The sequence below is a fragment of the Schistocerca gregaria genome, chromosome 3, assembly GCF_023897955.1.
Source record: "Schistocerca gregaria isolate iqSchGreg1 chromosome 3, iqSchGreg1.2, whole genome shotgun sequence".
In the NCBI taxonomy this organism is placed as follows: Eukaryota; Metazoa; Arthropoda; class Insecta; order Orthoptera; family Acrididae; genus Schistocerca; species Schistocerca gregaria.
The window spans coordinates 849,288,924-849,419,595 of NC_064922.1; the positions used below are offsets into that span (position 1 = coordinate 849,288,924).

Genomic DNA, 130,672 nt, shown 5'->3' on the forward strand with positions numbered 1-130,672 from the left:
GTGTAACACAGCAGATTGTTATGGGTTGTCACCTTTTATTTAAAGCATAGCTTTCCGTGGAGCAGGAAGGCGCACAGTTGTTGGTTCTCACACTGGCACAGCTGACACTGGCTACTGGGCTGAGTTAACTGAGTACTTGATTGAACCTGAAGTAGTACTATTAAATATTAATTGATCTTTTTCATATTTAGTATGCCAAATTCTATGGATAACACACATACTGTTAAAATTTCGAAGCAATAATTTGCATACTTTCGGAGATATAAAGTTTTACCTAAAACACATAATAACCATGCTGGCATTGTGAAACTGAATTAGGCACTGTAAGGTACTCATCTATGCTATCAATTGAATCTACAACTAAGACGATAGGTTCAAATAATCCAATTTTCTGAAATTTTCTTTAGTTTCATTGCCACAGATTTCTGACTGAATAAAAGGTAGTTTGGAAAATTACTATTTCATCATGCTTTGGTTGTGTTAATGTTTTGGAGAAACAGAGACTGAATAGACCACATATGTAAAGTGAGATTGTGATACTATATTAAAACAATGTAAAGGTAAGCATGAGAAAGTTATTGTGCAATGGGGGAATTTGTGACATACACTATCTGATCAAAAGTATTCAGACACCTGGCTAAAAATGACTTCGAAGTTCATGGTACCCTCCATCGGTAATGCTGAAATTCAATATGGTATTGACACATCCTTAGCCTTGATGACAGCTTCCACTCTCTCAGGCATATGTTCAGGCAGGTGCTGGAAGGTTTCTTGGGGAATGGCAGCCCATTCTTCATGAGTGCAGCACTGAGGAAAGGTATTGATGTCCGTTGATGAGGCCTGGCATGAAGGCAGCACTCCAAAATATCCCAAAGGTGTATTATAGGATTCAGGTCAGGACTGTGTGCAGTTCAGTCAATTATGGGGATGTTATTGTCATACAACCACTCTGCCACAGGTCATGAATTATGAACAGGTACTCAGTTGTGTTGAGTAATTCAATCACCATCCCCAAATTGCTCTTCAACAGTTGGAAGCAATAAGGTGCTGAAAATATCAATGTACACCTGTGCTGTGTTAGTGCCACTCAAAACAACAAGGGGTGCAAGCCCCCTCCATGAAAAACACAACCACACCATAACACCACCACCTCCGAATTTTACTGTTGGCACTGCACACACTGGTAGATGACCTTCACCGGGCATTGGCCATACCCACACCCTGCCATTGGATCGCCATACTGTGTACCGTGATTCGTCACTCTACACAATGTTTTTCCACTGTTCAATCGTCCATTGTTTACGCTCCTTACACCAAGCAAGGCATCGTTTGACATTTACCAGCGTGATGTGTGGCTTATGAGCAGCCACTCGACCATGAAATCAAAGTTTTCTCACCTCCTGCCTAACTGTCATGGTACTTACAATGGATCCTGATGCAGTTAGGAATTCCTGTGTGATGGACTGGATACATCCTGCTTATTACACATTACGGCCCTCTTTAACTGTCAGCTGTCTCTGTCAGTCAACAGACAAGGTTGACCTCTACGCTTTTGTGCTGTACATGTGCCTTCACATTTCCACTTCACTATTGCATCAGAAACAGTGGACCTAGGGATGTTTAGGAGTGTGAAAATCTCAGGTACAGATGTATGACACAAGTGACACTCAACCACCTGACCAAGTTCAAAGTCCAGGAGTTCCACGAAGCACCCCATTTCACTCTCTAACAATGTCTAATGACTCCTGAGGTTGCTGATATGGAGTACCTGCCAGTAGGTGGCACCACAGTGCACCTAATATGAAAAACGTATGTTTTTGGGGTGTCCGGATACTTTTAATCACATAGTAATAATAATAATAATAATAATAAAGATTTTATTGTGTTTAAGCCACTACAGCAATTGACAACGTCAAATGAAGATACAATTTATAATACAGTGTGATAAGGTATTGACTAATGAAATATTTTAGCTTATATTACAATAAATGTACAGTGGGTCATCTGTTGGATTACTGCATTTTAAAGGTGAAGAATTCATTGATATCATATATCATAGAATGGGTGGGCAATAAACCATTCATGCAGTCTTTCTTTGAATATATGTTCAGGAAGATCCTGCATGGCATGTGGCAGCTTATTAAATAGTTTGTGCCCTGTGACTTCATAGCTATTTATTGATTTTGATAATCTGTGGTAAGGTGTGTATATGTGTTTGATGCTTCTTGTGTTGTAACAATGTACATTTTCTCTCTGTTTCACATTTTGTAGGTTCTTCTTTGTAAAGATTAAGACATTGTATTTATAGAGGTTTATTACTGTCATAATTTTTTGTATAATTAATAAGTGTTTGCAGTGAGCCTTATGTGAAGAATTTGTAATTATCCTAATGGCTTTCTTCTGCAATAATAGGATGTCATGTATATGACTACAGTTACCCCACAAGATAATGCCATAGGATATTATACTTTGGAAAAATGCAAAATAAGATGATCTGATGTATGTTTCAGGTACACAATTTCTGAGCTGTCTTAATAAATAAATTACTCTAGATAGCTTACTACTAAAATAGTTTACATGTTGGCCCCAGGATAACTTTTCATCTAAATAAACTCCCAGGTATATAACAGAACTAGGGTCATCAGATAGTGGTTTGTCTCTTAGAGTGAAGATTATCTGCTGAGTTTTATTTTCATTTAGCAGGAAACCATTTGCTCTGAACCAATATGCTGCACAAGTGAGTATATTTTCAGCACAGGTTTTAAGATCATTAAGATTGTTACTGCTATGAAGAAAAGTCATATCATCTGCACACAATACAGTGGTGGATCTAATAAACGAGGGGAGGTCATTGATCATTATCAGAAACAGGAAGGGCCCCAGTGCAGATCCCTGAGGCACACCTACTTTAACATTTTCTACGTTTGACATTTTCTAACCAACATAAACTACCTGTTTATGGTTGTTGAGATAAGCTTTTAATAGTCTGAGACTGTTTCCTTTGATGCCGTAGAATTCTAGTTTCTCTAGTAGTGGCGTGTGCTCAACACAGTCGAAGGCCTTGCTTAGATCACAGAATGAGACCTGAGCAAAGCCTTTGTTCTCAAAAACTTTGAGGATGTAACTGACTACCTTGTTGATTGCATCAATGGTTGACAGATTCTTCCTAAACCCGTATTGTGTAGATTAATTATTCCTAGATTCTCAAAGTGAGATGATAATTGTTGGTACATGATGCATTCTATTACCTTGGAGAATGCGGGTACTATTGAAATAGGCCTGTAAGTAGATGGAGAGTCTGTATCTCCCTTTTTGTATACTGGGACACCTTAGACAGTTTTAACTCATCAGGAAAATATCCCTCAAGTAAGCACTTATTTATGCATTAAGGGTACAAAATGCAATCACACACTTTTTTTAGCACGTCGCATGATATGCCATATATATCTAAGCTATCAGATGATTTCAGTTGTTTTATGACCCCTTGTACATATCTAGGCGTTACTTCGGAGAAGGTTAGCATGCTTGTATTTAGTGACTGTCTACCCCAATTTTGGGAGAGTAACTCTGATGGACTATATACCTGAGTGTGCTCAATTTTGTAAAAGGGAGCCAGAAGAGGTGTTGATTGTAAAATTTATTAGTAATTTATTTTGTGGAAAGAAAATGCATTTTGTTTTCATTAAATTTTATTTAGTTTCATAATTATGTGATTTTCAGTCTAAATTACTTGTGGTAATCTGCTTGACTGACATTAGAAATATCATGAGTATAGAAGCGCTTGAGAAGATTTGATTGGTTGCTTAGCATACTAGCCAATAGGAATTCAGCATTTTCTCATGTGTTTGAGTAGGGCTTCGTGCTGCAGCTCTAAGAGTCGAGAAAGTCGCTTGGGAGCCGTCTTCTGGCAAACACCTATGTTACACGTGATGATCAAATCTGTATCAAAATGAAGAAATTCTTATGTTTGATAGGTTCTTGTGTTGTTAACAAAAAGTAACTACAGTGTTCAGTATTTTTTGAAAGTTTGAGCTTTGTGAGTGGTTTATTTAAGGAGATATTTGCATGTGAACGTTTCATGTCAAACACAAACTCCGCATGATGTCTTTCATGCAGATTACAAGAAATTATGGCAAGCACTTCTTTACGAGAAGCCTACTGAATGACTGAATGTGTTAACTCACAAGTAGTCATGGGTCAATGACTGTTTAGGATGTTCAAAATGTCATTTCCAACTAAATATCTTCTGGCTGATTTCAAGGTGTGAACTTGTAACAGAGATATATTGCATAATAGACACTGGGATTTTAAAATGGGCTTGACACCCATTTTCTGTGTTTTAAGGAAAATAAATCAACTTACAGGAAATTTTTGGACATTTTTCAAATGAGTCTTACAAGAATCCCAAATGCTCAATAGTTCAACAAAGTTTAAGCTCAGGTAGTGAAGCAGCCACTGAAATCAAACATGATATGTTCATCTGCATGTTATGCCACAGGGTGATCTGTTTTGCTCTCAGTTACGGTTTGGTGGTCAACAGCTGCTTGGTGATCATACTGATATAAAAAGCTGTGTAATGTTTGCATGTCATATTGCAGCCTTGACTTTTCATTTGTCAAATTACAGTCCCACTTTCAGTGCTTCACAAATTTTATAAAGACGTGGCTGAATAAGTGTTCTTAAGTTGAATTACTCTACATTTGTACTCTGCAGGCTGTCTTATACTATCATCTGCCATTATCACCGCATCCCCACTCAATTTTCCCTATTTCATTGGCTAATGCTGCATGAGAAAAATTAATGTCTTTTTTTTTTTAACTATGAGAATGTCTTCTGGATCTACATCTATAGCTACACTCTGAAAACGACTATGAAGCGCACGGCAGAGTGTACATCCCATTGCACCAATTATTAGGGTTTTTACCTGTTCCATTCACATATGGAGCACTGGAAGTATCTATACTACTAAATAGCTAACCCAGTTGTAGTGACTCATCTAACAGCTTCCAGATGTAACAAAAATTTTATTTTCTGTATTTCATATAACTATTGACTGAATTTAAAAATTTATTACACTGTCATATTCTACTCATTAAAAGGTATAGTCTTGTGTTAAAGGTTTAACACAGTGAGACAAGTATCACAACTAGATTCTGCATAAAAGTACTAGCATGCCTTCAGGCAGCATAACTCACTACATGCAGATACCCAGATTATATTCTTTCAGTATTTGAGAATGAGAGCATTGGGTGACTTGCAAGAAACTTTCAGCATAATTGAAGGCCTTAATGAAACATTTTCTTACTGACACCACCCACAAAATGATGAAAGAAAAAGAGTTTATTGCTTACTACATTTTCACTGTTCTAGCAGTAAAATGGTTGCAATGGGGATGACATTTTCATTATTACTTCTTTACTACTGACTATTTGCAACACATTTTTCAGAAAATATCCAAAAATACCACTGAATGTCCCTGCCAAATTATATCACTGTTATGACACAGAATTCAGGAGATATGCTCTCAGAAATATTTAAATGCATGAAAAACAAGCTCTTACTTAAAACGGAGGGTAAATTACCACAACTATACTTTTCCAGTGTTTGATAATGAGTGCACATAGTGACTTCTAACAAAATTTAACTACAATTTCAAACCTTTTTTCTCACATACATGCTTCTTGTCAAACATTTAATATTTTAACTCACTTTAATACTATCAGAAGTTTGAAACTGTTGTATACAGGGCAGACTAATTCTTTAAAGAATTGTGGGGTTTTCTGGTGATTGCTAAAATGTCTTTTTGCATTCTGTAATTAGTCTGGTCTTTGCAATCCCTGTCAGAGCAATATGTAGGGGGTTGTAATATATTCTTTGTTTCATAACTTAGTTGTAGAAACTTTCAATGTAGGTTTTGTGTTATATTAATAAAAATAGAGAAATATAAGAAATACATATTAATGGAAAGAAAAAAATTAAAGTATAGTACAGTTGCATTGTTTGAAATGTTCTGTGCTTGTACAAATTTTTAGACTATTGGACTACTACTCTTACGATTCAATTGTAGCTACAGCCAGTGGACTCTTAACTCAGTTTTATTTCACTTGAATAAAAAATACTTAACACTTATCAAATCTGTTTCTTATTTTGAAACATGTACAATACAAAACACTTGTAGCCCGCCATCCTCCAAATGGCACTTCTTAACAGAACTTCTACATACAAGAGAGTGAGAAACAAAATCATGTACAAAAAAAAATTGAATGAATGTTTTTCATTTGTCTGCACCTTACTGTGCATTCATAATTGACGTCTTTGCCAACACTTATGGTCAATTGGTGTTTCATTTTTTGTTTTTAATAAATATTAACTTTACAATATGTTTGGGGTCTTTCATCATGTACCTACACAGTTTTCGTGGGGCAGATTGGATCTATATTCAAGCATCTACTAATTCAGTTCTTTCAGCAACTTCATGACACTCTCAAGGTGTCGAACTAATCTGTGACCATTCTTGCTGCCCTTCTTCATAATCTGTTCAATATCCCCTGTTAGTTCTATTTGGTATGGATTCTACACACTTGAGGAGTACTCTAGAATGGATCATATGAGATTTCTGTACACAGTCTCCAGTTTTGTAGACTGATTCCATTTCTCCTGTATTCTACCAATGAACTACTGTCTACCATCTTTTTTATTGTGAGTTGTTTAACCTTGTAAATCACATGCTCACTCTCTGATGGTCGAGGGGCAGACTTCTTCCTCCTAAAAATCAAACAATTTCAACCTAATAAAATTTTGTTGTCCTGATGGTGGAAGGATCTGCTGCTAGGATGACTCCTAACGTTGTCCGGGGTACGCCTGATCTTTTGTGTTGGCATATTATCAGCAGAACAATCTTCGGAGAGACTCCTTCCGTGTAGATATGTTTGATTTTATAAATAATTATATTGTACTACCCTGGATACAAAAATAATAATAATCTAATAAAAAATAATTACTGACAACTGTACTGTGCTCTGTTTGTCATAAGAATAAACCTGATGTAAACATTATGCCATGGTATTATTCCGTGTTTGCTTGAATCTCATCAAATTTTGTTTCACATGGAGCGGAAGCCAAGTTGTGACCAGTGCAGTCAAGCACGATCATAAGGATATGTTTTATGCAGTGTTACATGCACATAGACTGTGCAATAATGTGCAGGACAACGGCTTTATTGGGCACATTCATCTTGGACAGTACTGGCCAATCAGCAGTCCACCTAGCCTGCAATTACAACAACATGAACACAAGGTAAATTTTCTGAGTGAGCTACGTGTGATGCAAAAGCATACTGCAAGAATTTCACTGTACTGTTGAATACTGAAACCACTGAACGTATTAATTACAGTCAGTCGTCTGGTAATCTCTAAGCTCCTTCCTTATCCAAATCTGAAAAATACATTTCAGTATTGGATCTGTCATCTGCTACATTGATAATGAGTCGATCAACAACTGAATCCACAAAGCCACCCAGGTGCCACATTTTCTCCTCTTCTTTTATGATGCGTCATTCTAGATCCCGCCAGTGTTCAGCAGGGACACGTGAAAAAACTGTGAGTGTTAGTTCCAGTACATCTGGCAGCTTAACAGTCTTGTTATTTCTTGGGCCAAATCCCTTAACTAGGCTCCAGATGGATTCTGTTGGGTTCATATTGTAATGGTACAGTGGCAAATGTAAAAATGCAGCATTTGTATGGTGGGCTCGAAGCTGTGAAAAGGATTGTTTTTTTCATATTTCTATCTACATCTGTGGTATAAAACAATGGACATAGGCCAAATAAAGAGTATTTAGTTTTTCATTTTTCCCTTAAAAATTAAATTGTTAAGTTTTCTCAATTTAAACAACCTTTACTAAAAGTCTTTCATCAAATATAAATAGGTGAGTATTTACATTTGAAGTGAAAACAGGAATTTCACGTGCAATATGTAATTAAAATAAGAAGATGTGCATTATTCATAAAAAATGATGCTGAATTTTAAAATTATGAGATGTAGGTGTTTCAAATTCAATGAGGAAAAAATTTTCTCTGGAAGGACTTGAAGCAGCAAGCCGTGTACTGCAATGTGTTTTTCAAGCTGCTGTGCTACCAGTCCTGCTATACACATATGTACATTTGTGACGCAACTGCATCTAATATTAATATCACTCAGAATACTTCAAAGCTGATTATCTATGTAAATTTATGACAAACGTTAAGAACAACATATTTCCTGGTACTTTTTAACAATGTCCCACATGTGTATTCCACTATAGCCATTTTTATACTTTATACTAAGAGTGAGACAATCAGTGTGCAATGCTACTGAAGCTGTGACCATACACAATTTTTTAAATAAAAACTACATAAATAAAGTGTGATTAAGGAAAATGTTGATGGCTGTTAATAAAATTGAATAATTTAACTTCATAACTTCATTTAATGTAACTTAGCAATAATATATCTAATACATAAGTAGTACCTACTTCCAAGAGCATAACACCACCAGTGTACGTGTACTACAGCTTCTGACGAATGATCATGTTTGGTTTGTTTACATCAGGTGTACTCATATGATGAATGAAGGCTAGTCAGAATTCTAATACCTACTAGATTGAGTGTCGGTGCTGTTACAAAAATCACATACCCAATTACTGACAATTAAGTTTTAATAGACTAGCTTATTCTTCCATTAATCTCTCACTAAACTGTTGATCAACATAAGTTATTATGATGAACTGTTCAAACAGTTTGAGCAACCATTATAGTGAAAAGCAACTCATTACATAAATTTAATAAATAAATTGGAAAACACCACAGTTATAAAATTACTGAACTATCCCCATCAATAAACTGATAATGTTTCGCAGTGCCAAATGCCGGTCATTAAGTCCCATAGATCATGAAATATGTCAAGCACCTTTATGTACTTCTTATAACTACTCCAGGAACTTTTCTTCTGTGATGGGAGACAATTATTTGCTCTCAAACCTTTCACGAAAATCAACTCAGGACTTGAAATCTTCAGAATGGGTGTTCCTCCATTCTGTTGAATCACCAGTCAAATAAGTGAGTGTAAAATCTATCTTTTCGGAGTCCTCCACTTTTTAGGCGAAGATCTGGAGGATAACCTTGAAAGATGTCGTGGATGCACCTTCTCTTCTGATATGAACTTTGGAACCTGTTTGGAAAAATTCATACTGCTTCCCATTTGAACAACCTCAAAAAATACTCGTGGGGTATACTAACATTATTATTAGTCTGATTAGTTCTAAATTCTATTTTTGCAGCTTTGAAGGCATTCCACAATTTCTGTATTTCCTTAGTGATATACAGTATCTTCCAAAGAATTGGCTTTAATTCTAGTGGATTCAACCATCTGCTGTACTTTTTGTTGTACAGACTCCTGTAATCACAGGTGCACTGCCATCAGCTGCACAGACAGTGCTGGTGTGCCGTGTTGAGTAGCTGTGGTGAGCAGCTGCTGCACTGGTGGTGAACCATTGATGTGTTGTGCTGCGAAGACTTATGCCGCCATAGTCGGTCAGTCATGTTGAACTGCCTTGTCTGCTTGCTGCTATTTCGTTATTACTCTTCCTCGACAAACTCACCGCAAACTCTTCCATGTCATAACTGATATGTATGTGCATGTCATTTAAATAATTTACAAATGCATGCAACCTTTATCTCAGTGTAGGATATCGCGATTATTTATCTTCTGAGTGGGAATTTTTTTTCTTCTTGTTATCTAGAATATCATTAACTTGTTTTCATTAGATATTTTTTTGGAGCACAACACAGCATGTATTCACTCATGAAAGTTCCAATGTTGATTCTTGAGTTATACCTACTAACAAGTATTTCTTCGAAATAATTCAAAAAAAATTCCCAAAATACTCCTTTCCTGCACAAAAGTTGTCTCATCCTTCAGTAATATTGTCAAATGTGGTGTTTCCATTTCTCTCGTGTGAGTGTGTGGTGACTTGACTGTAATACTATGAGCAGAGAACACTTTGTGCCGGATCTGTCAGTCTGATGTGGTCTAAGTTACTGTTTACTACTTTTCTTCCAATACATAAGGGACACACTCCATATGTGATATAGGTATGACAGTAAGGGGAATATGCACTAGAAGAGTGAGAACCCTGTAAAATAAGTCTAAGAACTATGATCTTAGTATATGAACAGTTGGAGACTTGAGAAGCAATGAGTTTACAGCGGATATCCGGGTGCATGACAGACTCACACTAGAGTATTCTTCTTTGGCACTTCAGCATCGAAGCATACTAGTGTTGAGTTTGTATCTTTTCTTGGGCACCATGACCGACCTCATTTGAACTTTTCTGTCAAGAGAGCTAATTTGGAGCTGGAACAGCTGCTTATGTCGGGTGCAGGTTCCTGTTGATTCTCTCAATAGGTGGGATTATACTAGGCATGGCCTTCACCTCAACAGGATTGGGAAGGGTAAACTGGCTGGGAAAATAGCAGGAAAGTTAAAGGGGGGAGGCACTTTCATGAGTGGTAAAATAACAGTGGTTATAGGGTTCAGAAAAGACCCTTTTTTAGGGTAGGGAGGACAGAAACAAACCAAATTTTAAGAGAGATTAGAACTGAGACAAACCTTCAGTTTGAGAAAGAAACCAAAAAACATGATTCTAGGTTATTACATCAGCATAAACAGCTATTGGTTAAGAATTTTCAACAGTCAGCAGATATTTTAACTCTATCCAATTTTAACTCAGTCAATGTAAAATGTCAACTATCTTTATTGCATCAAAATATTTGAGGACTGAGAAATAAAATTAATGAATTGACTGTCTGCATAGATGAATTATAGTCTTCAAACCCAGCTGACAATCTGCCTTTCTGAGCATCATGTGACCACTGGTATAGAACTTTTAAGTGTTACAGAGTTTAGGTTAGCATCTCACTTTTGTAGACCAGAAATGGAGAAAGGAGGAGTTGCCACATTCATCAGGAACTGTCATAAATTTAAGAACATAGACATTCATAAATTTTGTCTAGAACAGCATACGGAAGCATGTGCAACAGAAGTAGAATTTCACTAAAAATCCTTCATGTCTATCCATAATGTCTATCGAGCACCTGCAGGTAAATTTAATCTGTTCGTAAACCACCATGAAGCTGTACTGTCCCATTTAACAACCAAAAACAAAGAAATAGTGGTTGCTGGTGATTTCAATGTACATTTCCTTAAAGACTCTCCCAATAAGAACTTATTTGAGTTAGTAACACTATCATTCAACTTAATTCCCACTGTAAAGTTCCCCACTAGTGTAGCCAATTCCTCACAAACAGCCATTGATAATATCTTTATAGAAAAGTCCTATGAACAAAATTATATTACAAAGCCAATAGTCAATGGCCTCTCAGACCATGACATGCAGTTCCTTCTGTTAAATGTTAATACTAAACAGGATATAAAATCTGTTAAATCTGAGTTCAAGAGGGTAATCAATAAGCCAAAAATTGATTATTTTAGGACACTTCTCAGAGACATTCACTGGAGTGATGCTCATGGCATGAATGAAAAATATAACACTTTTGCTAATAAAGTGCTTACCTTACTTGAACACTGTTTTTCCCCAAAACTTACCAAGGTTAGAGCAAAGTCTACAAAGAAGCTATGGATTAACTCAAGGAATAGGGGTATCTTGTAAAACAAAAAGAAAACTGTATCTGTCAATCTGAAACAGTTCCGATGTTGATGCTATAGCATATTACAAGAAATACTGCAAAATACTAAAAACTGTAACACGGACATCAAAGTAAATATATTACAAGGAAAAGATAGTCATATCAGATAACAAAATAAAGACAGTATGGGATATAGTGAAGAAGGAGACTGGTAGAACCAGACATGAAGAGGAACAAACAGCATTAAGAGTAAATTATACATTGGTGACAGATATGTATATTGTTGCAGAACTATTTAACAAACATTTTATAACTGTTACTGAAAAGATGGGGTTGTCAGGTTCGGTAGATGCTGCTATGGAATACCTCAGACCAGACATTTCAAGTAACTTCTATAATATGAATTTTGTGGTGTCACCGCCAAACACCACACTTGCTAGGTGGTAGCCTTTAAATCGGCCGCGGTCCGGTAGTATACGTCGGACCCGCGTGTCGCCACTATCAGTGATTGCAGACAGAGCGCTGCCACACGGCAAGTCTAGAGAGACTTCCAAGCACTCGCCCAGTTGTACAGCCGACTTTGCTAGCGATGGTTAACTGACAAAATATGATCTCATTTGCCGAGACGATAGTTAGCACAGCCTTCATCTACGTTATTTGCTACGACCTAGCAAGGCGCCATTATCAGTACTATTTATATTGTGAAATATGTAACATCAAGAGCGACATTAATCATTAATGGATTAAAGTTAACTATTCCACCAGCTATGTTCGTTTTTCTCAATTCTAATTCCCTTATCATGTTCCAGACCTCACGCCAGCCTGCGTGAGCTAAAACGCGTGCATTTCGGCCTCCTTTAATAACACGGTGTTGGCTCTCGTGCCAACCACAACATTGGGGACGAGAGTAAAAGTGTTCTTATCTAAATTGCCCTGATTTACTTGTGTAATGGCTTCGCCACACACTCCAGATGTACTTTCCGAATTTTAATGCTTACAGAATCAGCAGACGCAGACCTTACTGGATGCCCTTGGACAGCTCGTCCAGGGTCAACGTGCGATGCAAAACGATGCGGCAGCAGCCGCTTCACCGCTAACCCAGTCATAACACACTGTTGCACCCACTTTTCGACCTTTTGATGCTGCACTGGAAAGCTGGACGGACTGGTCACGCCAATTTGGATTCCATCTCGCCGCCTACAGAATTCAAGGTAACGAGCGGCAGCCTTTTTTGTTGTCGTCGGTCGGCGTGACCACGTACCGTGTGATAGTCAAATTATTTCCCCGATGCGACTTAGCAACTCTGTCCCACAAAGAAATTTTGTCTGCATTAGATGCATATTTCAAAGAATCAGTCAATGTAGTTGCCAAACGGTATACCTTCATCCGTACAAAACGTATGGAAAGTCAGACTAATCGGGAGTGGGTTGAAACCTGGCAAGGCCTTACTAGGGATTGTGCTTTTGAGTGTCAATGTGGACTCCCTTATTCAGATACTATGGTACGTGATGCAATTGCACAGAACGTTTCTGATGTTTGTATAAGGGAACAGATTTTGAAACTAGGAAATCCCTCCCTTCACAAAGTGATGGACATATTGGATCGGCAGGACACAATTGACTTTGCTCAGGAATCATTTGAAACTTCGCCAACAGTGTATCAGGTTCACCGGCCCGCTGGGCGAGCTGCATGGAGCAGTAAACAGCCCTCGCGCCCGGCCGAGCCGCTGCTGCCAGGCTCTCAGCCAGGTGTGCCACGCCGGCAAGCAAATGCAGTGATCAAATCATGCCCGCGGTGTGCTACTAAACATTCGCGTGTGAATTGCTGACACACCAAGCTATTTGTTTTTATTGTAATACAAAAGGACATGTTCAGAGTGTTTGCCAGAAAAAGCTCAGATCGGAAGCTCAAAACCGTTCCAGGCCCTTTGCTTCGCGCCGGAATCGGAATCGAACCATGAATACTCAGGCTCGCAAAACTTCGCCCATGGAAATTCATGTCATTCATTCCACTCCGCCCAGTGCCACTCTCTCTAACAGTGACTGTGTTCTTCCCAAAAATAGTGTGCGTCGACATTGCCGGAACTCCTGTCAAGTCGCAAGTGATTATGTACCAGTGTCAGTTCACGTTGCACGAGGCAGTCGCTCTTGTCGTCAGCAGAACTATACACTTTTTGTAGACTTGGACATTAACAGCAAAGTGATAGCATTCCAGCTCGATACCGGGGCTGCAGTTTCACTGATAAATCAAGACAATTACAAACTGCTGTGCACACCTCCGTTGCATGCCGCAAATGTTAAGTAGTTATTCAGGTCAAAGTATCCCTGTGTTAGGACAGTGCAGCCTTCTTGCAACATACAAAGGACAAACAAAACTTGTGTCATTTTACGTCCTTCGTTCTTCTTCTGCAGTGAACTTGTTTGGTTTCAATTTATTTCAGTTGTTTAACTTGTCTATAGTAAATCAGGTCCTATCAATGCACCAGACTGTGCCTTCAAACAGTGTTTCTCGTATATGTGAAGAATTTGCAGACATTTTTGCACCGGGCCTCAGTTGTGCTAAGAACTATAAAGCACATTTGGAACTGAAAGTAAACGCGCAACTGTAATTTTTTAGAGCGCGCAATGTTCCCCACGCATTGCGTGATGAGGTCGCAAAAACGTTACACAATTTGGAATCACAAGGTGTAATTGAACGTGTGCAGGCTTCTCTCTGGGCATCACCCTTAGTAATTTTGCCAAAACCTTCCGGAAAGTTGAGACTTTGTGTGGATTACAAGGCAACAGTGAATCCACAACTAGTGATTGTCACTTTTCCTTTACCCCGCACGGAAGATCTTTTTGACAAACTGTGCTCGGGTAAATATTTTTCGAAGTTGGACCTAGCAGATGCGTACTTGCAAATACCGGTGGACGAAGAATCCCAGCATGTTTTGGTGATTAACAAGCATTCTGGTTTGTATCAATTCAAACGACTGCAGTTTGGGTGTGCATCCGCCCCTGCATTGTTTCAGCAATATCTACAAACTGTTTTTTGCATCGGTCCCTACTACAGCAAATTATCTGGACGATATTGTGATCTCCGGAAAGACGGAAGAAGAACATTTGGCCAATCTCAGAACATTATTTCAGGTCTTGCGACAAAATGGTCTTCGCTTGCGGAAGGACAAATGTGTGTTTTTTGCTCGGGACTTGCCATACTTGGGACATGTACTCAATGCCCAAGGCATACATCCCAGCCCAACACACCTCCGTGCCATACAAGACTTGCCTTCACTGCAGAATTTGAAGCAGCTACAGAGTGTGCTGGGAAAAATCAACTATTATCATAAATATATTCCGCATGCCTCTTCCATTTCAGCTCTGCTTCATCGCTTACGCCATAAAGGTGTTCCGTTCATCTGGATGACGGAATGTGAACGCGCCTTTTGCTAGTTGAAATTGGCGTTGCTTTCCAATACTTGCCTTTGCGTCCAAATTTCTCTCGTCTGCGCAAAGAAATTATTCACAGTTCGAGAAAGAAGCATTGGCTCTCGTATTTAGTGTTACAAAGTTTCATGATTTCTTGTCTGGTCGTCACTTTACCATAATCACAGACCACAAACCTTTGATATTGCTTTTTCATCCGACCAAGCCTGTACCTCCATGTACCGCGCAGAAATTCATTCGCTGGTCTATTTTCCTCTCGCAGTACCGCTATGATATCTTGTATCGGTCCACTGCTAAGCACAGAAACGCCGATGCGTTGTCCCGCTTGCCTGTTGCTGAGGATAGGGCATTCAATTCCTCCGAACTTGCTTGCATGTTCATTGATGCGGAAACCGATGACATGGTCGAATCGTTTCAGATTGATTTTCGTCATGTAGCTACAGCCACAGCTGCCGACCCTGTCCTTGCTCCCATTCTGCGTTTTGTTGCTACGCAATGGCCCTTGTCAAAGTCATGGATCGGGGACCCGTTGGTTCGCCGATTTTTTGCTCACAAGGAGAGACTTTTTGTATGACGTGGTGTTTTGCTGTTGCATTCTGATAATGATCAGTCCAGGGTCGTGGTACCATGTTCGTTACAGTCCTCTGTCTTACAGCTTCTTCACCAAGGACATTGGGGTATAGTGAGAACGAAACAACTTGCTCGTCAGCACTGTATTTGGTTCAGAATCGATGCCGCGATTACGAATATGTGCTCTTCTGGCATGGTGTGTGCCAAACAACAATCAGCACCACCACAGAAATTCTTTCCATGGCCAAAAGCCACTTCCCCTTGGGAACGCTTACACATCGATTTTGCTAGTCCATTCTGGAATGCTTGATGGTTGGTTGTGGTAGATTCATTCAGTAATTTTCCTTTTGTTGTCCGGATGTCTTTCACGACGTCATCTGCCACCATCCAAGCGTTATCTGCTATCTTTTGCATTGAAGGTCTTTCACAGACTATTGTTTCAGACAATGGCCCACAATTCATGTCCGCAGAATTTCAGTCATTCTGCAAGGCCAATGGTATTCAACATCTGACGTCCGCGCCGTTTTCACCACAGTCAAACAGTGCCGCTGAACGATTGGTCAGGACTTTCAAGTCACAGATGTTGAAGTTGAAAGAGTCGCATTCTTGGGAGGACGCGTTATTGCTCTTTTTGTCCTCGTATCGCTCTCAGCCCTGAGTTGGTCGCTCGCTGGCTGAGTTGCTCCACTGTCGTCATCGAACCTTGATGTCTTTGCTACATCCGCCGCATCAGGTTCTTGTGCAGCAACAGACACTTGCTTTTGTTCCAGGCGATGTTGTCTACTACCGCCACTATCGAGGTTCACGGCGTTGGCTCGAAGGGCGCATTCTTCGCTGCCTTGGCAGCGCTATGTATCTGTTTTGGGGGCCTCTGGTGAGGTGTGTTGGCATCTCAATCAGCTGTGCCTCTGTCGTCGCACGGGATCTGCCGCTCGCCGTCTGCTTTCAGCGATGGTGCAGTCCGGTCAGCGCTCCGGGGACCCATCTACTGGCTCGCCTCAGCCCCAGGTGTTACCGATGCTGCCTTCCAGTTTGCCCCATGGCAACGCGACACTGCTGCCTGTTCTCCCGCCGGTAACGTCTGCAGTGGACACGTCGCTGCAACTTCCATGTGCCTCCCTGAGTCACGCGCCACTGATCACTTCCCGTGACCAATTGTCCTCCAACATGGAACTCTTGCCTGCTCCGGACCGTATGTCGTCTTCACCCATCGAGTGCCCCGGCCCGATGGAGGTCAACCCTTCGGCCCCTACTGTCTCTCTACGGGCGCATACACAGCATGTTGGCGTGCACCCTGGAGCAGGTTTTCAGGCATTTCCTAGCTCCCCGCAGTCCAAATGGCAGGGTGCGGGTGGCACTGCCTCGCCTGTTGTTAGGCTCCCAACCTTGTCGCATACATCAACATGGGGCCTCCCCATGGCGGGCGGAAGCCTTGTGCCACAACTGTATGCCAATTTGCGGGGGAGGAATGTGGTGTCACCACCAGACACCACACTTGCTAGGTGGTAGCCTTTAAATCGGCCGGGGTCCAGTAATATACGTCGGACCCGCATGTCGCCTCTATTAGTGATTGCAGACTGAGCGCCGCCACACGACAGGTCTAGAGAGACTTCTTAGCACTCGCCCAGTTGTACAGCCGACTTTGCTAGCAATGGTTCACTGACAAAATACACTCTCATTTGCCGAGACGATAGTTAGCACAGCCTTCATCTACGTTATTTGCTACGACCCAGCAAGGCGCCATTATCAGTACTATTTATATTGTGAAATATGTAATGTCAAGAGCGACGTTCATCATTAATGGATTAAAGTTAAGTATTCCACGAGCTATGTCCGTTTTTCTCAATTCTAAATCCCTTGTCATGTTCCAGACCTCACGCCAGCCTGCGTGAGCTAAAACGCATGCATTTCGGCCTCCTTTAATAACACGGTGTTGGCTCTCCTGCCAACCACAACCAATTTGACCCTCACTACCCCAGCAGAAAAAATGTCCAACATAAAATCTTTAAAATCATAAACATCTAGTGGGTATGATGAAATATCAACAAAGTTAATCAAGAATGTGATTCTGAGCTAAGTAAGATATTAAGCTATCTGTGTAACCAGTCGTTTATCAGTGGAATATTTCCTGAATGGTTGAAATAAGCTGAGGTTAAGCCACTGTTTAACAAGGGAGATAAAGAAATAGCATCAAATTTCTGTCCAATTTCACTGTTGCCAGCATTCTCAAAAATTTTAGAAAAAGTAATGTACAATTGGCTTTATAACCATCTTATCTCAAATAACATACTGTCAAAGTCACAGTTTGTATTTCTAAAGGGTTCTGATATTTAGAAGGCTATCTACACTTGCAGTACAAATGTGCTTAATTCATTAGACAAAAAATTGCAGGCAACTGGTATATTTTGCGATCTGTCAAAGACATTTGACTGTGTAAATCACAATATCCTTTTAAATAAATCAGAATATTATAGTGGAACAGGAAATGCTGCAAAATGGTTCAAATCTTATATCTCTGGCAGGAAACAAAGTGTTGTTAATAAAGAGACATGTATCAAGCATCATCCAACTGGGAAATAATTACATGTGGGGTCCCACAAGGTTCCATTTTGGGGCCCATAATTTTTCTTGTGTATACCAATGACCTTTCATCAGTAACATTACCAGATGCCAAGATCATTTTGTTTGCCAATGATGCAAACATTGCTATAAACAGCAAATCAAGAGCAGTCTTAGAAAGATCGGCTAATAAAATATTTGTGAACATTAATCACTGGTTCCTAGCCAATTCTTTGTCACTAAACTTTGAAAAAACACACTACATGCAGTTCAGAACTTGTAAGGGGTGTCCCATGGGTGTATGCCTAATGTATGATGACAAGCAGATAGAAGTGGACAGTGTTAAATTCTTGGGATTACAGCTTGATAATAAATCAACTGGGAGGAGCACACCACAGAACTGCAGAAGCAACTTAACAAATCTCTATTTGCAATGTGAATTGTATCAGACATAGGGAATATAAAAATGAAAAAGCTGGCATACTATGCTTACTTTCATTCCATAATGTCATATGGGATTATTTTTTGGGGTAATTCATCAAGCCAAGCTAAAGTTTTCCAGGTACAAAAACATGCAGTAAGAGTTATATGTGGTGTGAACTCAAGAACATCCTGCAGAAGCCTGTTTAGGGAACTAGGGATACTAACTACTGCTTCCCAATATATTTATTCCTTAATTAAATTTGTAATTAAAAATATATCACTTTTTCAAAACAGCAGCTCAATTCATGGAATCAATACTAGAAATAAGAATAATCTTCACAAGGATTTAAAGTCACTTAGTCTTGTACAAAAAGGTGTGCATTATTCAGGAACACACATTTTTAATAACTTGCCATCAGCCACAAAAAGCTTAACAACCAATGAAATTCAGTTTAAGAGAAGCCTAAAGGATTTATTGGTGGCCAACTCCTCCTACTCCATTGATGAATTTTACAGTAAAACCAACTGATTTGTGTGTATATATAAGTACTATATAACTTCTGCACAATTTCAGTGCAGTAATGTGTTCATTGTAAAGAAGTATTGCAGTAGCTTTATTACACGTTTATTACCTTATAAATAAACAAATAAAAAAGTTTCTTTATTTTAAATTCAGTGCATTAGTATTTGTAAAATGACTCTTTCATACAGTGTTCATTAAAAAAATGTCGATCATTTCACTTGGGACCTGTGGAATGGTACACTAGCTTATTTGTTTTAGTTGTAAATATTTGTCATGTATTGTTGTTTTTCTGACATGTTCTACATCCTGGAGGACCTCCTCACTACGGATGAATTGGAATGAAAGTAAATCTAATCTAATCAAAGTGTAGAAGTGTGCACAGAAATAGATACATGAAAAATCTTTGCAATTCACACATTTATTTATATATAAAAGCTGATTCTGGGATTTTTCCTTGTGAGAGACCCTGTGTACAATATTTGTGTGTTGATTTGAAAGTGCTAGATTCACATATTTTACTGTTCACATCGCTTGTGTGTAATCTTTCATTGATTGTATCAATACTTGTTTGTATAGTGATGTGATGTGAAATTTCAAACATTTTTGAGAACAGCAGGCCTGTCCTTGTTCAAAACAATTGTTCTCTAATTTCATTGTACAATTACATGAGAGAGAGTGGGTTATTTTTACAAATTTTCAGACACTTACAAAACTATATTTTTGTAAGTTAACGATATAGTGATTTGGATACTTTACCTTATTTTGTAGCAAATTAGCATTTGTGGTTCACAACTTTGCCAAAGAATACATCAACCCTGAATTTCATTGTATATCAATGCAAATGAACATGACTTTTTGAGAATTTTTGGAAACTTCCATTGCTCTTTGCATAATCTACGAGCAATGTGTAGTAAATTGGTGTTTGTGATTTAGTTACTATAGCAGATATTCTAACTGACATGTTGTGTTACATCTAGTTTTCTCGTCAAGTGGAGTCGATTTTGCTAACAACTATAATTAAGCTCAAAAAGTTTTACAAAACTATTGAGTTTTACCATAAGTTTGTGTGTTCCTTGATAGAAATATTGTGTTGTGTATTTGCTTCAGTTCTTAAAGGGAATTAACAACTTTTTAGTTCAACTCATTAAAAGATAATCAGTGGGCTTAATGTAAAGTTAGTTGTTCAGTGTGCTGTAATACACTGTACCAGTTAAAACACAGCCCTACTGTGAATACTGTTCTTGAAGACGGGATGAGTTGATTGGTGTTCGTAAGCAGCTAAAAATTGTCCTGACTACTGTCAACCAAGTAGCAGCTGTTGTGAATCAGTTTGTAGGAAGAGTTTCCAAGAGTTGTGTACATGTGATAATGGTGTCAGAGGTACCTCAAGTACTAACCTCTCCTTTGGGTTGTCTCTCCTCTGCAGAAAGTAAACAATCTGTCATTACTCGTCCATTTGACTGCAAGTAGCATGTCAATTGTAGATATAGGCATCCTGTACATGGTGGGTGGGCACCAGGAAGGGCTCAAGATGATGTACTGATCCCCGTAATGGACAAGTCTGAGGTGCCGTCTTTCAGTGAAATTGATCCAGCGGGACTCACTTCACCAGTTTTGGGAAAACTGGTTTTGTCTGGTGTCAAGAGGAGGCAAACACAACAGGATAAGGGTCTATTTATTATTATTATTATTATTATTATTATTATTATTATTATTATTAATTATTATTATTAGTCGTAAAGCTCCCATGTGGAAGACGCTAAGTAAAGCTGGTTCACTTTCCGTTCTTATTGGTCTTCTGGTTCTTTTTATTTGCCCACCAGTTTTTCATAGTTTGCAAAAATTTTGTTCTTCTTTCTTCGCTCCATTTTGTTCCGGTTCTCGGTGCTTTTGTCTCTGGTTTAACCTCCCACTTTTCAACTTTTATTCTAAAATTGTTCCTTGCAGCTATTTCTTCTTTATTAATTTTTGCTAATTCCAAATCTTTTTTAACTTTTTGGATCCATTCTCCTCCATTAACAAGAGAATCTACGTATTTTACAATTCTTTTTGTTAATCTGTGTTCAGGAAGTCTCATTATGTGGCCATAGAATTTAAGGCGTCTTTTCCTCATGTCTATCTCTATGTTAGAATATTCTTCAATTTTTGATGTTTTCTGTAATCTATATCCATTCTCGGTCCATCTTGGTCCCAAAATTTTTCTAATTATTTTTCTTTCTTCTTTCTTTAGATTTTCTAGATCAGTTTTCCTGTTTAGTGCCAAGGTTTCGCTGGCATATAACATTGATGGTTTAATGACTGTATTGTAATGCCTAATTTTTGCATTTAAAGATAAACATTTTTTATTATAGAGGTTTTGCACTAATCCTAAACCTTTATGAGCTTTTGTATTCTTTCTTGTTGTGCAAATTTTTCCGAGATAATTTCTCCAAGATATTTGAAGTATGGTACTCTGTTGATTTCTCCGTATTTTGTTTGTAATTTGGAAATTTCTAAATTTGTTGTTGTAAACACTGTCTTTTCAAATGATATCTGTAGGCCGACTTTTTCTGCACATTCTTTTAGAATTTCTACCTGTTTTATAGCCATCTCACTAGAATCTGCCATTATTGTGAGATCGTCTGCAAAGGCTAAGTAGGGGATTCTTAGGTGATGTTTCTTGGTTCCTAATGAAATTGGTTTCCAGCACTTTTCTTCTTCAAGTTTCTTCTCCCATTCTTCCATGACTCTATCCAGAACTACATTGAACAACAAAGGCAACAACCCATCACCCTATCTAACCCCAGTTTTTATTTCAAATGGTCTTGAAAGTTTTCCCATAAATTTCACTTTGGATTTTGTATTTGTTAACGTCTGTTGAATGATTTTCTGTATTTTCTATTTATTAATCATCCACGGTTCAACCATATGGGGAATGATGGTATCCCTAAAAGAAATGGCAGCAATGAAAAGGAAGAACACCAGGTGCACTCAGTGTCAGACTTTGAAGGTTCGGTGACAAACTAGGCTTCGACTTTCTGGACTTGCACCATAGGGTTGAGAAGTGTAGGGCACTCCCAAATAGGTTAGATGTGTACTACATGTCAGAGGTGGTAGGCAGTTGACTGTGTGTGGGGGTGCACACAACTTCCTTGTTTTGTTTTTTTTGTTTTATTATTATTATTATTATTATTATTATTATTATTATTATTATTTTAATTAGGCGATTCTCCATACAATCCAGGTAATGATAGTTGTAGGAAACGTAGAAGCATCGGTGAAAGATCGAAAATGCCTCCCAGAGGTGGCAGTGTTAAAATCAATCCTAATGGTAAACCGTAGAAGTATTCACAACAAAGTGACAGACTTTGAAGTGCTCCTGAAAAGTGATGAAGTTCACATGATACTAGGTACATAAAGCTAGCTGAAAGCGGAAATTGATAGCAGCGAGATTTTTGCAGGAAATTTAAATGTATATTGAAAGGATAGCCAAATGGAAATGGAGGTGGTGTACTTGTCACAGTGGAGCTGCACACTAAATCGTGGGGGAAGACTCAGTGTCAGGGGTGGGCATAAAATGATAATTGGATCCTCCTATCTCCAACCAGGTTTATCTCCTGATGTAACCAAAAGCCTCGGATAAATGCTCATTTCACTTGTACATAAGATCCCAAATCATACAGTAATTATTGGTGGAGACTATAATTATACAGCGATTAATTGGGGAAATTACAGTTTTGTTAGTGGTGGACATGATAAGACATCGTGTGAAACATTACTAAATGCATTCGCTGAGAACTACCCAGAATGGATAGTTAAGAACCCCACTCATGATGGAAATATATTGAATCTAATGGCAACAAACAGACCTGACTTCTTTGAGGATGTCCACATCATAACTGGTACACACACACACACACACACACACACACACACACACACACACACACACACACACACACTCTCACTCTCTCTCTCTCTCACTCACTCTCCCACTCTCTCACACACACTCTCCCACTCTCTCACTCACTCTCCCACTCTCTCACACACACTCTCCCACTCTCTCACACACACTCTCTCTCTCTCACACACACTCTCTCACTCTCACACACACTCTCTCACTCTCACACACACTCTCTCACTCTCACACACACTCTCTCACTCTCACACACACTCTCTCTCCTTCTTTTAATTGTGCTTTGGTAATTTCATATATATGGAAAATCCAGGATGGAATGTAACAATACCAGAGAAGGAAAGATGCTATACACACACACACACACACACACACACACACACACACACACACACACATACACACACACCTGTAGTCTCAGAGCGCTGAAACCACACTGCGAGCAGCACCACCAGTGCATGATGGGAGTGGTGACTGGGTGGCGGTAAGGAGGAGGGTGGGGTGGGGAGGGGGAAGGATGGTATTGTGGGAGTGGTGGACAGTGAAGTGTTGCAGTTTGGACGGAGGGCAGGAGAGAAGGTGCGGACGGTGGAGGGGTACGTAGCAGAAAGGAGAGAAATAAAAAGAAATTAAAAGACTGGGTGTGGCAGTGAAATGATGCCTGTGTAGTGCTGGAGTGGGAACAGGGTGGGGGCTGGATGGGTGAGGACAATGACTAACGAAGGTTGAGACCAAGAGGGTTATGGGAACTTAGGATGTATTATGTATTGCAGGGAAAGTTCCGATCTGCGCAATTCAGAAAAGGGGAGAGAGAGAGAGAGGGAAGGAAGGAAGGAGTGAGGGAGGGGGGGGGGGGGGGGGAGAGAACTAGATAAGAAAATCGGTAGTCTCATATCCCAATGAGGAACTTGAAACTCTCAGCACAGGTCAGAAGTATGTAGGGGAATCGCAGCTCACATTTAAAGGAATAGTTGACCTCTCACTGGATAGATATGTACACAGTAGAACAGTTCACAGTGGGAGGGAACATTCATAGTATACAGTCACCGTAAAGCAACTTCTAAAGAAAGAGAGACTACTGCATAATACATGTAAAACAAAACATTGGACAAGAGATGCTTAATGAAAAACGTTGGGCTGTCAAGATAGCAATGCATGATGCCTCCAGTGACTACCATAGCAGAAAATTGTCAAATGATCTTTCACAAAACAAAAAGAAATTCTGGTTGTACGTAAAAGCTCTTAGTGGCACCAAAGTTTGTCCCCAGTCCCTAGCTAATGAGACGGAACTGAAACTAAGCAACACAAAACCTAAAATGCTTAATTGTGTTTTCAAAGGTTCCTTTTAAAAAGAAAACCCAGGAGAGTTGACCCAATTTAATTTTTGCACCACTGAAAAGATGAATGAAGTAAAATGATAAAGATGAATAAAATTAGTGTCTGTGGAATTGAGAAACAGCTGAAATCTTTAAAACTGAACAAATATGCATGGCCCAATGAAATTCCTGTCAGATTCTGAACTGAATTTGCAGCTGGGTTAGCCCCTCTCCTAACTACAATTTATCATAGATCATTCAAAAAATGAAAGCATGCCCTGCTCTTGGAAAAAAGCACAGGTCACACCCACCTACAAGAATGGCTGTAGAAGTTACCCACAAAACTACTGTCCAATAGCCATGACATCAATTTGTTGTAGAATCTTACAACATATTCTGTGCTCAAACATAATGAGGTGTCTTGAACAGAATGACTTTCTCAATGGCAGCCATCATGTATTCTGAAAACATCGATCATGTGAAACCCAACTCTCACTTTTCTCACATGACAAAACGAAAGTTTTGGATCAAAGCAGTTGGGTAGATGCAGTGTTTCTCAATTTCCAAGAAGCATTTGACTCAGTGTCACACCTACACTTATCACCGAAATTATGATCATACGGGGTATCAAGTGAAATTTGTGACTGGACTGAGGACACTGCATGTTATCATCAATAGTGTGTCATTGTCAGATGTAGAAGTAACTTCAGGTGTGCCCCAGGGAAGTGTGTCGGTGCCATTGCTGTTCATGTTGCAAATTAATGACCTTGCAGAAATATTAATAGTAACCTCAGACTTTTTGCAGATGATGCAGTTATCTATTAAAAAAATACTACCTGAAAGAAGCTGCATCAATATTCGGTCTGAACTTAATAAGATTTCTAGGTGGTGCCAAGATTGGGAACGTGCTTTAAATGTTCAGAAATGTAAAATTGTGCACTTTGCAAAAAGAAAAACACAGTATCCTGTGACTATAATGTCAGTGAGTCATTGTTGGAATTGGCCAACTGAAACAAATACCTGGGATCACACTTTGTAGGGATATAAAATGCAGAATACTGGGGAAGTGCCATCAGTCTCCAAAGGAGATTGCTTACGAATCACTCGCACAACCGGTTCTAGAATATTGCTCAATGTGTGCGACCTGTACCAAATGGGACTAACAGGAGATAATGAATGCGTACAGAGAAGAGCAGCGTGAATGGTCACAGGTTTGCTTGATCTGTGGGAGTGTGTCACTGAGATGTTGGAAAGCAGCAAACTGGAAGACTCTTGAAGATAGATGTAAATTATCCTGAAAATGTCAAGTAACATAGTTTCAAGAACCGGCTTTAAATGATGATTCTAGGAAATACTACAATCCCCTGCATATCTGTCACATAGGGATATTGAGGAAAAGATTAGAATAATTACTGCATGCCCCTTCCCCACCTCCTCCAGATTGCTGCTTGCATCTCACGCGACAGTTGCATTCCGACCTCAGCTGCCAGAGTTGGTGGTCATGTGGCATGAGGTGTGTTTGTCTGTGTGTATGAATGACGTGCATTTCTCCTTTTCTGACAAAGGCTGTGGCCAAAAGCTTTATGGATGTGTCTTAATTGTGCTTGTCTGAAATGTAATGTGCCTTATTTGCTGTAAGTAGCAAGCTGTTTTTTCCTACATTGTTTATAAGTTTTAATAGTCATAAGTAAAAGAAAATTATGTTCTATTTGGACTGGTGTGGTAGTGATTCATGGTGGAGATATTCTAGGGGCTTTGGACAGCTGCTTGTGATATCAGAGTAGGCAGGGGCTCATAGTCTGCAGAGATGTGCAGCATGCCATGGACATGCCATGGTGACATTCCGTGATTATGGGACTCTGTAGCGAAGGAGATCTATGTACAACAAATAACTGAATTTGACTCAGAATCATAATGGGAGTCTGTTCACGTCATACGTGGTTGGATGAATGTACTGTTGTCTGGAAGTTAAATTGGTTTGTAATTGGGATAGTAAACACTCTTTGTGAACCAACAGTGCCTGTTCTACCTAATAGTATTCATTTCATAGAACAAGTCTGCTCTGAAACAAGCAAGAAGAGCATTTCAAGGAGGACAGAATTTGTGCATAGAACTGCAGCTGTTCACAACATACAGTGTAATCCACTGGTGTGGAACCACCATTAGAAAACTGAAAATACGGATAAACAGGAATTTAAAGTCAAGTGGAATTAGGTGCAGAGATCCTGTATGGCTGTGTTACCAACATGGCAGTCATTTTGCAATCTGCTACTTTAACTCTTAATATTCATATGGAAAGCGAGTCATATGACATATCAAACACATAGAGGATTGCACATGGGAAATAATGGGGTCTTTCCCTTGAATATACCTTTATTTATTCTTTATTTGCACAGAGCATGGGAAATGCTGGACATAACATTTAAAAGCTGAAGATGTGCTCAGCATGTTGTGAGGCGGTTATTATCTGCTTCACCCATTCTTCCATGGCTTTAACTGACATATATACTGGAATACAAGCACAAGTTTCAAAAAATTACTTTCTAACGAGACCAAGAATAAGATCTCTTCAACATATCCTGGTCCAGGGAAAATGAATATCTGTGTATACCTGGACATTTAGTCCATAACAAAAATGTGACACTATTGAGCTGAAAGTTAAAAATGTCCCATCTTCAGACAGCAGCATGTTTCCATCTAACAACTGCAGATATTGTAATGACCTGCTGCTAGTATAGCCTGAACAAAGAAAAGCCCAACAGTAGGGTAACACCATATTCCACACCAAACTATCTATCACCTTTCATGCACATCTACATAAGGTGTATCAATCCTGTGAGGATTGTCATCTGACCAATATCTGTGTATCTGTGTATTTACCTAACCTAATTACATTTCATTTCAGACAATAAGAAGCGAAGCAGCTGCAGGACTTGTTTTGCAATACATGATGGAATTGACAGTCTTGCCTCCCAGCATGGTAAATGTCATAAGCTATTGCTAAATCAATAAAGATGGTAAACAAAAATAAAAAGCTTAATATGTGAACAATTTTCAGGCTGCAAATCAGGAAGCAGAGTTTGCAGATTTCAGTTCATTTGAATAAGTGAAGAATATGAAAGAGCCCTTGCAGGAAATGTCGCAGTTTAGAGGAGAGGTATGCAAGCAGATAAACTTTGCACATCTGCTGCAACATCACTAACTGGTGTACACTATAGTAACACTACCATGCCACTGGAGATGGTAATGTTGACAGAAAGCACACGTTTCATTAAACACTTCTCTCAGCAGTAAAGATTGATCATAGTCTGTCAGCATTATAGTTCCAGTTTTAATGTTTTACAAATTTCATTTTAACGTGGTGGGATAGTGCTTCAAGTTGAATTATTTTACACTTGTACTATGCTGTTTATCATACGGTATGGAGATGGGGGCATTGTTTACCATTACCATCCCACCCTATACCCTTTTCCAGTTCCACTGGCAATTGTTGCATGGGAAAAAACAGATGTCTTTTTAGCCCTTACATTAGTACAAGATTGAATTTCATTGCTTTTACAATTTGAGAAATTTGAGCCTGCTTATTGTAATCATGTCTTTCACTTTACACATATCCCTATTTTCATCCCACTTGCCTGTTGCAGTCTTTACTCTCTCATAATTTTTTTCCCCCAGAATGCCTTCTATACAGTTCCATACTGGTGCCTAGTAAACTATACACTATATGCACGTATATGGAATACCTGAGCAGCGATTTTCACTGCTGAGATCATGCCAGTGGTGTGCCTGCTCTTTGTGGCATGGCTCACCTTATGCCTGTCTCAGCTGTGCTGGTTATTCACACTAAATTCTCTTCACTGATATGTCTATGCACCTGTTTATCAATGTTAACAAAACATTACAATGAAATAAAAAGTTATATTTCATACGAGGGTGGTTTGAAAAGTTCTCGTAATCACCACTAGAGATCAGCACTCACGCAATGAGTTGTTCACGTGATATTCATTGGACTGTTGCCTGTAAACACGTGCCACATCAGTGCTCTTGGAAGAGAGCTGTGGCTCTGTTTTTGTTCCCATGTAGTGATTCGTGAAGATGGAAAAGAAAAATCTAGATTCAAGCAGTGATTAAGTACTTCATAAAGAAAGGTATGAAAGCAAAGGACATTCATGCTGATTTCCAGAATTCACTGGGGGACTCTGCTCCTTCACATTCAACTGTTGCCAAGTGGACAAATGAATTATATTTGGTTGGGAGAGCTTAGATGATGATATGCACTGTGGTCAGCCAAGATGAGTCAGTGCTCCAGAAATCATTGCTTAAGTGCACAAAATGGTTACAGAGGATTGCCGATTGAAAGTGCATGAAATTGCTCATGCTTGCCAGATGTCATCTGAAAGGGTAAATCACATTTTAAGTGAAGAATTAGAAATAAAAAAATTATTTGCAAGGTGAGTGCTGCACCTCTTGACACTTGATCAAAAACAAGTGCTGTCGCCATGGCAAAATTACGTGAACTAAGGTATGAATTGTTGCCACACCCACCTTACTTACCTGATATGACTGTCAGACTTCCATCTCTTCCCAAAACTGAAAAGTTTTCTTGGTGCATGAAGATTCATTTCAAACAAGGAATTTATAGCTGGAGTTGACAACTATTTTGCAGGCCTGCAGGGAACTCATTTTTGAGATGGAATCAAGGCATTGGAACAGCGTTGGACCAAGTACATTAATCTACAAGGAGACTACATTGAAAGATAAAAAAGTTTTACTTACATAATAACTTTTTTTTTATTCCATTCTAAGAAATTTTCAAACCACCCTCGTAAATTATTTCATGAATGATACATTTTGAAATATGGTACACAATGTATTCCCACATCATATTGATTACAACAATACCATGATTCCTTCTGCTTGTTTTTATTGCTGTAAATGACATCTTCCCATAAGGCGGCTTTCTTTTCAAGATGATTCAACAATGATTGAAAAGTGCCCTCCATATCAAGTTTTTATTCTTCCGATCTCTTGACTTCGTTCATTCTTTGTGATGACTCACTTGAATTTCTCAAATAATAGTTGGTACTGCACTGGATCTGAAATTATGTACCAGTTGCTAAAATATAGTATGTGTACTCATTCAAAATTAAGTTTTGAAAAGTGTGGTTACCACATTAAATTTTTAAAATAATTTTGTAACTAATTTTTCTAAATGAGTTTCTATAGTAACTATATCAGTCATCACAAGCAAATGAACTAAGCAGCCTTGTTTCACAATGACAGAGAACAAACATCTTTTATTCCAAACTGACTTCTTTTCAACAAAATATACTGCTTGAAATCAAAGCAGCCTCTGAACAGCAGAAGGTTCTCATCAGTACGTAAATTTTTGAAGTGGAGTGATAGGAAATTTTCTGACACTTATTTACCAACACACCTCATCTTCAACATTTTCACTCCTGAAAGGCAAGCACTGGAAACATGAACAATGATTTTCTTGGTCTTAAGATGCCAAAGGCCCAGGATCAAGCATAGCCACACATTTACCCTCTTTACCACAATTCATATGTAATGTTTCTGTTACTGTGTTTGACATTCCATGTATGCACATCTTTGAACAGCTTTGTAACATGACCCTGCACTGTAATACTGCCGAATAAGTATTTCCCCTGTCATGTAAGACCAATATTAATATTTATGAGTGTGACTACCAACTATATGAAGTACTGTAGGTCACATTGTTTATTCATGTTGTGAGAAAACACGGATACATTGAACTTTTCGAATATGGCATCTTAATTATTAGCATATATCATATCCATGACTATTCAGCTATATGTGCATTTCTGGACAAATTTGAAACCTTGCTGTGTAGGTTGCAGGTAGAAAAGTTATGTAAAAACGTCATAATTTGTGCTGACTTCAACATAAATTTAAGAGCTGATGACAGGTTTGCCCTTTCTCTGGAGGACATGTTATCTACAAATGGCTTAACGTTAAACTTTAGCGAGTACACTAGAATAACAGCATTTTCTGCAGCATGTATAGATAACATAATGAGCAGTATCAACTATGGTGCTACAGAAAAGTTCACCTAAGAATTAGGTGTATCAGAACATTCAGCCCTTTTTATCTTATTGCCAAATTTAGATAAAACTGTAATAGTGAAAGAAGTCAGAAACCTCAGCCATCAAAATGTGAATAAATTTGTCTCAAGACTAAATGAAACTTCCTGGTCGTTCAGTAATTGATACTCAGTAAACACAAACTAGAATGCTTTGGTATCAGAATTTGTTGGTGTTTTCAATGAATGTTTCCTGCTCATAACAGCATGTGACAAAAACTGTAAAAAAAGTCATAGATAACTGAAGGTATCAGGATCTCTAGTATTACAGAGAGGATACTGCACATGGAAGCAAAGAACAACCATGATTCAAAGTCTGTCAGCTATGTAAATAAATACAAAAGAATATTTGGTAGAGTAGTTAAACAGGCAAAACAAATGGCAAACAGTAAATACATATCAGATGCCACAAATAAATCAAAAGCTGTATGGCAGATTGTCAAGACAAATAGGTGCTGAAAAAACAAAAAGGTTTAATCATAAATTAGAAATAGATGGGGAAATGATTCCAAGCTCCAGACATATATGCAAAGAATTCAACAGGTAATTTATAAATTCTAACCTATGATCTCCCTCCTCCACACCCAAGTGCCTATGTGATGCGGCACAGTTCAGAATTCAAATTTAACCCATGTATCCTGCTATGAAGGGGCTAAAACTATAAAATCCCTAAAAAATCTCAAATCTGTGGGCTGGGATGAAATTCCAACAAAAATAATAAAGGCAGAATGTGATAATATTGCACCCAAAGTCTGTCACATAATAAATCAATTGCTTGATAAGGGCTGCTTTCTGGTCAGACTGAAGTATGCGGAAGTTCAACCTAGGGCAGACAAGAGGAGACAGGAAATTTTTGTCTACTATCAATTATTTTTAAAATATTTGAGCGAGTAGTGTGTAACCAACTATAAAAATATAACAAAAAAACATAACATTATTCTTCACACTAAGTATGGATTTGGGAAGGGTTAAAGCACGGTGCATGCTATTAATGAACTAATCAATAAAATAGGCAAATGCCTAAATAACAAGGAGAGCATATTTGGAATCTTCTGTGACCTCAGCAAGGGATTTGATATGGTAACCCATAAGCACCTGCTCGTCAAATTAGCTTCTTATGGCCTCCATGAAAAATCCTTAAGTTGGTTCATGTATTATCTCAAAAATAGGAAACAGAGGGTAATTATACAATGTAAGGGCAAGAAAGCTTTTTCTAGTCGAAGAAAATACAAGCAGGTGTAGCCCAGGGGTCTATACTAGCCCCATTACTATTTCTACATTATATAAATGATATGCCAGGTAAGGTAACTTCGGTACAATTCTGTATACAGATGACTCAACAGCAGTAGCCTGCTGTAAAAACACTGAAGAGTTTAAACAGAAAATGAAACAAACTCTCTGAGAAATAGAAAATTGGATAAATAATACTGCTATGAAGCTACACCTAACAAAAACACTAATTGTACACTTCAGGTCAGGGTCAAACAAACTGTTGAATATATATGACAGTTAAGTTATGAATGCATAGAACTGATCACAGCAAAATCTGTTAAATTTCTTGGAGTGGCCAAAACAAAAACTTGAGATGGACTGATCACATGGATTGCTCACTGAAGCAATTAAATAGCTTTGTTTAACCAGTGAGGGTTCTAAATAAAGTAACTGACTTAGCTGTTAGGAAAATTGGGTATCATGCATATTTTATATCAGTTGCAAGATATTGTAATACCACAACCCTTTTTGGGACTCTGTATCCTTTTCCAGTCTCATCCCCACTCTCCCAAGGAGGACATACATGCAATATCAGTAATTTACATCAGTTTAAACTGCTGCTTTGATTTTGTCTCCTCTGGTTATCTGGATTTGAATACAGTGAAGATTTTCTTTTGCAGCAAATTAGTAACTTGCACTAATTTAAACTACTGTTCAGGCATTGTTTACATTGGGCCTCACCAATATGCAGATTGAAGGAAACATATTGGATTAAAAGTTGATGTACCATAACAATTTGTACATTGTACAAACTTGAGGCACATGGTAGGATAAAAATTGCTATTGTAATTATGGAGTAATTAACAATTAAAGTTCCGATTTTTCTAGTCATCGAAAGACAGCTACTTTTATGTATTCAAGCCAATAACAAATCGTATCCCTAATAGAAATATGACACGACAATTTTTCAGTCAGAATTAAGCACTCATGTTTTAATTGGTGTTAGTTAATTGAATTGTAATTACATCTATACAGAAATGCAAAATTTTACTCATACAAAATTTGATTAATTGAATCTAAGCCTTTCATTCAATAAAACTAATACCTCTGTTCACCTGAAAATGATTGCGTGATTATCCTTTAAGCATGTAAAATGATATATGCGAATTGGTGAAATATATTGTTACAATGATAGAACATGTAATTTATAGTCTTAATAGAAACAGATTCAGTCCTGTCTTTGTATGAAATTATTCACTTTTAATTCATGTAAATTTCTATGTAATTTGGGAAGATTTACATAAAAATTTTAATTGTATAACTCTAAAAATGTAATATGTAACAATGTCAGCAATTGTTTAACATCACGTAAACTGGGGAGATTTGTACGCTGCCATAAGTCAGTCTTGGATCAGTTCAGGGCAGCCTTTGAGTTCGTCGCCAAACATCTAACATGCAAAATAAAACTCCTGTGAACACGAATTCCTGGAGCTTATTTCTACTATTGCATAAGTCCCGAGTGGCGATGCAGTAATATGAAGATGAACCTATGACAGCATTAAGAAGCAGCAACCCGGATTGCACAAGGAGTATATTATTTATTTGGTGGAGGATATCCACAATATGATGTGGTACTCTGTCTTGTGTTAAGCAATGATACACATCCCAAGCTTCCCCACACAGAATTATTTTCACCACAATATATTAGAGTATGACATACTTTTTGGGGAGTAGGAAAAGGAAGCCTCTTCAGTGTGTTGAAGCTACAGAAAAAAATTATCATGACAAAAACAAACAACAGACAATCATGCAAACCTTTATTTGCAAGCATTGACTTACTGACAATTCCTTCTATGTTTATATATGAAACACTTCTCTTTGAGATTAAAAAAAAAAAACACATTTTTTGAGGGAAATTCGTTTACACATGCTTATGAAACAAGGCACAAACAAGATTACATGTCACCTTGCCACTGACTTAACATTATTTGAAAATACTCCAGACTGTGTTGCTTTTAAGCTTAGCAGTAAAATGCATTCAAAGTTAAAGGACTGCAAGAACCCACAGGTTCAAATAGTGAAAAATATTGCTACAACATGGATGGTTTTATAAACGAGGAAAACACATATGAGATACTACATTTGTTTTGTTTTTATGTCATTTCTACATTACATTCTATGTATATGCTTATGTTCTCTTTTAATGGACATACACGTTCTTTTTGTGTGTCCATATATATATAAATAAAATAGAAAGAAACTTCCACATGGGAAACATATATTAAAAACAAAGATTCCAAGACTTACCAAGCGGGAAAGCGCCGGTAGACAGGCACAATAAAATAACACACAAAATTTCGAGCTTTCGCAACCAACGGTTGCTTCTTCAGGAAAAAGGGGAGGAGAGGGAAAGACGAAAGCTAGCAACACTCCATTCTGAAGAGTGATCCCACAGGATCAATGGTGCAATCATTGGAGTGCCCCTAGCAACAGGATAGCTTATTTTGTTGTAGAACTGAGCTAATTTTGGCTGAAGTCCAGCATTGTACAACTTTCCAATATTTGAGAACAGGAATTCCTCGAAATTGTGTGTGTGTGTGTGTGTGTGTGTGTGTGTGTGTGTGTGTGTTTGTTTGTTATTTTATTGTGCCTGTCTACCGGCGCTTTCCCGCTTAGTAAGTCTTGGAATCTTTCCATATATATAAAAACAAAGATGATGTGACTTACCCAACGAAAGCGCTGGCAGGTCGGTAGACACACAAACAAACACAAACACACACACAAAATTCAAGCTTTCGCAACCAACAGTTGCTTCGCCAGGAAAGAGGGAAGGAGAGGGAAAGACAAAAGGATGTGGGTTTTAAGGGAGAGGGTAAGGAGTCATTCCAATCCTGGGAGCAGAAAGACTTACCTTAGGGGGAAAAAAGGACAGGTATACACTCGCAGACACACACATCCATCCGCACATACACAGACACAACCAGACATTTGTAAAGGCAAAGAGTTTGGGTTAAAACTGAAAAGTGACGGGGACCTTTATCAAGCGTGACTTCATTTTAACTGTACGGTATATGTTACATTGCATTTAGGAACTTTCGGGTAATTGAACATGTATCAATAATTACAGATTTCTGTAGTTGTATATATAAGTTTGGATGTAGCTGTATTGCATTGATGTACTGGTGGAATTGTGTGGTATGACTCCTGTAGTTGATCGTATAATTGGTATAATGTCAACTTTATCCTGATGCCACATATCCTTGACTTCCTCAGCCAGTTGGATGTATTTTTCAATTTTTTCTCCTATTTTCTTTTGTATATTTGTTGTATTGGGTATGGATATTTCAATTAGTTGTGTTAATTTCTTCTTTTTATTGGCGAGTGTGATGTCAGGTTTGTTATGTGGTGGTGTTTTATCTGTTAGAATGGTTCTGTTCCAGTATAATTTGTATTCATCAATCTCCAGTACATTTTGTGGTGCATACTTGTATGTGCGAACGTGTTGTTTTATAAGTTTATGTTGTAAGGCAAGCTGTTGATGTATTATTTTTGCTACATTGTCATGTCTTCTGGGATATTCTGTATTTGCTAGTATTGTACATCCCCTTTTGATGTGATCTACTGTTTCTATTTGTTGTTTGCAAAGTCTGCATTTATCTGTTGTGGTATTGGGATCTTTAATAATATGCTTGCTGTAATATCTGGTGTTTATTGTTTGATCCTGTATTGCAATCGTGAATCCTTCCGTCTCACTGTATATATTGCCTTTTCTTAGCCATGTGTTGGATGTGTCTTGATCGATGTGTGGCTGTGTTAGATGGTACAGGTGTTTGCCATGTAGTGTTTTCTTTTTCCAATTTACTTTCTTTGTATCTGTTGATGTTATGTGATCTAAAGGGTTGTAGAAGTGGTTATGAAATTGCAGTGGTGTAGCCGATGTATTTATATGAGTGATTGCTTTGTGTATTTTGCTAGTTTCTACTCGTTCTAGAAAGAATTGCTTATTATTATTATTATTATTATTATTATTATTATTATTATTACTATTACTATTTTTAGAGCTCTCAATGAAGCATATGGGAAACAATCTTCTACAGTCTTCTGGCATTTGGAAAGGAGAAAAGTAATTTTAGTCTGAAGAAATTCTTGGGATGTAAAAAACATTCATATTAATATCTGTAGCTTCGTACAGCTTCATAGTTGTCTATTCAACTTGTGAGAGTGAATAATGAAAAGAGTAAAGGTAGGAGCTGTCAAATGGTGTTTCACAAGATGTTTTATCATAAGCTTTCTGCAATACACAGATAAAGAATCAGTCTTCCAGTTCCGCAAAAGAATTTCCCATGACATACAAAGTACTGTTTGCTTTAAGTATATCATTGTTTGTACCCTGTGGAACTACCATTAGCATTCAATAGTTGCTGTCACTTGAAAATGAAAACAGATGAGAACAGAGTTGTGTCTCCTGATGGTTCTAAGTGATACAGTAAATCATTTTCTCTCTCAGTAATGTAGTGGTTTCATCAGTATTTCACAAGTACTTGCATGTACTCATTTTTTGTTACTTTTGTAGGTTGACCTGTGAGAGGAAATAGCAATAAGCAACAGACACTTTCACAATGTTCACCACAAGCCTGCAGGCAGTTGTATTGATGTGCTCACTGCATCCATCAAATATTGAACATGCTCTCACTACCATAATTACAGAAATTATGGGGCAATGTGGATAAATATAGGACCTTATTGTGTTACTTACTTTTATTAGTTTTTATTTTCTGAGTACGTATAATATAGTTCCTTTCTTAATTCTTGTCAGGTTAATATGTACACATTAGCTAATGTTGTTCAATAATAAAAGTAATATTTGCCGAGCAAAACGTAAGTGCATGCTGTTGCATAATAAAGACAATTTATTTTATGCAAATAAAATCCATGACAAAAGTCCATATTTTCTATTCAAAATAAAATTTCAGTTGAAGTGGAAGTACCATAAAACCAAAAACAAAACAAAAAAAATCACTGCAGGAACATTATTCCCAATTTTAAGTCCAGTTTGATTCATTTTTTCGTTATATGTGTAAGTAAATGTTGTTTTAACTTTGGAATAGTTGGTGACTGAAAGCTGCACTTATTACATTTCAGTGGTGTGTCCATCAATTTTTTTGCAACTTCACTAGAAATGCGGTTAAATTTACCATGTTCTTCAACTTCTGCCAACACTTCTGAAACACCAAACAGATCATGAAACCAAAAGTGATAAATTATGCAGTCTCCACACAGAAAAATGAAGATACAAGAATTTATTGAAGAAAATAACTATGTATACGACGATGTATCTATTATTCATTCATTACGGAAATATACATTTGACAAAGAGCAGCTATCATAGTGGGGCATTGCAATTACACTCCACGGAGCGGCACTGACTGACTGACTGACTGACTGACTGACTAGCCTAAGAAAGGAAACTCCAGGTTGGGATATCAACAATGTTAGGGAAAGGATAGATTGTTACTCACCGTAAGCAGGATATGATGGGGAGTGGGGGAGGGGGTGTGGCACGCAGGGGGGAAGGGCACTGTCTAGTGGAGAGTACAGGGTATGACAAGCCTGCTAGGCATATGATTGGGAGGCTGTGAGGTAGGAAGGTGGTAGGTGGAATGGGGGGGGGGGGGGGGAGGAAAGGAGCACGGAAGGGGAAAGGCATTGGCAGAGAGCGGCACCCAATGAGGGTGAAGGGACATGAACAGAGGGATGATAGGGCAGAGGGAACAGAAACTGTTGGGTGGATGGTGTGGGGACAATAGGTTTCTGTAGGTTGAGATCAGGATGATTCTGAGAGTGGAGAATGTGTTACAAAGTTAACTCCATCTACACAGTTGAGAAATGCTTGTAGTGGAAGAGAAGATCCAGTTTAGCTGCATGTTGTGCCTCAGGACAGTCTATTGTGCTATTGGCCATAGCTTGGTGGAGGCTTTTCATCATTGTGGACAGCTGGTTGGTAGTCATACCAATATAAAAAGCTATGCAATGACTGCAGCAGAGCTGGTATATCACATTACTCCTTTTACTAGTGGCCCTCCTCTAATTGGGAAGGATAAGCCTGTAATAGGACTGGAACAGGAAATATTTGGTAGGTGTATTGGACAGGTCTTGCACCTGGGTCCTCCACATGGATATGGGATTGGATGTTGTGGAGTTTGGGTGAGCTATAGAACACTACTTTTGGCGGGTGGGAAGGATCTTTGGTACGATATCCCTTATTTCAGGGCATGATGATACGTAATAGAAGCCCTGACAAAGAATGTGCTTCAGCTGTTCTGGTCCGGGGTGATAATAAGTGACAAAGGGGGAAGTCTCTCTTAGCTGCTTCTTGGGGGTGGTGAGAGGATGGGGTATGTGAAGGTAAGTGGCATATGAGATCTGTTTGCAGACTAGGTCAGGGGGTTAGTGCCTTGGTGTGAGACTTCAGCACACTGACCAAGTGAGTTCTTGTCTCTGCGGATATGCCTTCCCTAGATGACCAGGCTCCACTGGAGGGGGGGAGGGGGGGAGGGGGGAGGGGGGAGGGGGGAGGGGGGGATTTGTTGGTGTGAAAATGAAAGTGTGCCTACAACATATGTTTCCAGTTGCTGGCCACGGGGAAGGCTTCTTGCAGGCAGAATATAGGAACACAAGAGATAAGAGATCTCAAACCATCATCTTTTTTTGGTCAGTATTTGATCCCCTCTGTGCCTGCACCTTTGTCAGGAACCTATCTCACCATACCCTCACCACCACCCTGTATCTATGTATGTGAGGAAGAATTACAAGGCGTAAGAAATGAAATAAAATGAACAGTCCGTTGAACACAGAATACAGATTGAGAGTAAATCAAAGAAAGATGAAGGTATTGAGGTGCAGTAAAAATGAGATTAGCGACAACTTTACATCAAAACCGAGAACAATGTAGCAGATGAAATGAAGGAATCCTGCTACCTCATGAACAAAATAATATATGATGGACAAAGCAAGGATTACAAAAGAAGGAACATAGTGCAGACAGAGAGACATTTCTTGTCAAAAGAAGTTACTCTGTATGAATCAAATTATCAAAATTACTGACAGTCGGGCATGGGGGATTGGCCAATGTTATCAGTTCCCATTTGTTTGTACACACAACATGGCTGCAGGAGCAACAACTGGCCATTTTTGTTATGGGTAGATTCACCTTCTATCCATTAATTTGCAGTATTGAATTTGCTTAGCTGGGTGGTAATAGTCTTATCACTTTTTTGCAAATTTTCTCAACTAGTTTAAGACATTTCAGTACAAAAATAAATGCACCACACAGAGAGAAATGAAACACAATTCTTTACTCGGCAAAAGTGTTGTCTTCAACTGACTGCAGAAATTGGCACTTCTTGAGGTAGCAGAGTGATATGACAACAGTGAAGAGGCAGAAGGCATGACCAAGCTCATTCGCTGATTTGGCTGTTGCTAAGGTAGACGCCCCATAAACAACTAGCTGTGAATCACTTTATTATTCCTATTGAGTGATAGTACCAAATGTGGGCCTCAATTTGAGAAATAAATTTCTGAGAAGGTACATCTGGAGACAAGCATTGTATGAAGTGAATCAATGAGTACAAGAAAACGGGAAACGAAGAGAATCAAAATGTTTCAGACATAATGTTACAGTAGGATGCTGAAATTTAAGTGTACTGAAAATATGACATGAGGTACCTCTCCACAGAATTAGTGAGGAAAAGAATACAGCTATGAGTAAAATACTAATTAGAAGAATGGACAAGGTGATGGTACAAGTGTTAATGACATTAGGAAATATTTCAATGGAGACAGAGGAGTAGAGAGAGATTAGAATATATACAAACAGTAGTTGAGGATACTGAGTTTAAGGGGTAATCTGAGGTGAGGAACAGAAGTCACAGTGGACACAAAATCAGTTTCAAGACTGATGAAACAAAAAAGAGGAGAAAGAAAGAAATCCTTCCAAAACAAATTCTTAACGGAACCACGAACAGAAAATCTGTAAAAATAACAAGTTTTTGTTGTTGTTGTTGTTGTGTTAGGTTACACCCTAGTCTTTCCCAAATCAGAATATGTATGGTTTTTGTATGTTTGGTGTATATTAATGGAAAAAAAGAGTATTTTCTAAATGACAGGCCCCCTTCTGCTTGCTATTAATTGAGCTAAGTTTGTCACAGCTGCAGCAGACTTCCTTTGGCTGCACTCAACTTATTCTTTGACCACTGCTTTGTAAGTTGGTCAGGATGGTGTTGAGCTGCTGTAGGTAACAGGGGAACATCAGTTCAGCATTCTGTTTTCAGTTTAGTGATTGTAATGATCTGAAATAGTTCTTCATTTTTAAGAATTGTGTTGAAGTTACATTTCATCTCTGCAGATTATAAATATGGGCATAATAAGGAAACTTAATAGTACGAATAAGTTTAAACGTAACAGAGGAACCCTGTCATTTTCTGTGTCCAAAGGGGTCTGAGCCATAATAGTAGCACCAAACGGCTAGTGTAACTGCTGATGAATACAGACATGGCCATCAATGTCAATAGCAGATGATGTAAAACCTGTCTACAGATACATAGCTACCAAACACCTGCTTGCTAAATGCACCCATGGGAGAGCTCAAAAGTTTCAATAACTGTGTGTTGGAGCACTTGCTTAAAACATTATTTTTGGGCCTCCAACCCCTACCAACTGGTGTCATGTTTCAATCACAGGTCAGCCAGCAGGTTGAAAGTTTTCAGTGATGTGGATGTAGAACCTACAGTGAACACAAGGAATGTGCTATTGTCAATTGACCAGTTCACTGCAGAAACCAGTCAGCAGTTATAAGAGCCAAAGGACACAAAAGTTGAAAAGAGAGTAAGACAGCGTTGTAGCATATCCCTGATGTTACTCAATCTGTGCATTTTCACAAGCAGTAAAGAAACCAATGACAAACTGGCAGAAGCAATTAAAGTTCAGGGAGAAGCTATTAAAAACATCAAGGTTTGCTGACAACATTGTCATTCTCTCAGAGATAGCAAAAGTTAGAAGAGCAGGTGAATGGAACTGACAGTCTTGAAAGGAGGCTATAAGATCAACATTTAAAAAATGCTAATGGAATGTAGTCGAGTTAAATCAGGTGATGCTGAGAGAATTAGATTATGAAACAAGACACTAAAAATAGTTTATTTTATTTTGGCAGCAAAATAACTGTCTGAAGTAAAGAGGATAAAATGTGGATTGGGGAAGGGGGATAAAAGAAGAGAAAAAAAGGATTTTTTTAAGCAGCAACATTTTATCCTTCACAATTAAGAATCTGATGGAATATCTGTTTCATCTACATCTCTCCGTATATCTTTACAAATTCTATTACAATCCCATCTACTCTATTTCATTTTCCTCCCCCCATGAACCATGGACCTTGCCGTTGGTGGGGAGGCCTGCGTGCCTCAGCGATACAGATAGCTGTACCGTAGATGCAACCACAACGGAGGGGTATCTGTTGAGAGGCCAGACAAACGTGTGGTTCCTGAAGAGGGGCAGCAGCCTTTTCAGTAGTTGCAGGGGCAACAGTCTGGATGATTGACTGATCAGGCCTTGTAACACTAACCAAAATGGTCTTGCTGTGCTGGTACCGTGAACGGCTGAAAGCAAGGGGAAACTCAGCTGTAATTTTTTCCCGAGGGCATGCAGCTTTACTGTATAGATAAATGATGATGGCATCCTCTTGGGTAAAATATTCTGGAGGTAAAATAGACCCCCATTCGGATCTCCAGGCGGGGACTGCTCAGGAATACATTGTTATCAGGAAAAAGAAAACTGGCGTTCTACGGATAGGAGCGTGGAATGTCAGGTCCCTTAATCGGGCAGGTAGGTTAGAAAATTTAAAAAGGGAAATTGATAGGTTAAAGTTAAATATAGTGGATGTTAGTGTAGGATGGTGGCAGATGGAACAAGACTTCTGCTCAGGTGAATACAGGGTTATAAATACAAAATCAAATAGTGGTAATGCAGGAGTGGGTTTAACAATGAATAGGAAAATAGGAATGCGGGTAAGCTACTACAAACAGCACAGTGAACACATTATTATGGCCAAGATAGATACGAAACTCAAACCTACCACAGTAGTACAACTAGCTCGGCAGATGATGAAATAGTCATGGGTGACTGGAATTCGTCAGTAGGAAAAAGGAGAGAATGCAACATAGTAGGTGAATATGGATTGGGGGAGAAAAATGAAAGAGGAAGCCGTCTGGTAGAATTTCGCGCAGAGCATAACTTAATCATAGCTAATACTTGGTTTAAGAATCATGAAAGAAGGTTGTATACATGGAACAAGCCTGGAGATACTGACAGGTTTAAGATAGATTATATAATGGTAAGACACAGATTCAGGAACCAGGTTTTAAATTGTAAGACATTTCCAGGGGCAGATGTGGACTCTGACCACAATCTATTGGTTATGAACTGTAAATCAAAACTGAAGAAACTGCAAAAAGGTGGGAAATTGAGGAGATGGGACATGGATAAACTGAAAGAACCAGAGGTTGCAGAGAGCTTCAGGGAGAGAATTAAGGAATGATTGACAAGAATGGGGGAAAGAAATACAGTAGAAGAAGAATGGGTAGCTTTGAGAGATGAAATAGTGAAGGTAGCAGAGGCTCAAGTAGGTAAAAAGACGAGGGCTGATAAAAATGGGGGAAAGAAATACAGTAGAAGAAGAATGGGTAGCTTTGAGAGATGAAATAGTGAAGGTAGCAGAGGCTCAAGTAGGTAAAAAGACGAGGGCTGATAAAAATCCTTGGGTAACAGAAGAGATATTAAATTTAACTGATGAAAGGAGAAAATATAAAAATGCACTAAATGAAGCAGGCAAAAAGGAATACAAACGTCTCAAAAATGTGATAGACAGGAAGTGCAAAATGGCTAAGCAGGGATGGCTAGAGGACAAATGTAAGGATGTAGAGGCACATATCACTACGAGTAAGATAGATACTGCCTACAAGAAAATTAAAGAGACATTTGGAGAAAAGAGGACGACTTGAATGAATATAAAAAGCACAGATGGAAACCCAGTACTAAGAAAAGAAGGGAAAGCAGAAAGGTAGGAGTAGTATATAAAGGGTCTATACAAGGGCGATGTTCTTGAGGACAGAATTGTAGAAATGGAAGAGAATATAGATGAAGATGAAATGGGAAATACAATACTGAGTGAAGAGTGTGACAGAGCACTGAAAGATCTAAGTCGAAACAAGGCCCTGAGAGTAGACAACATCCCATTAGAACTACTGACAGCCTTGGGAGAGCCAGTCCTGACAAAACTCTACCATCTGATGAGCAACATATATGAGACAGGCAAAATACCCTCAGACTTCAAGAAGAAAATAATAATCCCAATCCCAAAGAAAGCAGGTGTTGACAGATGTGGAAATTACCGAACTATCAGTTTAATAAGCAACGGCTGCAAAATACTAACACAAATTCTTTACAGACGAATGGAAAAACTGGTAGAAGCCAACCTCGAGGAAGATCAGTTTGGATTCCGCAGAAATATAGGAACACATGAGGCAACACTGACTCTATAACTTATCTTAGAAAATAGATTATGGAAAGGCAAACCTACGTTTCTAGCACTTGTAGACTTGGAGAAAGCTTTTGACAATGTTGAGGGGAATAATCTCTTCCAAAGTGGCAGGGGTAAAATACAGTGAGCGAAAGGCTATTTACAATTTGTGGAGAAACCAAATGGCAGTTATAACAGTCGAGGGGCATGAAAGGGAAGCAGTGGTTGGGAAGGGAGTGAGACAGGGTTGTAGACTATCCCTGATGTTATTTAATCTGTATATTGAGCAAGCAGTAAAGGAAACAAAAGAAAAATACGGAGTAGGTATTATAATCCAAGGAAAATAAATGAAAACTTTGAGGTTCGCCGATGACATTGTAATTCTGTCAGAGATAGCGAAGGACCTGGAAGAGCAGTTGAACGGAATGGACAATGTCTGGAAAGGAGGATGTAAGATGAACATCAACAAAAGCAAAATGAGGATAATGGAATGTAGTCGAATTAAATTGGGTGATGCTGCCGAAATTAGATTAGGAAATGAGACACTTAAAGTAGTAAAGGAGTTTTGCTATTTGGGGAACAAAATAACTGATGATGGTCAAAGTAGAGAGGACATAAAACGTAGACTGGCAATGGCAAGGAACGCGTTTATGAAGAATAGAAATTTGTTAGCATCGAGTTTAGATTTAAATGTCAGGAAGTTGTTCTGAAAGTATTTGTACGGAGTGTAGCCATGTATGGAAGTGAAACGTTGACGATAAATAGTTTAGACAAGAAGAGAATAGAAGCTTTTGAAATGTGGTGCTACAGAAGAATGCTGAAGATTAGATGGGTAGATCACGTAACTAAGTAGGAGGTATTGAATGGAATTGGAGAGAAGAGAATTCTGTGTCACAACTTGACTAGAAGAAGGGATCGGTTGGTAGGGCATATTCTGAGGCATCAAGGGATCACCAATTTAGTATTGTAGGGCAGCGTGGAGGGTAAAAATCGTAGAGGGAGAGCAAGGGATGAGTACACTAAACAGATTCAGAAGGATGTAGGTTGCAGCAGGTACTGGGAGATGAAGTTTGCACAGGATAGAGTAGCATGGAGAGCTGCATCAAACCAGTCTCTGGACTGAAGACCAGAACAACAACAATATTGTTTACACCAACTATGAAATGGCAGATCGGCTTAGCAGAGTATGGGAGGGGGGGGGGCATGTAGATGCTCTTCTTTCATCTTTAGAATTTCTTAAGGTCGCAACAGATGGTCCGCGAAGTACATACTTGCTGAGGGAACAAAGAAGTCAGTTGTAAAAGTGTTCCAGTGCTTCTTTGTTTTGAGAGAAGGTGAGTTGAAGTCATCGCTGATCACATGCAAATGTAGTCTTGCCATACTTGCAACTGCGTGGTAACCAATCCTGCAACATATTTAAAAAATATAACTTTCACATTTTTGATTTGTACTTACTTAGTTACAAAACTATAACACAAATAATCTACAGTTGTGCCCAGCATGTCTGTGGATTACTGCTATCAATCTGTCAGACTGTTATTGTTAGCCTTCATACAACACTATTTAACCTTACTTGTTCATTGTACGGAAGAAGAGTTACGAATTACTGTTTTCATGCACACATTCAATGTAAGAATGAGTGTCTGAGAATAGCTATCTGCCATGGATGTTTTGGAAAATGCAGCATTTATTGTTCAATTGGATAGATAAATAGTCTACTAAGTGGCGGCAGAACACACACATAAAAGATGGTTGTAACTGGCAACCTTTTGGAGCCAGTGGCTCCTTCTTCAGGCAGAAGGGTTGAAGGGAAAGGAAGGAGGGTGAAGGAAAAGGACTGGAGAGGTCTAGAAAAAGGGGTTGATTTCAGTAAAGTCAGCCAGAACCACGGGTCAGGGGAGACTTATCATATGGGATGAGAAGGAAGTCTTTCCTTCTCATTCAATTCAACAAGATTATGGGATTGCAGTTAGATGAAGTTGGCTTCTTGCCACCTTCTTTAAACAGAAAACTAGGCAACAACCTACAGATTAATTTTAGGAGTGGAGATTATTAGTGTGCTTTGCTATGTTTATACTAAAAATTGTCAGAACAATGCATGTGCACAGGTCTAAGTTAGACAACCACATCTCTCGTCATGTTATGCTGCATCTGAGATGCACTTAGGCAACAGTGTTATTGTGTGCACAACCACAAAGTTAAAACTCAGTAATTAAATTGATAAGAATATCTGGGAGAGACTGTCGATAGTTAACAGGGCACTATCTTCATTATCTTCAAGGCTAGTTTCTTTGGACCAGTTTTGAGAAGGATGTGTCATTACCCACTTCATGTAACTTCTTGTTCTGTCACACTGTATAATAAAGTTAAGTGGACATAAGCACAAATGTGTGTACTCTTCCTTTTATGGAGTGAAAATTTCCCTGCATAAATGATGAGCCCAAAACTACAGTGGTGTGGCAGTGGACAATTTTTCTTCACACATACCCCACATCATCCCATACCAGCATGTCGTCCATGCAAAACTTCCACTGTGACATTGACGACAGCATCCAGAACATCAAGAAGCAACTCAACATGATACAGCACGCTCCACAGTTCACAGCGTCATGGGTTCCTACGTCTCAAAGTGAAAGAGTGGAACTGTTGCATAATCTCCATCAACCTCAAAATATTCAAGAACTCAGGCGATTCCTGGGAATGATATGCTTTTTATCAACGCCAACTCCCAGAATGTCCATTCGGACAATGCTACACAATGCATTGGCTGGAGGTAACAAACATGCCAAACGCCCACTTCCACAGATGCACAAGACAGAGTCAGTCTTCACAAAGCTGCAAGACAGCCTGCATGATGCTCATGCATTAGGAGCCCACCCAGCTTGTGTAGTCAAAGCAAGCCAGTTCCAAACAGGTGCAGCACTCCGTCAGAAGGTAAACAGACATTGGCAACCACAAAGTTTTTTTCTCTCAGAAGGTACATGCCAGCCAAACTTGCTGCAGTGCATATGCAACAGAACTCCTCGAAATTTATGAGTGTCAAGCGTTTCCGCCCCTCCTTTGAGGGCAGACCTGTCACAATATTTACCAGCCACAAACCCATCGTGTCAAGTTTCCACAAAATCAGCAGTTCATGTTCTCCGCAACAGGCTCGCCAAATCGAGTACATACGATGATTTTCTACAGATGTGTGTGATAGCCATGGAACTGACACTATTGTGGCAGACAATTTTTCACACATCAATGGGCAAGCTTCGATGTTGGATTGTTCTGAACTTGCAAGTGCTCTAACTTTGGGAACACAACTACAATCTTTCTTGCAGACTCTTCCACCGGCCTGCATTCCCAACTTATGGACGTGCCCTGCGGCTTGTCTAAGTATGGTGCCACATTTATACTGCTAGACCATGCCAATACATTAATTCCTCCCCAATTCTGATGACAATTTGACAGCATTGACAACTTGGCACACCCACAAACTAACATCTCAACGAGGTTGGTGACAGTCCGTTTTGTGTAGCCGTCAGTCAAGAAAGATACATGGGACTGGGCCCGCTTCTGCCTTCAGTGCCAACACAGTGGAGTATGACACCACGTGCACACTCCAGTAGGACAATTCCCAATTTCTAGTGCATGTTTTGGGTATGTCCACATTGATCTGGCTGTGCCCCTCCCCCTTCTGAAGGCTACAGGTATTTGTTTATGGCAGTGGATTGTTGCACATGGTGGACAGAGGCCATTCTGATCAGAGATGTTCCCACAAAGACTACCACGTGAGAATTCATGGAAACTTTAGTGCCCCATTTTGGGTTTCCATTTCTCATTCCCACCAAACAGGGACGCCAATTTGAGTCCACAATGTTCTAGCAATTGTCAACATTTTGCAGTTTCTGACATAACTGAACAACCAGCTACAGCCCAGCCAGCAGCAGCTTGGTGGAAAGGTGGCACTGTATGTTAAAGGCCTACCTGATGTACCACAGAGACTCTTAGACTCATGCATTGCCACTGGTTTTTTTTTGTGTTTACGGATTGTTTAAAAACTGATGTGGGCTGTTCATTGACAGAGTTCATGTACGGGGAACAATTATGCATCCCAGTGGAATTTCTTGCACCCATGCCTCTTCCAAACAAGGCACAGCTAACCTGTCTCTTGCAGCAAATCAGAAAGCATGCAGAGACCTTCTGTGCAACTCTGCCATCACAGCATACCACACACACCCAGTTTTCGCACACACCGTGCTTCCCATAGATCTGGTACTACATCCTCTGCAGCCACTGTACATCGGCCTATACTGAGCATTACGATGAGAAAAATACAGTGACCGTCCTCAACCACAGAAAGAGGACCAAAGTCTCCACACTGTGGGTAAAAACTGCTTGGATGCTGCCAGCAAGGCTCACCACCACAAAGTCAACTTCATGCACACCTACAAACAAGGTCAACAATCACGCCAGAGCCAGATAGCTGTAACTGGCCCAACTTTCACACCCTGGGAAAAGTTATACAAGCAGAACCATCCAACGGCACCCGACCCCTTACATCCACACTCGTGTGGGCCAGGAAATGAAGTTTAAGTACCCTGGCCTATCTGGTACTCTGCACTTTAGGGGTGGGGATAGGGGTTTGCGTGGGAGTGACTATCGACAGTCAACAGGACACAATGTCCATTATCTTTGGGGCCAGTTTCTTTGGACTAGTTTGGAGAACTGTGTTTCGTTTCCCACTTGATGTAATTTGTTTTTCTGTTACACTATATAATAAAAAGTTACAAACTCCTTTGCTACATTCCATCCTGGGTTTTCTATTGTTTGATATAATAAAGTTAAGCGGACATCAGCACAAATACGCATACCCTTTTATGTACTTTCTCTACACATTAAATGGCGCTAGGCATATAATTTTGCTTTGTGAACAAATAACCAAATGACTGGGTGTCTCAACTTATGCAGCTGAAAGCCACCATCCCAATTAATAAAAACTTACATCAAACGTATTTCTGCAGATACTGTAATTTAATTCCAAAAGGATCTTTTCATGGCCAAGAGTTTCATTCTGGCCAACACTTCAACTTTTGTAAAGAATGTAGTGATGTGCAATACCAATTTCTAGTGATACTATTCATCTGAAAATGGCTGTCTGGTTGTTAAAATATCGATGCAAGAAGTCAGTATCACGTGGCTGTAATCCCAAAATCTCATGAGATGCTCAATGTGCTGGGAAAACTTCAAAACACACACTTATTACATTACTAAGTAACTGACTATAAATGCATCAAATCTCTCACAGGGAAGAAAAAATGTCAGTTGTGTTGCCCTTTGACAGAAGGGACAACAGAACTGCACACGGGCACTAAGTGATAAGGAGTTAGCTTAAAGCTCAGTCAGAGAGGTGATTGCATGTTGCCACAAAACACAGTCTGTAGTTACGAGCCAAGAAGAGAACACAATGTTGACCCAGCTACCCTATGTAATTCCAATGACTTGCTTAAAGTGTAAATTATTACTCTTGTCAAACATACAGTATTTTGCGTCCTCTGAGTCTTTCACAATGGCATACATGAATAAAACGTTTTCGGTTTTCAAGCCACGTCAAATTTAATAAAATACTAAAGCTTTCGATAACCATCTCCTCCATCGCCGTCAGGAGTTCACTGACTGCCAGGGCTGCTACGGTTTCTATCTTACATGGGCATGACAACAACAGCAGCAGCCAATCAGATAGACCCAACGTGGCGCATGCTGGTGACGTCAGGTGGCGCCAGGGAAGGAAGCGGCTGAGATTCGTTTAAACAACAACAATTTCAACAGAGACTAGCGGTACACACTCAGCAGGGCATGGGGGGTGGGCGTTGGACATCGAAAGAAAGCAAAGACAGATGCACGACGTGGGAGCGGCCGTTTCAAATGTGGCACCTCCCCCTGGTGCCACCTGACGTCAGCGGTGCGGCCACGGGCAATAGCGCCACGAGCTGCCTGGGTCGACTTACGCACGCACGTGCCACATTGGGTCTATCTGATTGGATGCCGCTGATATCATGCCTACATAAGTGAGAAACTGTAGCAGCCCTGGCAGTCAGTGAACTCCTGACGACAATGGCGGAGATGGTCATCGAAAGCTCGAGGATTTTACTCCATTTGATGCGGCTTGAAAACCGAGAACATTTTATTCATACAGTACTTCGTCAAAACTTTTGGGTAGGAGAGAATTTTTTAGTTTTTGTTGTTTTGGATTGAGGGGTGGAGGGGAGGGGGGGGGGGGGGGGCGAGGAAGCAGAAGTCATAGCAACAGAGTGACAGAAAAGGATGGGCTAATGAAAAAAGATGATCGTTTTATAATGCTCTGTCTACATTTAAGCATAAATTTTTAATGCACTTTGTTATTCTGATGTTCCATTTTGTATCACTGGGTAAGTGATTAAAATTTTTGTTTGCAGATTTGTGCATCTATATTTGTGCTGAAGACAACCTTAATATGGAGAAATGAATGTCATTTTTCCTTCTGGCATTGTAATTATGTACATCATTGTTCCTTTTAAACTGCTGTGGATTATTTAAAACAAATTTCATGAGGGAATAAATATACTGGAAGCAGTAATAGAAGTGATCGTGGATGAGCACCACACATGGGTCAGCATTACATAATATTCTTACAGCACATTTTTGAGCAATGAACACTTTCTCTCTTAAAATTTTACCCCACAACATTATTCCATATGACATTATTGAATGAAAACATGTGAAATGTCTTATCATACTGATTTCTCTAGCCCCTAGATTTGCAATGATGTTAAGTGAAAATATGGCTGAAATAAGGTTTTTGAGGAGTTTCATAATGTGCTTTCTCCAATTTCAATTCTCGTCAATGTGAACATCTGAGAATTTTGAAGTTTCTGCATTATGTATTATTCCTTCACCATGTATTACACTTATCATTGATGTAGTACCATCAGATATGCAAACTGAGTATTTGTGTCTTTTTAAAATTGAGAGTCAGCCCAGTCACAGAAAACCAGTCAATGATGCTTTTAAGAACAATATTTATAATTTCTTCTGTTGTATATATGCCTGGATTAATTACAATATTAGCGTCATCCACAAAAAGAACTGATGTTTGTTACATATTGCATGAAAGATTGTTTACATACACAATGTGATCAAGCGTATCCAGTCACCTGGCTGAAAATGACTTACAAGTTCGTGGCACCCTTCATCGGTAATGCTGGAATTCTACATGGTGTTGGCCCACCCTTATCCTAGATGACAGCTTCCACTCTTACAAGCATACGTTCAAGCAGGTGCTGAAAGATTTCTTGGGAATGGCAGCCCATTTTTCACGGAATGTTGCAACGAGGAGAGGTATCGAAGTCTTTCAGTAAGGTATGGCACCAAGTAGGCATTCCAAAACATCCCAACGGTGTTCTATAGCATTCAGGCCAGGACTCTGTGCAGGCCAGTCCATTACAGGGATGCTGTTGTGTAACCACTCTCCCACAGGCTGTGCATTATGAACACGTGCTCGATTGTGTTGAAAGATGCAGTCACCATCCCCGAATAGCTCTTCAACAGTGGCAAACAAGAAGATGCTTAAAACATCAATGTAGGACTGTGCTCTGATAGTGCCATGCAAAACAACACAGGGTGCAAGCTGCCTCCCCCCCCCCCCCCCCCCCTCCGAAATGAAAAACACAACCACACCATAACAGCACTGCCTCTGAATATCACTGTTGGCACTAAACACACTGGCAGATAACGTTCACTGGGCATTCGCCATACACACACCCTGCCATCGGATCACCACATGGTTTACCGTGATTTGTCATTCCATAAAACATTTTTCCACTGTTCTATTGTCCAATGTTTGTGCTCCTTACACCAAGTGAGGTATCGTTTGGCATTTACCGCAGTGATGTGTGGCTTATGAGCAGCCACTCGACCATGAAATCCAAGTTTTCTCACCTGCCACTTAACTGTCATAGTAGTTGCAGTGGATCCTGATGCAGTTTGGAATTCCTGTGTGATGGTCTGAATAGATGTCTACCTATTACACACTATGACCCTCTTCAACTGTCGGCAGTCTCTGTTGGCCAACATACGAGGTCGGTCTGTACGGTGTCATGCTGCATGTTTCCCTTCATGTTTCCACACTTCACTATCACATCGGAAACAGAGGACCTAGGGATGTTTGGGAGTGTGGAAATCTCGCGACAGACGTATGACACAAGTGACATCCAATCACCTGACCACATTCAAAATCCGTTAGTTCCGCGGCGTGCCCCATTTTGCTCTCTAACGAGGTCATTGACATGGAGTACCTAGCAGTAGATGGCATCACAATGCACCTGATATGAAAAACATGTGTGTTCAGGGGTGTCCAGATACTTTTGATCACAAAGTGTATATGAGGAAAAATAGCAGAAAAAATAGCAGACCTAGGGTTGAGCCTTGACCAACCCAAACATTAAATTTAAGTTTTATTCAACATGCATATAACATAATTTTAAGTCCAACTCATTTTCTATTACATTGTATTTCCTACATTCACCAAAAGGAGCAAAAATGTATACTAACTTGAACTGTCTTTCCTCATGGTTTCTTGTTATTTCCTGAGCAATTTTATCCATGTGTTTAAGAAGTGGAAGATTAGCTCTAGTGACATTCGTCAAGGAATGTATATCTTCCTTTGGAAGTACAAGATAGTGGAATTCAGCCTGGAATGAAAGGGTTTATTGTTTATTTTAGTAAGCATTCAGTACAAAGCAGCAAGCAATCAAAATTTCAAAACTCACATCTCTTATAAGATACATTAATGTCAGTTGTTAAATGGTTCTTCCATTGTGCTTTGTGGAACAACTTCATAACTGTAAATGTTCTACAGCATTTATTTATTTTGTTAACCAGTTTTCAGTTTACAAGGCCGCCATCATGCTACAACTGACATTGTCACATAGATGCTCCATTACTAGTGAACAGCATCCAAAAAGTTCAAATAAATTTTGGACTCGCACTCAGTGCCAGTCATCATCTAACACATCCCCTTATATTTCATCTTCAGGTGAGCCATCAATGACATGTCTTTGATGGCTGACCTAAATAAGACTGGCAGGTGTCCAGTTGAAATACCATGGGATGTACAAAATGACAACCGGTTGCAAGCCCGAAATTTGTTTGAACATTCGATTCCCTGAGAAAATTTTAAAATAAACAAAATCCAAAAAGATATTATGCATGGAGAGTGAGGTACAAACACAGAGTAAATGTCATCTTTTACAGTGTAGTAGTAACATAATCGGAAGTGTCAAAGCTAAACAGTAAGCAAATTTAAAGGCAACAATCCAAAAAACATTAAGATTAAACATTGCTCACGTGAATGAGTGGGTCATGGGAGGGGCACGAGGATGAAGTGGAAGAGGAAAGTGGACAACATGAGGTAAAACTACACTTACAAAAAGAAATGCCTTACATGAGAGCAGCTGCATATATAACACTTTAATTTAAATTAAAAACCTTGATAAAAATAAATAAAAGACAAGAGGGAAAGCAAAGCTTTTTCACCGAAAATCATTGCCGAAAACTTCTCATGTTATTAGCCAAGTCATGGCGTTGTGCTGTCACAGTGGTTCTGTATTGTCACTTGCATGAAAGTGTCAAGTTTACATCCAGTTCATTCTTTTATAGTCACTGGACAGCTGACTCCTCTGCCGCAGGTCCGAAAGGATGGCCAATCACTTGCCTCTGTAAGGTATGTCACGGCCAGTGGTGGGAAAGGCCTGAGCACAGGGAAGGGGGCTACTGGTGCCGAGAACTGGTGCTGCCTGCCCAACCCCCATGCAGTCTATGTCCCTTTCACATCACAGCATTCTTTATTTATTTTCCTAATGCCACACCACATTCAGAGCTCAGTTGCAAACTGCTGTCCCAGTCAACGATATAATCATCTAATCTTATTTCTACTGCCTCTTTTAGGACAGAATTCCAGAATGCATTGACACCTTTTCTGTTCAAAAATGAACATATCTCGTTCCCTGATAATGTGCTCTGCCAATGCTACTTCTCAGTTTGGCCAAGGCAAATGCTCTTCACAGGTTCTGAACAGTCTTGCGAGATACATCACTGCACCTGGCTGATGCACTCCGTGCCATACTCTGAACCAATGATGTAGATGTCAGGTGCCCGTAACAGTAGATGGTGTTTGGCTGACTGGAGCCTCAGCTTGATTTTAACTATTGTACAGAAAATTGTTTTTATGTCATACTTCTCTATTATCCTGGCAGTCTCAGCTATGGCTATGGATACTTGACATCCAACAGCAATGGTTATCAGTAAAGCATGAAGTACATCAGCCAGACACAACGATGAATCCTGCAGCACTTTTCAGAATGTGTGAAGAGCATTTGCATCAGCCAAAATAACAAGTCTGCAGTAGCACAGCACAGCATCAACAAAGGAGACAGGTTTGTTCTTGAACGGAACAAGATTCTCACCTGTCCCAACCAGTTCTGGGATTTGGTCAATGAAGCAATGGAAATAAGAGTACATCACAATCTTGTCAATGGGAACAGCAACGTCAAACTGAGCTCCACATGGGATGCAGTGTTAGCAAAAATACATCCAGAATAGCTTGATGCAAAAGTGGTGGAAGCAGCAAACGGTAAAGATACGTAGCACTAGTTCTCAATGCCAGGAGCCCCCTCTTCCCCCTGGGGAGGCATTCCATCATGGCAGCAACATCTCTTCCAGAGGCACACAACTGGCCTACCCATTGAGCTCTTGGTATAAGAGTCTGTGGTCCAACAGGAAGAAAAGAATGAATCGGACATGAACTTAACACTTTGCCTGAAGATGATGAGAGGAAAACTTGTCGAGACATTGCAGAAAATGACACGGTGACTCAGCTTATAGAGAAGATTTCATAAACAGCAGAATAATAATGAAGAATAGCATAAAAATTGTCGAGAACTGGTGCTGCATATCTATTCTGATACATCATCATCCTTCCTGCTGACAACAGAATAAAATGGTTGGGTTTTGGTTTTGTTAAGCTTTTGAGCACAAAAAACAACTGGGGTCATACGCGCTCGAATCAAAACTATAGAACACAAAGACAGAGAGGAGTTAAAAAGCAATTAAACGACAGTCCCAGTTGACGTAATAGAAGACAGCTACAAACAGGCACAGGGGAGGGGGGGAAAACACCATACAGAAACAGAGGTCCAAAACAAAAAATTAAATGGCTTCGCCATATTGCTTTGGAGGATAAAAAGTAAAACACGGTAGACAGTCCACATGTTATTTGCTAAAATGGCCAATAGCCCAGATGGCAAACACAAGTAGGAACAAAACATGTTAAAAAATGGGCAGTCTGTCAGGAAGAGGTGGACAGTTAAAACTTGGGTGCAATGTGGACAAAGTGGTGGGTACAATATAATAAAATAATGGAATAGATGATAATAAAATGTTGAAATGCGGGGCTTTTTAAAATGTATTGAATTAATGAGATTAATTTTTCGGCATGAATGACAAGCACAATAAGCTGAGCTATGCCTGGAAATAAGTTTGTATTAGTTCATATTATTTTGCAGGGAGAAGTAGTTTCTTTCTCCACTGTAGATTTGTGCTTACCATTCTTTATAATGCTACATTTGGTAGCTGTGTTCACCTCCGAAGTCTTGACCGTGTTCCCATTAAGCTTATCGGATCTTCATAATTTTCCAAAGTACACAGGTGGGCTTCAGTTCTTGTAATTATTGTACTATTTGAAATAACAACTCACACGACCTTTCTGTTAATAAAACAATACTGTATTTTTCTAAACGGTGCACATATGAAATATATACTTCTCACTTATTCATAGCGACCCCAAAATGGCGGTCTACAATTACTCACTAAAAATGGTGTGCTTCTCACTCGTTCATTAGCTGAACGCGAATCCTTCCTTCCTCCTAATGGTTGTTGTTGTTGTTGTTATTGTTGTTGTCTTCAGTCCTGAGACTAGTTTGATGCAGCTCTCCATGCTACTCCATCCTGTGCAAGCTGCTTCATCTCCCAGTACCTACTGCAACCTACATCCTTCTGAATCTGTTTAGTGTATTCATCTCTTGGTCTCCCTCTAAGATTTTTACCCTCCACGCTGCCCTCCAATACTAAATTGGTGATCCCTTGGTGCCTCAGAACATGTCCTACCAACTGATTCTTTCTTCTGGTCAAGTTGTGCCACAAACTTCTCTTCTCCCCAATCCTATTCAATACTTCCTCATTAGTTATGTGATCTACCCATCTAATCTTCAGCATTCTTCTGTAGCACCATATTTCGAAAGCTTCTATTCTCTTCTTGTCCAAACTATTTATCGTCCATGTTTCGCTTCCATACATGGCTACACTCCATACAAATACTTTCAGAAATGGCTTCCTGACACTTAAATCTATACTCGATGTCAACAAATTTCTCTTCTTTAGAAATGCTTTCCTTGCCATTGCCAGTCTACATTTTATATCCTCTCTACTTCGACCATCATCAGTTATTTTGCTCCTCAAATAGCAAAACTCCTTTACTACTTTAAGTGTCTCATTTCCTAATCTAATTCCCTCGGCATCACTCTAACTAATTCGACTACATTCCATTATTTTCGTTTTGCTTTTATTGATGTTCATCTTATATCCTCCTTTCAAGACACTGTCCATTCCTCTAATAATTTCCCGGTATGCAGCCGGATCCCGTCGACATTCTGCCACGATATTTCAGCCCAGAGACGTCCGGCCATCATCAGGTGAGTACACAACTACTGAAGAGCCCAGGTGCAGTTGCAGTATTTATGCCAAATCTCGCGCATGCGAAATGTACTGACATCCTACAGCGCATGCGTCACGTGTTGACATGCACGGCATAGCTGAGTTGTACGTGCTGCCCTCGGTGGTGAAAGTAAAAGATCATCTAGTCATTGAGTATCGAATGACGCAGTCTAATCCGCTGTGACTTTATAATTTTAATAACAGGATTCCCTTTTTTATGCAGTTGAAAGCCGTTGTCACGATTTATAAGATTATCGGCAAGACGTATTTCCACTGATTCCTTGATTACGGAATCCCAAAATCCGGAAACCGGAGCTAACATTTTTGTTCCATTGTATTCCATTGAGTGTCCCAATGAAATACAGTGCTTTGCTACTGCCGATTTTGACGGTTGCTGCAGACGGGTGTATCTTTCATGTTCTGTACATCGTTCATGGACAGTTCTTGTCATCTGGCCAATATATGCAGAGCCACATTCACAGGGAATTTTGTAGACGCCTTCTTTCTTCAGTTGTAAATCATCTTTAACGGATCCAACCAGAGCCTGGTTCTTTGCTGGTGGACGGAAGATAACCTTGATTTTATTCTTCTTCAGTAATCGGCCTATTTTCGACGACACATTCCCGTATGGAAGAAACGCAGTAGATTTAAAGTCGTCATCAGCGTCCTCAGTGCGCTGCTTCTTGTTATGACAGTTCCGCATGGCCTTTCTTATTTGGCGTGAAGTGTGGCCATTCTCTTTAAAAATCTTCTGCAAGTGTTCTAATTCTGCGTGGAAGTTTTCATCATCTGCTATTACATACGCTCGATGTATTAAGGTACTGATAGCACCGGCTGTTTGTGCTCTGTGGTGGCAGCTTGACACTTGGAGATACAGATCTGTGTGAGTCGGTTTCTTGTACACAGAATGTCCTAATGACCCATCATTTTTACGGCGTACTAGCATGTCTAGAAATGGTAAAGTGCCATCTTTTTCAATCTCCATCGTGAATTTGATGTTCTCATGTAAAGAGTTTAAATGATGAAGGAATTTCTCCAGTTCCTGTCTGCCATGAGGCCATACAACAAAAATATCATCTACGTACCACCAGAAGACCGTAGGCTTTAAGACAGCAGACTCAAGTGCTTTCTCCTCAAAGTCCTCCATGAAGAGATTAGCTACCACAGGGGACAAAGGGCTCCCCGTGGCGACACCGTCTGTTTGTTCAAAGGATTCGTCATTGAATAAAAAGTACGTTGAGGAGAGTATATGTTCAAACAAGGCCTTCATTTCTGCACTGAATAAGTTACCAATAAGATGTAATGATTCCATTAAAGGCACTTTGGTAAATAGTGAGACCACATCAAAGCTGACTAATAAATCCGAGTTGCTAAGCTTAACTTCCTTCAAGCGACTGACAAAATCCTCGGAATTACGTATAAGGTGCCAACACTTACCCACATACAGCTTTAGTATTGAGGCCAGATATTTTGCTGTAGAATAGGTGGCAGCACCAGTATTACTCACAATTAATCGTAGTGGAGCACCATCCTTGTGTACCTTGGGAAGATCATAGAGTATTGGTGGTACTGCATTGTGTGGTCTCAATCTCTTGATAACTTGTTCAGGTAGAGAACAGTCATTCAAAAGGGTAGCAGTTTTCCTTGATATTCAGCTTGTTGGGTCCTTTTCAATTCTGCGGTACGTAGAATCATTTAGCTGACAATATATCTTCTCATTGTAGGCTTCCCTTGTCAGAAGAACTGTGGCATTACCGTTATCCGCAGGCAGTACGACTGTAATCTGGCCTCTGGCGTCAGCAGGCTCGTTTCCTGGCACACCGACATGACGAGGAACCCACAGAAACATCACACTGGCTCCGCCAAGAGTGAGCAAGTGACAGTTTTCCTGGACCCACTGCACTAATCAATGGATGGTGTACAGCGCATATAGACTTTAAAGGGTGCTGAGTGAGTCTGAGCAGGGGACACAATTGAAAAGACTGTGTCGACGGATGTACTCCTTGGCCAGATACAGTGCAAAGAGCTCAGCTGTAAATACTGAGCAGTATGCCGGAAGCCACTATTGAAAGACACAGCTGCCAATGACGAAGGCACACCCAACCCCATGGTCAGTCCGAGAGTCATAAGTGTATACACAGGTACTATCGTGAAGTTCCATGTGAAAGTTGTGAAACTGAAGCAATAGACTGAGGCTGCAGCAATGTCCTTAGGAAATGAATGAAGGCCCACTTCACGAAGCCAAGGTGGTGAAGGGTTCACACCCACTAGGAAAGGTGTAGGTGTATAAAGTTAAGCCGCTGTAGCAAGTTCCGAAAGCGAACTCCAGGAGGTAACAGAAGAGGGACACGTCATTATAGGGTTAATGGTGACAGCAAAGAAGATGATGCTCAGTATGCAACCTGAGGCACACGGTTTTCCTGGATAAAGGTGTCCGACAAGGCACAACCCACATGCACCTTGAAAACGCTGTCTTTTAAAAATGCCTGAAGGAAACAGGGCAGTTGGCTACTGAAGCCCCATGTGTAAAGAGTATGGAGGATACCAGTTCTCCAGCAGGTGTCATAGATCGTCTCCAAATAGAAAAACACAGCCACATTCTGGGATTTCCACAGAAAACGGTTCATGGCACGAGTGGACAAAGTAACGAGATGGTCAACTGCAGAATGCCGTGTTTGAAAGCCTCACTGTGCATTCGTCAGTAAATAGGGAGACTCAAGCCACCATACCAACCGGGCAAGAATCATACGTTCCATCACCTTGCAAATGCAGCTGATAAAAGAGATGGGGCTGTAGGTAGAAGGCAGTTTTTTGTCCATACCAGGCTTAGGTATGTGTACGACAGTGGCTTCATGCCAAAGTCTGGAAAATGTGCCCTCTGCCCAAATGTGGTTGTACATGTTAAGCAGAAAGTGCTTGCCCACTAGACAAAGGTGCTGCAACATCTGAATGTGTATGGCATCTGGCCCTGGGACGGAGGATCAGGATAAACTGAGAGCATGATCTAGCTCCCTCATAGTAAGTGTGGCATTGTAGCACTTATGATTCAGAGAAGAGAAGGGTATTTCTGAGCCGCCTCTGCCCGTTTCCAATGGAAGAAGGCAGATTGATAATAGGAAGAGCTCAAAACCTCCGCAAAATTGCGACTCAAGGTGTTGGAGACACCAATAGGGTCCACAATGACATCATCTGCTACTGGCAGGCCAGAAATTTTGGAATGGGTCTTGGTCCCAGAGAGCCATTGGAGGTTGGCCCACATGACAGAGGAAGGGTTGGAACTGTTAAAAATGCGATGACACTTTGAACGCATCTGTTTGTAAAGAATGCAGTTTGCCACTGTAGGATGATAGTTAAAAAAGTGGAGAGCACATCTCCATGTGCGAATTGCATCATGGAATGCCTCAGTCCACCAAGGGACTGGGACATGATGTAGCAAAGAGGAAGTGCAAGGAATGGAACATTCTGCAGCAGTAAGGATAACGTTTGAGAGATATTCCACCTAGTCATCACAACTGGGGAAATCTTGTTCTTCGAAGGTCACTAGGGAGGAGCAAATCTGACAGTCAGCCTTAGTAACCTGCCATTTGGGTGTGTACGTGGATCAGGTAGGAGTCAGCAAATGGATAGGATATGGGAAATGGTTGCTCGAGTGTCAGAAAAAAGGGACCACTCAAGATGATGGGCAAGCTGGGCAGTGCAGAAGGATAGATCCAAATGGGAATAGGTGTGTGAGGAATTGGAAAGAGAAGTGTGTGCTAAATTGTTAAGGCAGAAGAGGTTAAGGGTCAGCCAAAAGGGCACCTCTGACAGGTCCTGGGAGAACCCCAAAGGAGATGATGTGCATTGAAGTCAGTGAGTAGCAAAAATGGGAGAGGTAGCTACCCAATAAGCTGAAGGACGTCTGCCCTGGTGACATCAAATGACAGAGGGACATGAATGGTACAGAGAGAAAAAGTCAGGAGGGGGAGGAAAAGGCGAACTGCAATAACTTGAAGATGGGTAGTCAGGGAGATGGGTTGACTATGAATCTCACCCCATATGAGCAACATGACGCCCCCATGAGATGGAATGCCGATCTCGGGGGGAGAGGTCAAAATGAATCGGTAAGAAATGCGAAAGCTCAAAGCAGTCTTGAGGGCACAATTTCGTTTCCTGAATGCAGAGTACAAGGGGACACTGCAATGCTAAAAGCAGCCATAAATCCTCTTTGTGGGACCGAAGGCGGTGAACGTTCCATTGGAGGAGAGTCATGATGAGGAAGAGATGTAGGGCTCGCTTGTGCAGTTGGCATATGGAGTCAAATGCTGAAAAATGGTTGGTGGTGCGCACCGGCGACCCGGAGGCTGGCCGAGCTAATGTATCACGTGGTGACACCGTCGAAGAAGATCTTAAAGTCGACGAATGAAAAGTCCGTTTGCCTTTGGTGGTTTTCTTTGAGCCTTTCCAGTTAGAGGAAGACTCTAGTGTTATTTGGCTGGAGGGACAGTGGAAGTCTTCGCGGGAGTACTCCTCCTGTCCTTTCCAGCCTACCGGTTGTGTAGCCAATGGCTTCACCCCTTGAGGCGAGAGTTTGGTGGCTGTTGCACAGCTGAATGGGGGGTGGTGATGCTACCTTAACACTGGGCGGTTTCACAACATCAGAGTTGAATTGGAGCTCACACGTCTGCATGGCCATGTCCTTCATGGAGAGAGGGATAAAAAGAACAGAACTATATTTGTCAGACGGGAGAACGCAGGGTTTGCAACTAGCCAGTAACTTGTGAGCAACTGGGTAAGGCACTTTCTACTTTACTCAGATCTCTCAGACAGCCTACTCATCATGATACATGGAACAATCCCGAGAGGAGGCAGCATGGCTGCCATTGCAGTTGATACAGTGGGGAAGAAGGAGGTGAACAATTGCCCTCGTGCACACCCCTACCACAGGTTACACATTTGGCTGGGTGTCGACAATACATTTTGGTGTGACTGAAACAATGACATTGGTAGCAGTGCATCGGGTTCGGAATGTATGGCCAGACTGTGATAATTTCATAGCCTGCTTTGATCTTGGACAGGAGCACCACTCTATCAAAGGCGAGAAGCAAAAGAGTGCGGATGGGCACTAAGGAGGAATCTATCTTTTTCATTACACAATGGATGGCAAACACACCCTGATTGGAGAGGTACAATTGGATTTCGGCCTCGGTTAGACTGTCGAGCAGCCTGGTGTAAATTACACCACAGGAAGAACTCGACACAAACAGGGTAGCTGGGAAGAATCGGGGCAGCAAGCAGTTGTTGTGCTTGAGAATCAGAAGTGGTCTCCATAAGAAAAGTGCCATTCCGTAAATGAGAGCAGGATTTCACAGGGCCAGCAATTGCATCAACCCCTTTCTGAACAATAAATGGATTTATGATTGCAAAGGACTGACCATCTTCAGTATGTGAGACCACGAGGAAACCCTGGTGCAGCGGGAATGATCATTGAATCATTAGCCTCATTATGTTTACATTTGGTACACATTGATTGGGAAGATGATTGACTCATTGCGAGAAAATCCTCCACGATTGCCAGCATCTCCGATGGCACGCACCTTCCAACTGGGGGACCCCTTCACAAGGGGGAGCAATTGGCAATTTGGAAAGGTTGCAGCTGAGGCTATCACCCCGCACTGGGCCTGGTCTGTACCAGATAGTATGTGCAAACCCTACCTGTCGACCCAGGGCTGGCAATTATGCGTCACCCAGTCACCTGTTACATGTCAGACATGTGGGCTGACCTTCAGGAGAGCACAGGGAAGAAGAAGGAAAAGAGGAACCTCAAATGCCAATGTGGAGGAACGAGAGGAGAAAAACAATGACAGGAAAAGGGAGGGAAAAACAAAAGTGAGACTGTTCTTACATCAGATACAGACAATACAGAACATTCCCAAGAACATACCAGACATGTTCCCCAAGTGAGGGGAAAAACAATATCAAGAGGATAGACATGCAGCACAGAGGGGAAAAAATGCAGCCATGGCTGGGGCCCCATGGTAGCCAAGCATGAATCCACCAAAGAGTGGTGGGGGGTGGGGGTCATGAACTGGTTATCAGGTAGCCGAGGCTCTACACCAGATTCCTAAGAAGAGAAATAAATCTATTCCCTACATTTATTTAGATAAAAGCTTTAATAATATTAACTGGGGTACACTCTCTTTTTTCGCTTTTCTTTCACTTACACCATAGTCCCGCAGCAATCGCAGGGTCGGCATGGTTACAACGGATTTGACAAGATTGGTTGGAGGGGTGGACGGATGCCCTTCCTGCCGCCACCCCGTATCCCCTGGGATGGAATCAGTGTACCCCAGCTGTCTGCATGTAGTGGAAATCGTGAAATAGTGCGAACGTGTTTTGAATGTCTGCGACATGTGTAACTGAGGCAGAATGTGGGGACCAGCCCAGTATTCATCTAGCAGGATGTGGAAAACTGACTAAAAACCACATCCAGGCTGGCCGGCACACCCGCCCTCGTCATTAATCCGCTGGGCGGATTCAATCTGGGGCTGGCGCGCCTACCCAAGTCCAGGAAGCAGCGCGTTAGCACTACTGGGGTGCACTCTCTAAAATTCAAAATACTTGGAGGGAAAGGTTATTTACAAATTGTACAGGAATCAAATTGCAGCTATAAGAGCTGAAGGACATGAAAGGGAGGCGATAGTAGAGAAGGATGAGAAACTGGGTTGTAGCATATACCCCATGTTAGTAAATTTGAACAATGAGCAACCTCTAAAGGAAACCAAAGAGAATTTTGGAAATGAAATAAAAGTTCAGGGAGAAGAAGTAAAAACTTAAGAGTGTGAAATCATACTAGCATTCTGTTAGAGATGGCAAAGGACCTGGAAAATAAGCTAAACTGAACATATAGTGTCTTCAGAACTGGGTATAAAATGAAAATCATTAAAAGTCAAACAATGGAAAATCCAGGAGGGAACAATAGCAATGTTATGGAAAAGTAAATTGCTAGTCACCATATGCTGAAGATTAGATGGGTAGATCACATAACTAATGAGGAGGTATTGAATAGAATTGGGGAGAAGAGGAGTTTGTGGCACAACTTGACAAGAAGAAGGGACCGGTTGGTAGGACATGTTCTGAGGCATCAAGGGATCACAAATTTAGCATTGGAGGGCAGCGCGGAGGGTAAAAATCATAGAGGAAGACCAAGAGATGAATACACTAAGCAGATTCAGAAGGATGTAGGTTGCAGTAAGTACTGGGAGATGAAGAAGCTTGCACATTGTCCTTAAATCATTAAAATTGTAATAAAGGTAATGGAGCATAGCTGAATTAAGACACAAAGGTAGTACACAAGTTTTGTTATTTGGGTATCAAAATAACTAATAACAGAAGGAACAAAGTGGATAAAGTAGGCCTGCAACATCTAGACAAGTGTTGCATATCAAATGAAATGCTAGCAAGATTTAACTGAATGTTTTTATCTGGATTGTAGCCTTTTTTCCTCAGCAGTCCCCTGATAGGTCTGATGCAGCCCACAACAACTTCCTCTCCTGTGGCAAACTGTTTAACCTCCGAGTACTACTTATACGTTACACCCTCAATTATTTATTAGATACTTTCCAATCTCTGTCATCCCCTACCATTTTACCCCCAACAGCTCCCTCTTATTCCCTGATGTCTTTACATGTTTCTTACCATCCTGTTCCTCATCTTTGTCAAAGTTTTCCATATCTTTCTTTCTTCTAGATTTATTTGGAAGTGAAATGTATAACCAGTACCAACAAGAAAAAAACAGCAGCCTTTGAAATTCGATGTTACAGAAAAATTCTGGAGATTAAAAGAGTAGTTTGAGTAATTAATGAAGTTGTACACAATGTGATTAGAAAGGAAAGAGTTTTATGGCACAAATAAGAGAGAGACTGACAGGATCCATTCTGAGGCATCAAGAGATTATTGTCAAATGTATGATCATATGGGGTATCAACTGAAATTTGTGACTGGATTGTGGACTTTTTGGTAGGGTCACTGCAGCATGTTATTTTGGTTGGAGAGCCATCGTCGGATGTAGAAGTAACTTAGGGTGTGCCACAGGCAAGTGCGTTATGATTCTTGCTGTTCATGTTGTATATTAATGACCTTGCAGACAATATTAATAGTAATCTCAGGTTTTTTGCAGACAATGAAGATGTATATAATGTAGTACAATCTGGAAGAAGCTGCATAAATATTTAATGAGATCTTGTCAAGATTTAGAGGTAATGCAAAGATTAGCAACTTGCTCTAAATGTTAAGAAACATAAAATTTTGCATAACACAAAATGAAAAAATGTAGTATTCTGTTACTATATATCAATGAGTCACCATTGGAATTGGCCAACTCGTACAGCTACTTGGGTATAACACTTTGCGGGGATATGAAATGGAATGATAAGATAGGTTCAGTCGTGGGTCAAGCAGGTGGGGGACTTTGGTTTATTGGTAGAATACTGGGCAAATGCAATCATTCTACAAAGGAGATTGCTTAAAAATCACTCAGGTGACCAGTTCTAGAATATTGCTAAAGTATGTGGGACCCATACCAGAAAGGACTAACAGAGGATATTGAACATATACGGATAAGGGCAGCAGGTTTGTTTTATCTGTGGCGTCGATCCACAGATCGATAGGCCAGAACTTCATATGTGTATTATGTCTTTGAGTTGATTTTTGTTTTGTATACTTCCGGGACCTCAGTTCCCGCCTAGTCTTCGACCTGTACATTTGTCGTGTAATAAAAGTAGTGATGATTAGAAAAGAGAATCATGGTCATTACCTTACCACCTTGATATTTCCTTCAAATCCAATAGTGTGTGTCACAGAGATACTGAAGGAACTGAACTGGAAGAGTCTTGAAGATAGATGCAAACTATCCCAAGAAAGTCTATTAACAAAGTTTCAAGAACTGACTTTAAATGGTGACTCTAGGAATATACTATAACCCCCAATGTATTGATCACATAGGGATCATCAGAATAAGATTAGAATAATTACTGCAGACCAGAGGCATTCAAACAGTCATTCTTCCCATGCTTCATACATGGGTGGATCAGGAAGAAATCCTAATAACTGGTACAATGGGACGTACCCTCTGTCATGGACCTCATGGTGGTTTGCAGAATATAGGTGCAGATAATTAATTTGTAAGTGGAAGGAAGTGTTGACAGTGAAAGATGTAGGGGAAAGACACCACAGAGTGGACACAGTACAATGGTTCGAATGACTGTTGGGTTGCAGTAGTTGTTTAGACACGATAAGTTTCGCACAGGATAAACTAGTGTGAACAGATGTGTTGAACGAATCTCTGAGATATGACCACAATGCTTACATCTATAAACTCTATTATCAGGGACCTGGAGACAACAGAAGGTTTCAGTTTGATTGCATAATGGTAACACAGAGATTTCAGACCCAGATTTTAAATTATATGACATTTACAGGGGCAGATGTTGATTCTGACCATAATTTGTTGGTTATGAACTGCAGATTAAAACTGAAGAAATTGCAAAATGGTGGGAAATTGAGGAGATGGGATCTGGATAAGTTGAAAGAACAAGAGGTTGTTGAGAGTTTCAGAGTGAACATTAAGCAATAATGGACTAGAACAGGGGAAACGAATACAGAAGAAGAATAATGGGTAGCTTTAAGAGCTGAAATAGTGAAGGCAACAGATCTTTGGCTTCCCCCTGACAACCATGCCTCCATCCTTGCTACCCTCCCTGTTTTCCTTTCCCTGTTGCTTCATAATCTGGTTTGTGAGTAACTAAATCCACTTTCCCTTCTTCCCTTTCTTTCCCCTCTCTCCTCCCTGATGAAGGAACATTTATTACGAAAACTAGGAACTTAAATTTTCGGTTGTTTTTTGTGTTTCTATCGGCTGTACTGAGTTGAGGTAAGTACTGGCCAGCCCCTCTATTTCTTTGTTAGTTCTTATTCATTCTTCGTTACTAGGTGGACATTCTGTCAGTAAAAGGGAGACTCAAACAAATGTTACATATAATTACAGACTATGTACAAAAGCTAATAGAGTGTTTTTTTAAACTCCATTAAGGAACAAGAGTGGTGCAATGTTTATAGTACCAATAACATAGATGACAAATATAATACTATTAATACATTTCTCATGCTCTTTGAAAGTTCCTGTCCATCAGAATGTTCTAAGCCAAGTATTAGCAGCAAAAGGCAGTGTGGGTGGCTGACAAGTGGGATAAAGACGTCATGTAGAACAAAGTGGGAATTATATCAAACTGATAGAAGTAGTCACAATCACAGTACAGTAGCCCATTACAGACAGTATTTTAAGATGCTTAAAAATGTTATTAGGAAAGCAAAGAGTGTGTGGTAGGCAAACAGAATAGCTAATTCAAAGGATAAAATTAAAGCCATATGTTCAGTTGAAAGGGAAGTGTCCGCTAAACAGCACAAGGCTGACAATCTAAAGTCATTTCGTAATAAAAATGTTTCTGTTACTGACAAGCCAGGTATATGTAAATATTTAACAATCATTTTCTGGGCATTGCTGGTGAATTAAATAAAAACTGTTCCTACAGGGAATCGTACAACGCTCTTGGAAAATGCCTTTCAGAGATTGATGTCTGAAATACTACTCTGTGATCCTGACATGAGGGAGACTGAGTTAATAATTAAATCACTGAAGACTAAGGACTCTCATGTTGGAGTGCCTATCAAAATACTGAAGTACTGTGCTGCAATTGTTAGCCCTGTACTTAGCCATATTTGTATTTTTTCCTTTAAGAATGATCAGTTTCCTGAATAATTAAATTACAAGTAAAGCTGCTTTATGAAAAGGGAGGAAGGGATAACGTAGACAATTTTAGACCTATTTCTGTGCCATCAGTTGTGTTGAATCATATTATTTGTGTGTTCTTTCCTTTTTATGCATGTAAACTCAATGGGTTATAGACCCTGACAAAGATAAATTAATGAGCTGTTTTGTGGCAAAGGTAATGTTTTGATGCTCCTGTATGAAACAAAAGAAGACATAAGCTCTTCATTTTATTAATTCCCCTGTCTTCAACTGTTTGTTTCAGAAAGTGGTAGGCTATATGCTTGGATCTGTCGTACCAGCATTGTTAAAAAATTTATATCTCTATCATACATTAAAAATGTTATAAAAATTATTACAAAGATAAAATTAATTTGCAAATTTGGGAAGGCCATCCTTGTCTCTTCATCATTTCACTCACTGCTGAGACCCTGCATCAGGAGAATAGAATTTAAAGCAGCTGTCAATCGAGGACTGTACAACTGGCAGTATAGCAATCTAGCAAAAAGTTTGTCAATATTTCATTGTCTTAGATACACAGAAAAGATTATATATTATCTTTCTTATCTGTTATTCCTGTTACTCATTTATTTCCACTCTGGTAGTCTGAATATATGGATTTTGCTAATAATTATGACAATGCTGATCATTCACACATCCAATCAACCACATAAACAAACAGCGATTGGCATTCACTCATTCGAGTTTATTCAGCTCTGCTCAAGACCAGTCCCCTTTTTTCTCTGGAAAAGTTTTCTATTTCTTGATGTGACAGGGATTCCCCTGGCCAAGACATCATGTACTCTGTGCACATATTCAAAAATCAACTTAGAAAGTGTTCAATAATGTTTACTGAATATTAGATGGGTAGATCACATAACTAATGAGGAGGTATTGAATAGAATTGGGGAGAAGAGAAATTTGTGGCACAACTTGACTAGAAGAAGGGATCGGTTAGTAGGACATATTCTGAGGCATCAAGGGATCACCAATTTAGTATTGGAGGGCAGCGTGGAGGGTAAAACTCGTAGAGGGAGACCAAGAGATGACTACACTAAGCAGATTCAGAAGTATGTAGGTTGCAGTAGGTACTGGGAGATGATGAAGCTTGCACAGGATAGAGTAACATGGAGAGCTGCATCAAACCAGTCTCTGGGCTGAAGACCACAACAACAACAACAACGTTTAAAAACCAACTGGGATGTTATGAAATCATACAAATATTAGATAGTACAATGTGTACTGAATGCTAGGGACTTTGTAAAACAAGGTTTTTTTTGTCAAGAATATGAATTTGGTGCCCCCTGAAGTTACTGCCTGGGGCAGATACTCCAGTTTACGCCTGCACCTCTGCCTCTCCCCCCCCCCCCCTCCCCCCCTTTCCCAGATCTGGGCTTGCACAATGCTAGCCTTGTCAATCTCTATTTAACACTAACCTGGCTAAAGGTCCATAGTTGAGAAATACTTTGCTCCTCCCAAACAGTTTAGGGTGCCATCAATGTGCAGCAGTGGGTAGACATCTATTTTCATGATTTTGTTCAGTCTTCAGTATTCTGTACAGAGCCTAATACACCTCTCTCACAAGGGGCATAGGAGAGCACCACAGACTGAGTTTCACTGATGTCACCTATAACACCTATATCAATTAGAAGTAGGTTATACTATGTAACTGTGTATCTGTGATTATGAAGTGTTTGTTCTTCGTTACTTAAAGTCATTGATTTGCGACAGGAAATTTAAAGTTTTTAATATATGTATAGAAAAAAACTAAATAATGTTTAAAATAATGAAATTTTATAATATATTTACATTTATAAAGAAAATATTGTGTACTGGAAGGTGGTTCATGCTTAGGACACTTGTATTGCATAACGTAAAAGATGTAGAGAAGTCTCTCCGCAATGGAAGTGGCTTGGAGCGATATAAAAGGTGCTTTTGGCAGTCGAATTGGGCGGTTCCTTGGTGAGAACGGTACGCAATCAGTGTCTAGCCGTTGCACGGTACACATCAAAGGTGCCAAACGAGGCAACTGGAAGCCGTTTTGAAGGAATATTGCCTCGGATGTGGAATTGGCTGTTGCATGGTAATCTCAGAAATAACGAATAGCTCTAACACATTAAAAATCCGTGGCCAAGAAGAAATTGTAAAGAGCATTCAAACATCAAGAGCCGTGAGTACAGTTAGCCACCATATCACTTGCTACCACTACTTCGCCACTGCTCCATCAGCTTCATACATACAGATATGTATCGGAGCATGGACCAGTTAATTTGTGTGAGAGTTTTCAATAATAATCTAAGTTCTATAAACCTGTGTTTAGAACCATAACTTTTATCCTATTCATAAGCCTATACAGGATCCCCTCCTAAGTGTTCAGAAAACCGAGTATCCTGTTTCTAATGAATTAGTGATTTACTTCTGTGTATTAAATGTGCTAGAATTCAGTGCCAGACTGTGTAAATGTTACTGTCTAGAATACCTGCTTCACAGATGCTGAAAAATGCACACAAGTTAAACTTATCTGAAGCATAATTTAGCCTTGATTGCTATCATGAATGATTTTTTTTTTTTAGGTAAATCGAGCTCGGTGTTGAGTAATTTGCTTTGAAGGATGAAAACAAACTATTCCAAGTGGGGTTAAGAATTAAACTTAGTTGAAATGAATCTTACTACTGAAATAATCATAGAGTTTGACTAGTGATACAGTATCAGTTTATGGGTCCCCCACCCTATTATTCTCATATTAGAAAGATAATTGGAATATTATCGCTACTAAAGTAATCTGATGCATTTATATAAATGGAAGTATAAACAGTGTAATTGTAGTATTATTTAATCTTATTTGTGGTACTAATATGTCAGTTAAATCAAAAACCTTTCCATGTCCAACTTTAGATCAGTGCTTCCTACAGTAACATCTCAGTACCGAGCCACATAATGATCGTGATTGCAGCTGTTATTACTATTATGAGTGGGGTACAATTTTACTTTCTATGATTATTGGTTTGTGCATTAATGGTAACTACTGCTACCCACAACTTAGATTGCACTGTATTCGTGTGTATCCAGTGTGCTATTCAAAGGGAGTCATAATAAAGGTCACTACAGCAACCAATATTCAATTTTCTTGAACATAATATTTCATATTAATGCTCCTAATATGAACTTTACTACTTTCATTATCCCAAAAGTAAAAGCCTGTTTAGTTTTTCTATCAATGACAATATATTCAAAATTACTGTCCGATACCTTCATCCATTAGACACATGCATGGTCAAAACGCTAAATCCTCCCAGAGGGTAACATTATCTCGTGTCACGGCACGCTAGTGTTATATGTGGCTTTTACCACGACACGACTTGATGTTAGGTTGTTATGGAAGAGTGACTTATAACGAAGCTAGTGGTATATACCTGGTATCATCTTCACCACTTCCTCCACAATTATCCATTGTTCAGCTAGCTACACTCTATACGAGCACTGGCTGATTGGCGGATGATGCCCAGTATTGATATGATGTTTTACTATGTTCCACTAGGTCTGTCTTATCTCCACTCTGGATTTTAAAGCATTTACAATTGGTGCAGAACAGCCAACACTCACAGATATTGTTTCTTTGTCACGTCAGATACCACTGGCAGTTCCATAGTAGATATTTTCCTCTGCATTATCCATAGTGGTAGCAGAGCAAGATTCTTTTGTCGATGGCACTGGGCTGCCCTTCCTAAACTGGTTCAGATGTTACTAGGCATATACCAACAGGGATGAGTTGCGGCTGCTCATGACAATTAGTGATCCACAATTCTCCTTGACCACCTACAATGCTTACGATTGTTGCTGGCATATAGATTCCTTTTGTGAGACTGAGTAGCTTTTTGCAATCTGTGTTCTGTCATTGACAGCTATTCTTGTAATACATGTTCCTGTTAGCTGAACTATTTGCCATTTGCAACCCTCAGCACAGCCACTTCTGCATAACGGAACATAGTCTTCTTTAGCTGATTACGGTAAGCATTTAACACTATAGAAAATGAAACTTTTCAGTCGACTAGTACTGGGACACATTGACTGTCAGCAATGACGTCAATTTGATTTCCTGAAAATGTGGTGACTGTCGTCCATGTAGGCTTTTCATCTGTGGCAGCCTCACCTCCATAAATGGTCACCTTACTCAAGTTTTCCTGAATTCAACGACTAGGCAAGCGGTTGGTACCTCTGTTTGACAATGAGGAATGGCTCTGACTGTGTTGAGGAGTAACCTTATCCAGGGTAAGGCAATGGGCATCACACAAGTTGACCACAATCATCTGCTGTTGACTGGCGTGAACAGATCTGTAGGGATGGTTCGTATCTGGCAGGTTACTAGTTGTCAAAAACTTGTCTTCTTTCTCTGCAGCTGCATGCAATGTATCCAGGGCACCCACAGTGGAAACATACTGGCGTGGTGTCCTCTTGTCAGCTGTTTTCTGGTGTAGTATAGTTGACAGACAATTTGGTTGTACCTGTGTTGGTTAGGTGCTGGGTTGTCCCTTGATGGCTGTGGCATGAGCCCAAGACCATTCTTCCTGGTGTGTTTAACTGTCAGTGAGAATTGTGGCTAAAGACTGATACACTTCTTCAACATTCTCTGTTATCTGCTGATTTATAGGGTCAACATTTGTGGTTGCTAATTCTTGCCTACTCAACCCCTCAGTTCTGGCTGCTATAAAATGCTGAATCTCTTCTCTCACAACATGGTTTATGAGGAAGACCAAGTCATAGTGGTTTTCTACAACTGCCACAGGTACCACAGTTGGGAATTGGTCATACCTCTTTAGTCCATATATTTTCTGCTCCATCTACTCAATGCGCTGGCACACTTGAAGAATTTTGTTGTTGTGACATCCTTTAGCAAATGGGTCTGGTACAAATCTTTTTTGACTCCTTTCATCAAACGTCAGATTTTGTCAGCTTACATCATATTTGGATTCACAACATGTCATTAGGCTAAAACATTCTGCACATAGGACTCTGGTATTTTCCATGATGTTGGACCCTGTTCAATAAATATTCCACTAAGTGAATTTGCTGTCGATTGTCGCCAAATATTTTCTTGAATTCGACCTGGAATCTATCCCTGCTATTGCAGTTTCTCTTCATTGTAAAAGTACACATTGCCACACATCAAGTTAGCCCACCTTTTGTGTATGGCAACTCTGTCGAATATTTTCAGCCTTTTGTCACGTTCTGACCAGCATCTCCACGAACACTGATGGATATCTGCTGTTTTGGAATCCATTAGTCTCCTGAATATGCATAATGTGAGAATGATTTACTGTCTGTATTACAGTTCCTGACCATGAAGCAACAGCTTTTACATTGCCTAAATGCAGCCACAATCATGATGATGATGATTTGAAGCACCAGTGTACAGTCAGAACAGAACTGGACTGAATTCCTGCACAGAGTGTACTGCTATTTATACCAACATAAAATATTCTAGAATATACAAACACAATAACTATACAGAACCTTCCAGAAATGATAGGAGCTAAATAACAAACAGTTCCTTGTGGTCAGGTCTGAACTGGCAATGCGTAGCACCCCAGCTAGAAACATTAACCACTACGCTACACTGCATGCAGCTAAGCTTGTGGCTATATAGTGTGGATATTGTTTGTTAGTATTTTAACTTTCTGAACATAGATTTTCAGTGTGTCTGCGGAGGATTTATGTTGTTATTTGGATTGAGTTCTTCTGTAATGAAAAGGTTTGCTTTAGGTGGCAAGTGATGGTAGCCCAAAACAATATTCCATAAGTTGCACGAGGCTAGAAACAGCCAAGTATGCCAACCTGGAACTTTCTGAGGTAAAAATGTTTGAGATATTTTTTAAAACAGAGCACGCTGAATTGAGTTTCTGTACAAGTTTTATCAGTGGGTCATTAAAATTTAAGTTTTCGTCAACAAGTATTCTCAGAAACTTTGTAGGTGTTGTATTTACTTTATATTGTCAAATATAATGTTATATAACATTTTTGCATTAAGCCACAGGTGGACATATATCTGTCAATAGCTGGGCCAGAAATTCCTGTTCATTATGTAGATAGAGCAAGAAGTAAAGGAAGTGCAACTGAAATTCAGGAAGAAGAAATAGAAGCTTGACATCTGCCGAAGACATTGTAATTCTGTCAGAGATAGCAGAGGACTTTTGTATCATTTAAACGGAATTGATAATGTCTTGAAATGAAGTTTTAGGATGAACATCAATAAAATCAAAACGAAGCTGACAGCGGGAAGCTGAATTAAGTCAGATTATGCTGGGAGATTAAGATTAGGAAACTAGACACTAACAATGGTAGGCATGTGTTGCTATCTGGGCAACAAAATGAGAGCTTATGATGGAAGCAAAAAGGATATAAATTACGAACTGGCAAATGGCCCGCGCATTAGGGGGTACCGCGCCCGTACGTTAAAAAAAAAAAATTGTCAAGTTCGATATGAATGGTATTTACCTACTGTCCAATGAAATGACGGTAGTTTCTAAATCTACAATCACTACGTTTACATGCGACAAATCTTCCAAAAGACAAAAACAGAATTTCTGAAACCGTTTTTTGCTGTCGTGTTTACAAGTGAAGGTCTGAAGTAGATTTGCTATACTCTGTTCTTCATAAGAATAAACCAGACTGAAACATTACGCCATGTTTTCTTCCGTGTTTGTTTGAATCTCATTAGATTTCGTTTCACATGAAGAGCAAGTCAAGCTGTGACCAGTACAGTCAAGTATGTTTTATGCTGTGTTACACGCACATAGACTGACAATGAGAGATAACGCGGAACAACAGCCTTACTGGCACGTTAAACTTTGACAGCATAGAGAGCCTGTCCGTATACAGGCTCTCTAGGACAGCACTGGCCAGCCAGCTGGTCCAACTAACCTGAAATGATGTGAGCAGTTACAGTTCAGACATAAAACGAGACGGGCAAAGAACCAATATAGTTTCGAATGTCAATTATTTTATTAATGAGAACAAAATAACATTAGGCAAAACTCGGGGCTTCCTTGCTTGGTCGGCAGACTCAGTGAGGTGCACAACCGAAGGACCCTTCCTACCAAACACGTTTCCTCTGCGCGTACTTCTTTCCCATACTGTGGGGAGCAGAACACAATCTGCAGGGGTTGTAAGAACAACACACAACAATTTGCTTCCCGCGGCGCTCACAGCACAGAAACTTCTTCAGAAACTCACAACAGCCGAATAAGCGTAGCGGCAGAGATGCGCACACCTCGCTAGCTCAGGCCGCTCTCCACCGTATTCTTTCGTTCATTTGTATCTAACATAGCCCCTTGGAAAACTTCAAAACCTATTATCTGTGCAAATTTATGGAAAACGTTAAGGACAACCTATTTCTCCGCATTTTATAACCGTGTTCCACATGTGTGTTTCACCACGGATGGGGAAGCAGCCTCAGCCATTTTCAGACTGCATATTAACAGCCTGACAACAGTGCAGAGGCTGTGACTACACACTTTTTTTTAAAAAAATTAAAAGTACATTAGCTAAAGCATGATTAAGAAAAACGCTGAAGGCTGTTAATACATTTGAATACCTTCGAATTTTATTTAACGTAACTTAGTAATAATATATCTAACACACAAGCAGGACCTACTTCCAAGAGCTTAACACCAGTGTACTTCTGCTACAGCTTCTGACAAGTCATCGTGTTTGTGTTTGTTTACGTCAGATTTATTCTTATGACGGAGTATAGCACTGTTGAATATGGCGCCTGGAAAACAGGTGGTACTCTCTATGATTTAGTCAGAACAATTGCAATTTCTCTTCAATTAATTGAGGTGTAAACCGCTTCAGTCTACTATTTGTACTTATCCTTCACTGTACAAAAAGCCACTCCGTCCACATTAGTCGAAAATATTTTAAAATAAGACAATATCTGAGAACCGAAGCACTTTTCAAAACCGGTTGCGTTTACATGGTAAATAAAATCGATTGCGGAACTGATGAACCAGAAATGGATTTCCAAAACCAATTTTGAAGTGTTTGCATGAACACCCAGAAGTGGCACTGAGAAATCGATTTACGAAATCCGGATTTGGGAGTCCCATGTAAATGAGTGATTGAGTAGCAACAAATTCATCCATTTCTAAAAGTGAGCACTGACCACACCATACATTGTGTGTCGCAAACTGACAACACCGCAAAACTGATAGGGGAATTCCCTAACATTTACGAAGCTTGTCGCAATAACTTGATCGATTGGAGTAGGGTAGTGATGGGCTAAACAGCGATTTTCTGATATCAGTGATTTCTGTGAATGCTACTTTTCAGTATCTGCTATTCGTAACTGTGATTTGTCGCAGTTAAGGAACGTAGGTCGCGTATCCCTCCGCCACTGCTATTTCTGCTACTTCCGCGATTTCTGTGACTTCTGCGACTTACCACCGTATGAAAAAGTTACATCTGCTCACACAGAAAATATCTCAACAAATCTGTCATTGGTAAGAAAGTTTTACGTTTGTTCTTCCGTTGGCTTTAATTATGTATTAAAGAAACAACTGTGAAAATATTAATAGTGTAATTAATATGTAAGTAGCCATACAGTAGCGTAATAGTTCGTGTTTAGAAAATGAATTCTAACATATTGTTATGTTCACAGGTACCCGAACTACATTTCAGTCACTCAGTAAATTGATAATTCAAAATATCTTTGTCAACAGATCTGGAGAAATTGCCACTGCGTCTTTAAACCGTTTTCGTCAGACGAGAGGTTAGTTTCTAAGTGTTTCGGTGGACTTAATTACTTCAGTGAGATCGTTGTTGCAAATATGAAATATACCCCATTGAGTGGCTTTCATTACAGCAAATATTAGCAATCTACTCTGTCAATTATATTGCATGTAATTAGTGACAGCAAAAATTGTTTAATAATCCTTGTGATTTTGCAGACACAGTTCTGACTCTTGATTACTGGTTGCTGTACGTATCTATCCACATTAAGGCTATTGAGAGAGACTCGTGAAGATTCAAGACAGCTCTTAGAGGATTTGCAGTTTAAAAGTGACATAATTGTGAAATAAATGTGCAGAGATGAGTGATTAAACTGTGTTTTATTGAAGTTGTTATGCGATTTTAAAGGAATAATAAATATTAAATACAGTGATTGAATAATGAAAATCTCATTTTTCACATGTTTAAGCCGCCCTATACCCGTAATTTTCCGCCACATATTTACTGGTAAATACAGATCTTACAGTTAAATCAGGAATAGATTAGGTGCAGTACTTGAAAGTAACACAGGAAAAGCTTACTCATGTAGGTGGTTGAAGTGTCGGCAAAAAATTCGTGTGTGTGAAGTTGCAATGTGGAACACCAGGGGGCAAAACTTTTATCCCGAGTCTTGAACTGTGCCGGAATAAAAGTGAGGCATTCATATGACTCAATAATGCTGTTTTCATTTCACTACACTTATACAGATGTCTGATTTCTGCTGTGTTAACATTGCAAAGTCCTGTAGACATGTGAAGTATTAACCAAAATTGTCATATTGGAAGCAGAATCACATTTGTTACGTTAATTGATATTTTCAGGAGAAAAAGGCAATGCAGCTTCTTATTAATATAATACATTCAGAGTCACAGCTGTGTTTGACCAATCATAACTGATGCTGAATGTGCATGTCGTCATATAATGTGAAGAGCTTATTTCAATAGTGGTACAAGTCCATTACCTCCACTTTTCTGTCTATAATGCTTCTGAAATTAATGATCCAAACAAACATTAATAAAGTTTCATTTCTAGCAGAAGCCATATACTTGAATATCTCAACTGTAGATTTTTCAGCGCTCATTTAACTTTAGGACTCCGTATCTCAAAATGAACAAAAATGGACTTGTACCACTAATGAAATAAGTCCTTCATACGCACACAGCACACCGATCTCGAGAGGCACAAGGCTCTTATAAAGAAGTACGTACGTCGTTCAACAGATGGCACTAGGAAAAGAATGTTAACTGCGCTTTTTAGTTGCTACTTGTGACTTAGTTGCGATTTGTCACGGAAATCGCAGTTTGATTCGGTAGCGTATAGCATAGTATGAGCTTTGCTCAACAGATGACACTGCAACCTGCGCTTTTTAGTTGCTACTTGCGACTCTTAGTTGCGACTTGTCACAGAAGTCGCAGAAAGCAGTATGGAATTCGGCCAACAGATGGCTCGCGGCGTTTATTGTGAAATGCTACTTGCGACTGCTAACTGTGACTGAAATCGCAATTAGATTTTGTAAAGTTGTTACTGTGATATCTGACTTCTCAATCACTGTGATTTCTAACAGATAAGCAATTTCCTGCCCACCACTAGAGTAGGGTGTCGATCACCAATAAGAAGGTAGTTAACGGATAACATATTTATTTCTGTAAGTCTACTGTTACAGTCGTTCATTCCTTCTATAATGTATTTACATTACTTACAGGTACTTTTGATACAAGCCAACTACAGTAAAGATTGCTATCTTGCTGAAACTTAACTGTTGTAGGACGAGTAGTTTCGCGGTTTGTGCTCTTCTTTTATCCCGATCACTCTACTAAGAGGATTCAGCGTCACTGTTTACCAACATTAGAAGGCATTAAGGTATGAAATATAATTTTATCTACTGAGTGCGAAATTTGGCGGCAGGAAAACGAGAAACACTGAATAATAAGGCATTCTTATTTGTTATATTTATACGCGTCACCAGTTGAAGGAAAACAAATAGCTTCTACATGTGCAACGTTTATAACAATGTAGATATCTGTTAGCCGTATTTGGTCGGATAGTACTCGTGAAATATTAATATTATTCATGTGCTTCGGAATGCAGTAGTCTAAGATTTATTTGCCACTGTGATACCAGGGTAAAGAGGGGGGGGGGGGGTGGAATTCCTGAAATCATCTATACAGCGGTGTAGAATTGGTTACGGCCTTACAGGTTGCACATCGAGCAGGCATCCATCGTACCCTGGTGAACCCTCTATTGGAAAATGGTGGCGAAAATAATTTCTCGTGAGACACTAAACCGTTAAAAAAATAACTCAATATCGCCGTAAGAACGCCTCATTTCAATCGTTGTATTAACTTTACTATTTTGTACAAATTTAATGAAGTGACTGTACAAAAAAATTTGATTGTTATAACGTTTATATGTTCTACTGAGGGGAAAAAAAACATTGCGCCCAAGTCCATATTTTCAGATATTTAAGGAAAAGCCAACGTGCTGACCCAGCTACGATAATATACGTAACAGATTTCACGACTGCGCAAGCGAAATACGAAGTATGAACCACCATTTCAGTGGCTCTCCTGCACTCGAAGCTGGGCAACATTTTAAAATTCAGTTCTTTATTTTCATAAATAGTAATGTGTTGTCTGCATTAGCGAAACACATGGAAGTGTACAATAAAGTGACAAGTGTCTTTGGAATATTTCTGAAATTTAATACTTGAACCGCAGAAAAGATCTTGAAAAGAACTCTGGTTATCGAGACGATTTGCAAGAAATACTGGGAGACGAACTGGTGCAATTTTCTCAGCTGTTCAAAGCATGGTGGCTGTCGCTACTGATAGCAGAAAATTATGAGCCGCTGGAACTGCGTTTTATAAACTATTTAAGGAAAATTCATTAGAGTTGTGTCTTTCCCAAATGTAGAAATAGTGTTACGCATTTACTTTTCTTTTGCAATGGGTACTTTCATTTTTAGTGAACACAGAATGTGGCCTAATTTGCTTAGAAACGCTGATTTCACTTGTTTTATCTCTAAATTTCCCCAAATTAAATCGAGAAAAGTTTCTTTGTAAAGCGCTGTTTTATTGTATATCCTAAACTTAGAGGCCTAAAGCAAACTGAGGCTTTTCCAAGGCATTTGCTACTTTGATGACTTTCCCTATACTCTTTGACATAGTTGGAGGAGTGGAAATTTGCCGATAATGGGTATGACAGTGTCCTCGCTCCCGTTTTTGGAAACAGGAATTGCTTTCATGAATACTTAAAGAGGTCCAACTTTAAGTTCCTCAAGTTGGTTATCATATTGTAAAGAGACAACAACTTTTAGTGAAAATATTTATTATGTAATCAGGAAATCATCAATGACGTTGAAATTACAAGATTTGTAACTGCAACAATATTCAGTTATAATAATCGTAGAGAAGACATATTGTACACTGTAGTTTTCATACTGGTAGCTTTGGATCCTGACAATCAGGTAGACGCAGTGTTTCTTGATTTCTGAAAAGCATTTGACTATGTTTACTGTCAAAAGTACAATCGCATGGGATATCTAGTGAAATTTATGACTGGATTGGGACTTGTTGGTAGGAAGAACATCGCATGTTATCTAGGATGGGGAGTCATCGTCGGATGTAGAACTCACTTCAGGGGTGCCCCAGGGAAGTGTGTTGAGACCCTTGCTGTTCACGTTATATATTAAGGACCTTGCAGACAATATTAATAGTAAAATCAGGCTTTTGGCAGATGATGCAGATATCTGTAATGAAGTATTATCTGAGATAAGGTGGATAAATATGCAGTCAAATCTTGATAAGATTTCAACGTGGTGCAGATATGGGTAAGTTGCCCTAAATGTTCAGAAATGTAGAATTTTGCACTCAAAACGAAAAAATGTAGTATGCTATCATTACAATAACAATGAGTCGCTGTTGCAATCGGCCAACTCATACAAATTATCTGAGCATAATACTTTGTGGGGCTATGAAATGGAATGATCACAAAGGCTCAGTCATGGGTAAACAGGTGGTAGAATACTGAGGAAGTACACTCAGTCAACGAAAGAGATTGCTTACAAATCACTCATGTGACCGATTCTAGAATATTGCTCACATGTGTGGGACCTGTACCAAATAGGGCTAACAAAGGACATTAAACGTATATGGAGAAGGGCAGCACAAATGGTCACATGTTTGTTTAACCTGTGGGAGAGTGTCACAGAGATACTGAAGGAACTGAACTGGAAGACTCTTGAACATATACGTAAACTATCCCAAGAAAGCCTATTAACAAAGTTTCAAGAACCAGCGTTAAAAGATGCCCAGGTGCTTGATTATCTTCAGCTTCATCGAGTGTAGGAGAGCCACTGAAATGGTGATTCATACTTTGTATTACGCTTGTGCTGTCATGAAATCTGTTATTCATATTATTCAGAGCTTGGTCAGCACGCTGGCTTTTTCTTAAATATCTGAGATGTACTGCAAGCCCCCTGTGTATCGCTCACATAGGGATCTTGAGGATAAGATTAGAATAATTACAACACACACAGAACATTCTATCAATCAGTTTTCTCACTTTCCATACACGAATGGAACAGGAAGAAGCCCGAATCACTGGTACAAAGGGACGTACCTTCTGCCATGCACCTCATGATGGTTTGCAGAGTACAGATGTAGACGTAGCAAGATATTGCAATTACGATTCATAGGACATGCAAATAAAAATACTAACTGCAGTTAAAAGGGTTTAGAAAAAGGATCACTTTGATGATTTGAGTAATGTCTTCACTCTCCTGGTGCAGTGATTCCTTGCAAGACACTATCAGATATCAGACTATATGGTCAACACTCAAACAACAAGACCATCAACATCATGGTAACAAACACTACAGTAGAACTGAAAAATCAGGTACTTTTTTAACATCTTGCCACAATACTGCACACTCAAACTGGCAGAAAGTATGCCAGCAACTGCAAGCAAGAAGAAATGGTTTCTGCTAATTGGATGTACTCGGGTACAGCAACCAAGCACCTGTGTGTCTGCAATAAAGGGAGGGCTGGACTAACAGATGCCAAAGAGATTTGGCTGACATCCTTCAGAAGACAATTTGTTGAGAGAAAGTGAAAAGTTAGCAAATGACTGATACAATTCACGAAAAGACAAAAAGGAAGATTGTGTTTTAAAGATCCGTCAACACTAAGGTCATTACCGACAGAGCACATAAAATTGGTTCAAGGATGAGGAAGAAAAAAAGCCAAGCACACACAAGGGAAGCAACCCAGAATCTGTCTGGAATGATTTAGGGAAATCAGGGAAAACCTAAATTTGACAATGGAACATCCAGGACGGAATGCAACAATATTATGAAAAGTATGGTTGCTACTATCCGTATAGCAGAGATGCTGAGTCGCGGATAGGCACAACAAAAAGACTGTCACGAAGTGAGCTTTCGGCCAACAAGTTCTTTGTCAACACACACACACACACACACGTGACTGCAGGATCTGACAGCTGAAGCCAGACATGTTGCCCAAAAGCTCATTTTGTGACACTTTTTGTTGTACCTATCTGCAATTCAGCATCTCTGCTCCATGGTGCATAGCAGCTATCCTTTTCATAAAACCTAAATCTGGATGGCCAGATGCAGATTTGAACCGCCATCCTCTCAAAATACAGTGCGCTAACCACTGTGCCATCCCGCTTGCTACATGCAAAACAAGAAAGAGGTGAAATCCATGGACATCTGTTTAGAATGAATGAAACCCAGTCAACAAATTGGGATGTTTATGTGCAAAACTTTAATAAGCCACAGCTGCAAAATACTAATTCTAATTCTTTACAGACAAATGAAAAAACTAGTAGAAGCCGACCTCGGGGAAGATCAGTTTGGATTCTGTAGAAATATTGGAACATGTGAGGCAATACTGACCTTACGACTTATCTTAAGATTAAGGAAAGGCAAACCTGCGTTTCTAGCATTTGTAGACTTAGAGAAAGCTTTTGACACTGTTGACTGGAATACTCTCTTTCAAATTCTAAAGGTAGCAGGGGTAAAATACAGGGAGCAAAAGGCTATTTACAATTTGTACAGAAACCAGATGGCAGTTATAAGAGTCGAGGGACATGAAAGGGAAGCAGTGGTTGGGAAGGGAATAAGACAGGGTTGCAGCCTCTCCCCGATGTTATTCAATCTGTATATTGAACAAGCAGTAAAGGAAACAAAAGAAAAATTCGGAGTAGGTATTAAAATCCATGGAGAAGAAATAAAAACTTTGAGGTTCACCGATGACATTGTAATTCTGTCAGAGACAGCAAAGGACTTGGAAGAGCAGTTGAACGGAATGGACAGTGTCTTGAAAGGAGGATATAAGATGAACATCAACAAAAGCAAAACGAGGATAATGGAATGTAGTCGAATTAAGTCGGGTGATGCAGACGGAATTAGATTAGGAAATGAGACTTAAAGTAGTAAAGGAGTTTCGCTATTTGGGGAGCAAAATAACTGATGATGGTCGAAGTAGAGAGGATATAAAATGTAGACTGGCAATGGCAAGGAAAGCATTTCTGAAGAAGAGAAATTTGTTAACATTGAGTATAGATTTAAGTGTCAGGAAGACATTTCTGAAAGTATTTGTATGGAGTGTAGCCACGTATGGAAGTGTAACATGGACGATAAATAGTTTGGACAAGAAGAGAATAGAAGCTTTCGAAATGTGGTGCTACAGAAGAATGCTGAAGATTAGATGGGTAGATCACATAACTAATGAGGAAGTATTGAATAGGATTGGGGAGAAGAGAAGTTTTTGGCACAACTTGACCAGAAGAAGGGATCGGTTGGTAGGACATGTTCTGAGGCATCAAGGGATCACCAATTTAGCATTGTAGGGCAGCGTGGAGGGTAAAAACCTTAGAGGGAGACCAAGAGATGAATACACTAAGCAGATTCAGAAGGATGTAGGTTGCAGTAGGTACTGGGAGATGAAGAAGCTTGCACAGGATAGAGTAGCATGGAGAGCTGCATCAAACCAGTCTCAGGACTGAAGGCAACAACATCAACAACAACAACAACAACAACAACAACAACATGTGCAAAACAGCTGATTCAGTGTTTCCGGTAAATATTCCAAACAGCTAATGAATTAGCCACTGGACAGTGGGCTGATTTCAGAAAAAACCTGAAGCCCACAAAGTTTTCGAGTTGTTCAACAACTAGACTCCCGTGATGAACAAAGTCAGGACAGCTGCTGGACAGAAGTACAAAATCAAGGAATCAGAGGAAGGGTACAACAGAAATGACTCACAGCCAATTGATAAGCACTGTAATGCCTCAAAATGTGTGGTGCTAAAGTGCTATTTATATGTTGATATTGAACATACATCAGGAAGTTGAACATGGGATTCTCAGTTCCATCAGTTACTCAGAATGTTGATACAAACAAGCCGTTATAGTAAATGTGAACCCAAAATACACTAAGCAAAACTTATTATCATAATAATTATGGGGTCCAAGTTTTCAAAGTTTTGAGCTGTTTGTTCTTTTCAATGTTTTGGGGTCACTCACAGGAAACACAATTACCATCTTAAAATTGGAATTATTACGTACAATTCAACTAAATGTTTTCCTCTTCTTATCAGCACACAAGATAAAATGAGTTACTGTGAAAAGAAGAAAATTGTTATGTAAGTGTAAAGTCTGGAAAATCAAACTCTGGGTGAGAAGACAGATCAAAATTTATCCCCCCCCCTCTCTCTCTCTCTCACTCACACACACACACACACACACACACACACACACACACACACACACACACACACACAGAGAGAGAGAGAGAGAGAGAGAGAGAGAGAGAGAGAGAGAGAGAGAGAGAGAGAGAGAGGTGGCTTTCAAATATAAAAGTAAACCTATGATTTTATGTGCATATTCAAATTCAGTTATGACCTATTCCTAAAAACAGTGACCAGGGCTGCATTGTTCATTTGCAGAAAAAGTTGGCAGGAAATTAGAAATGTGTGCTCCATTTGTATTCATTAAAGATCTTTTTCTGTTAATCACTTTACCAAGAAGAGCTTTTGAGGGTGTGGAATAAGACAGATAGGAAAAAAAAGAAAAAAAAAACAACAGCTACTGCAGGCTACTTCTGTAAAGTATACCGGAATGAATTTTCAGACTGTAGCACAGTGTGCACTGATTTGACACATCCTGGCAGATTAAAACTCTGTGCCAGACCAGGTTTACTAAGATAAGCATAAACTTCCAGGATGTGCATCATCCAACCCACCACGAAACGAGAAAATCTAAGTTTTAAAGATACTTCTAAAAACCAACATTCAAAAGGCTATACTTTCTGCGAAAATTCCTGCAGCAAGTGAAATAGTTACTACAAAGTAGTTAGACTGTGTCATTGTGTCACTTGAGTCAAGGTGTACAGGAAACTGTAATATACCTTTCAAAGCAGTTTTCATTTATCCTAAAATTGTGAAAAATACATGTGATGCTATTTTGGTCAAAACTACGAACTAACTGTCAGTGTTTTATGACAGAGTGTTGAAGAGGAAAGTAGAAGCTGGTATGCTTTAATGAGATAATAACAGCTCTGATTTAGAAGTGTTTTCTGCAAACACATTTCCCATCAATTAAATGGGCTCTGCTGAAGTATATAATTCCACCAAAAATGTGTGCTGTCGATAAATCAATTAGCACCTTCAGGCAATTGAAGACATGGCTCAGGAAAGTCTGAAGTATATGCCTGTTACATTTTTTTTTTATTTTCACAGAGACAAGTAAGACAAACGAATTTGTAAGTCATAGCGGCAGATAATCATATGAGCGCACATGGTTTGAGGCAAACTTGGAATTTTCTTCTGAATATAGTGCTCAGTTTCCCAGAGTTCCGAGCCTTTTTTTTCCTCATAGTTATTTCTTTAGTGGTCCATCCACTTATTGTTTTCAGCGATTCCAAGTATACAAATTTGTCAGCTGTTTCCATAATTTTGACATTAATCCTAACTATTTTCCTACTAACAAACAGATGATGGACAAAAAATGAGAACACCAAAAATACAATACATTGCTGTGCCTAATATGGTGTAGGAAACCTGTTGACATTCAAGACAGCTTCCAGTCATCTCCAAATGGATATGGGTCCCATGTGTTTTTCAATGGAATCCCATACCATTCTTCTTGAAAAATAATGGCTTGTTAAGATAACGAGAGCAGAGGTGGATAGCAATTGTGCACCCTTCTCTCCAAATTAGACAGAGCTGGTGACTGTGGTCCCATGGAAGATGCGCCAATCCCTCCTCGTGCTCACAAAACCAGTCCTGAATGATGTGAGCTGTGTGAACAGGGGCCCTGGCATTTTAGATCACATCACTGAGGAACAAACATTGTACCAGGGGATGATCGTAATCAGCCAAAATGGTCACATAATCCTTGGCAATAACGTGACCTTCCAGAAGAACCCTGAGGCCTATGGAATTCCACAATATGGGCATACTGATCATCACCAAATCCCTTCCACATTTCACTCTTAAGACAAACTCAGCCAGAAGTTGGAAACACTGTGAAACAAGACTCATCCAACCAAAAAACTTCCTTCTGGTGCTCCATAGTCCAGGTTTGATGGCTTTGACACGACATTTTCCTGTTACAGGCATTTGCATCACTGATGAGTGGTTTTGGAATTCCAGTGTGGCCTGCTTATGGAGTCCCATTGTTATTGTTTCGGTTCTGACAGATTTCACAAGAATGACATTCAGTTCTGCAGTGACTTTTGAAGCTCTTGCTGCCTTATGTTTCGTCACAATCGTTTTTAATGACAGTGTACAACACACACTTTCGTCTACACTATGACCGAGTGGATGATATTTTTCTGCTTTCCCTGTGTGCGACATAAATCTTTGATATTGTGCATTTTGAAACACCAAACACATTGTCTGCCTTGGTTACGGAAGCACCCACACCACATGAGCACCAACAATCTGCCTGTGTTCAAATTCGATCAGCTCTGACGTAATGCACTCAAGGCTACACAGAGCACTGGTACTGACCATGCAATGCATTGAGGACAATGCACTGATGCCGTTCATGATCAACCCATAGGCTTGACTAGCATCTGCATTCCTCTTCAAGCAACCATCTCTTGCAGTGTTTCCATTTTTTTGTCCAACACCTGTACTGATTATACATTATTTTGATCTTACTGTTATTAATCTTCAAATCTGCCACTATCCTACATTATTTTGATCTTACTGTTATTAATCTTCAAATCTGTCACTATCCATGCTCTTGTGTGTTTCTTCATCCTTTGCTGAAGTTGTTCATGATCCAAAGCAGATATCTGCAAATCAATAGTGGTTTAGGTAAGAGGTGTTTGGGATTATTCTGTCTTAATCGTAAATAATTATTGGTTTGAAGACCTCTGCCAAGGCCGCAAAAAATGGTTTTAGTGAAATGGAAGCTGTAGCATGATTTTGTATTTATTCTTTAACAAACTCATACAAGTAGATTATATTCTTTGGTTCTCAAGTGCTGACAATACAGACTCTATAGGCTAACACTTTCTCATTGTCTATAACCCCCCCCCCCCCCCCCCCACACACACACACACAAACTAGAAACTAACAATCTTTGCTGTTTCTATATAACATTGCCCACAACCAGCAGTAATATATTCACTACACACAGATCTAAAAGCCTGAGGTTTTTTTTTTCCCCCTAAACAACAAGTAAAGATGTTCGTGCAAATTTCGTCTTGTATACCGCTGGCAAAAGACTAATGAATCCAAAGTTCTTTACATCTTCTCTGCTTTCTTTCTTGTTGATTACAACAAATACAGCTATGTTCCAACGAAGTGTATCTCTGTTGTGCTCTTACAAAAGCATTATGAGAATAACAGTGCAAATTTCACTTTCATAATCTTTTAGCTCCGTGCTTTTAGAATTTCTACTGTTATCTGATTATTACGAAGGTTACTTCCTGTTTCCATGCACCTAATAGCTTCCACTACTTCTGTTAGCAGTTCCACAATGCACTTATTCTCACAGTCTATTTCTATCTACTATCTTAACAATGGAAGTCCACTATGGAACAATAACAATAGGGAAAGGACAGACCAGTACTCACCTGACAGACAAGGCACTGACGTAGACTGACACAATGGAAAGATTGCTAAACTTTTAGATTCCAGACCAAAAAAAGCCCCCTTCAGGAGGAGGAGGAGGAGGAGGAGGAGGAGGAGGAGGAGGAGGGTGGTGAGTAGCAATCTATCATTTTCGTATTGTTGTTCTAGTTACTACATGTAATTCATGGGTTCAGAATTTTTTTCTGCCCAAAAGTCTGGAATTTAGTCCACCCAGCTCAGAGAGACCTGATTCGAAGTTGCTAAATAAAGTAAGCTGTAACACTGATGCGTGAGCTACCGAAATGACATCTGTCAAACACTTAACATCTGGCTGAATCCTACAAGACTTATTTTTTATGAAATGCTATACCTTCAGTATGTATTTGTAGCATTGCTGTCCTATCTAATGTTAGTATCTCCAAAACCTGTGTTAATTCTGATACAACCAGAAAACAGTTCAAGGCAAAATTTCTTTGATACCAAAACCCCTATCTGCTTACTCTACTGGACAGAACTCAGATGATTTATTCTAACAAATAAAATGGTCACTAGCATTTTTTGATACTGTGTAGTTATACAGGGTGTTCCACAATTTATGTTACATACTTCTAGAGGTTGTGGAGGGGACTTAGTAGATAAAAGTTTTACATAGGAACCCATGTCCGGAAACGTCATCCAACAATGCTACAAAGCATCAGAGTTACAGGCACCAATGCCTGTTAATGTATGTATATACAGCATGGTTCCATGATGATGGTACAAACTTTCAAGAAAGATGGAGAAGATTAAATGCAACGATTTGAGGTAAAGGTCCCTGTACCAGAAACAAACAAGTTTAAAGTTATAGGCAAAAAGCATTCTGATACCTCTGACAGTGGAATACATGTATTAGTACTGTCGTTGCTAAGGGTTGGCAACTTTTAGAGGTGGCAGTGTAAACCAAAACAAGATAAAATTTCTAGTGAACTTGGACTCAGATATGCATACCTTTTAAGAGGTATGAGCACTTGTTCAATACAGGAGAAGTGCTTCTTACTAGCGAAGATGAACAAGAGCTCGTAGCCCCTCAGGTATACATTTTACAGCCCATGTTACTAGACTTTTTTCTTGTATTGATCCATACTACAAATTCTGAAAGTTTCCTACATTACAATTTAGCAAAAACAGTACTCCACTGTCAGAGGTATCAGAAATGTTTTCGCTTATAACTTTCAACTTGTTTGTTTCTGCTACAGGAACCCTTACCTCAAATGATACATTTATCTTCTTCATCACCCTTGAATGTTTGTAATGTCATCACAAAGTCACCCTGTATATTCATACATTAACAGGCACCAGTGCCTATAATTTTGACACTCTGTGTCATCATTGGATGGTGTGTTCGGACATGAGTTCCTATATAAAACTTGATGTTTTAAGTCCACGGTAAAACCTCTAGAAGTTTGTAACATGAATTGTGAAACACCCACCCTGTATTTTTTTTCACCAAAACAACACATCCATACAAAACTAACTTTATGGAATAGTGATTTTATAGAGCTAACAAGAAATTGTGGCGTACACATACAATGAATATGCGGATGTGTGTGCTGTTTGAACGATGTTTCACCTGAAAGTTCATGCCTCCCTACACAGAAAGTAGCACCACAGAGGCAAGTGATTATACATCATCTCTTTCTGAATGAGATATCAGGACACAATTTGTTACCTATCCTTTCAGCTTCAAATCCACCAGTGCCTCTCACCTGCTTTCCAAACTTCCCAGAAGCTCTCCAGTATATCTTGTGTGTGTAACACACTCATGGAAGGAAGAATATCTTGGAGATATGGCCTATTCAGAGTTGTTTCCAAATGACATTCGCCCTAATGCTGAGTGTGTGCTATTTTGGAACTACCTAACAGTATAAAACAGTGAAGGATAAGGAGGAAAATGAACTAAATATGAAGGATATTGAAAGGGTGCATAGGAAGGAGACGAAGTAATAGTGTAAAATACACTGAAATAACAAGAAAGGAATAAGGAAACAAGTTAGAGTATGAAGAGCTGGTACAGAAAGGAATACTTAGTGGAGAGAGAGGGGGGGGGGGGGAGAGAGAGAGAGAGAGAGAGAGAGAGAGAGAGAGAGAGAGAGAGAGAGAGACTGACTACAGAATTAGGTTGAACATAAGAATATAATTCTGCTCAACACGGCTAACAAGAGTCTAATTAGAAACTACATGAGGAGACAACAACAAACACTGAATTTTTTGGAGCAGGTAATATTGTTTTATACTTTAGCCCATTTACTAGGAAAGTTTGGCTTTCAGATCAAGGATTTAATCATTTCCAAAATTGTTAAGTCTGTAAGCTGTTCACATGCCACCCCGCTTAAAGTATATTGTGCATAGCAAAACAGTGCTATTCAAAACTGGCACCAAGGCAAATGTGGTGCTTCACAGGCCATAGATGATAGGGTTGAATTATGGTTCCAGAGATGTGTATGGACAAACAGACAAGCAACTGTTTAGCAGCTAGCCATCCAGATGAGCCGAGATGCTAACCCAACAATATCTCCTCAACAACTGATCAGCGAATGCTGCTGGGTATGGGCCTCCACTAGCAGGTGCCTGGTTCATGCAACAGTGCTGACAGCTTTTTATCGGCTATCAAGATGGGGACCTGCATGCCAGTACCACAATTGGATGTCCACCGAGTGTCATGATGTGGCCTTTTTAGGTGAATCAAGTTTTACTCTCCATTGGACAGGTGACCATTGGTCTGTACAGTATGAAACATTGGAAACAAATAAGGGCAGGAACATTATGGTCTGCGGAATGTTTTCGCGGCTTTCCCTGGGTGATATTCATTATGAAAGGCAGCAGATCAACACAAGTATGCCTTTATGGTATCGGCACATGGCTCCACATCTCCTCCATACCTTCCAGAACGTCATTGACCTCTTCTTGCATATCTTGCAGCAGTACACACTGCCAAAAGTGGTTATTCTTGCTTTTAACAGGTGGTCATATGTGACTGGACAGTGTAATTTGTATGCATGCATTACTGAATTCTAGTGGAGAAAAAATAATCACAGCAGTTTAGAATGCAAGAAAAGTTGAAGACTGGGCGAGAAAATTCAAATTCTTTGTTGTGACACCACCTGGCTCCAGCTAACGTCGTTTCAATGGAGCTGTTACTTTGTTGGAACAGTCACATGTATGAGCTACTGAGATGGAATGTGTTCAAAAATGTGTTACCCCGGTGGCAGTTAGTCAAGTTTAGCTTTTTCAAAAAAACTTTGAGAAATGTGGAATGGCATGAAAAAACAAGTTATGAAGACTGACAGTTATGTGAGGCTTTTAGTGCTCTCAAAATTAATGGGTTACTTAACTTCTTTAAAAAAAACTAATAAAAGGAGGGCACCTGAAAAATGATTACTGTGCAGTCTCTGAACTGTGCATCATGTTTCTGGGGACAACTGTGGGCTTCAAGTGACACTGTCTGGAGTTTTGCATCATGCAAACTCAATGGCCAAAGGAATATTCAGTGAAAATGTCCCTCTAGTCCAATCAACAAAGGAAAATTGAGGAGGAATATCGTCTCAAATTTTTGTACAGTGCTAAGAGGGGTTGTCGTGACCAACATACCACCAGTTGGGTGTGAGCATGGGGTCAGCGGAGTTTAAAAAATAACTTTTCTGTGGTTTTCTTGAGTAACTCTAAAAATGCAACCTCTGGCAAAAAATTTCACAATACAAAATTAAATTACATCACATTCCCTATAAAAAAGGACGCGTTCATTTTTTCTCTATGACTAACAGTTTCCATGTTGCAGGGGAAGGGACAATCACAGTTTATTAAAAATATTGTTTTAATTGCATAAAATTAACATTCATTTTAAATTAATTGGGTTAAGTACAAATATTAAATGTGTGTACTGCCTCTAAGTGCATCAGAGCCTTCTAAGGCATAAATTGTGTTTTGGGGAGGTATCATGGTGGTGACAAATAGGCTGGAATGTAAAAGGATGAGAGAAGGTAGATCACCAGATTGTAGTCTTGTATGTCCTTTTAACAAAATCTTCGAAACATGACAGTGCACAGATATGACAGGGGGCTGTCTATTTTCCACACTGTGCAGAATTGCTACACAGAATGCTGGTATTCTTTACCATCAATACTAATGCAAGAAATGGTTATGGACAGAATCTTTGTAAATCTCTCTACACATTTCCACACTGCTAGAGGGTACATTCATTCTTTGTCATCATGTACGACAGCTTCCTGCCCAGTTCTGTTATGTGAGTAGACAAAATAACTTCACTGAGCTCATGTTTTATATAATAGTCCAGTTATTTTCAGTTTGTTATACAAGTGCTTATTTGCCATTGTTACACGAGTTTTTCTGTAAAATATGTTCCTATAAACAGTGGCTGAGAAGTGTATAATTTTTGTGTGTGATGCTGTCAGCAACCTTTGCAGTATTGGTTGGAAATGGATTGAATGGGCAAATGCGGCACCCTGCTGCTGTCTACTGTCGACAACATATTGTAAAGCCGTGTAATAGTGTCATAGTCACTTGGCAATAAATTTATGAATGGTCACAAAGTAGCTGTGCTTCTCCCACTATTAATTGTGTTACTGGTAGACTGCATAAATATCTTCCATTCATGAATTGCTAACACCTCTGATGGAATAGGACTAATCATGTTCAAATCAATAACTATAATCTGCTGTAATGCATTTCAACTTATGTCGAAATACCTAAATTTCCAGAACACTTAGGTGACCTATTTCTATTGCAGAGAGAAATTTAAGCATCTGGGCCTCCTGAGATTTGAGGAGAGTTGAGGCTGGTATGATGCATTTGAAACCCCTCATACTGTGATATGTATTCCAGCCAGTAATAGGGGAGACAATGAAATCAAAATTGTCAAATACATATTGACAGCATGTTATGCTTGGGACACGCTCTTTAGTGTGGTATACAGTTGATAGCTCCAGTTGTTTTAACTTTTTTTACATTATAGCTCACTTAACAATGGCAAATAAGTGTTCATTTAATATACTAAAAATAACTCCAATGTATAAACATGCACTCAGTGAAGTTATTTTGTATATTCACACAAGAGAACTAGAGAGGAAGTGCTGGCAAAGTGTAGTTTGCAAAATGAAAAGCAAGCACTCATGGTGGGGGATGTTGCCTTTCCCAGAACACTGCAGCTACCATATGGGATGACGTGTGTTTCTTGCATTAGCAGTATCAGTACCTCTCTCCTGTATGCCACGTTTGTGGCATACAGATATGAGTTACTGAAGCAGTTTGTGGAAAATAGCCCCCTTGCCCCGCCCCCCCCCCCCCCCCCCCCAGCTTCCCCCTAGTGATATCTGTACACTGCATGGTGTTGTGGAGGGTCGGTTTAGCTTATGAAAGAACCTGTAGTTGTTTGTCGTGACATGGTGGGGTAGACAGAGTGGAGATTCACCTGCTTGCTCTTCATTTGCAGACCTGTCAAAGCTGATGAACACAGTTTGGCGACCTACCTTCACTCGCATTCTACCCTCCACCCTTTTGCATAATTTACCCCTCAACCCCTAATGCCTGAATAAATTTCTAACTTAAAGAAAAAAATCAAGACTCATAGTTCATTAGAGGTACCCAAAACACTCAGGAGAATGCAGCACTTGTCAGAGTGTTGGCAGCTTCGTGAAGAATCAGTACCTATTGACATTTGTATTCAAAAACAGTTAATCTTCCAATTATTAGCACAGCACTGGTATGACGTGAATTTGTGGCACTTGGCATTAAGGGGTTAATAAGGTTCTACTGCACTTTTACATAGTACACACATTTGATATTTGATCTTAATCCATTTCATTTAACAATAAACATTAATTTCAAGTCATTAAAACATTATTTTTAATAATCTGTGATTTTTCAATGCCACAACTCTAGTTATAGAGAAAAAAAAATTAATGTGACCTTTTTATATGAAATTAATCTAGTTTAATTTTATCCTGGGAAATATTTTCACTAGAAGCTGCAGTTTTCGAGTTATTCAAGAAAACCATAAAAAACTAGCCTTTGAAGACCCCCTACCCTGCACCACTGCACACCTCAACACACAGCCAGCAGGGATTTTTAGTATGTTATTCATGGCATTATTTTCTACCACTGTACAAAAATTTGTGATCTTTTCTGGTTTTCACTGACCTGCCTATTCTATTGTTCTCAGCTATACCTCTTCGTTAGTGAAGTGGATGGCCCGAAAAATGCTTGTTTTTATATAGTTACATTATATGCAAAATGGCAATTTCTGGGTTCCTCATCAATCACTGCACTTTACAATGATTTGTACTTTTTACAAGAACTAAAACTGAACAAAAAAGTAAATGCAATAGTTTCTTCACACGCTCTAAAGAAGTTTTGTCAGCACTTGTGGTATTTAAATGAAGAGATATTTTTGTGTGTTATCACTGTTTGATGACCTAATTAACAATGACACAAACACATATAGTACAATGTTCTTCCTGTTGAAGTTACAAAACTTTTTGGGCATAATATAATTTTATAAATTTCAATTTAGCGCTTTCACATACACTATTAAGAATGTTTCAAAATATTACCAAACAGATTATGCTGAGAATCTCTGTATTACTACATGTAAAGAAATTGATGAGTTCATCTCAGTCAAGAATTTGGACGTGTTGAAGTCAACCATAGACTTAGATTTCTTAAATAAAATTGCTATTTCTTGAGATTCAAACAATTGCTACCTTAGTGCCAAAGAGACTTTGAAAAATCTTAAGATGAGAAATGATACAACAGAGACAGGGGTGAAGGCAATGCAAAATTTCAGTGGATTATTAATGGCTGACAAAAGAACGAAGAGAATTCATTTTTTAATGTGAACACGGTTTCTGGAGACAATACTCGAATTGAAGAGAAAAAAAAAAAGACACAAAAAAGTTGTGCTACACTATTATTGATGTATGCTACATTCTGTGTGTTCTGTCACATATTTATATTTAAATTTTTCCCATGTAATTATGTTTACACATATCTGCAAAATACATATAGACCGATTTCAGTAGCATAGGCCAATAGAAGAATACACACACTTATTTCAGTATTGACATCTTACTTAGCTATTTAAGCCATGGGTTGATATTAATTAATTGCTATGAAATGTGGCATTTTATCAAAGTGTGGCAAAAATTTTAAAAAATATGGAGTTGTGTGCACAAATCACTTGACCTTTTCATGTAACTCCCATATAAGGACCACCCTATCTGTGCTGCGACCAACAAATTTTTGCATGTTTTCACACAGTTTAGGAAAATATTAGTGTCAGTTATCAGTCTGTTCTGTCAGCATTATACTATTATAAGGACATTTGATATTCCTTCATGACTGCTTGTAGAAGTATGCAATAAGAATAATGTTTGCACTTGATAACTGTACACCTTGCAGACGTCTGTTCAAGGACCTACAGATTCTTACATTTAGGTATCAATAAATCATATATTTCTTATTTGTATTCTTCGTTAATAAGAGGGGCGAATTTAGGATAACTGTACAATTCACACCCACAGTAGCACACGCAAAAATAATATCCTGATAGAGTATGAACCCCTAATCTGGGAATCAGAAAGGAATTTTACATTCTGGTACAAACAAAGTCTATACAGAGTTACTAACATACCAAATAAGAAATTGAAAATCCACAGATATTCAAAATCCAAGTAAAATAATCTCTCATTACCCACTCCTACAGTTTAACAGAAAATTTGAACTCCAGGCTGTTTAAGTCACAAAGATCATACTTCAGCAGCATATAGTCAGCTGATTGTGGTGTATGTGATGCTACATAAACATATTTTTGACGTATTGGATACAAACAGCAGCTGAGTAGTTTAAGTGAATCAGTGGCTTTCCCCAAAGTGACTGTTTTTCTTCTAATCTACATACACTGTTCATAATTGTCAGATGAGCACTAGTCATTATTTGTGATTAGCATGAAACTTCCTAGCAGACTAAAACTATGTGCCAGAGTGCAATTCAAATTTGCTTCTCTTAATTATGATACACTTAATCAAGATAATTGTTTGATAAATTTGTGTACTGCCTTTCATCAATTTGCACGATGTACAGTGGTATCAACACATGTATGGATTAGGTGTATTTTAATCTTATAGTTTCATTAAAAACTTGGAAATGCCAACATATTTGTGCATAAATCAGTGCAGATTTAGAAAGCATTGCTCATGCGAAACTCAGCTTGGCCTTTTCTCACACGATACCCTGCATGGCATGGTTGAAGGGTAACAGGCAGCTTCTGTATTCCTAGATTTCCGAACAGCATTCGACACAGTGGCCCACTGCAGACTGTTAAAGAATCATTGGGATTAGGTTCCTAAATATGTGAGGATCTTAAATACACATTAATTAATAGAACTCTGTATGCAGTCCTTGACAGTGAGTGTTCATCAGAGACGAGGATATCATCATGAGTGTCCCGGAAGTATGAAAGGACTGCTTTTATCTTCTATGTAAATAAATGGTCTGATTGACATGGGGTTAGCAGTAATCTGGAGCTATTTGCTGATGAGGCTGTGGTGTACGGAAAGATATCATTATCAGGCGACTGTAGGAGAATACAAGATGACTTTGACGAAATTTCTAGTTGGTGTGATGAATGACAGCTATATCCAAATGCAGAAAACTATAAATTAATGAAAATGAGTAGGAAAAACAATCCTGTAATGCTCAAATATAGTACTCATAATATGCTGCTTGACACATTCACGTTTATTAAATATCTAGATGTAACATTACAAAGATAAATGAAATGGAACTAGCCTGTAAGGACTGTCATAGGGAATATGAATGAATGACTTTGGTTTACTGGAGAATTTTAGGAAAGTGTGGGTAATCTGTAAAGATGATGATGTACAGAATGCACTAAAAGACTACAACAGTGACATGGAGCTGTCACAGTGTCGGAGATTGATTCCTACTTCCAGCCCCCACCACTGCTCATGCCACAGCCTACAAGCTGTGTCCAGAAGACACTCAGAACAGGCCCCACATCCAGATATCATGTCACGTCATCTAGTGGAACCCCGTGACCTCCAATCTGCTACAACTGTGCACCTGCCATGCAAAGACTCATTCTTTTGTGTATTCACTTGACTGAATGTTCCTTTACAGGCTACTATCAGTTGATGACTTGCTTTTGTCTCTGACTATGTATGGGATTTAACATTGGCTAGCTATCTTCTGTTTGTGTGACATCAATCTTCTGCATTATTGTGTTTACTGTGTGTTTATACTGGGCCAGTTTATTAAGTCAAATAAATTGTATTCTTAACTTCACACCTACACAAGACACTATAGTGTGACCCATTCCTGGCTACTTCTCAAGTGTTTAGGATCCCTATCATGTCAGATAACGAGGAGGAGACAGAGGCCAACTGCCAGATTTGCGACAGTTCTATCAACACACAATTATTATGGAGGTGCTTTGGAAACTCAAATGGGAATCCCTGTAGGAAAGGCAATATTCTTTTTGAGGAACAATGCTGAGAAACTTTAGACAACCGGAATTTAAAGCTGACTGCAGGACAATTCTATTGCCACCAATGTAGATGAAAATAGGGACCGTATTATTTTATGGCGCAAAACTGCTACGGTCATTAGCGCCCGGTCCGTGACTTAGAAAAAGCTAAAAAAACGAAACTGGAAATCAGCAGCAATGGGAGCAAAACTCAAAAATTGGGGAAATCAAAAACAGAAGGGAAGCTTAAAAAACCATTATAGAAGGGGGGGGGGGGGGGGTTGTTTGTCCCCACAAAGAGCTTCAAATGACTGACGTCATCTCACTAGCACTGATGAACTCGAGAACACAATCGGCTGAGCGCATGCCATCTGCTAAAATGGAAGATATATTAGGCGACAGCTGTAGACGGGCACGTAACGGAGTAAAAAAGGGTCACTCAAGTAAAAGGTGTATCACCGTCCCCAGTTGAGAGCAGTGGGAACAGAGTGGGAGAGGATCACCACTTAAAAGATGTCAATGGCTAAAAAGACAGTGCCCTATCCGGAGTCTAGTTAAAATTACCTCCTCCCGACGACGAGTTCGGGAGGAAGAGGTCCAAGCGCAGGGAAGAGGTCCAAGCACAGGGAAGAGCTTTCACGTCCCACAATTTATTATTGGGAAGTGTCGACCTATGTGCATGCCATAAAAGAGCGACACGACGACATAAAACACTCCGTAGAGCGGTGAAGGGAATCATGCGAATAGCTGGCCGAAGAAGAGAGACTGCAGCCTTGGCCACTATATCGGCCCCACCTCATTTCCACAGATGCCAATATGTCCTGAGATCCAAAGGAACGCCACAGAGACGGCCCCCCAAGTGGAGCAGATGGAGGCAGTCCTGAATCCGGTGGACCAGAGAGAGCTTGGAGACTGAGGAGAAAGCTGAGAGAGTCTGAGCAGATAACATACTGTATCCGCTGATGGCGACGGATGTATTGGACAGCCTGGAGAACAGCGTAAAGCTCCGCAGTATAAACCGAACACTGGTCGGGAAGCCGAAATCGATTTGGGGTGTCATGTGGCATCCTTCATTTGTGCGCAGAGAGCAGCAAATGCCCGACGATAAACAAGAGAAGGGGTACCATCCTTGGGAAACTGACAAAGGTCACAGAGCAGGCAGGTCCGGGGCTGGAGCCAAGGCGGTGCTGTACCAACAGAAAGTTGACAGGGCCTAGATGTAAGGAAGGCAGAAGAAACTCCGTATGACGCCAAAAATTAACACAAACGGTCTTAGTGGGAGAAAAGCGGAAGCCGGTTTCGATGCTCCAAGAATGGAGGCGATCGAGACATCCTTGAAGACGTCGTTCAAGAAGACTGGTCCATTGAGAGCTGTAGTAGATTGCAAAATCGTCCTCAGAGAGGGAGCCCAAGACATCAGGAAGGAGACAATATATAATTGCATTTATGGCAATGGCAAACAGTACAACACTTAGCACGGAGCTCTGGGGTACCCCATTTTCTTGGGAGAAAGTACGGGAGAGAGTAGTGTTCGCCCGCACTTTAAATGTGTCACCCGCACTTTAAATGTGCGCGCTGTCATAAATTCACGAAGAAAAAGGGGCAGCCGACCTCGAAAGCCCAAAGAGAACAGTGTGCGGAGGATGCCTGTCCTCCAACAGGTATCGTATGCTCTCTCCAGATCAAACAATACTGCCACTGTTTTGCGTTTCTGGAGAAAATTGTTCATGATATAAGTGGAGAGAGCAACAAGATGGTCAACTGCAGAACGATGCTGTCGGAAACAGGTGTTAAAAGACTGCAGGACTCCAGCCACCAGGCTAAAGGGCAATTCGCCATACTCTCCGAAACCTTACATACACTACTCGTGAGAGAAATGGGGCGATAGCTAGAGGGGAGATGTTTGTCCTTTCCAGGTTTCAGAACAGGAACGATGATAGCTTCCCGCCATCGTCTGGGAAAAGTACTGTCGGTCCAAATTCAATAATAAGGGCGAAGGAGGTAATGCAGACTATGGTAGGATAAATGCAGCAACATTTGGATGTGGATACCATCCGGTCCTGGGGCGGAGGAGCGAGAAGAAGAGAGTGCATGTTGGAGTTCCCGCATGGAGAAAACAGTATTATAGCTTCCGCGATTTTGAGAGGAGAAAGCAAGAGGTTGCACTTCCGCTGCACATTTCTTCGGGAGAAACGCTGGCAGGTAATTTGAAGAGCTCGAATTCTCAGTAAAGTGTTGACCCAATGAGTTAGCAATTGCGACGGTGTCCACTAATGTATCATGCACGACAGTGAGCCCAGAGACCAGGGAGAAACTAGGCGCACCAGATAACCATTGTATCCGACTCCAAACTTCCGAGGAGGGAGTGAAGGTGTTAAACGAGCTAGTAAAGAAGTCCCAGCTTGCCTTCTTGCTATCGCAGATGACGCGACGGCATCGCACACGAAACTGCTTATAGCGGATACAGTTGGCCAAAGTAGGATGGTGTCCGAAAACGCGAAGAGCACGTTGCCGTTCACATATTGTGCCATGGCATGCTTCGTTCCACCAAGGAACTGGGTGGTGCTGGGGCAATATGGAGGTGCGAGGTATTGAACGTTCTGCAGCTGTAAGAATAATGTCTTTAATATGAGTAACCTCATCTTTGACGCTAGGAAAGTGACGGTCATCGAATGTCGCTACAGACGAAAAAAGTGTCCAATCGGCTTGGGCAAACTTCCAGCATCTCGGGCGCATATATGGCAGTTGTGGCTTTAATCTAAGGACACATGGAAAGTGGTCACTCGGGTGTGTATCAGCAAGGGAACCATTCGAAGTGTCGAGCTACCGGAACAGTAATGACCGAAAGGTCCAAATGAGAGAAATTTGTCGTGGAGGCAGACAAGAATGTAGGGTCCCCAGTGTTGAGGCAAACAAGATCCGCTTGGTGGAAGACATCTATCAATAGTGAGCCATGCGGACAAGGATGTGGAGATCCCCAAAGTAGGTGGTGGGCATTGAAGTCCCCAACCAGCAAATAGAGGGGTGGAAGCTGACCAAGTTGATGAAGGAGATCAGCTCGTGCCATTGGTGTGGACGGTGGAATGTACACAGTACAAAGAGAGAAGGTGTATCTAGAAAGGGAAAGACGGACAGTGACAGCTTGGAAGGAAGTGTTTAAGGGGATTGGGTGATAATGGAGAGTATCATGGAGAAGAATCATGAGTCCTCCATGTGCTGGAGTGCGTTCAATAGAGGGGAGATCAAATCGGACTGACTGAAAATGTAGGAAAACAAAAGCGGTCGTGGGGACACAGCTTTGTTTCCTGAAGACAGAAGATGACCAGCGAGTAGGATCGTAAGAGGATCGACAATTCATCCCGATTGGTTCGAATGCCGCGAATATTCCAATGGATAATGGACATAGGGTGGACATAAAATGGAAGAATGTGACGAAGGTTGCCCTCAACTCAACGACTGCTCATCATAGCTTGCAACCGACAGCGTGGAATGGCATTCAGCCGAAGGCAGAAGATCCTGATCCATACGTTGTTCAGGAGCAGCTCCTGCCACCAGCGATCGGCCGGTTGATCGGCCGCCAGCAGTGCGCCTCAGCGACACAGAGGACGGCCGCCGAGGGCAGCTACTGCCGGGTGGTGCTGTAGAAGAGACACGCCGTGGCGGAGAATGAGAGGAACTGGGTTTCTTATTAGCCTTCTTGGAAACAAGGTGTTTAGGTGAAGGAGGAACTGATGGTTGTGAAGTTTGAGTACATAAAAAATCTTCATGAGTAGGCTCTTTTTTTGGAAGTCCGGGTGTCTGTCTTTTGGGCTCGAGATTTAGCAGAACCCGATGAAGGGTGAGCCATAGAGAGAGCAGGCGAAAGTGGGGAGGTTGAACGGGCGATCTTTGTGCTGGGCGATCTGACAACCGAGGCACTAAGGGTGAGATTACAAGTCTGCGTGGCCGCCTCCTTTGTTGGCCGAGGAGACGCAAGGACAGTGCTGTATTTACCTGTCTGAGGCACACTGGGCTTTCGACTGGCGAATAATTTTCGAGCAGCAAAGGTCGACACCTGTTCCTTCACTCTGATTTCCTAAATGAGCTTTTCGTCTTTAAAAATGGCGCAGTCTTTAGAGGAAGCAGTGTGGTCACCCATATAGTTGCTGCAACGAGGGGATGGAGGTGGACAAGCACCCTGATGGGCAACCTTGCCACACGTAACACATTTGGCCGGATTGGAACAGGACTGCCTTCTATGATTGAACCGCTGACACCGATAGCAATGCGTAGGGTTTGGGTTGTAAGGGTGAACTTAAATTATCTCAGCCTGCTTTTATGTTCGATGGGAGTTGAACTCTGTCAAATGTCAAGAAGACAGTACGGGTTGGAACGATGTTCATGTCAACCCTTTTCATGACTCGATGAACAGCCGTTACGCCCTGGTCCGACAGGTAGTGTTGAATTTCCTCGTCTGACAATCAGTCGAGGGAGCTTGTATGAACGACCCCACTTGAGGTATTTAAAGTGCGGTGCGCTTCCACCCGGACAGAAAAGGTGTGTAGCACTGAAGTACGCAGCAATTTTTGTCCCTGGAGGGCAATGACTGTTTCTAACAACAAGGTACCATTTCGTAATCTGGAACAAGACTTTTCAGTACCTGCAATTGCGTCGACACCTTTTTGAATAATGAAAGGGTTGACCGTGGAGAAGTTGTGACCTTTGTCACAACAACAAGGAACTGTGGCAATGATGGAACAACTGTCTGTGGCTGAGACTCATTGAATTTACGCTTGTGAGCAGACATAGTATATGATGAGGAAACCATTGCGGAAGTACCCCCATGATTACCGGCGTCTCCGATGGCGCGCTCCTTCGTTGTTGGGGCCTCGCGCCTTAGGTGATTGTTCACACCTCAGGTCACACCTCCCGATAAACGGACGGAGGGACCAATCAGTACTTTTGGAAGGTATCAGCTCGGGTAATCACCCCTCCCTGGGCCTGGCCATTACCAGAGGGTACGTACGTGTCCTATCTGTCTACCTGGGGCGGGGAATTACGTGTTACCCCGTCACCGTCACTGGCTACGCATGGGAATGTGTGGGTCGGCCTTCAGACACACACAGGGAGGAAAAAGGGAGGAACAGAGAAAGAGAAAGGGAGGAACAGAGAAAGGGAAAGGAAAGAAGAGAGGTCTCAAACGCCGCAGCGGAGAAAAGGGTAAAGAGAAGAGCTAAGGAAAAGAGAAGGACAAAGACTTGCCAGCAGAGAAAGCGAAGAAGAGAGACTGTTTTACATTTTCGAGTGTTCGTCTCTGAACGTAGGCACAAAACACATTCCCAGAGGGGGAGAAAGGGAAGGAAAGAGGCGGAGGTGGGGGGAGGGGGAAAGGATGCGGGAAAGGAAGGTATGCAGCCCGGAAAGGAAGGAGGGCCACATTAGCTCAGGGTCCCATGCTCACTACGCACGTATCTACAAAAGATTTGTGGATCCCCTGGGGGAAGGGACCGTACATAGGCATATAGACCATCGTTTTCTCTCATTCCATTTGCGATAGAACATCAAAGGAAAGGGGGGTGGGGGGTGACTGCACCTCCCTTATGTAGGCAGTGTATTCTGCCAGTATTGACTTGCACATGTGAAATGTGGGCGAACATTAGATGCGAAGACAGTCAAAAATTGAAGGGTGCCGAATAACCAAAATAAGGGTGCTTGCTGCACATAACAAGAATGTACAGAATAACAACAACATATAATATAAAGAATAGGAGGTGAGAACATAAAATGGGCAGACACCGATACAAAATAATGGGAGATGGACAAAGGATATTCCGTTCTGGATTCCTCATGATAACAAGGGTCAGAAAGAAGCAAGCAGGGCAAATGTGGATGCAAAAAACTTGTAAAATGTGGATAAAAATGGAGAAGGTTCTAATGTACAGAAAAACTGTATTGAATTGCCTTCTGTGTACTGTACCATGCTAAGTGAATTAAATATGAATTTTGAGTACAGATTTGTCTTCTGTGGTGGATTTTTAATGCACACAACAAACCACTAGCAAAGAATTTAGATGTTATAACACTTCTAGGGGTTACAGTTCTAATTTGTGTACACATAGGATTTAGTTCAACCAATTTTGATGTACTTGTAGGTTTCATTTGCTAAGACTGTTACAATTGATACATATATTAGATGCCGCAGTGAAAACATTATACCAGTACCAATGGCAAGATGATTTTTATCTTCTTATTTTCCACATTGTTACAGGTGATGCACAAAAACAAATGATAAAAACATTACATTAGTATGAAGAATCTTTAATGAAGCACATATAAATGTTGCATTCAGTATGGCATTTGGGTGCCTTGCATATTAATGGAATCAGATGCACACAACAGTATGCTGTACAGACCTCTAATGGTATCTTGTGATAAATTATCTTATGTCATCCTTTATAGAAAACAAAAAACATGGGATCTTATGACTAGATTATCAGTGACTCATGGTTGGAGCCCGTCAGCTAATATCTAGGTGTAACTTAGTAGTGGTTAGTTGTGGGTAAAGCAGATGGTAGAACTCACTTTATTAGCAGAATACTGGCAAAACACAATCATTCCACAAAGGAGATTGCATACAAACTGATGTGGCTTCTGCAGCTACATTTACATCTATACTCTGCAAACCACCATGAAGTGCATGGTAGAGGGTACATCCCACTGTACCAGTTATGGTTTCTTCCTGTTCCATCCACGTATGGAGAGTGGGAAGAATGTTTGAATGTGTGTGTGCGAGCAGTAATTATTATAATCTTTTCTTCATGATCACTATGTGAGTAATATGTAGGGCGTTGCAGTATATTCATGGCATCACCATTTAAAGCCAGTTCTTGAAACTTTGTTAATAGACTTTAAAGTTTACATCTATCTTCAAGAGTCTGCCAGTTTAGTTCCTTCAGTATATCTGTGACACTCTCCCAAAGACTTAAACAAACCTGTAGCGATTTGTGCTGCCCCTCTTCTGTAGACTGATTGCATTTCTCCAGTATTCTACCAATAAACTGAAGTCTACCACCTGTTTTACCCAGTATTTGAGTGACTTTGCCAATTAAAACAGTAGCTCACTGACAGTATAACATTTAAAGCAAGATGCCAATCTCTGCACAATGTTGAAACCTTATCAAGATCATACTGAATACTTATGCAGTTTCTTTCATATAGAGCTTCATCATACATAACTGTATCAACTGCCAAAATCCTGATTTTACTATTAATATTGTCTGCATGGTCATTAATATACAACATGAACAGCAAGGGTCAGTTCCAATACACTTCTGCATAGCACACCCAAAGTTACCTCTACATCGGTGATTTCAGCCGTACAACAACCGAGTTAGAAAACTGCTACGGAAGCAAAGGGAACTTCACAGCAAACATACACGTAGCCAAAGCCTTGCAGACAAACAAAAATTACACGAAGTGAAACGGGGTGTGAGGAGTGCTATGAGCGAGAGGTGTTCAACGAATTCGAAAGTAAAGTTCTATGTACTGACTTGCTCCCCTTCTTGCAGTGGTGCACCGTAGGTCTCTAGAAGAGCGTAGCGTTCCAAAAGATTGGAAAAGGGCACAGGTCATCCCCATTTTCAAGAAGGGATGTCTAACAGATGTGCAGAACTATAGACCTATATCTCTAACGTCGATCAGTTGTAGAATTTTGGAACACGTATTATGTTCGATTATAATGACTTTTCTGGAGACTAAAAAATCTACTCAGTAGGAATCAGCATGGGTTTCAAAAAGGGCGATCATATGAAACCCAGCTTGCGCTATTCATCCACGAGACTCAGAGGGCCATAGACACGGGTTCCCAGGTAGATGTCATGTTTCTTGACTTCTGCAAGGCATTTGATACAGTTCCCACAGTAATTTAAAGAACAAAGTAAGAGCATATGGACTATCACACCAATTGTGTGATTCGATAGAAGGGTTCCTAGATACAGAACACAGCATGTCATTCTCAATGGAGATAAGTCTTCCGAAGAAAGAGTGATTTTAGGTGTGCCGCAGTGGAGTGCCGTATGATCGTTGCTTTTCACAATATATATAAATGACCTTGTGGATATCATCAGAAGTTCACTGAGGCTTTTTGTGGATGATGCTGTAGTATTTTGAGAGGTTGTAACAATGGAAAATTGTACTGAAATGCAGGAAGATCTGCAACAAATTGATGCATGGTGCAGGGAATGGCAATTGAATCTCAATGTAGACAAGTGTAATGTGCTGCGAATACAAAGAAATGAAGATCCTTTATCATTTAGCTACAATATAGCAGGTCAGCAACTGGAAGCAGTTAATTCCATAAATTATCTGGGAGTAGGCATTAGGAGTGATTTAAAATGAAATGACCATATAAAATTAATCGTCGGTAAAGCAGATGCCAGACTGAGATTCATAGGAAGAATCCTAAGGAAATACAGTCCGAAAACAAAGGAAGTAGGTTACAGTACACTTGGTCGCCCACTGCTTGAATACTGCTCAGCAGTGTGGGACCTGTACCAGATAGGGTTGATAGAAGAGAGAGAGAAGATCCAACAGAGAGCAAGGCGTTTTGTTACAGGATCATTTAGTAATTGCGAAAGCGTTACGGAGATGATAGATAAACTCCAGTGGAAGACTGCAAAAGAGACGCTCAGTAACTCGGTACGGGCTTTTGTTGAAGTTTCGAGAACATATCTTCACCGAGGAGTCAAGCAGTATGTTGCTTCCTACTACGTATAATTCATGAGGATGAAACCAGAGAGGTTAGAGGCTACACAGTGGCATACTGACAATCTTTCTTTCCATGAACAATAAGAGATTGGAATAGAAGGGAGAACTGATAGAAGTACCCTCTGCCACACACCGTCAGGTGGCTTGCGGAGTATGGATGTAGATGTACATCCGACAATTACTCCATTCACAATAATACGCTGTGTCCTTCCTGCCAAAAAGTCCTCAATCCAGTCACAAATTTCATGTGATACTACAGTTGCCAGCTGTATGGTTTTAGCCAGAACAATATGAAATTCCCCTGTTTTGTTCCAGGTACAGAGCACATCTTTAACTGTGTGCCAAAAGTTCCTGTTTTGAACATGAGGTTTAATGACATATTTGTTAATCTTCCAGTACCAAATTTTACTATGCAGAGTTCGTACATGTGACATCAGAAGCAGAACTGCAGTGTGTGCAGGCTATTAACAAAGAGATCAAGGGGACCTGCCTAGTTCTGGCTCGGCAGAAGTCAGTCGACTTCTGTCTGCTCATGTTTTGTGTTGGTCACTGCCAACCTCAGCGATCCAACACAGAACCTTGCATTATAACCATTGTGAAGTGATTGTTGTAGTTGTTCTTTTTATTGACAAAATGTAAGTTTTATTACTGGGTCTTTTCAATTTCAAATTGTCTGTGATACAGAATTAGGAGCAAAAAAGCACCATCATTTAATGTGAAACTTTCAATTTCGATTGAAGCCTTGCTTTGGCATAAGTTGATATCGGTACGTAAGTGTGAGCGTAGTACTAGCACTGTGTGACAGGTGTGTGGCTTGTTCTCACTCTGTCTAATCTAATCTAATCTCCTAACACTGCACCACCACAGAAATTTTCTTCTTTTGTGAACAAGTTGTACTTTGACCCCATGCAACAAGGCACATTGTTTTGTTCATTTCGGGAGCTGGTTCAACACTTTATTGTATGCCATCATACATTTCACGTTTTGGAACTTATTTCTTTGTGGAAGTAGTGTGTTGAAAATGGATGGGATGGCAAAAATCCCACAAAATGAAAATACAATATTCAAACCAGCATACACCAGAACAGAAGACCGCAAGTGTATTGTTCAGGAAAAAGATTTCCAGTATTGCGGGCAAAAATCAGGCTATACCTACATCTACATGACTACTCTGCAATTCACATTTAAGTGCTTGGCAGAGGGTTCATCGAACCACAATCATACTATCTCTCTACTATTCCAATCCCGAACAGCGAGCGGGAAAAACGAACACCTAAACCTTTCTGTTCGAGCTCTGATTTCTCTTATTTTATTTTGATGATCATTCCTATCTATGTAGGTTGGGCTCAACAAAATATTTTCGCATTCGGAAGAGAAAGTTGGTGACTGAAATTTCGTAAAAAGGTCTCGCCGCGACGAAAAACATCTATGCTGTAATGACTTCCATCCCAACTCGTGTATCATATCTGCCACACTCTCTCCCCTATAACGCGATAATACAAAATGAGCTGCCCTTCTTTGCACCCTCTCGATGTCCTCCGTCAATCCCACCTGGTAAGGATCCCACACCGCGCAGCAATATTCTAACAGCGGACGAACGAGTGTAGTGTAAGCTGTCTCTTTAGTGGACTTGTTGCATCTTCTAAGTGTCCTGCCAATGAAACGCAACCTTTGGCTCGCCTTCCCGACAATATTATCTGTGTGGTCCTTCCAACTGAAGTTATTCGTAATTTTAACACCCAGGTACTTAGTTGAATTGATAGCCTTGAGAATTGTACTATTTATCGAGTAATCGAATTCCAACGGATTTCTTTTGGAACTCATGTGGATCATCTCACACTTTTCGTTATTTAGCGTCAACTGCCACCTGACACACCATACAGCAATCTTTTCTAAATCGCTTTGCAGCTGATACTGGTCTTCGGATGACCTTACTAGACGGTAAATTACAGCATCATCTGCGAACAGTCTAAGAGAACTGCTCAGATTGTCACCCAGGTCATTTATATAGATCAGGAACAGTAGAGGTCCCAGGACGCTTCCCTTGTGTGTTGGAAAAGCTGGAGAGAGATTTTCGATTTCACATGGCAGCATACCCGATGTTGGGCATCATCTTAACAATGTCAACCGCAAACACAGACGCTTGACATCGGTAGAAACCTCACTGATGAAAACTCTCTAGTACAAGGTGAACTCTGTTGAAGTAGGTGCATGCTAATTTCAATATTTCTTATTTTTAAGATGATGATGATGATGATTATAATAATAATAGAGCTGTTTAGGCATTTATGAAAAGGTACTATTATTAGTGCTTCTTTCTTTGTTTTCAGATAACAACATCTGACCTTACATTCGCATTTCACACAGTTAATCATCGTCTTAGCTATGGCAGCACTGACTATGTAAAAATATATTCTGTCATTCCCGGATTTGACAATTGCAAATAAAATCACTGTGGTAGAACAAAATGTGAGGCATTAATTACTGTTTTGGAACCGAATAGCATTAATAATTTTAATCAGAAGTTGAAGGATAGCAAGTTTTTTGGTGTGGCGTTTGACACTTCCAACAAAGCTAATCAAAAGTGTTATTATATTTGTGTAAGATACTTTGATGTGCAAGCAGGTGTGTCCCACAAAATTCTAATTTCTATGAGGGTCTGGTGAATCTGCATTTGCAGTGTCTGAGGAGATCTTGAAAAGGATTCCAAAACACAAGTTGAATTTGTACCAGATTTCAAGTTTTACTGCACACTATACAAATGCAAACTATGGGATGAAAAACTCTGTCTATGTTCACTTAAAAAGGAAAAATCGTGGTATAATGGAATCAAACTGCTACGCACATATAGTGCATGTTGTTGTTGTTGTTGTGGTCTTCAGTCCGGAGACTGGTTTGATGCAGCTCTCCATGATACTCTATCCTGTGCAAGCTTCATCATCTCCCAGTACCTACTGCAACCTACATCCTTCTGAATCTGTTTAGTGTACTCATTCCTTGGTCTCCCTCTATGATTTTTACCCTCCACCCTGCCCTCCAATACTAAACTGGCGATCCCCTGATGCCTCAGAACATGTCCTACCACCCAATCCCTTCTTCTAGTCAAGGTGTGCCACAAATTTCTCTTCTCCCTAATTCTGTTCAGTACTTCATGAGTTATGTGATCTATCCATCTACTCTTCAGCATTCTTCTGTGGCACCATATTTCGAAAGCTTCTATTCTCCTCTTGTCCAAACTATTTATCACTGACATTTCACTTCCATACATGACTACACTCCATACGACTTCCTGACACTTAAATCTATACTCGATGTTAACAAATTTCTCTTCTTTACAAACGCTTCCCTTGCCATTGCAGCCTACATTTTATATCCTCTCTACTTTGACCATCACAAGTTATTTTGCTCCCCAAATAGCAAAACTCATTTACTACTATTAGCGTCTCATTTCCTAATCTAATATCCTCAGCATCACCCGATTTAATTCGATTACGTTCCATTATCCTCATTTTGCTTTTGTTGATGTTCATATTATATCCTCCTCATATAGTCCATAATTGCTGTAAATCTGATATGAACACTATGTCAATAGATATCAAAATGTTAGTAATTCGGACGTCCACTTTTTCTCAAATTCAGCTAAAAGGGTACCTCAGTTGAAAGATTTCTTTCAATTTGTTGATACAGAACACAATGCTTTGTTGAGACATGCACCTACATGTTGTTTAAGCATAAAGCCTGCCATAGAAAAGTTGCTGAAAAATCTACCTACAATTATATCATACTTTTCTAGTGCAGATGATTGCCCCAGCTCCAGGAAAAACAATTTGATAGGTGGGTTTAGTTCAGGAAAACAGCTTACTTTAATGGAATTGTACCTACAGTTTTCCTTGTACTTGACTGACAGTTTTTCAAAGGGTGTACTCAACTTTGAAAAAATGAGCTAACAATTTTTGAAGTATATCATGTGATTGGAGAAAATAAAAATGGAGTTCAAACATAGGATAAACAATCTGTTTATTGGCTATAAGGTGCAACAGTTGCTAAATAAATTGGAATATCTGATCCCAGGTGAAAAACAAATCAACTGGAAGAATGCAGACATCCACATAAAGTTTCATTTTGACGAAAGTAATGTCTTGTCCTTAATGGATTGCATATTACATGAAAAAAAAACTTAGTTTCAAAATATTTTGAAATTAGCTGAATCACTTTGTATTGTTGATTTCCTTCATGCATAATATATATCATAGGTCACTATGGCTTCTGATTTGTTTTGGGGGGAAGAGAATGAGCATTTAAAAGCAAAGTTAGCTACTATGACAAGACCGCAGAGATGGGTCTACATTATAAAAATCATTGGGACATCAAAATTGTGCAGTGTTTTAGTTTTAGTTACATTTGTTTTGAGTATATTTCCTTCAAATGCATTCAAGGAGAGTGTTTTCTCCACTATGAGCATTAAATGGAAGGATGATCGAAACAGATGTTCAGTTGATCCAATAAAAAATGAATTGTACACTTATTTCAATTATGATTAAAGTTGCGGTGTTTTTTATAAGACAGTATTGTCTAATGAAAAAATGTTGAGAATTGTGTGCTAACTGAAAAGCACTCCATCGTGTTGAGTGTATTATGAAAAAAATGTGCAATAAATATAATTATTTTAAAAAATGTCAGTGTCGATAATTGTATTCCTATTTTCCCTCACTGAAATCTGGCAACCCTACTTGATACCCCATATGATCATACTTTGACAACAAAGGTAGGTGTGGTTTTGAATAAAATGCTTTTTGCATATCAAAAAAATACAGCCTCTAGCTGACTGCCTTCATCCAAAGCTTTCAGTACGTCACGTGAGAAATATGTGAGTAGGTTTAACATGATTGATGGTCCAGACTGTACACCAATTAAGTTCCTTCCAGAATATGCTGACACAATAGCTCCACACTTAACAATCACATACAATCGTTTGTTCGACGGAAGATTCATACACAAAGACTGAAAAGTTGCGTAGGTCACACCAATATTCAAGAAAGGTATAGGAGTAATCCACTAAATTACAGGCCCGTGTCATTAACGTCGATATGCAGCAGGATTTTTGAACATACATTGCGTTTGAACATTATGAATTACCTTGAAGGAAATGGTAATGACACACAGTCAACATGGGTTTAGATAATATCGTTCTTGTGAAACACAACTAGCTCTTTACTCACATGAAGTGTTGAGTGCTATTGACAAGGGATTTAAAATTGATTCTGTATTTCTGGATATATGGAAGGCTTTTGACACTGTACCACACAAGCAGCCTGTAGTGAAATTACATGCTCATGGAATATAGTCTGTGATTTCCTGTCAGAGGTCACAGTTCGTAGTAATTGACACGAAATCCTCAAGTAAAACAAAAGGGATTTCTGGCGTTCCCCAAGGCATTGTTACAGGCCCTTTGCTGTTCACTATCTACATAAACGCTTTGGGAGACAATCTGAGCAGCAGCATTAAGTTGTTTGCAGATGACGCTGTCATTTATTGACTTGTAAAGTCATCATAAAATCAAAACAAATTGTAAAACAATTTAGAAAAGATTTCTGTATGGTATGAAAATTGGCAGTTGACCATAAATAATGAAAAATGTGAGGTCATCCACATGAGTGCTAAAAGGAATTCCTTAAACTTCAGTTACACAATAAATCAGTCAAATCTAAAGGCCCTACATTCAAGTAAATTCCCAGGAATTACAATTATGAACAACTTAAATTGGAAGGAACACACAGAAAATGTTGTGGGGAGGGCTAACAAAAGACTGCAGGACACTTAGAAAATGCAACAGATCTACTAAGGAGACTGCCAACACTAAACTTGTCTGTCCTCTTTTAGAATACTGATGCTTGGTGTGGGATCCTTGCCAGGTGGGATTGACGGAGTACATCAAAATTTTCAAAGAAAGGCAGCATGTTTTGTATTATCTCAAAATAGGGGAGAGAATGTCAGTGAAATGATACAGGATCTGGGATGGACATAATTAAAATGAAGGCATTTTTTGCTGCAGAGGAATTTTCTCACAAATTCCAATCACCAACTTTTCCCTCCGCATGCGAAAATATTTTGTTTATGCTGACCTACATAGGGAGAAAAGATCACTGAGATAAAATAAGGAAAATCAGAGCTCCTACAGAAATATATTGGTGTTTATTCTTTCGGCGTGCTATACGAGATTTGAATAATAGAGAATCATGAAGGTGGGATGTTTTCAAAATCCATGATTGCTGGCACTGAGGAGGCCATTCTGTTTAAGATGCCTCATTAAATGTTCACAATACCTCATTATGTTTGAGCTCAGAATGTGCTGTAAGAGTCTACAACAAATTGATGTCAAGGATATTAAGTGGTAGTTTTGTGAATCACTTCTACTACTGTTCTTGAAGACGCGTATAACCTGTACCTTTTTCCAAGAGCTGGGCACGGTTTTTTGTTGAAGTGATCTACGACAGATTATAGCTAAAAAAGGGGGAGGGCTAACTCAGTGGCAGATTCAGTATAGAATATGACAGGGGTACCATCAGGTCCTGGAGCCTTGTTTAGTTTTAACGAGTTCAGTTGCTTCTCAACACCACTGACATTAATACTTATTTCATTCATCTTTTCTGTGGTATGAGGATTAATTTGGGGCAATTCTCCTGGGTTTTCCTCTGTAAAAGAGCATTTAAAAACAGAGTTAATCATTTCAAGCTTTTGTTTCACTACACTCAATTTCAATTCCTGTTGCAATCACCAGGGACTGTACACTAACTTTAGCACAGAAAGGGGTGAATTATGCTGCCACAAAAGTCTTTGGTCATTTGCCAAATAGCATTAAAAGTCTGACAGATAGCTAAATTCCTTCTGCTCAACTGATAAATTTTTAGATATGAAGTAGTAAAAATAAAAAAAATAATTATATTGTGTAAAGAAAACTTACGTGAAACTTTCATGTTCCACATCATTACAAAACGTCGTATTCATGACTATGGAACAAGTATTAATGTAATGCGACTAACAATCTTTACATACTACCAGAATCTCTTTGAGTCCTGTGAAAGACCACTTAACAGTATTCTGCTATGGCAGCCATTGTAGGCATCATGCATTGCACTCTTGACAGCCAAAGGCACTTTATTCAGCTTCTCTCTATCTAAAGACATACATTTTGTTTTATGGCCATAATGCAGTAATCTCTGTTTCTTTAGAAGTTTCTTTACAGTTACTGTCTAACACGGAGATTCTCTCCGATTATGAACTGTTGTTCTGTGCACATATCTATCCAGTACATGGTCATTTCTTTTAAACTTGAGCCAGAGCTCCTCTACGTGTTCCTGATCTGTGCTGAAAGTTTCAAGTTCCTCAGTGACATATGACATTACTGATTTTTTATCTAGTTTACTGAACATATATATCTTTCTGCTTGTTTTGACTGTCCTTGCACTTTGGTAAAAACTGTAGCCACACTCACATCATGGTCACTGATGCCAGTTTTGATGTGCACATCCTCAAAGAGGTCAGATCTATTTGTTGCTATTAGATCCAATACACGTAGCCACAATCGCATCATGGTCACTGATAACAGTTTTGATGTGCACACCCTCAAAGAGGTCAGGTCTATTTGTTGCCATTAGATCCAGTACACTTCCTTCATGACTGGGATTCCTAACTATCACTTCTAGGCAGTTTTCAGGGATGGCATTTAGTACTCTTTCCCAGGAAGTCTCATCATGCCAACCACTAACAAAACTGTATTTTTTCCAATTAATTATTGGATGATTAAAGTCCCTACCAATTGATTACAGCATGATTGACTAAATTGCATACAAGTGAACTGAGGTTTTCTCTAAAGTTTTCGCTTACATCAGGAGACGAGTCTGGCGGGCAATACTGAGTCTTGCCTACACAATCTCACATGCAGCTTCAATTTTTACCTCGGTGGATTTGAGTTTCTTGTTTACTACGCCAAATATACCACCACCTTTTCCCATTTGCCTATCCTTTCGAATTACACTTACTTCCCCCAAAAATCTCACTGCTATCAATTTCAGGTTTCAACCAGCTTTCTGTACACAGTATAATGTGACCTTCACAGCTTTTCATGAGCCCGCGATTTCAGACATCTCACATCCACACAGTTCACACGTCTGCTTGTGGAGGCCACCTGTGTCAACTTCCTGGGGCATTCTGGTGAGCCTCCAAAGAACCATTATTATTTAAGCAAATAGTCCAGTCAGTGTGTCGGTGCTACACCCAACCTGTTCTGCATTGTATCTTACAAGTTGCTCTATGAAGTATTACGTTCCATAAATCGTGTTTGTTCTCGCTACAGCAAACTTGGCAATAAGGAAGTGTTACATTTTCTCCGTGTATAAGTGTCAGTGCCAAGTAACCCGACAAAAATCTCAATGGAAGAAATACTCCAATGCACCATTGCCCAACAATACCCAAGCTTTCACAGAACAGCAGCAGGCTCTCACCACCACTCTCAAGAAAGTGGCATCTGCTAGTTTGTGGAAGGTTACTCTCCCATCATTGCAACTGTTGCCCTTTACACCATATGCTGAATCGGCTGAAGATTGGGACTCCTAAGCCAACATTTCCAGGTTTTTCGCATGGGAGATTCAAATCTGTGTAAGGCTTTCTTTCTCTCCTGGCTTTCACCGTGTGTTTAGCATTTGTCGTGCCAACTGGACAGCATCTTTTGATGAAATGTGCAAACTTCTCTCAACGTATTACTGTCACTGTGCTCAATATAGCAAGCATAGTCCTTTGAAGTGTCACAGGCCACAGGCGATCAGATTGCTGCATAGAGGGAGGTATTGGAAGTTGCTCAGCCAACCTGTTAAAGGCACACTGCTAGTGTTCATGATAATGGGGAAGCCATCGCAGCAGTAACCTTCAGACTCAATGTCGCATGGAGCAGTGTCGGTTACAAGCACAGCACCAACAGGCCGCAGCACAACAGTGGCCTCACCTGTACTGCTTCATCCAACATGAGTGTGCAGGGTACCCTAAGCACTGGGCTGTTTGCAACAAGTGTCAAAAGAAAGGCCAAATTGCATCAGTGTGTAACTCATCCTCAAACATGGCAGACACAGTGGGACGTAGGCCTACCCTGTGCAAATCACTTCTCGGTGGTTTGCAGACTATAAGTGTAGACACATTTTGTTGTGTGAATGCTGAATAGTTCAATTCATACAGCCACTTACATTTTCATTTGGGTATAGGTATAGCATTGTCTACTGCAGTGATTTTGAAGCTCCCCTGCCCCCAAGAGTAACATTGATCCCAGAGCCAATTTCACCCTTTAACTTCCCTTTCTGGATAAACTTATATATCATATTGAATACAAAAGTATCAAAAAATACAATATAATTTGTTGATATGTTTTCACACACACTGTAGTTAATTTTCTTTTTTAAAGCAATCTCTAAATATTTGCTCATAAATTAAATTGAGGGAAACTTCTTCATTGGCCCAAAAGGAATTCTTAACAGTTTTCTGCAGTGTGTTTTAAGGACTGATAATTATATTCGCAGAAATGTGTATTTCAACAATACCTAGCTTATGAATATTTTACAAAACATTTAATTTTCAATGGGGATCATTGAGATCCCTTTACAGGGGTCTTCAGTAACAGAAATTGATATATGCAAGAGATATTTTACAAAATCATGAAATAAGGGTAAGTCTTATCTCGGGTGGCAGTAATACAGTAAACAGCACTTGTCGATAATTTTTGTAGGGAGGGTAACATAACACTGAAAACATTTAATACTATTCTAAAACTTGAGTGATAAAACCGTAAGCTCAAAAAATTTACATTAGTAAATAAGCATTAGGCAACATGGAGAAGTAACATGTGTTAGTGACAACCCTTTAAATCTTATCTGTGACAAACTGATCTGTAACATAGCCTGAGGTCTAGGTTGGACTGGAAAGTAACAAATTGGTTGTCATGTGGTGAAAAAGAGTGTGAAGGAGGTCAACATTCACTCCATATTTATCACTTAACATTAGGAATCATTCAAACTGCAGTGACAAACATTCAGGAAAGCTGCATTACACTGCTGTTTCGCAAACGATGTACCAATATCGAGTATCAACTTAAAAAAAATGCAAAAGGTGTGCCACTTCACACCTTCTAGCGAAAAATTGTTTGAAATTAGCAGAATTATTCTTCGTGTCTACCCAATATGACGATACCCAACATTAGGCAAATGTCTGCACAAACGTGCGCAGAGATTCAGAGGTTACGAAACAATTTTTCTCATTTGCATAAATAATTAGTAGATTTCGTAGTCTTTAACGTATGTATACAAGCTGGACTTTGAAGTGGGTGGAACATTCGTACATGTGGTATTTTGAATGAGTATGTATTACCATTGCCACTGAGATTTATACATTGTCAAAGCTTTCGACCCAGTTTCAGCATGTGTACAGACAGCAGTAGAAAACTAAAGCATATATTTCGCTACTTCTTACTACCTACTAGGCCCACTGAAAAGGAAACTCTTTAACTGAATACCGAGGGTACAACTCACTTTTGGATATTTATCTTTTATAACCACAACCTTGCTGTCTTCCTTCACAATTAATGTAGGGTCCTTCATAGCCGTCAAAAGGCCATTTGCCCAAAATCCAGGTGCTTTTTTCGACGGCAGTCCATCGTCACTTGCCGGTCGTTTGCTCATCTCAAATGCAGCACTCCAAACACCCGCCACATTCAGACCAACACGTCGCATTACATGAGTTTGTTTTGCTTGGACCTCAAAATCTTTGCAATTACGTATGGACCGTTGTGACATGATAGGTCGACGTCAGAGATCATCAGTGTTGGCAACATGCAGTGATTACTATTCGTATGGAGATCACTGGCAACAGGTCCAGCCATTTGACATCCGCTGCAGGGTGTTATGTTCCTTCAGAGGCCTCCATGTGCTACACTCTTCAGCAACATATTCTTGTATATTGTTCACGTAAATTTCCTAATGTCGTCCTCCCGCTTTATATTAGTTTTCTTCTTTATAATCGTTTTATTTCTCCAAATGAACGGGATGGGTAGCCGTTCTTCACCACTTCAGCTTTTTAAATTCAATTTAGAAAAAAAAATATAGAAAGTTTACAGATAAATTACAGATTATTTTATACAAGTGACCTTCAATGATTCACATAGGAAATATAGAGGACTTTATGTTGTGCCAGTTAATACTGCTATTATATCAGTGAGTAGACTAGAAGATAACGACCAGAAACTTACAAATAGATCCAGAAAATTGATGATTGGAACAGGATTATGAAATAACGATGAGGATATGAAAGAGGGATAGTGTGCCTATAAATTAGTGTACCAAGGTGGAAAAAAGTAAGATGAGTAGTTCTGCAAACACACGACAGTGACACTCAAATAATACGCGCAATTAGCGACCAGTGTTGATCAAAATGCGGCCACCCAAAGAATGGACATTTTGGCACAGTAGATGATATCTTCAAAGTTGGGAATAAGAGGTAGGAAATCATCGGCTGAAGGGGTGTGTTGACAAGGTGGATGCAGACAGTTACCCAAAGACGTGTAAGTGGGAATTTTACCTTACATTGGTGGCGTCTCTGGCGCAGAGTGCCCTATCTTTGGCACTTTCCTTCTCTATACTAGTTGTTCTTGTGGTGGTGGTGGTGGTGGTGGTGGTTAGTGTTTAACGTCCCGTCGACAACGAGATCATTAGAGACGGAGAGCAAGCTCGGGTTAGGGAAGGATTGGAAAGGAAATCGGCTGTGCCCTTTTCAAAGAAACCATCCCGGCATTTGCCTGAAACGATTTAGGGAAATCACGGAAAACCTAAATCAGGATGGCCGGAGACGGGATTGAACCGTCGTCCTCCCGAATGCGAGTCTAGTGTGCTAACCACTGCGCCACCTCGCTCGGTGTTCTTGTGAACTTCCAGCGTGCAGATGTGTAACAGCCATTCTTTGTTGTATGTACGAGTGGCCAATAAATCTGTATTCGATATTGTGTTGTCTCTCAACCAATCTTCCGTGATAACCCCAATGGCGACACTGTCGACATCTCATCCAGCGTCATTTGTGCTTCTTTTTATCAATCACTCACATCGCGTTCTGGACTCCATTGTTTACGATACAATGGATGTACCTGTGACTTTTGGTGCAAGTCTAATGAGCCCCATCAACTCTCCCGCTTGCGACCATGAGTGGACACGCCAGCGGCCTCCTAGCCTTACCCGTTTCAAGATGACCACCGCCTAGCATGGCAACACAACAACAGCCACAACATGGACCGTGCCCCACCTAACCATAACATGGAGGACCTTCCAGTTAAAGACATTGTGGTTTATCCTTCAAGTTTGTCGTTACCTTTGGGATGGCTTGACGTGCCAGTAAATTTCCAGAACTGTGAATCGAACATATCTATGCATGGGGTAGCACATTCTCATTTGCATAGTGTCACTGCACCACCACCCCCCTCACGCCGTTTTGGCGACACCTGTCGCCTTGGCCATATCGGTTTCTGCTACCATCGCATAGTGGTTGCACCATGAGTGCCTTCTGCTCGCTTTAGTAACGGCGCCAGCCGTTCCACCCACTCTGGTTATCGGTTCCGCTGCCATGCGCCTGCACTATGACTGCCCCTCGCCCGCTGTTGCTACGCCACCTACCGTTACACCTGTGTCGCGTTCCTCATCAGGCTTGCCGATTGGACACACCTCGCTGGTTACGTGTACACTGCCTCTTCTGTCCACTCTGTTTCGTCCTGCTCTGCACACACCGATCTCCATCTGCCTGTGCTGTCTCAACATGTGTTACCATGCAGATTTCCTAAGCTACCTGCATTGCAAAAATCGAATCCAAAAACTTAGTTCGCCTTAGTTTACCACCTCCTGTACATTCACGGTATTTCCAACGACAGCGCCCGTTTTGTCTGCCTGGTGAGCCATCTCCATGTACATACGGACCTCATCAGTGACTTGCTCCTCTCACCACTCGCATTGCACAACTATTTGACCAGCAAATCACTGCTTATCGAGCGCCTTTCCCGTCCGCCGGTAGAGGCGATCCGTCACGATTCGTGAGGAGCAGCTTGATGACTGCACACCTTCGCAACTTTGGCAGCGTCTATGTGCTTTAATCGACGACCAAGCATTGCCTGACACTGCCTTTTGGATGTTGTGGATGGTCAAAATGACTTCGGACTTGCAGCTTCATCTACTGTCTCACGTCGCTGATACACTAGAGGTTCGGTTACACATAGCAGATGAGGTGTACACCATCATTCATCACCGAGACCACCTGTAACGAACGACATCTCCACCATCCTACTCAGCTGGCCACCTGTGCCTCTGGTTCCGCACCCTGTCGGCAGAGGCGAGTGCTCTCGCCTAGGCGCCTCAGCTGCCTGTCAGGAGCAGTCACCTAGCGGCCTACAGGACGTACTGCCAGCGGGCTCCCGGCAGCCATGACCTCGCCCGAGCAACGGCCCGATTGGCTACTGGTCCCACTGCAGTCAGCCGCGACCCCCGCCCACACCACACCGTCCCGCCGACTGGCCTACGCGCTGCGCTATTTCCATGCTACTTACAGGGACGCCACGCACAACTGCCGTACTCTCTGTGCCTACCCAAACAAGACTGGAGGGCACGTTTAGGTGCTACATCCCACCGGTACCTTCATGGCGCCTACTTTCGATGCTGCATCACTCGCTTTAGCGACACAACACCTCTATGCCACAGATATATCGACCAGCATTCGCTTTCTCGTAACCACTGGCGCCAACATTAGCGTCATACCGGCCAAGCATGTCGTCGACGTGCGATGCCCCATTACCTTCGCCTTGATCGCCACCAACCGTTCTCCCATTGTGGTTCACGGCTCCATCAAGATGTCGCTTCACCTCTCACCAGTTCACACCTTCCCTTGGACCTTCCACACTGCCGACATGGACCTGTGATTGGGTTGGATTTTCTTCATCGTTACGATCTTTCCTCAGAACTGCACGTCGCCGCACTCTGCCACATGTCTGGTTCTACAGTTTCGTGCACACCCAAGTTCAGCACAACTTCGCTCTATGCCTCCTTGGCTACACTTTCCATGTGTGCTTCCCTGGTCGAGCACATAACCACGCGGCTCTCTGGTCTGTCATACGTGCACTCCTAGATCGACGAACTCCGCACCCAGAATGATGACTTACATGCCCGCATCATCTCTGCCTCTGCTGAATTGTCACATGCACGGCGTACCATACATCACCTATCTCCAGCCCTGCAGTGAGGTAGCTCAGCACACCCCCTTACAGTCTTCTCGCCAACCTACTCCAGTGTCGAGCATTACACCGTCTGCTGTTTTTATCGCATCACCACGGCTGAATTTCCAAGATGCACCTCTTCTGTTTCTTCGCGGCACTTCACTCCTGCATCGCGCCTTCCATCGCCAACTGCCGCCGACGCCCCGCCTACATCGTCCCGGCTCATCAAAGTCAGTTAACTGACTTTGCATTTGGATACCTTCTTGACCCCTCATGCCGACTTCCGACATCCCTGTACGATTATTTTTATTATGCCTTGGCGGATAGAGCGAGGAACATCTGTGAACCTGGGCTACTGGATACGGAACTGGAACACCTCACTGATGCATTACTCAGGAATGGTTACTCGGCTGCTGAGATAAAAAGAGCGTTAAGACCGCCGCGTGAAAATCATAGCAATGCACAAGCGCTTGCAAAATCGAAAGTTTTCCTGCCTTTTATTAAGGACGTCACTGACCGCATAGGGAAAATATTGAAAAAACGGAATATCGCGGTGATTTCCAAACCTACCCGGAAGATACAAGAACACCTGAGATTGGCTAAGGATGCTCGTAAACCGCTGGAAAAAGCAGGAATTTACAGGATCCCGTGTAGTTGTGGGGAGGTATATGTGGGTACCACAAAAAGAACGGTCAAAAAACGACTAGAAGAGCACAAGGGCAATTGTAGAAGGGGAGAGATTGATAGATCAGCTGTTGCGGAACACGCTTTGCAGTTAGGAGACCACCACATTTATTTTGATAGAACTCAAGTACTGGCAGCCACAAGCGGATATCATGAAAGGCTTTACAGAGAGGCTATAGAGATTATGAAACACCCCAGGAATTTTAATAGGAAGGAGGAGGGCGTGAAATTGAATGACATCTGGATGCCGGTGCTGAAGAAGATGTGTACCAGTCTTCCGCCATGGGATGATAGCAACAGCGGACGGCGGCAACCGACAACGGCCAATTGCGCTCGCGTATTCAAAACATGTGACGTCACGCCTATGCGCGGGAGCACGCGAAAACAAAAATTTGCTGCAGTCAGTAGTGAGACAGTGTGTGTTTCGGAAGTTAACAGAAGCCACGAACCCCCTTGAAGATGTCCTCCGCAGATGGGGACGAAACGTTGGGTTACAATGCGAAATCCATCAGACCACGGCATAATAGCCCGGAAAAGAATTTTATTAATCATGACAGTTCATTGATTACATTTTGCTCCCTCTGCCTTTTGCCGTTGCTTACTTAGACGATATCCTTAACTTTTCTTCATCTGCTGAGGAGCATCAAGCTCACCTCGATGCAGTCCGTTTGGCCCTCACTGCCAACGACTTGATGATCAACCGTGATAAATCTCAACTGTGTTCCACGTCCGATGGCCTCCGACCGACGAGTTCTCATATCAAAATTATACTTAATGTTCCTCTCCCCGAAGATTATGCTCGGCTCTATCATTTTCTGGGAATGGCAAACTTTTACCGCCGCCATATTCCTCAAGCTGCCTCTGTCCGAATGGCTCTCACTGACGATCTCTCCGGCAGAAACACCACTGGAAAACGGAAGTTGGAGTGGACCCAACCTATGATCGACGCTTTTGGTAACCTTAAAACTGCCCTAGCCAAAGCCGTCACGCTCGCCCACCCTGACCCTGAGGCCCATGTCTCAGTCATGACTGATTCCAGTGACTCAGCTGTGGGCGCCGTTTTACAGCAGCACACCACCGACTCCACCCAGCCCCTCTTCTTCTTTTCCTAGAAACTGACTAGGAGCAAGTGGTCAGCGTTTGACTATGAGCTACTCGCTTTGTAGAAGGTGATTAAACATTTTCGTAGTGACCTCAAGGGGCGACTCTTTCCCAATCTAAACTGATCACAAGCCACTTGTGGATGCTATTCGTAATCTGGCTAAGGACCTCCCACCCAGGCGTTTCCACCATATGGACTACATCTGTCAGCACTCTTCCAACACATGCTACACCCACGGCGCGGAGAATGTTGCGGCAGACTATCATTGCTGCATCTGCGTGCTAACCACGCTGTTGAATCTGGAGGAACTCGCTCGACTACCAGCTGATGATAATATACAGCGAATAAAATAAGACAACGGCTCATCGCTCTCTGGCCAGCCCCATATACTACCTGGTTCAATGATCCCTGTCCTTTGGGACAGCTCTACAGGCACACTTCGCCCCCTGGACTCCGCCACCCTTCGCCATAGCATCTTTACCATCTTGCATGGCTTAGCTCACCCTGGGATGCGAGTCACCACGCAGCTCGTTATAGAGCGCTTCGTCTGGCACGAATGTCACACTTGGAGCTCCGCGTGCATTCCGTACCAGAGCAGCACCGTCGGCAGGAAAAAGCATGTGAAGTTCAGAAGAACGCAAAATCCCGAAGATGGGCTAAAATTTACAGACGGGCGAAATTTGGCATGGACTTCAATGCGAGATGCCTTTAATAGGTTCCACAACGAAACATTGCCTCGAAATTTGGTAGAAAATCCGAAGAAATTCTGGTCGCATGTAAAGTACACAAGTGGCAAGACGCAGTCAATACCTTCGCTGCGCAGTGCTGATGGTACTGTTACCGACGACTGTGCCGCCGTATGAACGGTGGCAATTGACGCTAAATAACGAAAAGTGTGAGGTGATCCGCATGAGTTCCAAAAGAAATCCGTTGGAATTCGATTACTCGATAAATAGTACAATTCTCAAGGCTGTCAATTCAACTAAGTACCTGGGTGTTGAAATTACGAACAACTTCAGTTGGAAAGACCACATAGATAATATTGTGGGGAAGGCGAGCCAAAGGTTGCGTTTCATTGGCAGGACACTTAGAAGATGCAACAAGTCCACTAAAGAGACAGCTTACACTACACTCGTTCGTCCGCTGTTAGAATATTGCTGGGCAGTGTGGGATCCTTACCAGGTGGGATTGACGGAGGACATCGAAAGGCTACAAAAAAGGGCAGCTCGTTTTGTATTATCACGTAATACGGGAGAGAGTGTGGCAGATATGATACGCGCGTTGGGATGGAAGTCATTAAAGCAAAGACGTTTTTCGTCGCGGTGAGATCTATTTACGAAATTTCAGTCACCAACTTTCTCTTTCGAATGCGAAAATATTTTGTTGAGCCAAACCTACATAGGTAGGAATGATCATCAAAATAAAATAAGAGAAATCGGAGCTCGAACAGCAAGGTTTAGGTGTTCGTTTTTCCCTCGCGCTGTTCGCGAGTGGAATGGCAGAGAAATAGTATGATTGTGGTTCGATGAACCCTCTGCAAAGCACTTAAATGTGAGTTGCAGAGTAATCATGTAGGTGTAGATGCAGGCATGCTCAACCTCCTCTGGGCAACTTTGACATCCTGGAAGGGCGTTTCTGGCACATCCATATGTACATCTTTGGTCCCCTTTCCCCATCCAAGAGCTGCAGATACATCTTATCGATCTTGTGAACCGTTGGGTCGAGACAGCCGCCCTTAGTGACATCACAGCCGAGACCTTCGCCTGTTCCTTTATCATGGCGTGGGCTGCTCACTTCAGCTGTCCCCTGTCTCTCACCACTTACCAGGGACATCAATTTGAGTCCACACTCTTTGCACGACTCTGTGGCGTTAGCAAGTTTCATACCGCAGCATACCACGCGCAGTTGAACGGCCTCGTTGAGCGGTGGCACCACGCACTCAAAGCCACCCTAATGTGCCATGGGGGCCTCTGCTCAGAAGCCCTCCCGTGAGCTATTCCCTCGGTTTATAAAGAAGATCTTAATGCCTCACTTGCCGAGTTTCTGCACGGCGAGCCTCTTCCGAGGATCTATCCGCCCTGGTCGAGCGTGTCTGCATGCACCTTGCGCGCCTCATCCCCCTGCCCCGCCCCTTACCACCCGCCCCCCCCCGCCCCCCCCCCACTGTATTCGACCCAAGGGCCTAGCTACGTGTGACTTTGTTATGCTGCAGGACGACACTGTGTAAGCAGCCCTTCAGCCGCCCTATTTGGGCCCTCATCGTGTGCTACATTCCAGTACCAACACATTAGTCATCCAGCTCTACAGACGGCCACTGACACAGTTAAAACCGGTGTGGTCCCTCAACGACATACCTGCCGATGCAGCCATCCTGCCTTCAGCTGATTCGCCTCCACCTGCCGTCACCTCTCACGTACAGCCATGGGAACCACCAGGCTGCAGCACTGCCGACACTGCCACCCCCACTTTCCGCTCTGGCCGGCTCTTACAACTGCCTCGTTGGCACCAAGATTACAACTTCATCTCATGATGAGGCTTCCCTCCGCTGTGCTCCGCACAACCGTGGGGGGGGGGGGGGGGGGGGGGGTCTGTGGCGCCTCTGGCGCAGAGTGCCCTGGCCTTAGCACCTTCCTTCTTTGAACTAGTTGTTCTTGTGTGAACTTCCGGCGTGCAGATGTGCAACAGCCATTCTTTGTTATATGTATGAGTGACCAATAAATTTTGATTCGATATTAAGGGTGTTATCTCTCAACTAATCTTCCATGATAACCACACGTGTATAGGAATAAGATGGTGGGATATGTTAATGGTATTGGGGTGGGTATTTCAACTTATGACATTATTTTAGGAGGTGACTGGATTTGCACTGGTGGCAAGTGAACATTGTCTTACTTTCTTGGAATCACAATGATTTCACACATTTTCTATAGTCATGCATGATAGATAATTAGGTAATGTACATGCTGTTCTGGTGACAGGTATCATTCTATCCAATATGCAACATAGTGTGCAGTTGGTTGCACCTTGACCCTTCAATAGCTGCCAGGGAAAACTAGTCAGCATACTAAATGGGGCCTCCATACATATACATTGAATGCACAAAGTCATCCTTTCCACCCACTGCTGCCATTCGTTCAATACTGGTGACGACTACTATCCTGTCGGGGATTGACATGGGACATAGCAGGTGAACTGTGTCTCACTGGCTGAGTTACAGAGGGAGACAGAGCGTCAAAATTGTTGGCTGAGTTCTCCTTGACCTCTGACTCCCCTGTACAAACTGGAAGCAATCTCTATGAATGAAATACAACTAAGCATGAGCAATAATTTACGTTCATGTGCGTAACAACATGTGTGGCAACATGACCATCGTACACATGTTCCAAAATTTAAAATTGGCGAACTGGTATTGATTCGTAATCACAAGTTAAGTTGAAATATCAAAAAGCAGACAAACAAATTTTACCCATAATCTCAAAACCGCTTTTATATTATTCTTTTTATTTTGAGGTCACTACTCACAATTTTGATTTTACTTAATACAATTTTATATTCCAATATACGATAATAAATGGTTGATGCATTAATTTACTTAAATTAACTTTTCTATTTTGTTAGTTTAATTTATAAATTCGGCCACATTTCGCTGTTTTCGTAGACTGATAGGTTACAGATTAAAAATTCAACGAGTCTAATGCCAAGACTGTTAAAGGTTGACTAATGAAGTGATGTGTAACCATCCATTAGACATGTCTTCAAGCCAAATTTTCTACTAGGTTACACATTCACTTAACGCTCTGCCATTTCCACCACAAAGTTCAAAACTAATTTCATTGATAGGAAAGAAGAGGAAACCCACACAAAAGAGTAGTTAAAGCAACCAAAGAGATCAGGTTGATTTTGTATTAAAAAAATATTTTGCTCTTCCAAAGAAATTGATTAAAATTTTTAAAAGACAGATTAATATCTGAAATTAACAATTCAAATAGTAACATGAAACCTTTTCCTGTTAGGAAAGATGAGGATTTAGTTATTAAATAAAACATCAAGTAATAAATGATAAGTCACATATCCAACGTATTTAGTAACCATTCCCAGGAAATATTTCAAAAGAGTGGTGTGAACAAGTTATCAGGTAATGCAATAGGATACGTGCATGAAATGGCACTATATGTATACAGTTAAACCACAGTTTCTCTGTTATCTACCAAAAGAATTAAGAATCCAGTTAATTCTTTCAAAATCAAAGTTCCCATACAGCTCATAATATTTCAAGCAAATCACTAAACTCCAGAATGTACTTCACATACACGCAATATATTCAGAAACACACAGAATACACAACTACTTCGGGACGTATTTTTTTAGAAATTCTGAAATATATTGTCACACTGCTTTACAAGAATGGTATTCACTGATACATTAGTAGCTACCAAGCACTCTCACTGTCTGTATTCTCCTTAAAGGCACTGGAAAACGTTATGTACACAGGAGCAGTAACATGAGTATCCTGAAATGAGATTGTTTGTACGTCTTATTTCGGATTTCAAACAGGATTCTAAGGAGATCGTTATTTGGTCCACTCTTATTTTTATTATGTATAAATTACCTGCCTTTGTTTTCCCAATAACCTGAAATAATTATCTCTGATTATGGTATAATATTGTAATCAAAACTCTTACTGAAACATTAGTATGTCAAAATGAAAATACAGATATCTTGAAAATTATTTAATAGTTTGATCGTTGAAGTTTTCTGGAGGTTTTTGGTTTGCAGACAGATGATGTGGACGTTTTATCACAATAATTCTGTTGACATTCATTCAGCCATCTTCAGATGTGTTTTACACAGACAACGTTTGATGCACATCACCGACTTTATATCGAAAATGCATGCACATAGGTGTTTTTGCTGAATTACTGCCCTCAATTAAATTTAGCACCCTCTGTGCTCCCTATTGCGCAGGTGAATGCAGGACAGTGATATTGCATGTCCGTCCTGTGTCGAACTGCGGGCCTGTGGAGTCGAAATTCAGTTGTCAGGATAGGCGGGTAATTGGGCATCCAAGATGGTTGCGTTCGTAAATAAAAACAAAAATTTGCCATGTTTATTACATTCTAAGGGATACATATGGTGCACCTAGGGCAATCGCTGTACACTTGGAGGAGGTCATTATGGCCAAAGTCCCAAATGGAACATAGGAGAGGGACGGTTAATGGATGGGAAATCAGCAACCAAGAGAGCTATGTGTCTTTGCGCTGCCTCTCACAGGATCAGAAAGACCACATGGGTCTGCCTACTTTCCGATTGGTCAAGGACTGCGACCAAGACTTTACCAAGATCCCCAGCCACCAGAAATGTTCACTGTAAGAACCTGTCTGAGCCAAGCATCATGTGCTGTGTTGGTGGGCAGGCTGTGAGCGATTTCTCAACAACAGAAAACTTAGTTTCTGAAATTAATTCAGAAAATGAAAATTTCGAATAATTCGCTGCTTCTCCCTCCAAGCAGGTAGCCCACTGAACATTCCTTCTGCCTCCCTCAAGAGTAGAGCAACTAATTTACAAATTTAATGAATAAGGAATTCTCATTGGACAGATGGTGATATCAGTGGAATTTTCATTTGGACAGATGGTGGTATCAGATGACCTTATAGGCTAAGGTAGGGTAGCTGTTGTTACATGACAGCGGTAAGAGGGATTCATGGCTGCTGATGGTAGATGGTGCCTGCCAGGCTGCTCACACTCTAGCCAGTGAGCATTAGAGGGAGCTCAGGGCGTTTAAACAGTAAGAAATGGATTCAGCTTAGAGTCGTTTTTTTCATTAACTCTGCAAATGACTGAATTTGATCAATTATCCTAAAATAAGGAGTATGATGGAGTGAATTTTATAACTAATACAGTTTCTTTAACAGCACTCTGTTCGCCTAGTGCATCTCTACCTTTCGTATTCTAGTTGCTAATCGAGCCTTAAAGAAGAGACCAACTACAATTGACACTAAAATTCTAATTCTATGACCTGGAGAAGTATGTGTGGTAGGCAAAGTAAATGGGTTCTTTAAATTTTTCTTACTTCTTCAGGAAACGGCATCTACTGTTAGTCCCTTCTGCGGCATCGGTTGTATTTTAGCCCTTTATGGTAAAGAACAAGTTACACTCAGAACAAAGGCAGCTACGCCACAAAATGCATTTCGTTGCTTATACGCAATATCACTCTTTTATGTGTTCACAGTTCCACAGAGGAAAATTCAAATTTCTTTTGGGTGACTATAATTGGACAGAAGGTATACCGTAGTTTCAATTGTTATGGGGCCTTGCTTCCTAAAACACGATAGTCTGACACCACGAGGCTAAATAATACGTATCTTATAATTTGATTCTCTTTTGTACTGTGACACTGTGATTCTAGCCTTTTCAGTATATGTTGAATTGTGCAGAATGTCGAAAGGAGACATCAAACAAAGCAGTACATCACCTGTGATAGCACGTGTACTGGCGACAAACAACAGTATGTAGTGGGCTCAAATGGCTCTGAGCACTATGGGACTTAACTTCTGTGGTCATTAGTCCCCAAGAACTTAGAACTACGTAAACCTAACTAACCTAAAGACATCACACACATCCATGCCCGAGGCAGGACTCAAACCTGCGAACGTAGCGGTCGCGCGGTTCCAGAGTGTAGCGCCTAGAACCGCTCGGTCACTACGGCCGGTTAGTATGTAGTGTATGCATTAGTTTATCCCTAGGCATTGTCATGCACAGTATCAAAATGTACCAAAAAACTGGACACTAAAATACGATTTATCAGGAGGTCATATTGTGCCGAGCTTACCCCTGTGATACTAGTAAAATCTTAAACTGATGTAATCAGTAAACAGACTGAGCCTCCAATGAGATCATGTTAAATTATTTAATGAAAACTCGCGCAATGGCATCTACAGAAATCTGGGTTGACAATAGGGAAAAAATGAAATTTTTCAATGGGTCATATTGTGAGACTACGATTGGGTGCTCAGCAGATCTGTATTGTTGTGGCCAGGTGAAACTACTTTCGTCCAGCCACTACTGTGGGTTCCTTGTTTGCTCTGAGAGAAGGCTCGTCAAATTAGAACACATTAAATATTAGATCACTTTATTATCTGAATGAATAAAACAATTACGTAACTATGACACACTTCTTTACCGCAGTAGTACTAGATAATTTACATCTCTCTTGGGCCAGCAAAATATCACTTGATGTAGTAACTGTTATGAGGGCTATGCCGAAAGGTTTTAGCAGAATGTGTGAAAAAAATTTATTTCCAAAAAAACGTTTACAACTTTTCAAAATACTCTCCATTAGCATGTATACATTTTTCCACTCTCTGAAACCACGCAGAAAATGTCAGCCCAAGCTTCTTTTGGGATGTCACTTAATGCACTCTCATACGCTGCAATGGCCTCTTCATCTGATGAAAACTGCTGCCCTTGAATTTTTTTCCTTAGCCTTAGGGTTGGTTCAAATGGCTCTGAGCACTATGGGACTCAACTGCTGTGGTCATCAGTCCCCTAGAACTTAGAACTACTTAAACCTAACTAACCTAAGGACATCACACACATCCATGCCCTGAGGCAGGATTCGAACCTGCGACTGTAGCAGTCCCACGGTTCCGGACTGCGCGCCTAGAACCGCGAGACCACCGCGGCCGGCCCCTTAGCCTTAGGGAACGGAAAGAAGTCACAGGGGACCAGGTCAGGTGAATAGGGGGGATGGACTAACACTCGCACTTTTTCCTTCTCCAGAAAGCCCATTGTTCTGGCAGCCCTGTGCGCAGATGCATTGTCGTGATGCAGCAGAAGGTGCCAACTCTTGGACTTTGGATGCTGTGACTTCCACGCGGGGATGACTTTTGGAAGACAATCGTTCACGTACCATTCAGCATTGACTGTACGATATGTGTCCAAGGTCACAGAAGTGAGATGCCTGATCTTTTTGAAAAAAGTTGCCACCATCTTTTTTCCAGAGCACCGACTTTGTCGAACTTTTATGGGTGGTTCCTCCCCTGGAAAGCACCACACAGAGGACAGTCTCTTCGTTTCAGGGTCATAGTGGTAGACCTACGTTTCATCACCTGTGACGATATTGTAGGTGTCTTGCGACTTCCCTCCATTGAATTTTTTTAGCATGAAACGACACTAGTCCACTGTTGCCTCCTTTTGGCTTTCTGTCGGGCACATCTCTTAGTAAGGCCTAAGTGACTATGAACGATGGTCTGTGCTGCTGTTGATCCAATATTTAGGGTCATTTTAATGTCAGAAAATGTAAGATGTTGATCTTCTTTGATCATTTTCCTCACAGCATCAATGTTTTCAGGAGTCACGGCTGTTGCTGGCCGACCGGGACGAGGTTCATCTTCAATTGACTGCCGACCCCTCGAAAACTCGTGAAACCAATTTCCAACTGTGTCCCTAGAAGGGGATGCTTCACCAAAAATACGCAGCAAAGAAGAATGGCATTCTTCGGTACTTTAACCCTTTTTATAATCGTAAAAAAAAACATGGCGCGAAAGTCGCGGCGCGGCAGCTCCATCCTGCACCGTCTCTGACTCGGCACTGCCTGTGCTTTCTCACTGCGCTGTGGGGGGGACAGTGCGCGCCATGTGCCAAGGTCGAAAAACATCGCTCTTTCAAATGAAAACAACACCATTGTCCTCCGCCTTACGATTTACGGGCTGCTAAAAACTTTCGGCATAGCCCTCGTATCTTCTGGTACAATATTCAACCCTGACAAAAGTATAAGTCCATCTGAATCTCCACAAACAGTGTTGTACTCGATGTTGTTGACTACTGAAACTGAAGTTTCGAATTGGGCGGACCTCTTACTAGCTCGGCTCCATACTGTTGCTAGTGTGAGGGCACCGCTGTTGCTGAGAGGAGGCGTGGTCATATCGAGTGTCTCCTGTAGTGTTGCAGAATAGTACAAAGTTGGAAACGTGGAATGTTGTCAAAGTTTCGTTGCCTATGCCGAGAGCCAGAGGCAGTAGGTTGGCCAAGAGGTAAGATGATTGCACATGTATCGGAATGTGTCGTCACGCAGAGGCAATGGCCTGGTTAGATACAACAGGCGTGAGAGTATTGCTTAGCACGAGGGTTTGTGTTAGAGACTTTCGTAGAGTGTAAGACAGAGGTATAGCGTCAGCTGTATTGCATTTCACAACTTCGCGTAAGTCTGCCGTAACAACACGTAACTCGGTCGCAAGAACACCTAAGGGGCGAGTTCGACAGATGAATCAGCAGTATAAGTGGAACGAATGCGTTCATTACAAACGAGCATGACGTCAGGACGTCGCTCGTGCTTCCTTTAAATACGCCAGCTTTAATAGCAACAAGGCACTCGCAGTTAGACTTGCAGTCAGATGTGTACTGGGTCGCTGCGTAGCGCTCAGCTCGGTGATCGACATGTTAATCTTTATTAAGGAGATTTTGCAGTAAGTGTGTCCCATCCAGCAGCAGACGTGAGGGGACAGTACCAGCTCTGGTCCTCTCTGCTGCCGCTGTCAATCATCAACCTAGGATTAG

At 40.5% G+C, this 130,672-nt stretch overlaps 1 protein-coding gene and 1 long non-coding RNA gene across 3 annotated transcripts; one reads left to right on the plus strand and one right to left on the minus strand.

The window, feature by feature from the left end:
* Positions 1-29,218: 29,218 nt before the first annotated feature.
* LOC126354777 (aprataxin) lies at positions 29,219-115,877 on the minus strand. 2 transcript variants are annotated; one of them, XM_050004675.1, is made up of 4 exons: positions 115,622-115,877; positions 51,872-52,011; positions 44,572-44,705; positions 29,219-29,491 (listed from the first exon to the last, which is right to left on the minus strand). In XM_050004675.1, exons 1-4 carry the CDS (start codon positions 115,820-115,822, stop codon positions 29,451-29,453), a joined length of 516 nt encoding a protein of 171 aa, XP_049860632.1. In that variant the 5' UTR covers positions 115,823-115,877; the 3' UTR covers positions 29,219-29,450. The 2 variants fall into 2 exon arrangements, with proteins under 2 accessions (XP_049860632.1, XP_049860631.1); XM_050004674.1 differs by lacking the exon at positions 29,219-29,491 and adding an exon at positions 36,619-36,953.
* On the plus strand, positions 75,269-76,056 carry LOC126354778 (uncharacterized). Its single transcript, XR_007565382.1, has 3 exons — positions 75,269-75,391; positions 75,550-75,660; positions 75,839-76,056. It is a non-coding gene; the product is annotated as an uncharacterized LOC126354778 (long non-coding RNA).
* Positions 115,878-130,672: the final 14,795 nt, after the last annotated feature.

Bases quoted from the DNA above. Each gene is read 5' to 3' on its own strand.
- LOC126354777 (XM_050004674.1), bottom strand. From the start codon at position 115,822: ATGCGACGTGTTGGTCTGAATGTGGCGGGTGTTTGGAGTGCTGCATTT. The intron at 44,706-51,871 runs GTTAGTATACAT...AATATGTTGCAG, and splicing joins CATGAGGAAAGACAGTTCAA to GATTGGTTACCACGCAGTTG. The intron at 36,954-44,571 runs GTATGTACTTCG...TTGGTGTTTCAG, and splicing joins CTTCTTTGTTCCCTCAGCAA to AAGTGTTGGCAGAAGTTGAA.